The 144,179-nt window shown below is 36.1% G+C and overlaps 2 long non-coding RNA genes across 7 annotated transcripts; one reads left to right on the forward strand and one right to left on the reverse strand.

Annotated features, from left to right (window-relative positions):
• Positions 1-5,922: 5,922 nt before the first annotated feature.
• Positions 5,923-91,709, forward strand: LOC105724165 (uncharacterized). Of its 6 annotated transcripts, none has more exons than XR_010344777.1 (9): positions 5,923-6,104; positions 7,789-7,973; positions 12,604-12,783; positions 16,293-16,367; positions 30,329-30,476; positions 30,663-30,823; positions 34,754-34,838; positions 43,838-43,949; positions 90,856-91,709. It is a non-coding gene; the product is annotated as an uncharacterized LOC105724165 (long non-coding RNA). The 6 variants fall into 6 exon arrangements; XR_010344775.1 differs by having other exon boundaries at positions 30,673-30,823; XR_010344776.1 differs by lacking the exon at positions 90,856-91,709 and adding an exon at positions 79,696-79,796 and having other exon boundaries at positions 30,673-30,823.
• LOC105724166 (uncharacterized) lies at positions 89,560-114,858 on the reverse strand. Its single transcript, XR_001108980.2, has 3 exons — positions 114,818-114,858; positions 114,588-114,695; positions 89,560-89,705 (listed from the first exon to the last, which is right to left on the reverse strand). It is a non-coding gene; the product is annotated as an uncharacterized LOC105724166 (long non-coding RNA).
• Positions 114,859-144,179: the final 29,321 nt, after the last annotated feature.

The following is a 144,179-nucleotide window of genomic DNA, read 5'->3' on the forward strand; positions in this document are numbered from 1 at the left end:
TTTTTTACTCCTTTTTCACACACATCCTTCTCATCCTCTCATGAACAATGATTCCAAAATGTTGGTGTATATATTTTTCTTGTTATGCATAAATACTGAACTTTTTGTTTGTGTACATGCCTTTTTATTTACATAAGTTGTATTATACAATAGATTTCACCTGATTTTTAAGAATTTTCTTGCACTATGGTTTTAAGATCTATTCATATTATGATGTGAACCTCTATTATATTTTTCCCAGCAAACTTTTTAATGATAACCATCCAAGTATTTATTAATCCTGTTGCCCATCACAATATCTTATGGAAATTTTTGCTTATTTTCTTTCATTTTCTAGTAAGACATATATACCAGAGGCCCATCCCAGAAAACTCTCATTTGGAGATCTAGAGTACCAGCAAGTTCTAAGCTTTTGTAATACTGAGGTTCAATCAAGATTAAGAACCAAAAGTAGGTTCCAGCTCTACACAATTCCTTATATTTCAACTCATACCCTTTATGTTATAAATCCCAACAATTCAATTACACCTGCTTTCCTGAAGAGTATCAGTGTCTAATTAATGCTAATGTTTTAAAATAATATGTTCATCAAAACCTTCTGCAGGATCTGATATTAATTTGTGACTCCTCCCACTTAAAAGGTTATCTTAGTTTGCCTCTTTGCTTTCTCCAGTGCCTGTGACATAGACGTGGACACAAGCAGTGATTTTTGTTGACGTTTTTTGTTTTTAAAATTTTATCTCAGGTTGGCTGGGCACAGTGGCTCACGCCTGTAATCCCAGTGCTTTGGAAGGCCAAGGTGGGCAGATCACTTGATGTCAGTAGTTTGAGGCCAACCTGGAAAACATGGCGAAACTCTGTCTCTACTAAACATATGAAAATTAGCCAGGAGTGGTGGTGGGTATCTGTAATCCCAGCTACTCGGGAAGCTGAGGCAGCTACTTGGGAGTGGAGGTTACAGTGAGCCAAAATCATGTCACTGCACTCCAGCCTAGGCAACAGAGCGAGACTCCGTCACAAAAACAAAAGCAAAAACAACACTAAAGAAATAGAGTGAAGAAACAGAAAGTGATCAATGGAAGGAAGAAAGCCAGTAAAGTTTACATTATTGAAGTATTTACCATCATGAACAACTGTGATTCAATCCTGTTGTTGACCTATGGAACCATGTAAAGCGTTCCACAAAAATGTTCTAGCAAATGATCAGATGTGGGTATTTATCCAATAAGTTCTGCAGCTCTTTGGTTGAGGATTAACCCCCTACCCCCCACCGCAGGTGTTAAATGAGCTCCCCTTCCCCAGCTGTCAGGCTGTGCCTATGTTACCAGACGAGCAATTGCTTGACTTTGGAAAAAGCCTAAAAGCTGCCACAGGGTTCCTTGAGATGGGATGCTAGAAGTTTGCAAAGTGCTGCCCCCAGTGGCTACGCTGAAACTAGGGGGGCCAAGGGAATGTATTCTGGAGCTCAAGTAGTGTCTGCTTCCGACTTTCTCTTACTATCCTGTTCTTTGTTTTTTTTTTTCCTTCCTGCCTGAAAATAAAAGTATGTTTGCATACTGTGTAAAAATCTAACAATAGGTAAGACAAAATCCTTTCCCATTTATAACCCCTTGATTTAATGGGAAAGACTGATCATTCAATCCAAAATGGTAGTGGAGAAGATATGCAAATGGAACAATTGAGGCTGTTTTTGCCAAATCACCTTGGGAAAATCAGAGAATGCTAAGTGGGAAGGGCTAATCCCTGAGATTCATCTTAAATAATGTTTACAAGAAAGTCCATGACAGAAAACAATCTGTCTCATAATCATGCACTCTAATTATTTTTCTTCCATCTGCTTGCATAAATAAATTATTCTGTTCTTGGCCTTCTCTCTTTACACATATTCTCATTGTCATTATGTATAATTTACCTTCTTTATTTGCCTGATTATTTGATTAATGTTTGGCTCCACAACTGACCAGAGGCCATTAGAACAGATATATCTGTTTCCATTTATCTTCCTTGAATCCCAAGCCCTAACACAGTGCCTGACATACAGATAAATAAGCAAAGAGAAGAAATGATAGAGTTCCAAGATTGAGATTTAAGAGTCCAATGCTTTAGCAATCCCTTTACTATAAACTTAATGTATGACTTTAGGAAGGTAATTTTTTCTTTCATGGGCCTCAGTTTTCACAGTTGGTTATTTTATTTAGAGTCCTAAAGTATATGTCCTATTGAGTCTTTTATGACTCTAAATACCATGAAAGTAACTTTGGCATTTTTGTTTTTTAATAAGTCGATAATGGCCATTCTTTGTGGAGGCATTTGCCTTGGAAATGAATCAACCATCTTTACACAGCCATAGCATTTACTTACACAGACTGTAGCTCACATCTACACAGTTCCAAAACCTTACCCCTTTTACCCTCCACATATACTGCACTTCTATATAGTCTTACTCTAGAAGGCAAAGTGTTTATTATTTGAATATCAAACAACATAGACATGAGGGTGCTTCCCTTTGAAAAATCTTCTTGGTCCTATGGTCTCAAATATTCACCAAGTAGATCTGTAACCAGGGAATATTTAAAGCCAGTATATATTTTGTTCTCTATTTTTAAAAAGAGTGTTTTGTTTTTGTTTTTTTCCCAAATGAAGCATATGGAATTGCTATGTTAATATAAATCAGGTAATGCCAGAGTTGAGCTGTAGTGTCTGGTCAGCTCCCATTATCTGGAAGATCCATAGAGTCTCAGATATTTCACTAAGTCACAAAATCTTTGGAGAGTTCGGGCAAAAACAGATCTGGTAAATTCACTGTGAAACATGGTTCCATAGAAAATCATAATATGCTTCTAAAAGCAGAATAAATCCTCATTGGTAGAAAGTCACAAGATGATGGCCCAAATAGTCTTATTTCATGCATCCAAGCCTCTTATTATCCTCTTGTGTACCCAGTTACAAAGTCAGAAGAGAGGTCACACATTCATAATGAACGTGCATCCTCATATATAAAAGGGAACACATGACCCTACTGGATATGCATCTGCAACTGCACAGAATACACTCTGAGAAAGACTATCTAGTGAGCTAAACATTTCCTTCAAACTTTCTGAGTTGTCAGCAGAACACAATGTCCCATGCTGAAAATTATGCCAGCCTTTCCCCCCAGAATTCACTCCATAAAAATTTAACTCTGCACCATTTCAAATTCATCTGAGAAAAAGAGAGATAAAATATCCTTAAATCAAAGAGATTTATGTATTCCAATAAAGCTGCAAGATTTTGTTTTGATAGCAATAATGCAAAAATCCACAAATTAAACGCTCTTGAGGAATGATTATGGCTACAGGAGTTATTTTGTTTTTATCAGGATTGAATAGCTGTGTAACTTGTCTGTTACAGTTGTACAGATTGCAGTCGTATTGATAAGTGGCTTATGAGAAATGGTACTGAATGAGAAGGAAAGTATAATTTACTTTTAATTTGATTTCATTTGGTAAACCTGACTTTACAGCTTGCGCTGTACTTCTTTATTATTCACCAGCCGTGATACAAAGTAACCTGCCACCAGGGACATCAATTATGACCCCCCACCTCCCCACCCAATGAAGATTGCTGTCATCGGAAGGAATGCCATGCTCTCTGCCCATGTGTCAGTGATGAGTAAATTTAAAATTGCCTCTGACCTCGAAGGGAGTTTCTGCTTCTTCTCACTCCCTGTTGCCAGAGGGTCCTTCACTTTACTTGGTATTCACTAAAGAGACACAGAGGCAGAATAGACTGATCAAGCAATCCAGAGGCCAGTCAAGATAAATTAGATGCTTAATTTATATGCCAGGCTTTGAGAAAGACTAATTACACAAAGACAGTTTGATAAAGTAATATAAGACTCTGCACATATTAGCCAGAGCCTGCTTCCGTGAAATTATTGCTGATATATGTGCTATGGGCTTTGAGATTTTGTATACGCAAATGTGCAGTGGGCACTATGAAACACATTCTATGAAGGTATTAAAACTGGGTGCTATCTGCCAATATTTTCTAATTTTATGCTGCTACTAAGAGACTATTCTTCCTTTGCTTTGTGACTTTATAACACTCATTGGGATGAATATGAAATAGTTAAACAGGAAATCTGAAGATATCATGGCCAAGAAAGACACTGAAAACGAAGCACAGACAATTTTCTTGGACCCAGTCACTAAAATATTGGTGAAAATAGGCCTTTTGAAGAATCATGCTGAATCTAAAGCTCTTGTCTTATCTCTTGAGAATTCAGTCTGTGTGAGTGACCAGAGACACAGAATACAAGATAGGAGCTGAAACACACTGATGGAACAAGAGAAGCCTTTGGCTGCGAATGTTACATTGCAAGATCACAGGATCAAGGACAGACTTTATATTCCAGAACTTTGTGTTTGTGGACAGTGGCTAATTGGGGCAGCCAAGAGCTCATGTTCTTGGGATAGCTTTAAACACTATAATTGAAATGTAAGCTTCAGCTAATTGCATAAGACTGCATTTAGTATAAATACTGATGGAAAGAAAAGGACATTTTAAAGTGAAGGGTGTGAGAAATGAGATAATTTTGAGAAAAAAAGAGATGTTAGATAATTAAATGAGAAGTTTGAGGATATTCGTAGAGCCAGAAGAGAAACAGCTCTCACAGTTACAGGAAGGTAAAATTTTTGGAAGTTCCCAGATATGAGAAGATAGCATCAGAATCACACACACACACACGCGTGCGCACACACACACACTCACAAGAAAAGTCTTCATTTATTCCCAGAGAAGAATATTTAAAGCAAATATACATAAAGCAAACAAAAGAATGTATCCAAAAAGTAATTGCAGCAACGTACTAGAACACAGAATTTCTAGATAGGACAAGCACTGCCTATAGCAAAGTCAGACCTGAATAAATTTCCTGATTGTTCTACATGTTACATTTCCAGCACAGTGGCCGCTCCCAGGTGAATGATGGTGCAGAGGTCATGGATATCTGGGCCATGATATACATTCTTTCCTTTTCCTAGTTAGTTTTTAAGAGACACTTTCATCCCTACCTGAACTTTGGTTCAGAAACCTCATAGGGTCAGAACCTTGTTTGCTGACTTTGAGTTAAGGGCTACCTTGGGGCTTCATAGAAGTTTTGACATGAAAAGGCCTCAATGCAGCTTCTCTAGAATTTCCCAAGAAAGTTTCAATTAATGATTTATAATTTCTCAAGGAGATGTGTTAAGTTCCTGGACATCTAAAATCAGCTTCGAAAAAGTTCCTGTTCAACCCATGATTTAGCCTTTCCGGAATGTTACAGTACCTAATATCTCTTCTTTGATCTATAGAATGATCATAAAAATAATTATGGCTACAGACAAGTGCCTTTATGTTCCTAAACTCCATGATAACTTGGTTTGCCAACAGAGTTTCCTTGGCAACATGCCTTAGTTATGTGTTATACTCTCTTAATTCCTCCTTTGACTCAAGTCATATCAGCATGAACTTGCTTTAACAACAACAACACAATCCTATATTTAAATTGTTTTCTGAGTCATAAACTGCTGATTACAAGTGCATGCTGGGAGACAACATAGCATCCTCCCTAAATATAAAAGATCTGTAAGTTCTGAAGGTAGACTTCCTTGCTGTATTTTGTCACAATGTAATCTTAGACATGTTATTTTTAAAGCTTCAGATTATAGTTTTTTGTTAGTTTATTTAGTAGTATAGCAATAATAATGATAATGCCACTGGATTGCAAAGGGAATTAAATAGCATAATGTGTGCAAAAAGCTTAGTGGCATGCCTGGCACACAATTAGTATTTAACAAAATTTCAGCTGCTACAGACTTCTCACCAGACTAGAACACATTTTTTTTTTTCCCCAGAAACACATATGGATAATATTTCAAATGAAATAGAGAGTGGATTCTTTGCAATCTCAAAAGTACAGTGCTCTCAGTTCCACACACAAAAAAATTCTACTTCTGTTTAACAGATACACAGATGAAGATGATATCTATGGAATCTTTTCCTTGCAATTGATGCATTCTTTAGTCCAGTAATATCACCCCACTTTGTATCCAAGACATTGTCTCTGTTCATGTAGAATTCAGGTAAGTCCCCTAAACTTCTTGGTTCTTTTCCATCTGTGTAAAAAAGTGGTGGGAATATTTGTATGCCAATGCTACTATTTTATGGCTTTCAGTTACCAGACTTATAAAAACCTCAGTTTTATCTAAAAAGTTAACTTTAATATAATGTTTCATCAGTTACTAAAATATCTTCATTCCTGGTGTATTTCCAAGTTTAATTTCTAGCCTAATGACATAGAAATGACTACTTCCTCTGGCATAAGAAAGTAATCAGTAAATTAAATATTCTCATGTCTGTATTTCAAACTTAAAATTGCTTGTTGGAAGAATTCAAAGAAGTATTCAATTATAATCTGGAGCAAATGTATTAATGTATTCAAAACTCATTCGAATGTCTATTATGTGCTAGATACATGCTAACTTCTAAAGAAAATATATATATATGTTTATATATATGCTTTATGATTTTGAGTGACATTATCTATTTTAACATTACAATAATCTGATAAGAAAGGTGAATGATCTCCCATTTTAAGATAAAGAGTTTGATTGTGGGAGACACCAAGTGACTTTTACATCATGCTGTAATTGGACAGCATGTGGACACAATCTATTAAAATTGTATGTCATTTCCAATCAAACTGCACTCATTCTGAAGTTTTGTATTTGTTTTACCACAAAGTCAGGAAACATCCAGTTCAATACATATCTTTATCAAAACTTTAACCTTATAATAAATAAAATCTCCTTTCTTAGCCTGAGTCAGTTTTAGGATATACTGTATTTCTGAATGATGAACTAACACAGTGAAAAGTAATGCATTATGCACAGTTGGAGGGCCTGGAAAAATCAGCTGCTGTTGTTTTAGCTAATATTTAACGATTTCGGGTTTTCTGACTAATGAAGCAGAGAATGGCATGTTTCTCTCTAAATGGTGCAATTTCAGCTCTCAGCCTGGAACTTTATCAGAAATGCAGATTTAGAAAAACAGAGTGGTCTATGCATCTGCTCAATAAAATGGGCTATGTGAATGCTTGTGAATTCTTTATTTTGGTAAACCTGATGATTTGAAAGCAGAGAGAATGATTAAGTTCCCATGGTTAGTAAATAAGGGGTTTGGGACTCAAATCCATTTCTCTCTGGCTTCTAAACCACAGCTCCTGCCCCTGTCTAATAGGAATCATCTTTTCATTATGGGGATTGGGGAGCTTATTCTTCTCTGTAGCCTCAGTGCCAAGCATATTATGGGTGCTCAGTAAACAGGTGTTGAATTGTCTGTGTGGATGAACTTTTCATCGTAGCACCAAATACCTGCCTAAGCACTTCATTTCATGGGGCTGAGGGTTAAAACTGGACCAGCTATGGACAGTTACATTGTCATGTTATTTAAATTACTTACGAAGGCTGTTTATAACAACCTCATACAGAAAGTGATTGTTTCATGCTTAACACCTTCTCAGTGAACTCACAGCATCTGAAGTGGTCTATTCCATTTTCACAGGTGCACCTGAACCCACATGCACACAAGCATGGCAAAAGGATGTTGTTACTATCGTTTTTTTTTTTTTAATATGTTTACTTGTGGTTAGCTTATTATAAGCTAAAATCTGGTCCCCAAAATTTCCATCATGTTTTCTGTCCTTTATTGGGGGACAAGCATGTAGTTTAATTGAACATATAGATAACCTCACTATTTATATTACAGTGTTTTCCAGCTTTTGCCAATTAAATACAAGGCCACCAAGGTTGTTTTTCTTCTAAAAATGCTTTTCTTCAACCATCATAAGCACAACTAATACCATGACCAAGGACACTTTCTGTACAATATAACCACCATGAAATTTCAACGTCAGTGAAAAAAAATATGTAGAAATGAGAATTACCTTAAAGGTAAGTTAAATATTGAGACAACACATTCCTTGATGTGTATAATAATTTCAAAAAACAATTTGATGAACATTTAAAGTTCAAACTACCTAGATTTTTTTTCCCAGTGAAAATAATACTGCAATTCATTTTCTGTACTTAAACAATGTGTTGCAATTAAATATTATTCAATATAAAACTGTCTATTTTAAAATATATGCTGTTATACCCAAATATATGTGTGTTTATATATGTAATATATTTATTTAACCCTCTATCTCCCAAAAGAAGATTTACCACAAAGTAAATTTCAAGAGAGCAAAGACAAGTTTATCTTTTGCTCACTACTATACCTTCAACACATCAAACATTGCCTGCCATACAGTCAATAATCAATAAATGTTTGTTGACTTAATTACTAATGAATCTAATCCTAAGAATTTCTAACGGTAAGAGCTTTGTGCTAGGCATTAGCTTACCACAGGTAATTCAAAGATGAATTTCATCTGTTCACTGTCTTTCAGGACCTAATAGTGTGTTGATTTTTATAAAAATGTATAGGGTAGGCGTCACTTTAAATTAGTCCCATGTCCCAAAGTTGGCAAACGTTCAGTGAGACTGAGAGACTTGCTCAAGTTCACCTGTCTAATAGTGGTAGAGCCAAGACTAGAACAAATCATATCCATCAGAAGTTTCTTTCAGAAACTGTTCTGCATGCCAACAATTAAACTGCAAATGTTTAGAGTCAGGAACCTGAATGAGTCAACCTGAAGCAGCCCTTTAATCGACTCAGCCTCTGACATGATTCTCAGTAAAAAAGCTAAAAGACACTTGGAGTGGTCCCAAGGAACTCAAACCTTTCACAGGATTCATGAGCATTAGAAGAGCTTTGGAGAAGGATTTTTCCCAGAGTACCTAGAATTCCTAGTTATGGATGGGAGATAGAAGGGAAGTGCTGAGCCAGGGTTTTTAGCTGTGAATGGCACTGGTCTTGAAGCCTAAAAGACAGTCATATGGTTTTACTAATTTCTAGTGATTTTTGCAAAAATAGTTATTTTGAGCATTGCACATTGAGTTGTCACTTTGAACACCTGGCTTATACAACAGGCTTTGTGTCCCAAAGGAAGACATACTAATACACTACCAAAGATTGGAACAACTAGCACCACACAATATTTCCAGAAGTAAATATGTTAACATATGTTAAGTGCCTTGCAAATAGACATGTCTTTAAATCATTTATTTCTAATTTTAGGACCATATTCCCTAGAAGCAATCTCAAATAAGGACAGACTTTTTTGAAGAAATGGTATTTTTTTCAAATAATGGAAAGGAAAAAATATTCAATATACAATGGCCTTAGGGTTGTATGATTTGTGTATGTGTGTGTGCGTGCGTGTCTGTGTGTTCATTTTGTGACTACCGAACTACCTAAAATAGTTAATAGTTGTAAATGCAAAGCATTTTTTCATAGTGATAATTTTCAGTGGAAATTATGTTGCCTGATAGGATTTAACTTTCTCAAGGTGCTGTTTCTCAAACAGCCTATTCCTAGGCTGCAAAGGACATATTTGTAGCAGTCTGAGAAAATTATATTTTTCTTTTTGGAAAAGAGATGATTCATTACTCAAATTTAATAAACACTGTTTATTATAAAGTGTAAAGCCAAGTATATAACATATGCATATGTTAACACACACAAACTTACACAAAATCCTAAAAGAAAATAAAAACGTTAAATTTTTTTAATGAATGTATATTTTCCTTACATCATAAACAAGCCAAAAACACAGCAAAAATACAGTAAAACCATATTAAAGTTACCAGTTATTAAATAATGAAGTCCGAGTACATATTATTTAGTTTTACTGTATTTTACTTAGGATGACTTTTAACTCAAAATTTTATACATCAGCTCTATAGCTATCAGGTCATTTTGCATTTTACTAATTAGACAAGATCTGTTGAGAACGTTTTAACATTTTTTAAATCTTTAAATGTACGTTCAGTAAAATTGCAATAATGCTACCTTTATGATCAATTCTGGATTGTTTTAACACAGAAAAAGTCATTTCCTATAGTTTCAATAAAAGTATATTATAAAATATAAATTGTCAACTATATTACTATTAAGATTAATAATAACTATAATTACAACCTGAGTAATGAATGAGTCTGATTCTCCACAGAGGAAAAAATTACAAAGAAAGAAGTGTTTTTGATTCATTTAATTTGTTAGGGCATTTTGCTGGTGAAATTGGTATTATTACCTCTGTTTTTCAATATGAAAGCTAGCACAGAGATGTTAGCAACTTTAATCAATTACATATGTTGTATACAGGTGAGAATGCCAGAATTTGAATTTGAACCTTTGGTCTTTACAAATGCTTTTTCACCATTACTATGCATTCCTGCCTCTGAAGTCCCCTTAAAGATGAAGCCAAGAATCTTACCTTGTCCCATGCAGCCCTTTATCTCTGCATGTCACATCTCACCCTCCCTTTATCGTTGGTTCCACTGAAACCAGCTTCCTCATGCTCAATCTGGAAACTGAAACTCACCTGATATTTTTCTTTCCTTTCTTCAGCTCAATTAAAAAATATTTCTGTATTTTCTTCTTCGGGTATACTACTATGGACTACATACATCAGATGCTGAGAAATATGCAGTTAAGATACAGACATTCTTCAGAGTCATTTTCATCATCTGCTATTCTTCAAGTTATCATTTAAAATATGCTCTGAAGATGTTTTTAAAGTACAATCTAAAACTTGAAAGAGGAGGTTCTCAATTCTAAATAGCTATTAGAAAACACACACACGTGCACGTGTGCACACACCCACACACCCATTATTATCTATTTTTATCTGTCCATGCTTGTATGTCTGTATTTTGCCATCAGACTCATGGAGTTCAAAAGCAACACTGGCTTTCAGTGAATGCTCCTATAGCAATATTGGCAAAGTGCTATTGCTGCTGACTCAGTGCTTATTTAAATGGAATAGCAGGGTCATTTCTTCCCACGTTATGGGCTTCAGTGCACAGCAGAGAGCAGCTAGGGCTTTGTTGGCACACATCTGAGTGACTCTCCACAGAGGTCACCTAACGACACAAGAAATTGGAGGTCAGATTAATATCCCTTTTGCATCTTCAAAGACTGACCTTTCCAGGTCTGCTTTAAAGAAGGGGATTTTTCTTCTACTGCCAAGGACAAGAATCTGGCCTAAGCCCAAATGTTAACAAAAAAATAAATAAATAATTACAAGATACCACTTCCTCATCAGAGCTTTCTAAGGTGGGAGCATTCATTGTCAGTGTGAATTATCTACCAGGAAGAAAATCAATGGAACAAGAGTACTAAATCTGAACCAGGGCACCGTAGGAAGTGTGGATGCAGATGTGGGCTTTGTACACAGATGAACCCAAATTTATATCTGTACATCCGAGTTCTACCTTCTAGTAGTGGTCTTTTGTGACCTGATGGACCCAAGGCAAGGGTTTAAGAAAAGAGATCCCGGGGAGTACCTTCTTACTTAATAAGAGGGAGTGCTTAGTAGTGAGTCAGAGACTGGGAAGGATTAATAGTTAACAAAGGATCTTTTAATAAGCAGGTTACAGTTATGCGTAACTGAGGCTCAGTCCCACTGGGAAACTCTAAGAGACAGTATAGAACATGTCTCAGAGTCGACCCAACAGGTAGGCCAAGAAGCTAGGTGTTTTCCTTCCACCTTCCTTTAGTCACTGCCTGAAGTTACTTCTGAGACTATTAATATCCTGACACACTACGATATGTCTGTACATTGAGTAGAATCATCAGTATTTCACAAAGTCTTATTGAACATTAGCTGGAATTACATAAATAAAATGTCTAACAGTGCCCATTCCCATTGACTACAGAAAGAAAAGCCTAGCTATATTTCACTTTTAAGGGGTGGTTGACAAAGGGTACATTTAAATATACATTTAAATATACACTCTAAGTTTTAAGGCAGTCAACTCTATGGGCCACATGATGAAGGTCCTCATAAAATAATATTTGAAGTGCTTTTATCTAGGGATAGAGATGCTTTATTTGAAGGTGAGGTTAGGGGTAAGAATGAATTGTGAGTCCACTTACTAAGTAGCAAATGTGTATTAACTCCAGGGAAAGGAAAGTTCATATAGAAGGAGGGAGGAAGTGAATTAATTACAAAGCATCTTGTTAAATAATTATAAGAACCTGAGAAAAGGTTAAAAGAATTATGGTTCCACATGCTAACTGCAACCATGTCTATATTGAGCAAAGAGGTCAACTTATTGAACCAGGAGAAGAAAGAAAATATGCAAAAAAGAGGAGACAGCCTGAAATAGTGAAATTTTCAGGTTCCCTCTTGGTACATGGAAGTCTAAATATATCTATTTACCTAGAAGAGTTATTTATGCATTGTGTTCAGTACTGTCTGTGACTATCTGTGCATGCAATATCTATGTTTAAGTTATCAATATGTTAAGATAGGATCTTTCCTTGGATTTTGTAGGAAAGGTATAATTACCTTTTCATGTATAACAAACACAACAAAATATACTATACAAAATAGAACCAATGCAAAATAATTTAAAGACCATGTAAGGGTATTTTATTTGATATAATTAGGTAACTTAATTGCTCTTCTAGGACTATTTCAGATTGAAAGCTTAGTTTAAGCCTCATCTGAGAGCTGAAATTTAACAGCATGCAGTTCTATGTGAAACACGTGAAAGAAGAAAGAGACCTGGTTTCAAGTTATGGCTGTGTCCTGTATAGACAGAAGACAATGACATAATCCCTGCAACCTTCAGTCTGCTGGGCTACATGGTAAGAGTAAAAAGTTTTACCTTGGATGAAACATATTTGCCAGTCTATAGTATTTCTTGGTGCTTACAGCATTGCAACTCGGATATAATTAATTTGATCAATGCTTCTATGGGATGTTTTCATAGTTCAATGTTTGATGCATGGGACAGTTTCCACATATGAGCCAGGATGAACAAATTGCTGTGTGACATGAGTCCACAGAGTACATGTGCTAGAGGTACCACATATATTCATTACTAGAGGTACCACATATATTCATTTATTCAAAATATATGTCAATGACTATCAAATATTGGACCATTGAAGAACCGTAGGGCAAAAAAACAAACACAGAAGATCTAGCCATAGTTCACAAGTTGTTTGTTTTAATAGGGGATCCATTTATATAATTAGCTATATAATTAACTATATAATTAATTACAATAAAGTCTCACTAGGGATGTTTGAAAAAAATCAAGAATTAGTAATTACAAGTAACATCTGCAGCTGACACTAGATTAGGCAGCAAGGCATATGGAGGTAAGAACAAGAATCTGAAGACTGTGTGTTTAGGTTATACCCCTACTTCTGGTACTATTAGAATGACTTTGGGCAAGACATTTAACCCCTATATACTTTAAATTTCATTATCTTTAATATGGAGTCCTTGTAGGCCATACATTTTTTTTGGGGGGGGGGACACAGGGTGAGTAATTAGAATGGTGTCTGATACGTGGCAAAGGCTAATTAAGTGTTGGCTTTTATTATTATGTCCCAGATTTTAGATGAAGGGCTTTATGAATACCATTAGTTCATAATACTATGAACTAAGGCTAGTGTCATCCTCATTTTATAGATAGAGAAATTTGGCTTCAAGACATTATTTTAACTTACCCAGTTTTACACAGATAATCTATAACTGAGACAGGTTTTCTTCTATATGACTGCAATGCAGGCTCTTACCCATATTACCATATACGCTCTTTGAAAAATTAGACAAAGTAAGGAGAAAAGTCAGGATAATGTCTTTGTTGAAAATGCAGACTTGAACAATTAAAGGATGTTGGCCTTTAAAAAGGGAGGGCTTGGAGGGCTTAGAGGCCAGGCACAGTGGCTCATGCCTGTAATCCTAGAATTTTTCGAGGCCAAGGTGGGAGGAGAGCTTGAGGCTAGGAGTTTGAGACCAGCCTGGGCAACACAGAAAGACCCTGTCCCTACAGGAAAAACAAAAACAAAAACACAACACTGAAAAACTTAACTTGGCCTGGTGATGCGCACTTGTTGTTGTGGCTTGATCTCAAGTGCTAGAGGTTAGAGTGAACTATGATCACACCACTGCACTCCAGCCTGGGCAACACAGCAAGACCCTTCCCCCTCCCGCACAAAAAAATGAGGGCTTATAATCTTATAATTGTGCCTGAAAAACAGTAGATGGGCTTGCTATATCTATATCGAATGTCCCTCTGTGGGGTGGTTGATAATGTAATCATGATTGAAGCTAAGTTCTACCTGATATTGAAGAGAGTTGATAAGAAAATAACCCCTCTTTCTAACAAGGCATATTGCCTTCTCTATGAAAGATTGCTATATATACTTAAAAGGGGCATAACCCAAATATATATATATTTTTCCGCTCAAGAATCTAAATTAGCCTAGGTTTCTGAGACCAAGGGAAAACCCAAAAGAGAGAAACTGGTAAGTCTATGTGAGTGTTTTAAGAAGTCTGCTGTGAAAGTTCAGAAAACCAAATGGCTAATTCAGACTGGGTACAGCTGGAAAGATGTTCGTGGAAAATTAGTCTTACCTTGAGGCTGTAAAAAGATGTATAAGCTATTATTCTCCCATAATGAATGTTTTATTGATAGCAGATTTTAACCCCCTTTGCTCAATTACCTTTTCTTTTATTTCATCCAAACCCTCCATTCCTAGGTGGGCTATTCAGTTATCTGCTCCAAAAACAAGTCATTAAACATATCTGGCAGTAAACAAAAAAATACTGAAACTAGACTATCTTACAAGGAGTACATATTCAGCTGGTAAAGATGAGTTAATGGGTTTTCTTTTTCTGTCTTTTTTTTTTTTTTTTTTTTTTGAGATGCAGTTTCACTTTTGTTGCCCAGGCTAAAGTGCAATGGTGCAATCTCAGCTCACAGCAACCTCCACCTCCTGGGTGCGGGTGATTCTCCTGCTTCAGCCTCATGAGTAGTTGTGATTACAGGCGACTGCCACCATGCCCAGCTGATTTGTTTTTTGTGTGCGTATTTTTAGTAGAGAAGGGGTTTAATCATGATGGGCAAGCTGGTGTCAAACTCCTGACCTCAGGTGATCAACTGCCTTGGCCTCCCAAAGTGCTGGGATTATAAGCGTGAGCCATCACGCCCAGGCAGGATTTCTTAAAATTTAAGATGGGGTTTTCTCCAGCTGCAGTAATTAGCATGTTTGAAAACTAGAATGAATAAATAATCATAGCAAGTTCAACTTCAATTATCATTACAAATGTTTGTATTTATTTTTGCAAAACAATTGACATCTAATTAGCATGTTAAAAGCTACTTGTGTTTAGATATTAATCAGATATCTCCTAAAAATCTTACACTTATTTATTAAGGATAAGCCAGACATATGCATAACCATAATTAACTCAACACTACACGATCTACTTCTCAAGTAATTGTTAGAATTATGACCATAGATTTATCTGTTTATTCATTCAATGATATGATACAGCAGAAGCCAATTATTTCCTAAAATACACTAAGATTATTACAGCTAAATGATGTGTATCTCCTCTATATTACTCCAGAATGCTAAAAGTTATAGGTATCAGAGGATATATATATATATATATCATATTAAACAAAACTAGCCTTGCTTATAAAGCTTCTTCTAACTTTTAATGCTCTTATAATGCTCTGATCGTGTTTTATTAGTTCTTATTACATTGATGATATTATTTGTTTACAAGTTGAACATTCCCATGGATTCACGAACTTCCAAAAAATGATATTGAAGTCTTTATTTCAGTTTATATTCCCAGTTCATGACATGATTGTCTAGAAAGTAACAGACATCCACAAAGTCTATTAAAAAGGATGGACTGTCTACTGGTATGTGATCTGTTGTTAAACTGTGCACTTTAAGTCTTTTTAAAGAGCGTTAACTCATGGAAAAGTTTGGGCTTTGACATTAGACAGACTTAGAATGAGAAGCATGCCTCAGCCCTGCTCTGCTTAACATGAGCTAATCATGAAACCTCTGAACCTCAGATACCTCATTTGTAAAGGAGGAATTATATGCCATATCTCACAGAGTGGTAGTATTTCATGAGATAAATACAAATTCTGCCTGCTATGAGCATTAAAAGACCTCTTTTCTCCAACTCATACATCAACTATAAAAGGTTTTCCTTTTAGCTTCAGCCCAGTTTGTGGCATGAAATAAGCCCTTGGAATGTATAGTTTTTCTTTATGTTTTTTAAATGTAGAAATATGGAAATGTAATAAACTTCAAAAATGCGATTGCATTTGCAGAAAATCCACACTGATCTCAAGAACTCATTCCATGGCGCAACGCTTGTTCAGCCTCTGATAGAAGGAAATGGAAAGGTAGAGCCATTGTTAGCTTTACCTGGAAGTTTGCAATTGCATGGCTCTGGAGCGCAGTCTCATTGACGCAATGAATGTTGCTTGGCCCAGTTTGCATGTGGCTTTGAGATGTTACTTGGATTTCAGTAGCTCTGTCCTGCTCCCTCTGTCCCATAAAAAAATGTATAATGTGTTTTCCCTAACTCAAAACCTTTCGTGTTTGGAAGGCAGTAAAATCGTCTGAAAAGCAGTTTTTTTTTTTTTTTTTTTTTTTTTTAATCGAAAGGAAGAAAGTGGAGCAGAGCCAGCTCTTAAAACGAAATAAAAAAGCAAGCCAAGTGCAAATGTTAATATTTCAATTGCTCTCCTGGGTACAGAAACTCAGAAGTGTAACAAAGAAATCTGAGTTCATATCTAAATGAGTCCTTACTTCAATATAGCTTAGAATAGACACTGCCTTTGATAGCATGTTGAGAGAGGTCAGTCTACCCAGTTAGGTCATCTCTTGTGACTGGGACCTCAGTATCTCATTTTCCAGTGCCTCTATCATTGACTTGTTTGTTTGTTTGTGCTCTGTATGTTCAGCAGCAGCTTATAAAATGTCTACTAATGATATCCCATTTCAGGTATCCCGGCCCTTTATAATCCCCTCCTCTAGAGTCTAGGCTGGAACTAATAATTTGCTTCTAAAGAACAAAAATTAGCAAAAGGAATGGGATATGACTTATGAGATTAGGTTATAAAAAGAGTCTTGTTTCTGTCTTGTTCAGCATCTCTTGCTTTCCCATTTGTTCATTCTGGGGGAAGGCAGCTGCCATTTTGTGAACTATTCTATGGACAGGCCCACATGGTTAGGAAATGGAGGATGCATTCAGCCAGCAACCAGACAGAAACGTCAGTCCTCTGTTCAATCACCCCAAAGAAACTAAATCTGAGCAATAGAAAATACTTTGAACTAAATAAAAATAAATCAAACATACCAAAACACATCAAATTTTGTGGGATGTAACAAAACAGTGCTCAGAGAAAAAACTTGTAACATTGAATTCTTATTTTGTAAAAAGGAAAGATTTCTACTCAATAATCTAGGCTTCCAACTTTAAAAAAATAAATAGAGGAATAAGAGACAAAAAAAAGAATGTGAGAAGAAAACAAGCAAAAAATACTAGCAGAAATCAATGAAATAGAAACAGAAATGAACATAGGAAAAAAATCACTAAAACCAAAAGCTGGTTCTTTGAAAAAGTAAACTGATAAACATCTAGCAAGACTGACAAAAAAGAATAAACAAATCATCAGTATTAGTAATGAAAGGAAGGTTATCACTAGACCACATAGACACTACAAAAATTTAAGAGAATATTACAAACAACTCTACACACATAAATTTAACAATTTTCAGGAAATAAACTAGTTCCTGAGAAGCCATAAACTAAAAAAATTTACTAAGAATAAAAGAAAACTTTATAGTCCTATAATTGCTAAATAAGTTGAATGAATAATTAAGAAATCAGTTTTGTTTTCAAAGTTTTTACACAAGCAATCAGAAATGTTTGCTGTTTGTACTACCCTATGGCCGTCTGGGAACTTTAGAGTGATCTATCCTGTTGGTCATTTCTTCAAGCATAATGAATACTGCTTACGGTCAAAATCATGCAGGAATCGCTCATGGGTGATCCCAGAAGTTCATAGACAAACCTATGATGTACTTTTTTTGAATTCCTCTCTCTTCATTTCTCTCATACTTTATGGCTCCCTGAGATTCCTTCTGGGAATTTTCACCCAGAAATCTGGGGCTTTATTTACACTATTCTGCCATCCGTTGCCTATAAATACCAAGTGGTAGAAGAAAAGAGAAAGAAAAAATAATCAGGAAGTTTATTTTATCCTCTTGAGACTTATGGTTTTCCCTCCAGTGTTCAGTGCCTATGGGCTATCCTGGGCTGAGGAACAACAGAATGAAAAAAAAGAAAAATAATAGAAAACAGGAGTTTTTTTCTACCTAGGAATGTTAAAGGACCTCTTTCCATCTCCTGTATGACTATAAGCTTATCTTTAAGCCCTCTCTGCTTGGGCTACAGCCCAATTTCTGTTTTGGCTTTGCCTTAAGTGTAGGCTAGGAGACACTAAAAGGGGAGAAAAAAGATAATTTTAATGGTACTTAAATTCTTGTTTTCTTCCTCAGTGTGGCTGTTGCTTTCTATTTAGAATCCTCAAATACCTGCTACATTTATTCTGTTCAGGTTTTACAACACATTCAGTGAGGAAAAGAAAAACATTTTTTCCCTAAAATTTAAACATGTCTCAAAATTCAAGTATTTCCTAATATTTTTGTAGGGTTTGTTTTGTGTAAAAATAGAGAAATACCTATTATGCTACCACTCAGAAAACACTTTTAGCTATTTCAGTGTGCACATTTAAAAAAAATGAACATATGTTTTACCTCTAGGGGAAATGTATTTTAAAAATCCATGATTTGCACTATTGTGGAACGTCTTAAGAGTAGTATAAATACTCTCACAATGTAAAAGTGCATTGTGCTGTCTGACAAATACAATGATAGGTTTTGCTGGCCTATGTATTTGGAAGATCTCACTAGAACATTTGGAACTAAAAATGGAAAAAAATATGCCACAAAACTTTTGACGAATGTTTGTTATTTTGAGATTTATGATCAAGGATTTTTGACTCGTAAGAGGTCTAGCTCACCCACTGAACTGCAGTTACTGTCAGTTTGAGGCACCGAGCTTTAACTCAACAACAATATTCACCAGATGCTTGGGGTATAAAAAAGAAAAGTCATCAAAATCAATATGAGCCTATTTTTACAGAAAACTGTACTTCATAAATAGCACTCCCTTCATCTTACAAGTTCAGAACACAGAAGTTTCTTCTTTTTGGAGTTTATCAGAATTTTCTCTTTCATTCCCTTTCTTTCTATCTCACTTTCTTTCTCCCCATCTCTTTTTCTTTCCATTCCTCAAATTTAAAATTCACTTTGTTAAAGGTTTATGCAAATTGATAAAATTATTTAAGAACCATGGACCAAAAATCATAGTGTGAAATCTCAATCTATCAAGAAATAAAATATGTTTCTAGTATATTTCATCCAAGGAAAGAATTAAATTTGAGAAAGAGTTCAGGGTAAAGTGGAGTGTAGAGAATGGGGTGATCAGCTTTTACTCGTAAAATCAGAGAATTTACCTTTGCCAAATCTAGTAAGTTTCAGATATCCTGTCACTTGCAAACTTTGGGTTTCCATTTATACAGAAATCTTCATGGAGAAAGTAATCTGACCTGGATCCTGGGAGAGTTGTAGGAGACGTCTAGGTTTGGGGCATTGCCTGGAGTGAAAACAGTATGTGCAAAGGCAATAAAGCACTTTTCAGAAAGTACCATATATTATACACACACACTATAAATATACATATATATATGTATATATGTATGTACGTATATATGCATATATAAACATGCTAATTCAAATACTAGAAATGATGAGCAGTATTGGAATGAAAGATAGATACTTAATTTAACCAAAAGGGACTCATTTTAGAATTTTGCTACAAAAGGCAGGGACAGTCATCCAGAAAGGGAAAATGACCCCAAATGAATAAGATCACCAGTTGAATTTAAAAGTTATTTAAATTTAAATTTCATATTATCTGCAATACAATTTATTTAATATTTTGTTTTACATATTATTTCTATTTTACAATGTACAATATAACTTTAGATGTATGGATTATAACAATTTAAGTTTTTCTGCATTTATATTCACTCTGAGGAATTTTTAGGTGGATTTTTATATAAAAATATCAGAAAAGCTGTAATGGAGCAAGTGGCTTTAACCCACTGAGTTTCTGTTACTGTGTTCTCCAGTAGAGATAATAATATCTACCCATCTGGACACTGGAAGTGATGTCAGTGTTGTTTAGTTGGGATTGGAGCTTATTTATTTCTGGGATTTGCTTACAAGAGATCAGAGCAAGAAATGGAAACAAAAAATACATGATTCATAGTATTGAAGAGATTCAAGATTGATCCATAGAAACAACATGAGGACCATGTCCAAAGGGAAAAAGTACAAACAATAAATGAAATCAGGACTAGCTGTTTAGTTAAATGGAGAAGGAACAAGGGCTAAAACTAGAAAGGTATTGCCCTGGAAATTGCTGTTGACTTTTGATTGTATTCTTAGGATATCAAAATGTAAGACTTGTCTATTATATGTGTCAGCAGGCTAGTAAAGACACATATGTTTTAGGTTGATTTAAAAGTATAGATAATAAGAGAAAAGCATTAATTATTTATAAACACTTGAAAATAAGAGATTAAAATTATCTTTTGTTTTGATGGTGAATTTACTGTTTACCTAGAGAATTTAAAACAATGTATTAGAATTAATACAGTATTTAGTAAGGTTAATGGAGAAAAGATACATTTAACAATAGTCTTCCATGTTTCAACAACCTACTTCTAGAAATCATAATTGATTCTTTAATGTATCAAGGAATTACTAGTCATTACCTACTTCTAGAAATCATAATTGATTCTTTAATGTATCAAGGAATTACTAGTCATTAACCTGTGTTTGGCCCTCTTGTTGGTGGATAGGTGTAAATAAATATATAAAAGGAACAAAACCCTTGACCTTATTGAGTGCAATTCTAGATAGGATAAGTAAAATATAATCAGTAAATCCAAGAGATAAATACAATTGTATGGTATGAGGGGGTGGTGCCTGGAGTCGTGCACTTTGTGGGGCTTCTGGGAGCTGGGAACAGGCAGAAGCCTCTCTCCCCCTACTGAGTTGTCAGGGAGCTCCACCCTCCCAGGCACAGCTGCAGTTGCCCAGCCACGGCTACAGACCTGGGCATCCCTGTGCTCTTGGGGGTCCAGGAAGCCCCCATCCCCACAGGCTCAGAAGTACCTGTTTACACTCCATGGCCTCTCCCTGCTGCTGGCATCTGCTCTGATTTTGGAGCAAAGCTGAGGCCAGGCCCAGGTGCTATAGTGAGCTGGCCGGGACTGTGCACACTCAGGGCAGTGCTGACATGCTAGTTCCCCAGTCGCCTTGGCCTCCTCCAGATTTTGGGCACTGAGGAGTGCAGGAGGGAGGCTGGGGTGGACTGATGACAGCTCAGTTTGGGCCTGCAGGTGCCCTTCAGTGTGAACAGCCTGGGTGCTGTACACATCATATTGAAGATGGGAGGTAGATAGGCTCCTGGGCAGAAAGGAGTAGGTCCCAGGTAAAACCCCACCTTCAAGCCAGGCCTGAAGACTGGGGGCCAGGCTTCCAGCTCTAGGTGGAGTCCTTGGCCCAGAGTGAGAACTTACGATGCTTCTTCCAGGCCCACCCATGGCTACCCTTGGACCAATCAGCATGCACATCCTTTGTTCTGAGCCCATAAAAACCCTGGACTCAGCCAGATTTGTACAGATGTAAGGACTACCAGTTTTGGAAAGGACCTACCCATTGCAGTTCTCCTCTCTACTGAGAGCTGGACGCTGCTGCGAGCTACACAACTTGTTGGGACGACCTGCCTGCAGAAGTGAGTTATCCATTTTGCCTCTCCTGAGATCTGTGCTGTCACTCAACGAAGCTTCTCTCCACCTTGCTCACCCTCCAGTTGTCTGCCTACCTCATTCTTCCTGGATGTAGGACAAGAACTTGGGAGCTGCTGAACGACTGGACTGAAGGAGCTGTAACACAAACAGGGCTGAAATACACCCTCTGCTCACTATGTTGCCTGTGATGAGAAGGAGAGAAGAACTGCTACCCTTCAGGGCACCCAGACTTAGGGTCTCCCTGAGCCAGGGTTGTGACACCTCTTTGGGGCTCTGCAGTTCCTGGCATCTCCAGGCTTCTGGGCATCACTGTATTCCCCTCTCCAGATGTGGGTGTCCACAGTGGAAGCCATGTGTGGTACACGTGGTCCAACTGCAGCCTTGCACAAAGCCCACACCTGTGGCAGTGCCTGGAGCTGCCTGCCTTGCTGCACAGTCAGCATGCCTGGCCATGGGCAGTGGCCAGACCCCCGATGCTCGCTCACTCACACACCCCTCTCTGTTCTGCACCTGGCTTGCCCTTGGTAGGTGTGAGGTCCAGGCTGATAGAGTGAGCCAAGTGCAGTCTGCCAGGTTAAGTGGGGAGAATGAGCCCAACTCTGAGTATGAGCAATACTCAAGCAGAAGGCGCCACCAGCCACAGAGGTTTCCGGCTGGTGAAGTGACACCCCAAGGATCCTGTGACACTACAAATTGAAAAGTGTATTTGAGTACAAAAATTAACCAAGGGAGCAGAAAATTGGGAGTGTGAAAGGGATACAGTTCTAAATCGAGAGAGTATATTCTCAAGTTACATAATCAAATGATATGACTTTGGTATGGAAATAGACAAAATATTCAGTGAAAAAAAACAGAATGTTTCTAGAACTAGATCCCAGTATGTCATAATTTAATGTGTAGTAGAGATGTTACTTTAATTCAGTGGAATGAGACATGTCCTGTTTATTAAATTGAGCTGGAACAACATTTATTCATTTAGAAGTAAATAAATAAAAGTGGACCACTCTTTCATACTAAGCAGAAAAATAAAACTCATTTAGAAGAAAACCTAGATGCAAACATAATGGCAATGAAAAATGATATCAAAATTCTCTGGTGAAAAACTAGAAAGTAAATACATCTTTCATTCATAAAATGTATATTTATTGAATCCTGTTAGGTGTAATTCTAGGTGCTTGAGGCATACAATTAAATGAAACATGGACCTCTATGTTGAATAATTAGGAGACAATAAGTAGCAAGCAAAATAAATAATTATACAATCTATTTTGCCAGGAGATAACAAGGACTGTGAAGCATAGAGTAAAACTGGGAAAGAGATTGTGAATGCTGGGACCAGAGAGGGTGGGTAAAGAGTAGGCCAGATTATGATTCTTTGTAATACCATAAAGTAGGACTCATTGAAAATATACTATTTGGCCAGTGCATTGACTCACACTTGTAATCCCAGTGCTTTGAGATACTGAGGCAAGAGGATCACTCCAAGTCATGAGTTCAAGACCAACCTGGATAACACAGTGATACCCCCAAGTCCACAAAAAAAGAAAACACATTAGCTGGGCATGGTGGCATGTCCTTGCCATCCTAGCTACCCGGGAGGCTGAGTCTGGAGAACTGTTTGAGCCCAGGAGGTTGAGGCAGCAGTGGGCTATGGTTACACCACTTCCCCCCAGTCTTGCTGACAAAGTGAGGCCCTATCTGAATGAAAGAAAGAAAGAAAGAAAGAAGAAAGAAAGAAAGAGAAAAGGAAAGAAAGAAAATATTGCATTTGAGCCAAGACTTGATGGAACTGACTAGTAATTCAGGAAGATGCCTTAGACCACAGAGCTCTAAACAGAGTCAGGAGCTGGTGCAAAGGTTCTAAGGTGTGTGTGTGTACACAGGAGAGCAAAGTCAGTATATGGCTTCAAGAACTGGAGAAATATTGAGAGGTAAAATGGAATAAGGTCAAATAGAGCATTGTAGGCTGTTTTAAGAACTTCTTATATAACCATTCTTTATATGTGAATACTCAAAGTTGAGCCCCAGTTGACAATATAGAAGTTAGAAATCTTTTCTAAGTTATAATGCCATAAAAAGAAAATATGCAAATGATAGATTTGAAAAATTGTAATTGCCATACCTAAGATACACTACATTTTTAATTTACACAAAATAGAAAAATGAGTTAAATGCATTGAAGGCAATTCGCAAAGAACAAATCTAACAATTCAACAGACATGAGAGTTTATCTGCCTTTATGGTAGTGAAGTCAATGAAACCTAAAATAACAGTGACTTTTGAAATACCTATGAGACTAGCATAAGTGAAGAAGAAAAGAACTAAAATTCAAATTGCTGGATAAAATGCAAGAATGTACTTTGCTAATGAAAATACCAATTAGTCTATTTTTAAAGCAATTTGTAAATATCTAGTAACATTAGTGACATTTATTGAAAGTACAGTTTTAAGTGACTCCTTTTATAATTTTGTAACCTTTTTATAAAAATTATTTTAACTATTGATTTAAAAATCTTTGGACAAAAAATCTTGATGGACTATAAAACCCTGATTGTGTGTATGCAAAAGACTACACATGTGCACATAAACTGATACAGGTGTTTTTTGGATAGACTTGAAATTTGAAGAAAGATGCTCAGTAATTCTGGCTTTGATACCACCACCGTTTCAATTGTAAATTTATCATTTTTTAAATATATTATTATGTATATATACTTATTTATATATGTGTGTATATATTCCAAACAGATATTTTATTTTGCATAACAATTCAAGCTTACAAAAATAGGCTTAATAATCTTTGTTTTGTGCCAATATTCTTATGGTATAGTGTGGAAACTGAGGCCCCAAGAAATATACAAATTTATATAGTGAATAACAAAGCCATATGTAACTAACATTCTCTCCCTCACCCACCCTCTCTCACTTTATTTCTCTCTCTTAACCATGCCAACGTTCTCTGGAAAAAAGGGCGTGAGAACCTTGAATTAGATGTTTCCACATATAAAGCTTGATTGTCTTCTCTGAGTCTAGTCAGGAATTTTGCTATTATTTTCCAGCATCTCCCAAACTTTTTGAAGTTTATGTTTGAAATCAAGTAGCATGCAAAAGTCCTCTGGACTGGTGACAAATTTGTTCTTTGATTATTGTGCCATATTCCCCATTATAGAAATGTCAGAAGGAAACATCTGTCCAGCAAATTGCCATGGAATAGAATTGAAGAATTACTGGGAAATTCATACAATTCCATGGACAAGTGACAAAGGATTCCGAAGGCATTGATACCAAAGCATTAACAACAGAAAAGAGAAAATAAAGAGCATTTTGTCTTAAGAATGAAAAAGAAAAGACAAATATGAATGTCAATCAAGGACCATAGATGTTCTAAATTGCGTTCCAAGTGGAAAACAGCAAGTCTTCCAACTTTGTGAAACACTTTCTTTAGGCAATAAAGATTACATTTGTTTACATCTGGCATCTTTAATCATCCTGATTTAGATTGTCTAGCTTTATATAAATTAAACAGCCAAGACCAAGAAAACAGAGTAACTTGCCCAAGGTCACACAGTTAATTATCAGCAATGTCAGAACTGGATGTGTATTTTTTGACATTATCATTCCCCATCCTTTCCCTCATAGAATAACTCGGGATGACATATTGAATGAATGTAGAAAACAGATAATTCATAATTAGAGGAACAAAGAAGAAAATTAATTTTCAAAAACATATACCTAATATAACTGCACAGAAGACATTCTCTGCAATACTGACATTACTTTTTATATAATTTTTTGGACATAGATAAAGGGTATGTGCTACACACCACAACTGGAAATAGTTTCTTTAAGGTGATACATGATTGAGCTCATAGCATCTTCTTTTTTGTGTCTTTTTGACCCAGAACTATAATTTGTCACTTAATTTTGAGCATCTTGAATTCATGTAGTTTTTAATTATTCTTATATTAGGTCCTTGGGCCACTTAACATGATAACAAAGCAGGTTTGAAAAAAAATGTTGAATGAATGAATTGATGGATGAACAAATATATTCCTGGCTTTTAAGTCGAAAATACTTGCACTTGTTGACATGGGGCCTTAGGAAGTTGTTAGTTATTCCCAAGCTCTTAATCATGAAAATTCTTTGTGTATTAGTCCATTTTCATGCTGCTGATAAAGACATATCTGAGACTGGGCAGTTTACAAAAGAAAGAGTTTTATTGGAATTAAGGTTCTATGTGGCTGTGAGCCTCCCAATCATGGCAGAAGGTAAAAGGCACATCTTACATGGCAGCAGACAAAAGAATATAGCTTGTGTAGGGAAATTCCCCTTTTAAAACATGAAATCTCATTAGACTTATTCACAATCAAGAGAACAGCAAGGGAAAGATCTGCCCCCATGATTCAATTACCTGCAGCCGGGTTCCTCCCACAACACATGGGAATTCAAAATGACGTTTGAGTAGGGACACAGCCAAATCATAAAACCTTGTTATTATACCCGTATGTGTGTGTGTGTGTGTGCATTGATGCTACTTCCTGACTGTTGTCACTCAGAATCATGCACTGTCTATGACACTTTAGTGTTCATGTGATATCAGAATGAGTTTGTTTTCTTGAACCATCTGATGATCTTTGATTGAAAATAGAACTTTGGGTCACTTATTGTTCCAAACACTAGAAGTAAAATAGGCAAAGACAACTTTTCTACTTACATAGAAAACGCACAAATGAGTTTAAGACAGAGATGTACAAAGAACTAGAAAGCATTAAGAAGAGCTTCTGAACTTTTTGGAGGTGAGACCTGAAGGATGAATATAAACTATGCAGAGAAATAATGTGGGTTTAGTGGTAGGCAACAGAGTATTTCAAGAGGGTTTGCTTTTTTTTCCTGATGAATGGATCTGCATGTGGGAAGGTAAATGAGAAATTCTGAAAGACTGTACACATTCACGCATGTGAAATGTTTATGTTTTGGAATAATAGAAGAAAGAGATTAAACCTGAAAGTAAGAAGATAACATCTGGAGATGGAAGAAGAAAGGGATAAACCTTGAGATTAAGCAGAGCCACCCTTTGCAAAGCTTTGCCAACTGGATAACTGATACTTTATCAAGGGTTTTTAAAATTTATTGAGCAGTTTTAAGAAGGGGGGATTATATTCAAGTTGCTTTTTTTTTTTTTTTTTGATGGAGTCTCGCTCTGTCACCAGGCTGGAGTGCAGCTGTGCAATCTCGACTCACCGCAACCTCCATCTCCCAGGTTCAAGAGATTCTCCTCCCTCAGCCTCCCAAGTAGCTGGGACTATAGACATGCACCACCACACTCAACTAATTCTTGTATTTTCAGTAGATGGGGTTTCACCATGTTGGCCAGGATGGTCTTGATCTCTTGACCTCATGATCCACCTACCTCATCTGGGATTACAGGTGTGAGCCACTGCACTGGGCCTCAAGTTGCTTTTAAAATTACTTGATCTGCTCTGTGAAAGAAAATGGCTAGATCAGCATGTGAAAGGATATATGTTTCTTAATCTAAAAAGTAATGATAATTGTAAACTGAATAGGCTTATTGGAAATGGATTTTATACCCCTTGGTATAATGAGGCAGGTTGAAATTGAAATGGAGCCAAACACAAAGAATTCATTTAATATACCTTAGCTTCTCTCTAGCCCTTTCTAATTTCCTTCTCTTCTCTTGCCTTGTCAAATATATTTTTTAAGCGGAACTGCATGTTGCTTCTGTTGTGTCTGTATTATCCATGCCTGTGAATAGTGGGGGAATAAGCGTTGGTCTAACTAGAGCCAAATCGCCAGGGAGCGCTGCCTTTAAAGACTCACATGGGGCGGGCACAGTGGCTCATCGACTGTAATCCCAGCATTTTGGGAAGCCAAGGTGGAAGGATCCACTTGAGTCCAGGAGTTTGAGACCAGGCTGGGCAATATGGTGGGACCCAATCTCTACAAAACAAAACAACAACAACAACAAAAAAAAACAATTAGGTTGGCATGGTGGCACATACCTGTAATCCCAGACACTCAGGAGGCTGAGGCAGGTTAGCTTGAGCCTGGGAGATTGAGGCTGCAATTGTGCCACTTAACTTCAGCCTAGGTGACAGAATGAAACCGTGTTTCAATTTTAAAAAAATCACGCCTCATCCTTTCCATTGTCCTCTTTATTTCCTTTGAAGTTATATTTACATAGTCATCTGTCTACAGATGCTCTTTATCATGAGATTAAAAAAATGGCGGAGACGTTGACTGAGCTCTTGTCCAGTCGTATGACATTGTTCTGTGCTGATACAATCTTTTCAATCTTCAGGTATGCATGGAACCGATTAAGCAAGGCATTTTTGTCATCCTCTACCATATGTTTACTTGATATCTGTGATCTTCTGAATGAGAACCTGGGGTAAAGTCATAAGATCATAAGGTCCATCTAAACCCGACACCAGCACCAGCATCCATTAATCCATTTGCTGTTTTAGAAGAAGGAGGCTTATTGTGCCGTATTTTGCCAAATAGCAAACTAGGAAAACTGTCAAAAGGGCATTATAGAAGAAGAAAAAATATCTTTCAATAAAATATGTTTCATTTTCATCATTTCAATTGCTTTGTAATTATGGCCTATTTCTCCAGAAACAGCAGCTTTTCAGCAAGTGGTTGAGTCTCTAAAAAACTACTGATCACTTTCCTAAATAAACTAGGGGGCAATTTCTACAATAAGATAAAATGCTTCCTTCTTGTTCAAAGGAATGCCATAATCACTGTCTACTTGACAATTCAGTCTTGAAGGTCAAACAAAACATCACACTTCTATCAATTTTTAAAAATCTTCCAGAAAAAGAATGTTCACAACTTCCACTGTGCTCACAAACAACTTTGTACGCCGTGTTGCACACCATTGCATAGTTTAATTTTGGCTTTGTCTGTCCATTGGTCCCACTAGTATCTTGTGATTACATTGTGTTCTCATCATGCCTTATCTCTGTGTATCTAAAATCTTCACATAAAAATACGTGGTTAGAAAAAAAAATGTTTTTAAAAGAATGGATGTATAGGCTCTCAGAAATGTATCTCAAGATTTTTTCAAAATTACATTTAGAAACAATTATAGAGTCACTGGAAATTGCAAAGTTAGTACAGAAAGTTCCCCTTTGACTTTCATTCAGCTTTCCCTAATGGAAACATTTAAATAACTCTTGCATGTCTTCAAAACAAGGAAATTGTTATCGTCACAATACAATTAACTAGAGTCTACTTGGATTTCATTAGGTTTTGCATGCACTGTTTTTTCTTTCTGTGTTAATTTTTGTACTTTTGTGTGTATAGTTATATGAGATTTTCTCACCTGCGTAGATTTATACAATCGAGATACAGAAATGTTCTGCCACTCAAAGGAACTGGTTTTATAGCCACATCCTCTTCCTCTGCACTAACTACAGGCAATCATTGATCTGTTGTCCCAATCCTGTAGTTGTGTTGTTTAGAAAATGTTATATAAATGGAATCATCTAGCACTTAACTTTCAAAGATTGACATTTTTCACTCAGTGTGATGCCCTTGAAATCCATCCAATTTGTTGCATTACCTGCAAATTTTTTCTTTCTTTTTAGTGCTGGGTAGCATTCTATTACGGGATTGTACCACAGTGTGTTTAGCCAGACTCCTCAAACATTTAATATAATTTTCAAATTATTTTATCATTACCATCTCATTCTTACACTTCTTTTAGGTAACAGTTAAAAAATTATTTTCCCAAGATCCTTCTTGTGAATGTTTCTCATTAAATTCTCTATAAGCCATGTCCCTTATGAATGTGCCAGAGAGGAATAGCTGGATATCTAACTTGGCCTTCCAGTATTCTTCAACCTGGAATGAAGTTGAAGAATACAACTTCCCTGGTAGTTAGGACAAAATGGTTATAGGATCTTGGCAAGAATTTGGAACCGTACAGGTTACAGAAAGTGATTTTGGTCAATGTTCCTAATTCACTCTATTCTTCTGGTACACATTAACCTTTTACTCCAGGTTCTATAGCAATGCACTTTTAAGTGCTATCAGAGAGAATTTATTTGTTCTCAACCACGCATAACTCAGTAAATTTGAGAGCTTGATCTTTGGGAGGAACGTTTTTTAAAGGAAGATCATTTTGTATTTGATATAGCTCTCGCAAGAACTGAATGTAACAAATTGATATATATTTATGGTTTCGCCAAAGACTTCGGGTGGATAAGGAGGTGGTGGTATGAGTTGGAAAAGCATCGACAGCTTCTTCTTACTCTAAGTAGTGGAACTGGCATTTTTTTTTCAGTACAATAATGATTCAAACACACAAAAAGAATCCCCATGATGCTAAATACAAAAATACTTTGTGTTTTCTTTTTCTGCTTTTTTTTCAATCTCACCCTGAGATCACAGCAAAGAATGGAAAGAAAAAATAATAATAATGAGAGTCTGACTTAGTAAAAGCGGAGTTCTTTCTCTTTTAATATCACAAAAACAGAGAAGTCCCCAGGCCTTTCATGTGTATTCTGGAAGGAACGCCTGCTTACAAAAATGGTAAGTTTAACCTTCTCAAAGTTACATTTTCCTGAATTATCAAGGCTCAATCTTGTTCTTTTGTTACTGAATACATCTCTCATAAAACTCAGACGCCTTTTTTGGGCTGACCCTGGAGCTGAGGGTGGAGGCAGCAAGGAGGTGGGTAAGGAGGAAGCCCATGTATTTCATGTTTCTTATAATCAGTTTCTTTCAGGGACTTCTTCAGGCACTGCCTGATCCCTGCACAATGCTCCTGCTCCTGATCAAGGAAAAGACATGTGATTTTGCAGTCTCCTTTAGCTCTCCTTCATGGAAATGATTCTCTTGATACTGAAACTAAAACATCATCTAGGCATGGCTGAAAAGTAAGTGTTCTGGGCCTCTTTTCAACTTCTCCAAGCCCCAGCCATGACTGGAAATTGTTAAGCAGCATTTCTTATAGTTTCTTTCTGTTTTTACTATTTTGGTTTCCTTTATATGAATCATTTTTCACTGCAGCAAGAAAAGTGAGGGAGTGAAAGGTAACAGAGTGCTGGGGAATAGAATAATATTTGCTCTCTGCTGAGTCATCTGACTCAGATCATTAGTTGGGGACTTTCGAAGCTAGATTTCTAGCTGGAAAGGGATTTTAAAAATGAGAAAAACTGAAATTAACCCTCATGCTGATGGTCAGGATTTAACTAGGAATAGAAGTTTGCCTTTAAGAATGTTCAGGGAAATTTCTGAGACGATCTTGCCTAAGAACTTCCCACTTGTGGATTCCAATTTTTAACTCTGAGTTTTATATTGAAATAGATGTGTCATGTTCTCCTAATATCTGTGAAATATTTTATATTCTATTATAGATAAGTTAGGAACAAAAGCAGGGAATTTTCCAAATCTTGGGCCATGTTGTGAGTGGATATTTGGTGTAATAGAGAGAATTTGGTATTGAAGACAGACAGGCCTGACTGTATTTTCTCAATATATTGTCTACCAACTGATGGTTTTTTGAGAAGCCCTGTTACCTTTTTGATCTGGAACATTGTAATGCCTATCTTTCTTTCAAGGCTGCTGCAGGGATTATAATGTGAAAAATAAATCATAATTTATTGTTAGAAAAATAGTATTTTATTATTAGAAATCTAAACTAGAAAAATTTAGATGTTGTACAGGCCTTCAAAATAGTTTACACAAGCACCCTGCATTTAAAAATAGTAAATCAAAACCTAATGACATGAACTTATAAATATAGAAAGCTAGTATTAGAGAACTTCTGACTCTTAGGTTATTATATGTAGAATAGTTTTGACTTATATTTATAACCTCTGTGTGTATACTTGTAAATATTTATACTACATGGATACTCACTATTTATAATACTGAGTAAATCATTTTAGAGTAAATTTGGCATATATTTCATAATAAAAAAATAAATAAAGGTAAAAGATTTGCAATCAATGACAACTCAAATGAAAATAAAAGTGATTCTGCTAGAGTCAAACCAAGGATTAATTTCTACGTGAGGATACAACATGAGTTCACTTATTTTTATCATATCCAGCCTACATCTGACTTTGTTACCCAATAAATGTTATGCTGGGACTGTTATATAACATCCCACATTCAGCTGTTGTTCCAGCAGATGACATTAAAACTCCTTCAACCACCGTTAAGATAACAAGTAAGTTCCACTTCCTTGGGATTTCTGGCAATAATTGAAAACTTATTTAACATATGCCTAGAAAGACCAGCTGAAGAAGAGAACAGAAAAATTATTATTCAACTTGTTCAGAGTCTGCCTAAAATAACCCTAGAATGATTGAACTGACAATTCCCATTGGATAGGAGGCCTGTAGCCTTTACGGTCATAAAAAGACATATCATCTGTGACCTTTACAATAAAAGATGGGGAAGACCAAGCTGAGCAAACAAATGTACAGATGTTGAAGGAGATGGAAATGTTCTTTCATACTTAAGGATTAAAGATACAATTTAATCTTTGAAAATACATAAATTACATGATACATAAGCAACCTTATGTCTCCTCTAATCATATTACTCAAACAAAACACAGATTTATCCTAAGAGAAAGCTTTTACAATAGCTTAAGTGGACTGATACTCTTTTTCTTTTAAACTAATTAATAAACATGTAAGTGTAGAATACCGTACTGTTAATTATGTCCATTGTACATAACATAACTCCAGAACTTTTTCATCTTGCATAACTGAAACTCTACAACCAGTGAACTCCTTATTTCCCTCTCCCCACAGCCCCTGACAATCACCATTCTACCTTTTGCTACTAAGAGTTTGAGTACTTCAGATACCTCAGATAATTGGAAATATACAGTACTCAAAAGAATTGAAAGAAAGATCTCAAAGAGATATTATTTATACTCTGAAGTTTATTCTGGAATTATCCACAAATGCCAATATATGAAATAACCCCAAAGTCCATGTATGGATGAGTGGATAATGAAAAGTTGATAGTGATCCCTCTATCTGTAGATATCTATCTATATATCACCTCTATCTATCTATCTATCTATATCTACCTACCTATTTATCACCTATCTGTTGATAGATATCTATAGATAAAGAGAGAAATATAGATATCTACATCTCTCTATATTTATATATAAATATATAAACATAGATATACATATTCTACTCTATAAATATATAGGTATCTACATAGCTATAGAGATATCTATATATATCTGTATCTATATAATTTTGTTTTAGTAAACAAATTATATTCATATTATTTTATATTCATGAATTATATTTACATTATTCACATTACATAAATATGTAGATATGTACATATTTATTTATAGAGATATCTATGTCTATCATCTGTCTATCTATCTATCTATCTAATACACAGTCATAGTCTCTTAACGATGGGATATTTTTTGAGAAATGAATCCTTAAGCTATTTTTCCATGTGTTGACAGAGTGTACATACACAAATCTAGACAGTACAGCCTACTACATGTCTAGGCTGATTATGTAAACATTTCTCATGAAGAGTTTGAGGCCAACCCATTATATATAAAATGTAAATATTACCAGGGGAAAAAACACGTTATATGTTTTATTAGTTTTATATAATATAAACAAGAACTTCCACTCTTTGGGCCTCAATATTTCTTACCAGTTTGAAAAGAAAGGAAAAGAAGAAAGAAAAAAACTGAAGCTTGTTATTTTCTAAAGGAAGCTTGATAGTTAAAAGTTTTTGATAGTTAACCTGATGGAGTGTAGAGATTTTCCAAGGGATTTGGATTCTAAAGGCTTGGATCTAAGTTTTCAGTCTGTCATTAAATAGCTTTGTGTTCTGGTTTTGTATCCTTGGTATCTTCATCTATAAAATTAAGCTGATACCAGATTTTCTCCAGGGCTTTTAGGTAAATCATATAAAGCCGTAAATATGAAAATAATTTTTGTTTACTAAAAATATGAATGTTTTCTGATGATTCTATTAGTAGTGTTTTAGTCAATACGATATACAAAGCCCAAGGACTGAAATGTTAACATTTATATATAAATATGTCAATATATAGATATAACATTTCTCTGTCATTTAACATCTGTTTACATGTTCTCTGTCGAGGTCATGCATGTACTGGATTTTTTTTTTTACCAGTGACTTCAAGTGAATCTGAAATTGTTTAGGAGAATCCCAGAATTTGAGAATTGGGTAGTAGGACCTGGAATCTGGGATCTAAAGATGCTAAGACAATTAACAAAGGCTAAGCTAAAGGCGAATGATGATTCCAGATAATTAATTAAGAAACAGTTTGTGTTTCCCAGAAGTTGATTCTGGTATAAAAAAGCATTTATAAATACTTATTTATATTTTAAAATATATTCTTATGCAGATACTCAGTGATAATGTTGATTTCAAGAACCAATCAATAAGGATTGATAAGTGGTTCTCAAATACCAGTGAAGTGCTTGCCTGTCGTCCAGGCAACTTGCAGATATTACTTTGTGTAATCCTCCTGATAACTCTATCAGATGGGTACTCCTTTTTCCATTTTACAGATGTGGGGCTGAGTTGCAGTGAATATCTAAAGTACCCAGAGGTATGACACAGAAATAAGATCTTACCCAGATGTTCTGTCTAAATATCTATCTATTATCTAAATATACGTAATATATTTTTATGTATTTGTGTTAGTCCATTTTTGCATTACTATAAAGAAATACCAGAGACTGGGTAATTTATAAAGAAAAGAGGTTTACTTGGCTCACAGTACTGCAGGCTTATACAGGAAGCATGACAGGCATCTGCTTGGTTTCTAGGGAGATCTCAAGAAAATTATAATCATGGGAAAGGCAAAGTGGGAGCAGCACATCACATGGACGGAGGAGGAGCAAGAGAGCAAGGGTGAGAAGCTACACACTTTTAAATGACCAGATCACATGAGAACTCACTATTGTGATAACAGAACCAATGGGGATGGTGCTAAACCATTCATGAGAAATCTGCCCTCATGAACGAGTCATCCCTCACCAGTCCCCATCTCCAACATTGGGGATTACATTTCAGTATGAGATTTGGGTGGGGACAGTTCCAAACCATATCATTATCAATGTATCTTTGTGTGCATGTATGTATCTTTCTGTCTGCTGATTTCTCTATTTCTATACCTATATAATACCTTGAGAAAGTAAGTCTGTATCTTATTTTCATATTGGCATATCTTGCTCAAGTAATAAAAAGTGCCAACCACAAGCGAAAATCAACCTCAGGATCATGTCCACTGTATAGAATAAAGACAAAAGAAGAAGGATGGGTATAAGAAATCTAAAATAATTTACGAGTATAGGATGGACTAGTATTTCTAGGAACAACATTTTAAATAACAGTAGGAATCTAGCTTGTATAACTTCATGGAAGAAATGGAGAAAACAAGGAAAAGTAAAATTAACTGTACAATTCAGTTATATTTTAACACTTGATTCACAACTTATTCGAATTAATCAGTTCTTAGTATTTCCTCAGAAGAAGAAGGAATCTTAGGAAAACTTGAGATGCCCCAGAATCAACTTATTTGAATTATAGTTTAGTTAATGGCTTTTGGAAGGAAAAAAAAGCCTACTCATATCAATAAATGTGTTATAGTTTTTGCATGGTTTTTTTTTTTGGTTAACTGAAAAAACTTGTATCTGCCTGGGAAAATAGAAAAAAGGTTGGTATGTAAAAATGTGTGTGGGGAATAGTCAGAGAACATGAGTGATTTAGCATGAAGTCATATATGTTCCAAGTCTAACCTCATTTATGAAGCCCACCAATGATCCTAGTTCTTTCACCTCCCTCCTGAATTTTTTTTCTCAGAACTCATTGTGTATCTCTAGCAGGCTGGATCTGTCTTCTGGCATTACCAAAGACCTCAAGAAATGCTTGTGAATTTCTTAACCCAGTAGTGATTCTTAATAAGCTAGGTCACCTGATTTATTGTATAATCCTACTTAGTCCTTCCAAATCCTATTCAAACTCTTCCATTCATTTAAATTAATTTTTGTTAGGGGCCTATCTAATTATTCTATTTCCTCTGCACAGTATAGTGCTTTGCACATCACAGCTTCTCGATAATATCTAAATAATTATGTTTTCTTGACTGCTAGGGATCCACTACTAGAGGCACCTGCATGCTGCTGTCCATCTCTGCACTCCTTGATATAGGTACCTTATTATGCCTTTGCCAATAGCAAAGATAAAAATTTAGGTTTAGAGAGATTACACAAAGTAACATGATTAACTAGTGGGTATGAACATGAGTTAAGCTCCATGCTTGTCCCATTGCCCCAGTGCCTTAAAAGTTCACAGGCGATGAATAAGGCATATTAGGGTCTTCATCTGTACAAAGGGAAGATTGCAGTAAAAGGTTTGAGAGTCTGTTCTTGCAATGGCATTTGCACACTTCCACACAAGTGAACATTTAATTGACCCATTCTTCCTGTCCTGTAATGCATGAGCTACCATTTGAAAAGGGATTGGAATATCTGCAAAAATGTTCTGAAAATATTCATGGGTTTCATGATTCTCTTAAAATATTGTTTCCAGATTTATATAGCCTTTTCCCAGTACAAAGAATGAATTCCACATTGTTTCCTCTTATAATAAACTAAAAAAATATTTCTTCCAAATGCTTCACAGCCTACCCTGTACACTCTGCTCTTTGATGTTGGATCTATTTTAGAGCTCATGGTAGGTAAGGCAGATGGAACCTTGTCTCATCTCCTTCCTGTCTCCATCAAGTTTCTTCCTGTAGGCTACAGAATGAACTAAAGGAAGATGACTGCTTTATTTCTCACAACTAATGTGATCCGTGATTCATGATGTATACTATTATCTTGGAAGAATGAAAATAGTTTGTTTTATCCACTGTAAGAGTCGACAAAACCAATATTCATGGGAAAAAATTATAGTTTTAAAGTATGTTGTATGTTACAGGTCCTTTTATAGGTGATTCATATTTTTTGATGCTTAATATTCAGTACAAGCCTATGGTTGATATTAGTATTAACATTTTACAATAAGAACACTGAAGATTAAAGTGATAACTACCACAGAGCTAGCCAGTGGATTCAATTCAAATTGATCAGTATAAAATTAAGTTCTCCTTAATGACATTTCACTGAGTAATTTTTGTGAATGCCTTTAAACTCTTGTAGCAACATGATAAAGCTGATAAAGGAATATCTTCTGAGGCATGCTATCTAGCATAGTATAGGGAAAGGAGTAGACTTTGAAGACAGATCACCTGGGTTAAAATTCTGGCTCCATTATTTACAGCTATGTCACTGTGTTTAAGTCAGTAAAGTGCTCTTTGCCTCAATTTCCTCATTTGTAAAATAGAAGCAATGATAATATGTATTATGAGAATTAAATGAACAGTGGTGAGCACAGTACAGGAGGTACCATATGTATTTGTTTGCTCTCACACCTTACCCCAGGCAGTTCCTAGGCAAGAAACTACCTTACCATTGAGTTTTATGAAGAATATAACATCTTGAATAAAGAAACAAGATTCAATACCCCAGATCCTGCCATATACACTTATGCATTTAGTTTAACAAGAAGCAGTGGAACATGTCTATTCTGTCTTTTTTGGACTTCCTGTCTGGTGGTTTAATTACAAGGATAGAGGATAAATTTAGAGATGAGAATACATATATATATATATATATATGCATAAATATGTTTGGTCTGCGATTTTTGAGTAGGTATATGGTTTTCAACCATCACTGTCTGCACATAAAATAACACAGAATTTAAGCATTATGCAACCCTAATTGTGAATTGGGAAAGGAGTGGATTTTTTTTCTTTTTCAAAATACTCTCTTTATGTCTCTGAGTTTCTGAAAATCTTAGGTAATTTTCCCCCCTTTGGCATCTTGTCATATCTTGAAGGTCAGGCTGACAGCAATGGACAAGCTCAATTTCTTTCTGAATTCCCAAGGAGACTCATTGATATACTTTTTTTCTGTAGTGTGTCATTAGGTCCCTCATATTCATAATAGAATACAGATCATCTGCAATTCTGATTATTAGTCAATCTTAAAAAATAAGGGATTCATTTAACTAGTATTGAAGAACTAATTTAAAATTCACTAGCAATTCATTTCTCCTAGGTTAAGGATAGATTAAGAAGCACTGAATGTGAAATAAGCCTGGATTCTTAATGCATAGGGGAACATATTAAGAAACTACCTATAGGTAGCTTAAAACATAAAAAGATAAATTTTAAAATTATAATTAAGTAGATATTACATCTTGAGATTCTATCAACTGAATTAATATTGTCTTAATTAATGTCATATTTTTTGGAGAATATTTAAACAGATTTACATTTGTACATATCGATGGGTATATAGAATGATGAGTCACGCTTCTTAAATCAGGCCAAAATCAGTTCAAATCCTCTCATTGACATTTACTAACAGCCAGATCTTGGGAGAATTTTTATTTAACCTCTTTTATTATCAGTTTCTTCATTTATAACAGCAAGGAAAATAATTTTAGGCTTAGAGAAATATTTTTAAATATCTACCATTATTTTCTTAGTCCACCTTAATCACTGAAAATATCCCTTGATGTATGTATATGTATATTCAGCTATTCTATAAGAATGAAGGAGTTGTAACGTCTCATACATAGGTTTAATATTTGGAGCTTGGGCTCCAGTCAAAAATATTTTCAGCTTTATATAAATAAATGAAGTGTTTGGGTGAACTCAAAGAAAAATATTCATCCAAACAAAAAGGAATGATGCTTCTAACATCTTTTTGTCTAACTGATTTTTGCCTTTTAGGGTTAATTATCTATCAAGTGCCTTTTAACTCCTTGCTGGGACCATCACATTCTATTTATTTTAAAGTCCTTCCAGAAATGCTTAAGGAGATAACAAACCCCGCCTGATCACTGGAATTTAGAAGGGGTTAAATACACAATGCCGACGTCCAACATGATCAATTCATCTCTTTCCGACTTGTCTAAAACTCCAATTTGCTTTTTGCATGTAATTTTACTAAAAAAAAAAAAAAAAAAGAATTGAAGTTTGACCTGTTTCTATGTTAATACCTGTTAGCTTGTCAGTAATTCCTCTTGAAAAATACTGCATTTTAACTCATTCCTGGAGGCTATGCTACCCAAGAGAAAATTTTTGTAGAATATGATCACTTCTGAACCAAAATGTTGATTCCCAGTTGCTATGGTTTATTTAGTTTTCAGTGAGAACTGAGGCCATCTGGTAGAAACAATCATTGTTAACACATTCATTAATCTGGATTAACTATTGAAAACCCTAGTTTATTTCATGGATCTCCCTTCTGTATATAGGAACATTTAGTGATGACCATTGGGTTATGACAAGTTTGAACTCCTGCAATTAGGTGTAACACCATTTATTTAAATAAAATTATGGGCCATATCTATTTTAGATATTTACTATCTTTCAGCTTCTCTAAAATCTGACTATTTTCTTGTAATAATAAATTACAGAGTAAGAAAAAATAAGATTAGTAACTGACAAAAGAATGCATAACAACAAAAAAATGAGTGACACTAATACTAATAACATGCAGCAGTTGCAAAGCATCTCCTATATGATAAACACTGGGTTACACACTCTATGTCAGATACCTCATTTAATCTTCATAAATAGCATATAAATTTGAAATAGTAATTGTATTTCCATGTTACTAATGAAAAAACGGAGGTCAGAGGGGTTACGGGATAACCTACTCAAGACTGTAATTGCAATACCAGACAGATGTGTGTGATGTATCAAAGTGGGCAGAGCTGGGCCTCAAGGAATCTGTTTTGTGTCATGTCATAACACATGCTTCTAACCTTTACTACGGATTTGGCACAGTTTCTGTATCTTAGTATCACTCATTGACTATTTTAGTCCTGGGCAGAAGCACCCACTTGATAGGTGCTGTGGGGAATTTCTTCCCATAGCACATTTAGGGCTCATCATAACAAAGTGGGGTCTCATAAATGTGAAATTGTCTTATAGTTAGTTCCTGGAGGAATTGCATTTGTCCACATCAAGTCATCTTTGTTCAAATATTCAATTATGTTTTTTATTTGATCAAAAGGTGTGAGTTTTGCATACACACACACACACATATACACACACATATACACACTGGCTAGATTTAAATAAGCATTGATTTTTAGCACAGTATTGGTCTAGACTTACTGCTTGTTTTTATTATGAAAGAAAAATTTACAGAAAAGTTTTATCTTCATAACTCTGTTGATGATGTGAATCATGTTTTGATTATAATATCAAAATTTAGGTAGCTAGTGTCTACAATCAAGTTGTAATATACTTAGATTTTTACAAGATATTCATATTCTATCATCTTGAAATGCATAACTGCGAATAAATTTATATCATGTAATGCTTTTATAAAATATTATTCTTTCATTTTTTAAATGAAGAGCAATCATTGTCATTTTTTTTTACATATCATTTCACATTGTACCATGCACATTAGAAATTTGGCCCATACTGTGTTAATAACAAAAAATAATGAATAAATCAATCTCAGCCTGTGTGTGTGTGTGTGTGTGTGTAAAACAATAATTGTTTAGGTCAAAAAAAATTCTAGAAGTCAAGGACAAGAACTGTGTCTTAATCATTTTTGTTCCAGCAAAACATTGAAATGTATATCCTTCCGAATAGAAAGATTTGGCAGCATATACTGCTATTTTGCCTCTTCTTTTAATGCTGAAATATTTGTATTAAGCTTTTGTTTGCAAACAATGAGAAACCATCAGTTAACTCAAAAAGAAAGAAGTTCAATAGAAGGAGATCAGCAAATGCACAGGGAGGCGAGTGAACCAGAGGAGGCTGGCCAAGAGCAAATAAAGATCCCATCCTGGCTTGTAGCTCTGCCTTTCATCTTAAGAAAGGGATGCTGCTGCCTCCACTTCAAAATAAATGGTGAAGTGTCTACACCTTTCTCATTTCAGTGAAGAGTTATTTTCACTACTAGAATAGGCTCATTTTGGAGGGGGAAAGCAAAAATAAATAAGGCCAGAAAAACTATTCAAATATATATTTGTTGTTTTGGTTACTGTAACTTTGAGATCAAAACCATAACCATTCCCCAGTGAAAATGAGAATGTTCAAACTACCTAGCACTTTTCAGGTAGAAGATGTTGTCTGTCCAAGTGCAGTTAGTGAGCTAAATGAATGGAACAGGTTTATCATAATAATTTATAAGCTTCTTCTCACTTGTATTCTTGGGACTTACAAGACAAATAGGAAACAAAATCACACTTTTAAATTATCTGTGGGTCTCTTTTCAAGTTTGACAGCTGATTTCTTACAAAACGTTTCAATAAAAACTGAAGTCATAACCAAATTTTCCAACATAGCTGTTGCAGTCATTTCTGCCCAGCCACACTCTTCCAAAAGAAAAAAAAAAAACCAGTGAATCTGATAAAATCTTATAGGTGTGACCACATAAACAATACATGATTTTAAAAACATAGGAAATTCTTACACAAATGGTCAATTGAACTGAATGTCTGGAGTGATGAGATTAAACATACCAGGGCTTTTCACCTATGAATGAAGTTTTAACACATCAACTTGACATCAATTTGACTTGTGTATTTTACTAACACTTTGGTTGTTTAAGCATTTTCATAGTTAGACCACAATTGCCTTTTTCTCTATATATAATAAAATAATAATGATTGTACCCACCACCAACATTAAAATGGCTTTGTGAAATCAAACACTTTAAACCAATGATTTATTTTGTCTTTATAATGACATGGTATCAGCTTTTTAAAATATTCTTTTTATTTTATCTGCTGGACTCTCACTATATTATTTAATCATAATGGGGATAGTGAATATCCCTGCACAATGGTCTCTAAGCTGGTGCCTGTCATCTCATTAGTAACACATAAATCTCTGTTGAATGAAATTTGATGAAGAAACCATTTATTATGTAATGCTAGATTAAAAGCAAGATGTAACAAAATGTTATATAGAAGAAGTCAGTCAAGAATGAATACATCCTATATAATTCAATTTTATGAAGTTCAAGAACAAGAAAAATTTATATAGGTGATAGATATCAGTTTATCTCTGGAAAGAGTTTTGACTGGAAAGGGCAAGAGGAAGCCTTTTGGGGTACTGCAAATGTTCTTATCTTGTACTATATGCATATTAAATTCTACCTAAAAATAAATCATAAAACAATATGTATGTAGAATTACTGAAAAATTTTAAATATATGTGTGGGAGTATTTAATTAATTTGGAAAACATTCAAAATATATTAAAGGTCTTTTTTTCTTAAGATGCTGTAATTATGTCTTTATGTCATATATGTTATAATTTTGTTATGATTGTGTATATATTTAATAAGTGAAGCCAAAGGTTTTATCATTGTATTACAATACCTATGAAGTCTGATACAGAGTTTATGACCAAGAAAAATAAGTACAATTATTTGACCAGGGATAGAGCTGTTATTCTGAGTCAAAGGTTTTAAGCAGAAATAGATATTTAAGCTCATTTCATATATTTGTGTTTTAGATGAATGTCTACTTTCTTCTCCATAGTACCCTTAGTGCCTAGAATAATTCTTAACACAGAGTGGGATGCCTATTAAATATTTGTTAAATGAGTGAATGAATCTGATGCACACTAAAATTTTACAATGGGCTTAAGTATCACTTGAAGCAGAACTCAAGTGTCCTCTACCTGTGATGAAATTGTGTTTATCTCTTCCCAGATAGGTTGTGAATAAGCAATGAGGCATTCTCTTAAGGAAAAGTCCTCCTAGTTTCAATAGCAAGTCATGTAGCATAGCAGGAAAAAGGGATGGGATTTAACGTCTGGCAGATTCATTTGAAACCCTGATTTTGTCACATTGTCTTTTTGTGAAGTTTGCCTGACTACCCAAATATTCAAGCCCAGTTTTCTTCATCTGCAAAACAGAAATGTTTCTGAAATTGAAGTAGATAGTAAAAGTCAGCCTCTACTAAGCATTCACTATGTACATTCTCTGTGCTAAAAACATTGCATATGTTACCATATTGCTTGTATGCAAAGTATATGAATTACTTAGCACAAAGCTCAATATAAAAATGTTTCTTTTCTATGGCAATTCAATTATTAAAATCATTCCAATTACTTTCTATATATTTTCTCTAATTTCTTTGAATTTTGTAAATTATTTTAGATTGTACTTTGTTAGCATTTATCTAAAGACTTTAAATTTCTTGAAGAAATGAACCATTTGCTCTCTGAATTGTATAAAGTTCATTGAATTACCAAATCTTAGCATGGCCATTGATGACATGTAATCTTTCTTACAATAAATGCAGTATTTCTCTAATGAAGAGTCATTTGTTGGATTTAGGATACAGATTATTTTTGAGATATGGTTTTGCTGTGTTGTCCAGGCTGGTCTTGAAATTCTGGGCTCAAGCTACGCATCTGCCTCAGTCTCCTGAGTATCTGGGACCACAGGCACACCCCACCATGTCTGTTGGCTCTATGATACTTTGAGTGAAGTGGAGTTGTTCTCTTCTGATATGCCAAGTTCCATTTTTTGACAACTCTGTGCCTTCCACTCTTAGATCGTTCTTTTCTCTGAAATGGCATAGTTCTCTGACAAGCTGGAGATGGTTGCATAGAAAAATCCCCATAAATTGATCATAAAAATAACAAGTAGGGTAATGATAGCTCTATTCTATAAATTAAAACTTTGTAGGGAGTGGCATATTCAATTTAAGAGTTTTGACTCAGAGAAGGGTAAACGTAGCAGAATCTGGAATAGGTTCTGATAGGAAATAGGAGTGGTTGATTAAAAGAGGGTAAAATAATTTCTTAAATTCCAGGTATGTGTGCCAACATAGGAGATGTCTTGGCTAAGAAAGTGGAGAAGTGACATTTGCAGAGAAGACGTCATGGAAGAGAAAGGCAAACAAAGACAGAGGCTCCTCCTTGAAAGTAGGTTTGAGAAAGGTGGCGGGTTGAGTGGATGGATTCAGGGACTCTAATCACATTAACAGTGCCAAAACAAATAGGAACTAATGTCACTTGAGTTTCTCTATAGTGAGGGAACTATATCAGTTCCTTGTGGAGTGTCTGTCGTGTGTCAGGTTCTCTGCTAGGCATTTGGAGGAGTTATTTCATTTAGTATTCAGAGCAGCCTTCGTGTTAGGAATCATTATCCCAGATGAAGAAGCAGAGGCTGAGGGAGATAAGGTGGAGGAAAGAAGAGAAAAAGGCATAAAAACTTTCCTCCTTTGGAAGACAAATGAGAATGAAGCATGAGCTTTTAAAATGTACTGAGATTTCTCTCTACACCCCCTCCCAGCTTTTTTTAATGTCCTCAAAAGGCTGGGATTAGGAATCCTCCCACAGCCCATGTCTCCTGAGAACTTACATAGCACTGCTTCTGATTAAACTAACAGATTAGACCCAGTGGCATAAGGCACAGCTTCTCTCCTTTGAGAAAGAGCAAGTAAGAATGAAGTGTTAGATTGCAAAGCTAATTATACATTCTCTTCAAGTGTCAACCATCTGTTGCAATTGTTTAAAAAGCAGACATAAGTCAACTGTTGGGGCGGGATGTTTACTGTTGTGAACACACAGGAAGCTTCAACACCCGTGGAGAACCCTTGATCTATCACATGCCTGTAGGCTGCAGTGAGATTCTGCTGATGTCTTGGGAAACCCACCTTTTCAAGAGAGGGTAATTGATAGCTGCAGGTGCTAAAGATTAAGGACCAGTCACAGAGGCTCCTTCAGCACTGGAAAAAACCTTAAACATTATATGATCCACACTCAGTGTATAGATGGGAAAACAGAGATAGAGTGAAGACAAGGTACTATCTATTACTTATAATCTTACACTTTTCTGCAGAAATTTTGTGTTTGCACATAGAGCCCTATCTAAAGGGAGGGGTGGAACACTATTTTTTTCCTCTGTACTTCATGTATAATATACTAATACAAAAAAATAAATGGAAAGTTCTTCTCAACATTGGGAAGTCAACAAAAAGAAGGAAGTTGTCCAAGAGTGTGCTGCTAGTGATGGCCAGGGTCATTTGTAAAATGTTATGAAAATGTAATCAGTTGAAGTGTGGATGAAGGTCAGGATGAACAGAGAAAGTAGCACATTCCCTCCTACACCAGAGTCATGCTGTTCTTTTCCTTATCAACTTATTTATTGAATAAGCTGAAAGTTCTACCAATCTGAGGCTGCCCATAATTCTCTTTGTTAAAAACAACTGGAATGAGACTGAAAGTTATTTTCACTTACATAATGGCAGTCAATTGACACCCAGCAATAAAGAACACTAACTCAAACCAGAAAAAACATTTTCTTCTTGTTCATTCTATTTCTGTGTGAATAGAGACGTCTTTCTGATACAAGCAAATTTTGACTTTTCGTATGAATGAATAAATTTAGTCTCTGAGACAATCAAGGGGAGATTATCATAGACATCATGGGCAGGACTGCCTCCAGCCCAGTTGCACTGGAGTCCACAATCACCCTGTGGAGGTGGTAAGCATTCTCTTGCCTCCCTGGCTTCACTCACCAGAGATGTGCATTTCACTATCAGCATGTCACAGTGCATCCAGTTAGTTATCTTTCATTGATTTGAATGAAAGATAACTTTCATGTTTCTTTGTATATTTCTATAATTTTCTTCTAGTTTTGCCATCACTAGCAGCATGGCCCTGGACAGCTTGCTTTCCTTTTTGTTGATGTTCCAGTGCTGAGAAGAACTTTCCTCTTCTCTTTTCTATGAAAAATTACAAAATCCCTTCACTTGTTCCTCATGAGATTTATTATCCAGACCCTGGGACTGTTTTCTGTGGAAGCATTCCAGGTGTCAGTGCCTTGTGAAAATAACATACTCAGGTTTAGCCAATGGAATTTGTGAAGAATAAATAGTGGTTCTAATAACACCTTGCCACTGAGTTCCCATTTAGTTGAATCATACTCAGGGAGCCAGGTAAGAATAAGAAGTGATTTCAGATTAATTACTTTTCCTCGAAACTGGACACAATTTAAACTCGACTTCAGTTGGCTGCTGAGTCTGTCGTTTATAATTTCCCCCCTACTTTCATCTTTAAGTCTTGAACATTAGGCCCTGGGTCAACCTGACTACAATTTTTCAGCCACCTGCTTAGTCATTTGCAGCCATTTCCACCACTTTTTCAAAGAGAGTGAAATGGATCCTACTTTTTAATCTCAGATGTGGCTGATGAAGCACAGTAGAAGTTACATTCTTATCTGCCTTTGAAATTAGATAGGTGATTTTTCTTGTCAAGAGGAGAGGTCACTGAGATTCATACAAGGACAACTTTAAGGTGTTTAAATAATATTGCTCCCTTTTGGGGTTTGGGGTTAAAGATCTTTCAATGGGACTTAACTAGAAATTAGGTATCTTCTTACAGCTTGGAGAGAAAACAAATGAGAAAACAAATTATTGCAAGAAAAGTCACTGATTTTCTTCAGTTGATTGTTTTCACATTTAGTTCTAATATCAGAGCTGCTGTGGCTATGTTAACCTCACAATTATTTTTACCCCGTTTTCTTTACTGTTCTTACAATGTGAGGACCACATCATTTATTCATACAAATGCTACCAAATGACCACCTCACTCCCTCACCCAAGGAAGGCTACCATCAGTCACTATCCTTTTAATATCAAGGAAAATAAAACTATCAATGTATCTTATTTATTTGGTATTCATTTATACCCCTAAAGATTTAAAGTGCATTTTAACAACAAAAAGCATATAACAAAATAATAAAAACAAAATGAGAGTAAGAAAACAGGGCTAAGGGGAAATATTATTGAGGATAGAAATTCAAAATCATGGGGAAAAACATAATTAAATGTTCTCTCACATTATGGGCCCTTTCTCACCTCCCAGTTGGCCCCAATTTTCTTGAAAGCTAAGCATAATAATTCATACAGTTTTCATCATAAACAGGAACAAGATAATTGTATTATCTTGAGCATTTTTATCCAGATCTTTATTATAGTTGATGTGCAATGTCCTGGTTTTATTTTGCACTCTCTTTATTAGAGTGAAGTTATATTACAGTTAATGTTAAGAGTAGTTTGTGTTTCGGTAAAAATAGGTAATCTGAAAAATACAAGACACAAGGAGTGAATAGGAATGAGAGAATGCCTGTAGCTCAACTCCATGTAACTAAATTTCTCCAGATACTCTCAACAGTAGCATTTGTTCTTAACAATGTGATGCAGTACAAAAGGGAGGACTCACAAAATAATGTCACCACAAAGTTCAGATGAGTATGACAGTCTAATTGCCCCATCTAGGGCAATGTGACCTTCACATACTGAGTTAGTCCTGCTGCAGACTAGAAACTCAAAGAGCTCCAAGTAAGGAGTGTCTACCCTCCTTTTGATCTTGCTCCTCGGTTTGAGTAACTGGGATTTGGTCTTTTCTGATATTCTGGCCAAAAACTGGGTCACTGCCTTAAAACAATGTCTAGTTATCCCTTCTCCTAACTGGAAGATATGTTTTGCTTTTGTCATACTTCTTAGGCATTCTGTTTCTTGCCTTAAATCCTGTTCCTGTGGTTTGTCATCTGCCTTGACCTTTGCCATGAGTGTTCTTGATATAATACCAGCCAGATCAATTCATCTGCTTAGTAGCTGTAGTACTGACTTCTCTTTTTGGCCTTCCCCTTGGATATTTGAGGAATAGTTTGGTCTGCAGGTCTCTACTCTTAACCATCTGAATTATGCAAATGTCAACCCAGTTAAATTCTAGTAATAAATGTTCATCTCTGGATAATTTTCCTTTAATCAATCATTAGAATCATTGCTTTACAAAATGGTTCTGACAAATATAGGTGTTTTTCCCAGAGCTCTCCCTCAGGAAGCTAGGATGATATGGCAGTTCTTTCTTTTCTTTCTTTCCATATAAAATTGTTATTACTAGTATCTCTGTTTTACAAGTGATAACAATGACAAACAGAAAGCTTATGCTATTTGCCCAGGGTCACAGAATTAGTCAGTGACAGATAATGTACTTGTACATTTCGTCTATTTTCTTTCTTAAGGGCCAATGTTATGCAAATATTTTAATATAGTGTGTCTGTTTAAAAGTATGATTGTTTGTTATGAATTCAAATTGATATATTTCAAACTAGTAAGTAGCTTTATATTTCAAAGGTAAAATCTAAAATCATCTGGCTCAAATATGTTGTATCTTAATAGTCAAAGCCTTTGTGTTGAAAATGTTAAATTTTGTGTTCAGTTATAGGGAAGATCTTAGAGAAGGATCCAATGGGATACTTTTTCCACAAGTTTTATTTGAAGGTCTGATGTTGCATTTTATTTCTTTTTAAGTTTTTTATTTTATTTTATTTTATTTATTTATTTATTTTAAAGATGGGGTTTCACCATGATGGCCAGGCTGGTCTTGAACTCTTGACCTCAGGTCATCCACCCACCTTGGCCTCCCAAAGTGCTAGGATTACAGGCGTGAGCCACCGCGCCCGGCAAGTTTTTTTTTTTTTTTTTTAATTAACAGATTTAGGTGTACAAGTGGTTTTCAGTGATGTGTATAACCTGTATGGTGATGAAGTCTGGGCTTTTAATGTAGCCATCACCTGAATGGTGTACGTCGTACCCAAAAGGTAGTTTTTTATCTCGAAACCTCCTCCACCCTCCTTGATTCTGAGTCAGTTACACCACTCGATATGCCTCTGTCTACCCAGTGCTTAGCTACCACTAATCAGTGAGATCATGTGGTAATTGGTTTTTCATTCCTGAGTTACTTCACATAGGATAATAACCTCCAGCTCCATTCAAGTTGCTACAAAAGACATTATTTTGGTTCCAATGAATGAGTAATGTTGGACACACAGTAGCTCACACCTGTAATCCCAGCACTTTGGGAAGCCAAGGTGGGAGGACTGCTTGAGCCCAGGAGTTCGAGAGTAGGCTGGGCAACATAGTGAGACCCTGTATCTAAAAAAAAAAAAAAAGTAGCCAGTCATGGTGGTGCACCTATAGTCTCAGCTACTGGAGAGGCTGAGGCAGAAGGATTGGTTGAGCCTGGGAGGCGAAAGTTGCAATGAGTCGAGCCTGTGGCACTGCATGCCAGTCTGAGTGACAAAGGAAGACATTGTCTAAAAAAAATAAAAATTTAAAAATTTAAAAAAGAGTGAATAGTCTTCTATGGTATACATATACCACATTTTCTTTATCGGCTCCTTCGCTGAAGTTAGATTGGTTCCAAGACTTTGTAATTGTTAATTCTGCTGCTATAAACATACAGATGCAGATGTCTTTTTGATATAGTGACTTCTTTTCCTTTGGGTAGATGCCCAGTAGCAAGAATTGCTGGATTCAATGGTAGAATTTTAATGCTTTGAAACTCCATCCTGTTTTCCACAGAGATTGTACTAATTTACCTTCCCACCCACAGTGTTCCCTTTTCACTGCATCCACATCAACATCTACTGTTTTTCGATTTTACTAATGTCCATTCTGAATGGAGTAAGGTGATATCTCATTATGGTTTTAAATTACATTTCTTTCATGATTAGTGATCTTGAACATTTTGTTGTATGTTTGTTGGACATTTGTATATCTTCTTTTAAAAAAATGTCTTTTCATGTCATTTACCCATTTTTTAAATGGATTACTTTTTTTCTCGCTGATGTGAGTTCCTTGTAGATTCACAGTACTAGTCCTTTTTCAGATGTATAGTTTGCAAATATATTCTTCCCTTCTGTAGGTTGGCTATTTACTCTGTTGATTATTTATTTTGCTGCACAGAAGCCTTTTTACTTGACTAAGTCTTACTTATTTTTATTTTTGTTGGATTTGCTTTCAGAGTCTTAGCCATAAATTCTTTCTTATGCCAATGTCCAGGGAAGTTTTTATTTATTTTTTAGTAAATTTTCTTCTAGAATGTTTATTGTTTTGGTCTTATACTTAAGTCTTTAATCCATCCTGAGTTAATTTTTGTATATGGTGAGACACAGGGATCCAGTTTCATTCTTCTGCATGTAGCTATCCAATTTTCCCAGCACCATTTATTGAATAGAGTGTTTTCTCTCTAGTAGATATTTTTGTCTGCTTTGCCAAAGATTAGTTAGTTGTGTGCATTTTGCTTTATTTTTGGTTTCTCTATTCTGTTCCATTGGCCTATGTGTCTAATTTTACACCAGCAGCATGCTGTCTTGCTTACTATAGACTTGTTGGGTTATGTGACGTTAGGTAAAGTGATATACCTCTAGATTTGTTCTTTTTGCTAAAGATTGCTTTGGCTATTTTGGCTCTTTTTGGGTTCCATACAAATCTTAGATTGTTTTCTCTAGTTCTGTTGAATAATAACATTGGTGTTTTGACAGGAATTACATTGAGTCTGTAGATTGCTTTGGGCAGTGTGGTCACTGGCCAGCTCTGTAGTGGGAGTGCGTATCACTGAGACTGTCTCTCCTCTATTCAGGCTCTGGAGACTTACAGCTTTCTGTCTGACTCACAGTGCAAGTTGCTGCCCACTGCTGCTTTCAGAGTATTCAAAGTGTCTTTCACTATGTCTGTTGAGTTCCCGTCTTCTTCTTCGATAAAAGATCGCCATGTGACTCTCTACACATTATCTTTCTCTTTCCAAGTGATGAGGCATGTTAACCAAGCCTCCAATCTGACATCATAAAAAAATGCATTTTATTTCTAATTCTAGTTTCTTCTTCTCTGCTCTGTACCCTGCCCAGGGTTAGGCCCACATCAGAAAGATGTCTTTGGCACTCTCCGTCCAACAGTGAACAGCTAAATGGCAAGAGTTTTTAAAGTGTGAAGACCCATCTCTGGCAAGTCTGTTTCATTCCTGAGGTCTGGGATTCTGCTTTTGTCTCCATGACCAAGATGCTAATTCATCTTTTACAGGAGAGCTCTATTCTGAAAACCTTGCAGTTAAATTTTTGTGAGACCAGTCATTTTGCCTAACTATAAAAACAATTCCATTTCAGAAATAGGGGTTTCCTGCCATGGTTGAAATCCTGCTCTGAAGATAGTGCTATTTAGAAACATGGGATTTCACCATTTGACCTACTTTGTGTATTACTCCATGTTAGAGACGGTTCACTAATCTTGCGAGGCTCTAGAGACTGGCAGGAGCTAGGAGAGGGAGGAGGGAGCGTTTTCTATCCTCAGCAACGTTCTGCCTCTCTCAGTAACTGGGATAAGCCAGATTCAAAGTGAAGTCATCCAAGAAACCGTCAACTCTCCATTTTCTTTATCACCTTAGGTATCAATTGTGCATTCTTATATATATTCATCCACTCTCTTCATTTTTCCTTTCTCTGACGTGTAGCTTATTTTCTTTTTCCATTTTAATACCAAAAAATCCCCAAACAAGTATATTTTTTTAACCCTGAATCCTAGTAATTTTTGCTGCATCTCTTCCCTTGGTTTACTGCCGACTTCTTGAAAGCATAGTGGAAAACTTGAAGTTTCTGCACAGCTGTGTCTTTCATTACCTTCTTAGAATCCCTCTGAATCTATTCCTCAGTGCAGAGTCCTAAATACTATTTGTCCTTAGAACAGAAACATTAATACTGTTATGCCGTCTTAAAATGTCCTCTTGTTTGAAAATCTTACCAACTATGGCTTCCTTGACATGATCGTTTTTTCTTGTCTATTCCTGAAAATAAACACTGGGTTTTCTGAACTCAGTAAGCGAAGACTTGGGTTTGAATTTCTATTTATCAAGTTAGCAGCCACATAATCTTGGACAATTTCTTTATATTCCATAAGCTTTATTATATTCATTAAGTAAGCTTTCTATTAGCATCTATCACAGTTATTTTTATAAAGTATAAATGATATAATGCTTAGAAAATGCTTAGCATAGGATGTGCTAAATAGGTATCATATGTTACCTGTTATCAATACAATTTTATTGCTACTATTGTTGTTACCATTATCATTCTTTTTTACATTTCCCAAAATTCTTCTTCTTTACTTAAATTTAGCTACCTCTTTTGTTGAATCTTGGCTCTTCATCTTGTATATATACCCTGGGTTATCTTTAACAAGTATGTATATTCTAGTAACTCTCAGTCTGTAACTTTGGTTTCATTTTATTCTATAAAATCTAAACTTTTATATGCGACAGCCTAGTAGACAGCTCCTACTACTCCTTACACATGCAGCAGCAAAATGAATATATATTTTAAAAAAAACAAGAAACAAACAACAAACATATGATAATAAGAGAATCATCATACATTTACTCTGCCACCTGTGTTAAAATCTGGGAGGCATCTTAGACTCATTCCCATGCCTGTATCTTACTCATCTGTAGATTTTAACAATAAAATTATGTAGATTTTAATAAACTAGACTATTTTTCCATTTTCATTCCTGGAGCATGGGTTCTTATCTCAGCTGGATTAGCACAAAGAGTTTATCAACTATTCACACCCTTCTGCATCCTCTATCCTACTTATGAGAATAATTTTTTCCAAACTATAGTAAAAAACAAAAAATACATGATGAAATAATACCACGTGTCTCCCCCACCTTAAACTCCTTTAGGGTCTATATTGTTCATAGGGCCTATTCCCAGCTGCTTAGCCTGGCTTAGAGGATCATGCTCTGAGTCCTATCTCCTCTTACTTAGAGGTTGCATGATACAATTGTTAAGAATAGGGCTCTAAAGTCATCTTGCCTGATTTAAAAATGTGCCTTCACCTCTTCTTGCCCATCATCTTGGGGACATGTGATAGGCATCTTCTGTTTTCCCCTCTGAATCTATACATTACCCTTCACCTGCTCTGCCAATTAGCTCCCCTGCACTCTGAAGCCACCTAGCTCCCCAGCTCTGCAGTGCCACTTGGATTTGGCTATTGAAAGCCACCTGCAGGACCTCCTCAGGACACCAAGAGTACTCCTTCTCTGCTGGGCTGCAACGGTTGATGGTGCCTATCTACTGATGGCCACAGCTCCAATTAGAGAGACCTCTCCTATTTCATTTTTCTGGGTTCTAATAATTGCCTTCTCTTCTTTATGGCCTGAGGATCACAGCATCTTTTTTCATATTACCAGTCCCATGGTATTGTACCATCCATGTTGACTTCCCTGAACCCATGGTTTCCAAACTTCAGAGTGCATCAGAATCACCTAGAGGGATTTTTAGTAAAGAAATTGCTGGACCTTATATCCCAAAAGTTCAGATTATGTAATTCTAGGATAAGGCCTGAGAATTTGTGTTTCTTACAAATTCTCATATGATGCTGATAGTCTAGTCTAGGGAACCACGCTTTGAGGACCATTGGCTTAAACTATGTTCACAGCTTGATAAATAATCCTTTTATTACACAGTCCAGAATCATCCAATTTGAATGTTCTGTGGGTTCACCAACTGAGTTAACATGCCACTAAACTCTCTGGGACCCAGCTTCCTAATCTGCTTACTAAGGTAAATAGTAAAATTGTTCCAGTCTTATAATTCAATGGAAAGATGAAATGAGAGAATGGGTGAACCAAAGGCGGCAGATGTACTAGCTATTGTTACCAAGTTGCAAAGTTTCATTCTTGCCTGCTTTCCAAGGCATGTTCTGTATTTCAGCCAAATACAAGTAATTAAAATTGCTCAAAAATAAACTCTCACATTTCTATGGATACCATAGTTAATGTAGGTACTTTAGCCTGAAGTGCTCTCTGGCAGCTTTCCTGCCTCTTATATTTGTAATTTAATGCTTCAGGACTCAATTCAAGACTCTGGTGCATTCTTAGGATGAATGCTTTCACTTTCATTTCCTGATGCCATCATACTTTTATCCTAACTTGGTTTTAAATTTGTCACAGGACGCTCTTTTCATGCTGCTCTTCCTCACTGCACTGTTGTGGGTGCCATAATGTTTTATACATCTTGGTAGCCACAGTTTCTTGTCTATTACCTGAAGCAGAGTAAATATTCAATAAAGTTGAGTCAAATTAATGCATGAATTATTTCTAGGCTTTGTTTCCTAAGGGTGACCATGTTATTTAGTTTTGCCTATGACACACAGAAAAATAGAAACCCAAACCCAAAATGTCAGAAACCATTAGCACTGTAGTGGCAATGTGCACCTTTACTGTCACTGTTTCTCATTATCTGAATAAGACAGCACAAGGAAACAGATGGTTTGGGAAGGCATAAAATTAACATGAGTAACACAAAACCTGCCATTCAATAACACTAATCACACCACAGATTTTGGACAGTGACGTCTTCTCCACTTGCTAATAAAACTATTGTGAAACATATGTTCTGGGAAAAGTGAAAACAGATAAAAGAAAGTTAGAAAAATTTCAATCCTGCCACTTGCTTTAAAATACTTGTCTTTCTGGGATGCTTTGCTACAAATCTAGTGAGTATACATAAAAACTTCTCCTTTTCAGAAGCCTCTTGTAGCATATAACCCTTCTCTTATTTACTTTGAAAACCAACCTGTGCTTTCTCTGAAATCCTGTCATTTTGTTTGTGAAAGTATTTTATATTCTAAAGCTGAGATGATTTGCATAGGTCCAAGGTTCTTATTTTGTACAGATCTGACAGCTTTTCAGCAAAAATATTTCAAAGCCATTATGTAGAATTATTATTTTATGGCTTTTCTGAAGGATCATTTTGACTTTTAAAAGTTTTATGCTTTTGCATGTTTAGAATTTAAATCTTCAAATAGATACAGCAAGAGAATCCGTGGAATTTTTAATTCTATGCAGAAAATTTTATAATATAATGTATTTGAAATGAAAGTAGCATGACCCATTTCTGTACCAGAGAACATGGCACCAGGTCAGTTTCACTATTGGAAAGCATCATATATGATTTTTTCCTTATTAAACTTTTTACCTTGGTCAAGTCTCCACTTGTTGCTCCAGTTAAAACCCTGGCTTTAGAATACCATATCATTTTTAAAAATGTATAAAAGATAGTGTCTGAAACCATTTAGTATTTGAAGATTTTTAACTCAAAGATATTTAACTCTTAGAAAAAGATTCTTGATAATAATCCAAACACAGAAATTTTTTATTGGATTCAAGTTAAATTCTTCTAAATTCAGCCCACAAATACTTGGCACTACTTAAGTCTCTGGGTAGAATGTAAAAACTGGCTCATACTTCAAATATTTATTTGGTACTTTCAGTACTCCAGGTATTGAACTTGACTCTGATGGTATGAAGAATGTCAGACTTGTATCACTTATTTCCTTGGATTTACCAAAAATCATTGTGAAATGAAGGAGGCAGGTCCTTAGAGAAGTGGCTATGACTCAGTGAGAAGTCAAAAGGAACTGAGTGTTACAGGAATATAGAGAATGGAGGGATGAACTGAGAGAGAGTCAGAGGGATTATTCAGTTAAGTTGAGATACACCAGTGGGCAATTACTCATGGAATCTGAGAGCAGAGACTTACAAACACAAGAAATCATTCTGAATAGATGAAAAACACGAAGAAGGGAACTCCCATGTACTTTGAGACAACATCAGACTTTAAACTCCACAAGTAAGTGGCTGTGTCTAGTTCATGTGCCATTTTAGCCTAATGTCTAACACAGTGTATAGCATATCTTTTATTGGACATGAAATACTAATACTAAATGAAAGAATAAATGCATGACTAAGCTACAGCTTTTGTCTTGTGATAGTAAAAGAGATAGTGCGTCCTGAAACTAAAAATTTTGTCCAGGCATAGTGGCTCAAACCTGCAATCCCAGAACTTTGTGAGGCCAAGGCAGGAGGATTGCTTGAGGCCAGGAGTTAAAGACCAGCCTGGGCAGCATAGTGAGACCCAGCCTCCACAAAAATAATAAATTAGCTTGGTGTGGTGCTGTGTACCTGTAGTCCTAGCTACTCAGGAGGCTGAGGCAGGAGAATTCCCGGAGCCCAGGAAGTTGAGGTTACAGTGAGCCATGATTGCACCACTGTACAGTCTGAGTGACAGAATGACACCATGCCTTAAAGTGCACACACACACACACACACTCACACCTCATTAGGTTGGGAGTTTGTTGAAGTATGTGTTATGATAATTACCTAGGACTTTATTTTGCAGGATATGAAGGATCATTATGGCTAAATATTAAACCAAAATACCTCTGAACTAATACATTCTCCTTTAAATAAATATTTATTGAGCATCCACTGTGTACAATTGCAATATGATGAAGTGAAACTACGCTCTGCCTGCTGTCCTCCTGAAGTTGTTATTCTAATGAGTATTATGACAATAAACAGGTATTAAATAACGTAAATGTTCCAACCATGATTTTTAATAAGTATTATGAACCAGAAAGTCACCCAATTACCTCTGCTTGCAGAATCTTACCAGCTTCCTGTTTTGTGAATAAAATGATATTGTTACACAGCCATGGTCTTTGTTTACGTATTGTCTGTGGCTGCTTTTAGTTTATGGCGATAGAGTTGAATGAGTGTGATAGATACCTTAGGGCCTGTGAACCCTAAACTATTCCTACCTGGCTTTTTGCAGAAAGAATTTGCCAACCCTTCCTATAAATGAAACAAATGAGGAACAGAGATGAAAACGAACAAAGAGTAGACCCTGCCAGATAGGATTCCAGAAATTACTTTGGTAAACAGGTGGCATTTAGTCAAAGGTGTAAATGATGAAGAGAAGTCAGCCACATGGAGATAGGGAGGGGGCCCTCGAACAGGCAATAATGTGAACAAAGGCCAAAGGCTGGAATGGCCTTGGTAAGTTTGGTGTCCTCAGAGATGAGCAATGTAACTTGGAGGCATGATCAAACAGAGAAAGGGGTTGCTATGAGTTGATGTTAGAGATAAACCGCATTGATCTCTCTATCAATCTGTCCATCTTTTTGTCTATGAAGATAAACCTTTGATGGGATAAAAAAATCAGTTTAAAAACAACTCATGCAGACTTTAGCCTTTCAGTAAACACCTCTTGGATTTTCACTGTGAATATTTTTAATAGACATAGCGGGTATATTGATGACAAAGATAGGCTCTTCTCCGACTGTGGCAATAAAGCTGGCATGAAGAAGGTTATTTGTGAGGCAAAGCCAATTAAATCTGCATTTACGCTGATTTTGCAGTGATTCTAGTGATTCTTTTTTTCTTTTGAATGGCAGAGCTGGCAAAATGCTAACAAATTCAATGTACCATGCACCACATGAAGCCTAGAGAGTATTTCTAGAAAATGATGATGGTTTTCTAAACTAGTCGAAAAGGGGAGGGTTATTTTAGCCCTAATGCACTCCACTATATCAAGTTGTTTGCTTGAATTATTTATGTGTGTATTGCAATTTTTAAACGGGAGCATCAGAGACACTTAAGCCACTGATAAGTTAAAGACCTTGTAGGTCATTCAAGGAGAATGTTAACTAGGGCAAGCGGCAGTGGCTGGAGAAACACATCCAATCCACTTCACAAGTCACAGGGACTTGGCTGTCAGAGAGACGTGGAAGATGGAGTCAGCTATTTTTCAACCAATGAACTGAGGCACTTACTACCTTATGCCTGGCCTCAGTTTCCAAATCTCTAACCTTGAGATCATACATTCTGGACTAGAGTTTACTATAAGATTTAGTAATATGCCAAAAGAATAAAATCTATAGTAAACATAATGAATTATAACTATTGCTATGATTATTATTATTATTTTACTCCAGAAAAATCTCAATAAGCATAAGAATGCAAACTCACCACTAGGGATTTCACTGGGTACAGAACACCTTGGTTCTTGTGGTGTTGAAGAAAACATAAATCTCATATATCTTAAAATCTATGGGGAATAGAACAGTGTTTTATGAATATCCTTGAGTGCTTGTTAAAATCCTGTGTCCTAAGCCCCATTCTAAAAATCACTGTATCAGAAGCTCCTAGGGAACAGCTAGAAAGCTACTTGTTCAACAGATAACCACATAATACAAATTGTTTGATATTATTCAGTGATCATCCATGCAGACAAACACATATATGAATTTCTGCCTTAAAGGAAGCATAAACAAAATGCATTAGGGAATCCAAGGTGGGAAAAATACCCCTACATAAGGTCCTAATTTTCTGACTCTGAGAACATATTTAGGAAAAAGACAATTGTTATATACAATTAAAAATAAAATGAGTGAGACTAAATGATAAAATATGTCTGAATCAAAAACAGTGTTGAATCTGAATAAGTACTTATTTGCAGGTAAACTTCTTCTAGGATTTGCAGTTGAGAAATTGTTTCTCATCAGCTAAAATATCATGAAATTTCGGTCACAGATGCTCTGTTAGAAGAGGGAGTATGTTTTGTTCAATTCTAATTAGTAAAATACAGCAAGCAAACAAGGACCTGCCCTTAACATGTATCATACCAGGTTGCCCCACTTTCCAGGAAGGAATATGCTACAAGAAGTCAGATGTTAACAAGTCCAGGTCTCACAGTGTTCTGACAGTGCTGAGGTCAACATAGCCATTGGGAATAAGAATACCCAGCCCTGATTTTTTTTAACTTCTATTTTAGGTTCAGGAGTACATGTGCAGATTTGTTATACAGGTAAATTACATGTCATGTGGGGCTGATATGCAGATTATTTTGTCACCCAGGTAATAAGCATAGTAGCTGATAGGTAGTTTTTCAGTCCTCTCCCTTCTCTCACCCTACACCCTCAAGTAGACCCTGGTGTCTGTTATTTTCTTTGTGTCCATGTTTTTTCATCATCTCACTGCTTGTGATGATGTTGTCATCATAAGTAAGAACATGTAATGCTCGGTTTTCTGTTCCTGCATTAGTTTGCTTAGAATAATGGCCTCCAGTTCCATCCATACTGTTGAAAAGGACATAATCTCATTCTTTTTTATGACAACATAGTAGTTCATGGTATATATGGTTTTCTTTATCCAATCTACCATTGATGAGCATTTACACTGATTCCATGTCTTTGCTCTTGTAAATAGTGCTGCAGTGAACATACATGTGCATGTATCTTTATGTTAGAATGACTCATATTCCTTTGGGTATATACCTAGTGAAGCAGACTTGTTGTCTGGGTAATACTAGAGGTTCATTGTCTCAGAGCCAAGAAGATCAAGGACGTGGAGACACAAAGGGTGAGGTTTAGAGTAGAAATTTTATAGGTGAAAGAAAGCGAATAGCTCTCTCTCTCTCGCAGACAGGGGTTCCAGAAAATGGGTTTTTGTTTCACAGTTTGGATACAGAGGCTTTTATAAGAAACCCATAGGGAGTTGGTCATCTTATTTGCATAAGGCATACATTTCTGGTAGTTCCTCCCCGTCTTTCTAGTGCGCATGTGGGCTCTTAGCTTGAGATACTCTATGTTGCTTTGTTCCCCTTACTGTGCATGCATCAGGGGACAAAATTTTCCATTGTGGGCATATGTGGGGAAATCTCCTGTGTAGCCTTTCTTATCTTTGTGTTTGTGGGGATGTTTTAGACAAGCTCCCTGAGGAAGTTCCCTTATCTGTGCCTACAGCTTGATTTTTCAGGCCATTCTTTCGTTTGAAAGAATTTAACCAAGGACCTACTCTAAAACTGAGGACCCAACCTGACTTCCTGATCAGTTTCTTCCTTTTTCCTCTCTTACTAGTAATAGGATTGTCAATCCAGATCTTAAAACCCATCTGAACAATCCAAAGTCAGATCTGGAGACAAATACACAGGAAAAAAAGGCAGATCTTGAATTTTATCCCATAAAGAAAAGTTAGATAAAATAGCAGTGGTATGAGGTAGTTGTAGCCAAAACGGTAGTGATAGAAAGGCAATAGTGAGGGAACGATGGGCTATACACTTACTATCATCCAGTACCAAAAGCTTGAGCGCAACATCTCCGTTAATCTTCTGCCATCTTATGCATGGATAGTAACATTGACTCCATTTGACAGAGAAAGAAAATCAGCTGGGATGCAGTCAAGTGCATGTCATTAGGTCAAAAGCTTTTAAATGGTTAAGCCGAGATTTGAACCCATGCTCTCTGACCTCTGACCTTATTTCAATTTAAAATTGCATCTAAGGAAGTAGGAATGAGAAATCTGATTCTATTTCTTGTTGTTGGACTATGGACAGCTTTTAGACTCACCTCCTCGTGCTCCACATCTGAAAAAACATAAGCAAGCTTTTCTCGTTTGGCCCCCACAGAAAATTAAAACTGTGCAAATCCCTGCCCACCTGGACCTCTCACTGTGGGACTCTAACCTTTAATAATAAAAACCCAAACTGTTACCTACACAAAGGGTAAATTTAATTGCTTGCTTTCTGTGACAATCCAATGACCACAACCAAGGAGGATTTAACAAGGAGATTGCGTTAATTGCAAAGAGTAAAATGGGCACCCACCAGGAATGGTCCCTTAAAGCAGTGCTGCCTTAAACAACAGGGAAAACAGAGCTTTCATTAGGCTGGTTAGTTAAGTCACTGTATGTAGAGGTGTAGTAAAGGCAGAGCAGATATAATCACCAATCATGCCCCTACATATGTCATGTGTATAGGAAATAGCAGATAAGCTCCTCCCAGAGAGGTGTTTTTAGTATGGTAGTGAGGAAGTTTCACCATGATTCATCTCCAACTCAGGCATCTCTGGATCCAACAAGTTTTTGTTTTTCTCAGGCTGAGTTTCTTCCGGGCACTTTTTGAAACAACAAGAACTCAAAGTTCAAACATTACAAGTAAAAACTTTTTCACAGTCCATACCCCAAAACCCAGGAAACGGTTACAAAAACCAGTTTCTTTTCCTTGCTATCTCAGGCCATATTTTGACCTTCCTGGAAGTCCTGCACATTCTTCCCAGAGATTTAAATTATGTAAGTAATAAGCCTTTTAATTATATAAGTAATAAACCTTTTAAACCCTCTTGGGTTTAAATTTTGGGTGGGAGTTCATCTGCCTCTACAGGTGACCATAAAAATGTATCATTTAACTTGTCTTCAACTTTTGTTTTTTCCCCATATGCATTATTTTGATACTCTGCACAAAACACCCTCATCTCCATCCTCCTCCCTGCTGCACTCAGGAAAATTTTTGCAACAGTAAATGTTGAACGTAACAGGTCTTTCTCTCTGAACATTGGAAATTATCACTAAACAAGTATACCCTCACGCCCTCCTGAGATCTGTGGCTGCTCTGGCATTCTTCTTCTTCTTATTATTTTTTCCAGACAGCCAGAGTTGATTAATGTTGAGAAAATAGATGAAATATTTTTACCACCCTAGACCTATGTGTTTGTGTTAGGACAGGCAGGGAACTGTGGATATTCTTCAACTGCAGTCATATAAAATGCCTGAGATATAGTAGTTGTTGGAAATACTAAGCAATAGGAACGGGACACTCTGTCTCAAAAGTCCTTCAAAGAGGCAGGAAAAGTAAGTAATGTCAGAAATATACCTGAGATATAATAGTGATATCAGGGCTTTGCTTTATATAGTTGAGACCTGTAGTTATCTAATAAACATTTTTCTGAGATTTGATTAAAAAACAAATAATGAAGCAACAGAAAAACTTATTTTCCTTAACACCAACGGAGTAGCACCCATTAAAGAGACCCCTGTAGGTACCTTTACATTCTTGAGAAAATATCATGATATTAAAGTCAGGGCGTGACACAGTTGGCAGAATATCCCTCGAAAATATTTTGCCTTTCAGCTGCGAAAGTTTCTCTAACAAAGTGGATGTTAGAAGAAGCTCCCCGGCACCCCTGGCTATGTCTAGAGCTCATTATCTCCTCATTACAGGGAACCTGAGGGGGATGAGAAAAATGCATTCGGAAAGATGCATTCATGTTTTATTGATTGCCAACAGAGCTCAATTCTCTGAATTCTCACACTCTGGGATATTTTGTTAGGAAAATAAGCACAGTAGGCTCTTGTTTACATGCCCTCTTCCTTCTGGTACTATTGATTCCAGCACAGCACAAAACTGAGCATCTTCCCCAATTAGGTTCTCATGAGCCACCTCCACACACGAACTAAAGCAAAGCTTTCAATAAGCACATTGCTTATTGTCTCAGAGGATCTGAAACATATCCTATTGATTCAACCCCCTCTTTTGATGAATAAGAAAACTTGTGATTGGAGAATTTAATTGGCTTGTCCCTGGTCACATAGCTAGTGGTGACAGAGCCTAGGTTAGAATTCAGCGTTCCTGATGTCTTCAACCACACCTTTTTGGTTATTCTAACAAGTCTGCAAATATTTTCCCATTTCTAGAGAAAAAAGTAATAAAGAGGTAATTTTAAACTCTCCTCTATAATTAAAACACATATTATAGAGCCCATCTTGTCATGCTATGATAACTCAGTTTGTGGAGAACTCAGATTGTACTGGGAGGTAGCAAACTGGTGAGGGGGACAGGCGTTGTGCTGAGGCTATGACAGATAATAGATCTGTGAAGAAATTTAGGAGATTTCATCCTGACATAAAGATACAACGTAGTGAAAGCATTATTGCTGTCTTGAGGAAAAAGAAATTGATTGACTCTTAAGGGCAGAGGCAGGTAGAACCAATGAGAAAATTGTTATCAGCATGGACTTTGGAATCAGGTGACTAGGATAACTCTGGGCAAAATGTTAAACTTTTTGAGTTTCAGTTTCTGTGCCTGTAAAATAGAGATAATACTTAACTTATGGAGATAATACTTAGAACAACTTTATAGGGTAGGTGTGAAAAATACATTAGACCATATTAAGAATGGCTCGTCATGACACAATGATTGTGACGGGCCATTCTAAGCATTTTACATGTGTACATTTATTTTTGTCCTCCCACAACCCTATGAAGCAAGTGCTATTATCTCTTTTTGAATAACAGAAAAACTGATGCACAGAAGAAAGAACTTATGGTTGGAAGAGCAAAGTTTTGGAGTTTTGGTTTTTATCCACTAAGTCAAATTGGCTCCAAAATTCATGATCTTCACCATTATGTTAGAATTAACATACTTTACGAGCCCTTTACTGACCACATAATAGCTGCTCAGTAATTTGTATAACAATAATAATAATTATTATTGTCATAAAATTAATGATGATAAATAAGAAAAAAAAGGAAGAGGAGGTAGAGGGGCAGAGGAAGAGAGTAATTAAGGAACTTGTCTAAGTTCACATAGGTGGTACCTCAGCCAGAAAGGCTCATTTTGCTAACAACTACACACAAAATCTTAGTGGATTGATACAAATCACTTCTATTTACATTGAATTTTTCAAGGTAAGCCACTAATCACACTTAATATCAGAGTGTGTAGGGAAGTTCCATGATATGTGTGCTTAGAAGAAGAAATTAAATAGTTATTAACAGTCTTAATGACTTCTATTGTTAGTAAGTAGGAGAGCCAGAAATAGAAACTGGGTTTTAGTTTTTAAGAAAAAAATCTGTGTATTGGTTTTCTATGACCACATTCCAAATTGTCATCTATTTGTCAGATTAAAGCAACTCACACTTTTCTCACATTTCTCAGGTCAGAAGTCCATGTGAGCTCAACTGGGTTCTCTAATGAGGGTCTCAGGAGGCTGAGATTAAGGGATGTGCAGGGCTGGACTCTTACACTTGAAGAAAAAGTTCAGTTTCGTGTTCATTCAGGTTGTTGACAGAATACTTTGTTGTAGTTGGAAGGTCCCCGTTTCCTTGGGAGATTTCAAGCCATGGCCTCTCATCAATTTTAGAAGCCATTCCCAGGTCTTTTCAGATGGACTGTTTCATCTTCCAATCAGGAACAGTGTGCCATCTAAAACTTAGTTTCTCTGGTTTCTCCTTCTGTCACTAGCCAGATAAAATGTCCTATTTTTAACAGTCTATGCAATTATTAGGTTGGTGCAAAAGTAATTGCAATTCTTGCCACTACTTTTAATAGTTCAGGCCTACCCAGATAATCTCTCTAACTGAATCACTTGTGCTGTGCAACATACGCAGTCATGGAAGTGGTAGTTCATCATATTTCTGAGTTCTGAGGTGTCTTAGTTAGTTTGTGCTGCTATAAGAAAATATCAAAGGCTGGCTGTTGTGTTGTGAAGGCTGGGAAGTCAAAGATCAAGGCACCAGCAGATTCAGTGTTTTTGCATCTATGGTACCTTGTTATCCTCTCTTCACATATGGAAGGGGCTAGCTAGCTCTTTTTCATTTATTTTATAAGGGCACTAATCCCAATTATAAGGGCGCTGCCCTCATCAACTAATCAGTTCTCCAAAAGGCCCACCTCCTAATATCTAAAATAATTTCAACATATACACTTTAAGGGATTCAAACATTCAGACAATAGCATGAGGTTAAAGTGGAACATCTCTGATGGGCTGTTTTAAAAAATTCATCTGCTGCATCATAGTATTCACCAAGGGTGATATAGATTGTTTTCCAGGGCAAGTATTTCCTTCATTGCAAGCAAAAGTCACAGCCCAGGATGGAAGATCTTCTTTCAGTTAAGTAGCAGAGAGGATATTTTGGCTTTCTGGAGCCTAAATTAAATACTGAACTGCTGACTTTTATTTATTTTTATTTTTACATAGCAGAAGTAAATGTAATTTAACTGTATTATTGTGTAGCAAATTACCACTAATATAGTTGCTTAAGCTATCCAAATTTATTATCCTACAAGTCTTTAGGTGGAAAATGTGACACAGGCCTCACTAGGCTAAAATGAAGGTGTCATCAGGGATGTATCCTCTCCTTTCTCAGGTTTTAGAAAGACTCATTTCCTACCTTTTGTGGGTTTTAGAAGCTGCCCACATTCCTTGATTCATGGTCTCCTTTTTCCATCTTCAACGTCTACAATGCTAGATCAAGTCCTCACATAGCATCTCTGCCCCTTCATTCGTAATTGCAGCTCTCTTTAAGCAAGTGTCCTTTAAAGGTTCTAAATAGGCCGGGTGCATTGGCTCACTCCTGTAATCCCAGCACTTTGGGAAGCCAAAGTGGGCAGATCACAAGGTCAGGAGATTGAGACCATCCTGGCCAACATGGTAAAACTGCGTCTCTACTAAAATACAAAAAATTAGCCAGGCATGGTGGTGTGTGCCTGTAATCCCAGCTACTTGGGGCTGAGGCAGGGGAATGGCTTGAACCCAGGAAGCGGAGATTGCAGTGAGCTGAGATTAAGCCGTTGCACTCCAGCCTGGTGACAGAGCCAGACTCCATCTCAAAAAAAAAAAAAAAAGTTCCAAATTATTATTTGTTTTTAAGGACTCATTTATTTAGATTTGCCTAGTCCAATATTCCAGGGTAATCTCCCCATTTCAAGATCATTATCCCTGATCACATTTACAAAATTCCTTTTGTGATATAAGGTAATACATTCACAGGTTTCAGGATTAGGTGACAGACAATTCTGTGGGTCATTTTTTCTGCCTATCACACTGACTTAACCAAAAAAAAGTGGAAATCAGTTCTGAGGATTTTGCATTTCTCAGGTAAATTTAGGATTTCCAAAAGAGTTTAGGATTATAAACTGGAAGAACAGCTTCAATCTCTCCCCGTGTGTTTTCTCTGCTCCTTCTGAAAATCTGCTTAATTTTTTTTCTCACAGAAACCACCTTTTCTGTTTATCCAGTCCACATAATACAAAATGGCTGTTTTACATCATCTCTTGATTTCATGATATTGGTCTAGCCACTGGCAGAGATTGTCTTGGCTATTTATCTGACCATATTTTCAAAAACAACTGATAGTGATGCCTTGGTCTAATAAGCAACACCAAGTGGTGTAGGATTATGAGGCCAAATAACAGCTGCTAAAGATCGACCACAGGGTTCAAAGATGATTACTCACAGACAGGAAATGTTGGCTTGTTCCCAAGGAAGAGGTGTCCATTTCATGTCAATTTGACCATGATTTTTATTGTATTCCTGCTGTAATTATGGTCTTTTCCACCAGAACAGTAATATTACACATTGCCAGAAGAAATGTCTTCAGTTACCATGCAGCTAACATGATGCACATGTGTGCAGCTGCTTTACATGTGCAGCTCATTGATGCATTAAAACTAATCTTGTGAATTTCAAAACATGAAAGAAACCAGACAAAATGCCATGGAAGAGATGACAGAAAGTTTTATATGCATGAAGAAATGGAAAAGCCAGACACACATGGGATTTTGTTTCTATACACGTGGACACTGATGGTCAGGGCAGCAGTGTTTGCCAGGCAAAAATCATCAAGTAGCTTTCTAATGTTTCTTTCATTTTATATTGAACTCAGCTGATCAATAAAATTAAAAACAGGCAAAGATACCATCTAAAAGCTCAGCATAAGATAGGCAGAGATGTTGCCTTATGGTTGGACATAATATCAGATACAGTCTTATATCTGATCTACTTGGGGAAAATATATTGTCAAGATAAATAATAAAGATGCATTGTAGTAATTGTGAAAAAAGAAGGTCTGATTCAGAAGTAATAACAACAACTGAAAAATAGATATGAATAATTATGCATTTGCTCAATTTAAATTTAAAACACTTATTTTTAAGTAAGTGTTTATTAGGTTTTATAATGTGCTAAGTCAGTGGTTCTCAAATAAGGATGATTTCCAACTTAGGAAATTTGGCTAAGTCTGGAGACATTTTTGGTTGTTAGATCTGGGACAGTACTACTGGCATTTAGTGGATGGAGGCCAAGAACGCTGCTTGGAACTTCCTACAGTACACAGGTCAGCCTCACTTACCCCATAAACAAAGAATTATCTGGCCCAGAAGGTTTGTAGTAGTAAGCTTAAGAAACCCCATGCTAGGCTTTGTGCTAGTCATCTGGGAAAATGGGAGCAGTTGTGAGTAAAGCACACGTCCCTATCCTTTTGCAGTACATATTAGATTTTTGCATGTTTCATCTAATGTCTAAGAGAACCCTGAAGCATGATTAAGGTCAGTGAAGTTGGTGAACACTAGAAGTATAAGAAATTAGATTTCTGCTCACCATTTAGTGAGACTCTCCCTGGGAATGAGGCATTAGATCGAATAAAGCATTACTTTGTTTAAGTGTATCTGGAATGAACTGTCCCTGTTGCATGAGACAATTACAGCTGAGATGTGGCTGGAAATAACATACACAGTATTCTTATTACTAAGATTTACTCCAAACCATTCAACTTTAAAATAATCGTTCAACTAATTTTATGCTGATATTGTTGGTTAATCTGGCAGCAACACTCATTGATTATTCAAATCCAACATACAACTAAAAGTAAACTATAATTTTGAATCCTGCATGTGCAACTTCTGGGCTACATCTTGACTGTTCTGCACTGAATTGGCTAAAAAGACTTTACTCCATCCTGTGGAATTTATACTATTTTGCGTAAGGCCAGTGAGGTAAATTTGAGTTGCATTCCCAAATTTTAAATAATAAGAACTATTTTGTCTGGAAAATATTGCAAAGCATAGAAAAGTATAAAGGAAAAGAAAAACACCTGTAACCACATCATTGTATACATGATTCACTGTATACGTAAGATATACAGTGATTCACTGTATACATAAGAATGTGTGTAATTATATGCCACACATATATAACATATGTACATATATTCATGAAAAATACATGGAGGGTCAAATGTATATGGTAGACAGTTGACCATGGGTTTCACATATACTGATTCAACCAACTGAGAATTTAAAATATTAAAAATGAAATTATAGAACAGCAAAAAGGAATATAAATAAAAATGCAATATGACAAATATTTACATGACATTTACATTGTATTAGGTATTATAAGTAATCTAGAGGTGATTTAAAATATACAGAAGGATATGTCTAGGTTATATGCAAATACTGTGTTATTTTATAATAAGGGACTTGAACATCTGCTGATTGTATATTCCACAGGGATCCTGGAACAAATCCCTCATGGATCCCAAGGGACAACTGTATACATACATACATATATAAGTATATTTACACATAAAATAGCATCATTCTGTGCAAACTTGCCATTTGATGGAAAATATGAACATCAATTGCTACATGAAATTTATTCTTTTATATGGCTATACCATAAGCCCGTTAGTCCAAATCCTATTGCTGAAATTTTGTCCATTTATAGTTCTTCACTATTAGGCACAAAATTGCAATTTCTTTGTTTATTTCAGGATTAAATTTCTAGAAATTATTTCTTTTCTGTAAATGGAATGAGGCTATTGATGCATCTTTAAAAACTACCATTTATAAAGGTTGAATTAAAGAGTTGTCTTACTGCTTTGATTATCACTTTTGCCTAACATAAATGTTGAATGAATTCTTCCCCAAATTATATGCAAGCATTATTTTTCTCTCTCAAAAAACACTAATGCTAAATATTATCATTAAATCAAAAAGAAACACATATCAACAGTTTACAATTTTTAAATACTGAATAATATGACTTCATTTTACAAAAGGAAATAGAAAATTGTGGAGGTGCTCCTAGGTAGAGGATAGTAGAGGATAATAGGTAGAGGATACTTCACAAGATTTTGGACACCTATTGTCAAACTATCTGAGTAGATATTTCTTCAAAGACAGAATACAAAAGACCGATGAGGTCACTAGAAGGTATGGTCCATACTATAAGAAGTATTTTTTAAGTGGTCCATTTTCAGGAAACAGGCCTAGGCAAGACGGGGCTGCTCCCTTGCCGACGTGACAAGCCACATAGTACAGACATCTGGGAAGAGTGATAAGAGTCATAGAAGTCAGAGGGGAGGGAGAAAAAGGGAGGGGTTCTAATTCGTAAAAGGAATGAAAGTTTTGCCATTGGGAAATTGAAACTTCAAGTGGGGAAGGGGACAAGATGTAATTTTATAAGGAGATAATGGAACCTAGGCATCCTCTGGGAAGATTGTAACCCTGTAGTACTCAGCCTATGAGGAACTGGGGGAGGGACTTGCGCACTAGGGGATAAATTGCTTGTTGAAAATGAGTTGGGTGTGCCTGCTTGCCAGACACCTGACCTTGCAAGACCACCATTAAAGTCTCACTCTCACTCTTCTTCATGCCAGAAAGTCCATTCTTTGGGTTTGGACAAGTGAGTGTGTTTCTTACCAACATTAGCTATCAGGGGAATTAAAACAAAAAAACAAAAAAACAAAAATAAAAATAAGACACTACTTCATATACATTAGGACTGCTATAACCAAAAAGAAAAGTATTAGTATTGACAAGACTGTGGAGACATTGAAACTCTCAAACATTATTGTGCAAATATAAAATGGTACATCAACTTTGGAAAACCATCTGGCAGTTCCTCAAAACTTTTATACCCGTGGTTATCTTGTGACCCAACAGTTCGACTCCTAGGTATATACCCAATAGAAGTGAAAATATATGTTCATGCAAAAACATATATTCAAATCCTTACAGCAGCGTTATTCATAATTGTCAAAAAGTAGAAACTTCCCCAATGCCCTTTAATCAGTGAATGGATAAACAAAACTTGGTATATCCATTCAACAGAATGTTGACAACTAAAAGGAATAAATTAATGATATATGCCACAACGTGGAGATATTGTTAAATGAAAGGAGATAGTCACATACACTTCACATATTTCATGATTCAATTTATATAAAATGTTTGGATTAGACAAAGCTATAGAAACAAAAGTAGACTAATAGTTGCCTAGGGCTGAGGGTTTCTAAGGTAAATTGACACTGGCTGATAATGGGTATCGATTGTTTTAGGGATAATGAAATGTCAGAAAACTGATTGTGGTGAGATTTGTACAAGGCTGTGAATATACTAAAACAAACAAACAAACAAACAAACAAAAAAAAACTCCACTGAATTGTATGATGTAAATGTGTGAATTTTGTCTTATATGAATTATATTTCATAAAGATATTATGTTTTAAAAGATATGTATAACAACTTTTCAGAGACATATTTATCTAAAAATTATAAGATGAAAAAATCATGGGCACTTAATACTAAGGCAAAGGCATATATTGATTAAGGTTTATCAAGCTTATACACTACATGACTTTCTAGCCATTATGTTATTTTATTTTCTCTGATTCTTTACCTTAAATGGATTGACTGGTTTTCTTTCAAAAGGAATATTAGAAACATTAAATTAGAAGCAAGAGACTATGACATTAAGGAAAAAGAAATGAAAGTTTTGCAAATAACAGTAAGGATGTAACTACAAAAAACTATATAAATAAATAGTATAATTAGGGGTCATTTTTCTACAGAGCAAGTAACTGGTCACTCTTCAGCAATCGATATCTATGAAGATGGTCACAATAATCAAGGTGGTTTTAACTTAAATTAACAATTTATATTTAGTAAATCAGCAAGTATATAAATGTTTCAAAACAATTTAAAGCCAAAATGATTGATTTAAACAAATTTAGATTTCAAAGTTGGATATATCAGCTATCTGTGGTATATATTTTATAAAATAATAAATTTTGACTTATTTCAAGGAAGATATCAGTTTAATATTTCCTTATGTTTAACATATAGAGACCAATTAGAAATGTCCCTCTTATACCATGAATATGTTTCCAATAAAGATGTTGTAAACTGTGTGTTTATGTTCTCATGTGTGTGTGAATTTGTGTGTGATCATATGTTATCTACAAATTTGATAAGTGCAGAAGAACCCTATTAGAGAATAAAATACTCATCTCCCATGCCTTCTAATTCAAATCGAATGTCAACACAGGATCTATGACTGCTCCAAGTGTGGTTTTATCACACGTGTATACAAGTGACATCCAGCACCTGTAAATGGTCTTCATAACAATTCTAGATTTTCTGTCCAGTTCAGCTTTCCCCTAAGCAATCTCTCTCAGTTAGTAATTAATGGTTTATTCGATGTACAAAGTTTATTGTTTGTTTCTCAATGTGTCCCACTTACATTTCTGGCAATAGTAACAAATTAAAGTAATAAAGGAGGAGAAAGCAAATAGGGTCCTGGAAATGTCAATGCTAGAAGATTGTAACTACACAGTCACATTCTGGTTTAGGGTTTCCATGTATTTGATTGGAAACAGTGGGGTTCAGTATTTCTGGGAAAGAGATTGAGAAATACACTTTTAAGTGTCCAGTATTTTCAAATTAAGTTTCATTATTTCCATTTTAGACTGTGATGTGCACTGGAGGATTCCTTTTCGCTTTCTCAATTTGGATTATACGTCACTATGTGGTTTATGACTCAGACGGTCATCTGTAACATTACTGATGTTTTTGAGGTAACCTCAAAAACTGTGCTGGACACAGGCCTGTTGGCATGGTTATAAGTCCGTATTGACATTGTCTGCCTTACAGTCTGCATGCAAACTGGTCAGCTGTACCAAATATTTTTTTTTTAACAACTATGTGAGTTGTAAACATGTTTTCCCTGCCTTTGAATACCTTGTATCTAACAATACAATCATTTAAAGATAATTACTTTCTTGTGTTTTTAAATAAAAAAGCTTATTGCCAAAAATTAAAGCCACCCAGAAAAACACAAAGAGGAAAGCAAAAAATGTATAAATATCATACCTCCCACCTAAGCCAAATCATCATTATTTTCATTAGGGGAACAGTACTCCTCAAATACATCGTATTTTAGGGTAAAATTGCATGTCAGCTGCATCTACAAACAGTAATTTTAAAAAATAGTGCTGAGATTTTTTTTAAAAGAAAGAACGAATGCTTTATTTTCCTATAAGGAAATTGAATTTTCCATAAAAGAAATATACAGTGATTGTACTCGATGTAGTTGGTAAGCATGCTCGAATCAGAGTCTGTGCTGAAGTGTACATCAGCACTGGGAGAACATAGTGTCTTTAAGAATTCACCACATTATTTTTTGAATGTTTCAACTTTTGCCAGAACTTAATATATATGTGTATGTATATAAATTCATATTTTGAAGTGGCAATTAAAATTATATTTGTGCCACTATGAGAAATAGAACCTCCTCTAAACGTCTACATTAGCAAATAGGTACTCTGAACATGTTGTTAACTTATTTGAAGAAAATCATATCTATTAACAAATATTAGGTTAAAAATAAAGTCCATCTCACATTTTTTGTAAGAGCTGCATATATTTCTGTTCATTTCTGTTAAGGGCAGACCCTGAAAGAATTGCCAGTTATTCCTGATTTCTGGTATTCATAGTAGAAGGGACTGTGTTGTCTCCTCCCATGGAGTGGTGATAGGACTTGTTCCTAAGCCATAGGATATTGCAAAGGAGATGGAATGTCACTCCCTCCATTATGTTACATTATATAGCAAAGGTCATGGGATGTCACTTCATGATTACCTTATATTATAAGAGACACAATCTTCTTTGAAGACCTACATTAGATTCTTTTACTCTCTTAAGGGCATTGTAGAAGCAAGCTGCAATATTATGAGCTGTCTTTAAAGAGACCTTCAGCAGGAAACTGCAGAAGCCCTCTAAAGACTGAGAGTGATCTATAAGAAAGCTAATGAAGACCTGGGTACCTCAGTCCTATTTTCATAAATGATAAATTCTATCAACAACCTAAGGGAGTTTGGGAATGGATCCATCCTCAGCTAAGCCTTCAGAAGAGCACTGCCAACACCATGACTGCAGTCAAACAGAGGAAGCAGCCAATCTATACAAAAATTCCTGCTCCACACCGTGAGCTAATCAATGTGTATTATTTGAAGCTACTAAGTGTGCACAATTTATTATATGTTAATTGATAATTAATATATTTTTCTAAATTAATTGCAAGTGTGGACAAAAAATGGTATGGATTCAACATATGGATGTAACAAATTGGCAGTGCAGATAGTTGAGGATAGATTATTTTAAATATATATTTATTATATATACATTATTTTATATATGTATATGTACATATATACATACATATGTATATATGTACATATACACATATATATACACACACATATATATTTTGGTTTGAAAATACAATGTGCATCTGACAAAATGGTGGATGGATATCAAAGCACTATTCTATGGGAAGCCTGAACTGTGATGCCCATTGCCATGGGAAACTTTGTGTAGTGTTTCTATGTGTGCATATGTGTTACAGAATGTTTATGACATGTCTATTGCCCCCAGAGTAGGGAAACATGAGAATTAAGACTCTCTTTATAGATGGTCTTACTCAGGCTATAAGTCTTCCTATGTCATCCTTTATTCTTTCACATTTATTATCTTTTATGATATGTAGATGTGGCAAAGATTATTCCCACTTTACAGATGAAGGAGCATTTATTTGAAAGGATGCAGAATAAAAACAGATATAATTCATATACTAAAAGATACTTCATAGACAATGTCACAATTAATTCTCCAAACAGCCCTACATTGTATGATTTCTTATTTTCATTGTGTTAATGATTAAATAATTTAAGTGATTTATCCAGTTCCTTTTAGGAAGAGGCAGAATAGAAAGCTGTGATGGTTAATTTTATGCGTCAGCTTGACTGAGCCATGGGGCACCCAACATGTAGTCAAACATTATTCTGTGTGTATCTGTGAGGATCCTTCTGGATGAAATCAACATTTGAATTGTTAGACTGAATAAAGCAGATTGCTCTCCCAGTGTAGACAGGCTCATCCTTTCAGTTAAAGGTCTGAATAGAAAAAAAGAAAAAATGTTGACTTTCTGTCTTACTCCTTTCTGTGTTGCTGTAAAGAAGGAACTCTTCAATGAGAACTACAAACCACTGCTCAAGGAAATAAGAGAGGACACAAACAGATGGAAAAACATTCCATGCTCGTGGTTAGGAAGAATCAATATTGTGAAAATGGCCATACTGCTCAAAGTAATTTATAGATTCAATGCTATCCCCATCAAGCTACCAATGACCCTCTTCAAAGAACTGGAAAAAACCACCTTAAATTTCATATGGAACCAAAAGAGAGCCCACATAGCCAAGACAATTCTAAGCAAAAAGAACAAAGCTGGAGGCACCATGCTACCTGACTTCAAACTATACTACAAGGACAGTAATCAAAACAGCATAGTACTGGTACCAAAACAGAGATACAGACCATTGGAACAGAACAGAGGCCTCGGAGGCAATGCCACACATCTACAACCATCTGATCTTTGACAAACCTGAGAAAAACAAGCAATGGGGAAAGGATTCCTTGTTTAATAAATGGTGTTGGGAAAACTGGCTAGCATGTGCAGAAAGCAGAAACTGGATCCCTTCCTGACACCTTACACTAAAATTAACTCCAGATGAATTAAAGACTTAAACATAAGGCCTAACACCATAAGAACCCTAGAAGAAAATCTAGGCAAAACCATGCAGGACATAGGCGTAGGCAAGGACTTCATGACTAAAACACCAAAAGCATGGGCAACAAAAGCCAAAGTAGACAAATGGGATCTAATTAAACTCCAGAGCTTCTGCACAGCAAAAGAAATAGTCATTAGTGTGAACTGGCAACTAATAGAATGGGAAAAAATTTCTGCAATCTACCCATCTGACAAAAGGCTAATATCCAGAATCTACAAATAACTAAAACAGATTTACAAGAAAAAAACAAACCCATTCAAAAGTGGGCAAAGGGTATAAACAGACACTTTTCAAAAGAAGACATTTATGAGACCGATGAACGTGAAAAAATGCTGATCATCCCTGGTCATTAGAGAAATGAAAATCAAAACCACATTGAGATACCATCTCATGCCAGTTGGAATGGTGATTATTAAAAAATCTGGAGACAACAGATGCTGGAGAGGATGGGGAGAAATAGGAACACTTTTACACTGTTGGTTGGAGTATAAATTAGTTCAGCCATTGTGGAAGACAGTGTGGGGATTCCTCAAGAACCTAGAAATAGAAATTCCATTTGACCCAGCAATCCCATTACTGGGTATATATCCAAAGGATTATAAATCATTCTATTATAAAGACACATGCACACATATGTTAATTGTGGCACTGTTTGCAATAGCAAAGACCTAGAACCAACCCAATGCCCATAGATGATAGACTGTACAAGGAAAATGTGTCACATATACACCATGGAATACTATGTAGCCATAAAAAACGATGAGTCTGTGTGCTTTGTAGGGACATGGATGAATCTGGAAACCATCATTCTCAGCAAACTGACACAAGAACAGAAAATCAAACACCAGTTGTTCTCACTCATAGGCAGGTGTTGAACAATGAGAACACATGGACACAGGGAGGGGAGCATCACACACTGGGGTCTGTTGGGGGGGACTAGGGGAGGGACAGCGGGGAGTAGGGAGGTTGGGGAGGGAAAACATGGGGAGAAATGCCAGATATAGGTGACAGGGGAATGGAGACAGCAAACCACCTTGCCACGTAGGTACCTATGCAACAATCCTGCATGTTCTGCACATGTACCCCAGAAGCTAAAGTGCAATTATATATATATACACATATGTAATTTCTAGTTTATAATTTGCATATACAGGGCTTTCCCTAGGTGAATACAAATAGCAATTTATTTATTTATATGAATAAATCCAATATGTGGTGCTGAGAAGAAAAAAATAAATATATGAGACTGGGTAATTTGTAAGGAAAGGAGGTTTATTTGGCTCTTCTGCAGGGTGTGCAAGAAGCATGGCACAAGCATCTGCTTCTGGAAAGGGACCTCAGGAAGCTTCCAATCATGGCAGCAGAGGACACGGAGAAGGAGAAAGTATGTCACATGGTGAGAGAGGCAGAAAGAAGGAGAGAAGAGGAAGGTGTTAGGCTCTTTTTAACCATCAGTTATCATAGGAACTAATAGAGTGAGAACTCAGCACAAAACTGTGCATGAAGGATCTGATCCGTGATCCAAACAGCTTCCACTAGGCCCCACTTCCAATGCTGGGGATCAAAATTCAACATGAGATTAGAAGAGGACAAATATCCAAATTATATCACCCTCCCATAAGTAAGAAGACTCTCTGGAGTCCAATGTATTTTAGTTCAAGCTACTAGGGAGGATAGGACAGGAGGATTACTTGTGGAGCCCAGGGGTTCAAGTCCTGCCTGGGCAACATAGCAAGATCCCATCTCCAAAAAAATGGAAACCCTCTTGTCAGAGTACATCAGATATTTCCTGTCTTCTAACTTCAACAGAAACATCCACATTTTTTAAGTCTCAAGCCTACCGATCTTGGGACTTTTTAGCCTCCCTAATCACATGAGCCAATTTCTCATAATAATAATGATAACGATAGGATATATAAGACATATATTCGTTCTGTTTCACAGAAGTCTAGCAGCATTCTCCCTCATATCAAAATCAGTGCTTTTTCTATGATGTTAATGCTTCTCTATGAATAAAAACCTGGATCACATTTTATGCTAACACTTAGGAGTAAAAAAGATATCCATTACTTATTGTACACCATAAAGCATGTTTTCCCAAGCACCATCTTTTTAAATTATTTTTAGAACTGCTTTTTTATTCATGCCTTTATTCACCAAAATGTTAAAGAAATAGAAGCGACACTGTACTGGTTGGAGCAGAGATTGTAGGCAAGGCACTGTCTGCTCTCAGGCCCCTTCTGCAATTCCAGAACCCCACAGAACACATCTTGAAGAAACAGTAAATATTTCAACTGGCCTTTCACACCTCTGAAGATATGAATGACAGGGATTATTTTCTGTATTTGATATAGGAAGAAAAATCTGTGGGTTTAAGTGAATGTCTCATGGCAAAGCATGTTTTCTGCAAAGCCTAAATAGCAGTGTCCTGATCTGGGGTACTAGAATTCTGGCTTCGTCATTTCCTCAATGAATTTTTCTAAGAAGTTGGTTATTTCCAGTTAGCACACTCATGTAAATCACTTATGAGCATCCCCAAAGTCTTTCACATCTCAGATAGCCTAACAAGTCCATACCAATTCTATTGACTCTCTCCATCTGAATACAAATGATAAAGAAATAGTTTATGTTTCATATTGACAGCGAGACCATTATGAGAAAGCTAAAGTAGTCCAGTGGTTAAAGGAATTTTAGCTGTGTGAGTTAGGCTTAACTTTTTTTCCCTCCCCTGCTTAGATTACTTCTCTGAAAATGAGGATGATTATGCTATCTCATGGATTTTCTGTGACAATTGAAAGGACCATACAGAATAGCACCTGTACTAGAATTAGAGATAATTATATTAGCTATCAGTAGATATGTAAATTCTTCATAAGGTAAATATTATTTTAATTTTCAGATCATGAACTGGATATATTGAAAACATAGTTAGAAAATCAATGGCAGGTTGCCTCAGTGAAGAGCAGCGTGTTTTGTATAATACAGAAAAATAGAATTTCAATTTGTTTTCAATAAGACCAAGTTCTACTAGCACACTGAAGTACTGAATGCCAAATTATCTCATTCAGACAAAAGTAAATGTCCCAAGCTCAATAAAATAAGATAATTGGTTTTGGCTTTTATATTAAATTACTATTTGGCTACACACTGTAGTTTCAGAGCAGATGCCCTGCAGGTGAATGGAGCTATAGATGAGGTTACACATAAACCATATGTCCCCTTTATAAGTCTCCTTGTACTGTCTGTGGTTCATTGCTTTCCAGAACATAATGAAGACCAAGTGCTTATAATGCAGAAAGGGGGTCAATCGGAAAGCACAGAGGCTAGAATGGGGTCTCCTCGTGGTCCAGGTAATGACTCACATCCTTATGTAGTGGCATGCAGTGTAAAGCAGGAAGAAACATCTATCTGACCCTAGAGGGATTCTTGGCCTTAAAACCTGCAAAATCTCATGTCGGGATCTGAAGATTGATAGGTCACTGGCAGGCTCCATGTGCTTTTCCAAAAAAAAGGAAAAAAAAAAAGCACTAACAAAGAGGATCCCCAATGAGTTTTTAGTTAACTCACTAACTAGTTTAAGCACCTAAGCTAACCGCCTACAGATAATTGGTATGTTATCTGTACTGGGTCTTACGTTCACACAGTTAGAAAATATTTGTTTTTTACCTGAGTACTAAAGGTGCTTCTAACCTGGCTCTCAAATAACAGATACTATGCTAAAAAAAAAAAAATGAAATTATAAATCAAAATGACTAGGTTTTAATTCTTCTTCTGCCATTAAACTCTGTGAGTCCCTATTGCTAGGTTATTTAGGTATTTAGGGTCTTAGTAAACTCACTGTGAGGTTGAAACCATTGAAATCCCCATTTAAACAAATAAGGAAACTGAAGGTCAAAGAGTTGAGATATTTTATGGAAGATCACACAGCTGGTAAGCCGCAGAGTCAAGTTTAAACCAGGTTTGTTAACACCACTGCCCACAGTCTTGGACCTGCCTTTCTATCTCCTACTGTACTGAGTGCTTATCAAATCATTCTGAACAAGTGTCAATGTGAATTGCTGGTTTTCACAGGACACAATCTTTTCTTTTATTAACTCCGTGGTCATAAGTCAATTATTCCAACTTTTCTGAGCCTCTATTTCCTTATCTGTAAAATGTAAATGAGATGATAAGAGTAGTTAAGTCAGCCTATTTTAAGGACTAAATGAATTATTACTTTTAAAGTGCTTGGCACAGGACATCAATAAACAGTGTCTATAACTATTACTATTTATTATTTCTTGAGGCTACCTAGTGACTTAAAGCAGCAATTAGTATAGAGCTAGTATCAGCTGACAGACACAAGTGTCATTCACATTCAAGCAAACCGTTTAATAAAGGTAAATATCACATCTAAATGCTACATTAAAAACACTGCTATTTATGGTACTAGCAAAAGACAGAGTTGAGCGGAGGCTGTGGCATAATCTCTCAATGTTGGAAAAGCATTAGAATCACCTAGGAGCTTTAAAAAATGTCCATGCCCAAGTCCCATTTGAGACCAATTAAAACAGAATCTCTGGGTGTGAATCTGCATATCGTTACATTTTTAAATCACACCCACATAAGTTAACTTGGAGTTAAGAAGGGACCAGTTTATGAAGGATTTTGAATTCCATGACAAATTAGTATCTAGGTAGGGGAGTGGGGCTAGAAAATATTAGAGATTCTGCACAGGGCTACTATATACTTATTTATAAATCTTTTCACCTTTTAGGGATGGCTTCTGTTATTGTCCTTTGGTTCAGAATAAAGAAGCTTTTAGTTTCCTCTGTTTATTGAAGTTCATATAAATACACTTTCTCTGACTTGGTTGTTCCATAATCAAATTGCCATCTCACTGGAAGCCACCCTAATCCTATTCAGAGAATAACCATTTTTTTCCTCCTGACCTGAAGTCTCACGTTTTATCTTGTTGACTGGGTATTCAAGAAGTGAATTCAAACTGTTTAAAATCCTGAGAGTTAAGATCACCCTGACATTGTCAGGTAAAAATATAAAGGAGAAGAAAGCAGAATATAATTTGCTTATCTTCAACATAGCTTTATTTCTTCCAGTTTTAAGCATGGCTTTGAGTGTGTGTGTGTGTGTGTGTGCGTGCGTGTGTGTGTGTGTGTGTGTGTGTATTAGTAGTAAGGACTAGGACTGTGTGGGAGCTCAGAGATGGGAAATGACAACTCTCTAGTCATGGAGCCATAACACATCCCTTCTCTGAGCAGTAACTCCCAACAAAAATCACCTTGTGGGTGTTTAAGCCTTTTTTTATTGCAAGAGAGTTACCCATGTCCGACCTGGTGAGTGAGTTGGTCCAGTAGACTGGGATTGTTAATCAATCGGAGAACCATTGTAAGATCCAAGTATTTACAGTCTACAGCCCATTAAAGTCTGCTCTATGTATGTAGTCTTTGTCACTCCCCAACTGCTAAGTTGTGTCAGTTGTTAAGTTGTTTACTTAACGCAGGCTTTTGTTCTATCAGGAATGATAGAGGAAAAAAGAAACGTGAGATGAAGAGACAGTGCCCACTCTCAGAGTCATAATCCATTTGTGCATGTTTGGGAGAAAGACAGAGAAAGAAACTTCCAAATGCATTACTGTATGGTAAGTAGCAGGAGTGGAGAGGGTGAAACACACTGGAACAGCCCCTACCTGACCCTTGGTCAGTAAAGAAAGACTTATTCAAAGAGAGTTGAGTTTTGTAGGGCTTCTCTATGAGAAAAGGGAAAAACACAGCCTGTGGAAAGCCAGAAGAAGCAAGAAAACAAGGCTTTTCTGCAGAGGTGCAATGTCAAGGGGTGCTATAAGTGAGTCAGACAAGAGATTGGCACATATAACATCATAGGCAGTAAATGTAACAGGCAAGATTTCATCCTTTATTCTGAAGGTGACTCAAAAATAATTTTGGCTTTTAAGTGGGAGAGCAACATAGTTTGCTTATTACTTTAGGTGAGAAGGAAGGCATTCCTGATTGCTACATTTAAAATCACATGGGAATATCAGAGGAAAATGTCAGGTTATTGAAAGAATTCACGTTCTATCATATAAGAAACAGACGATAGAACTGGTGCAGATTTTAGTCTGGAGGAGTAAGACCAGTGTAGAATACCTGATGCCAGGTGAAAGAGGAAGAGACATTTTTATTTGAAATTTTTGGAAACCAAAGGCCTATTAGTTACTGGTGCTGTATTTCAGTTCAACATAAATATACTCCCTCTTGATGTTCAGAATTGTTTCAAGATGGGTTGCTTTGCCTTTTGCATCTGATTGATCTTTGGTTGATGCTGTAAATGAACATATCCAATGGATACTGGTTTGGGTCTACTTAAGTTCTTTGCAAAGACTGTATGCCCATGTGGATAGCTTTGGTCACCATATGCAACCACTAGAAAGTGTGCTGAGGAAACAAACCAGTTAAAGGTCACTAGTGGAGCAAACTTCCTCAAGGGCTGAGATGGAAGTTCAGATAATGAGAATTCTTTGTACTCGTTGTAGGCACATTCTTTCAATTGGAAGCAAATAACAAAGTTAAGGTCCTTGGAAATCTGTGGCCTTCACCTTAAAAGCAGAAGGACATGATTCAAAGAGTTCTTGATTGGGTCCTCCCTGAAAGGTTCTTATATCACTTTTTTTCATAAGCTATCATGATTTATAGAGCCCAGGCTCGTCTTTACAATTATATTACTGAACATCTTTTTTTGTTAATTTCCAGAAACCTGGAAGTAAAATGTAGCTCATAAAATGCTACATGTTAATAAAAGGATATTTTGAACTGGAACAAAGCATAGTATAGTTATATGTGCTTTACATGTACAAATAGTTATGTGTGTAATATGTTATCACACATAATATGACTTTAACATATTATCTTTTAAACTACAATATTGTAGAGATGATAATCTATGAGTAATGAGAATATTCATGGACACTCAGAAAAATAAGAGAAAGGAAGGTTTGTAAATATCTATTCTTTCAGTTTAATATGCATTTCAGTGACAAATATGAACCAGTTTCCTGAGCAGCTGAACTGAGATCTAGAACCATTTTACTTGACATTTCATTTGACATTTTGAATTAATTTGCCTTTGCAATCATGGAACCAGAATAAAATTACATGTTGATTGATAATCTTAGAGCACTGTACTTGGAATCTGTTAGGTTGAACCATACAATGTTACCAATATTTAAACATTTTAACCTAACAATTGGCAATTTCTGTGGTTTACACTAAGGGAAGCCTTTGTTTCAGTCTTTGTTGTACCACAGAGACTTGAAAATTAAATAAGTCATTCAACTTTTCAGAACTTAAATTTTTCTCATCCTGTTAAATGTGGACAATAGCAGCAATCTTTTAGCGGTGTGTGGATTAAATGAGACATTGGGTGGGTAAACATATTGAAAATTGTAAAGTAATTTGAATTGCATTTAGAATCCTCAAAAACCCCAGTAAGATTGTTGGGTTTATAAACTTTCACTCCTTGCTGGTTAAGTGATTGTTTGGTTATAATACACAGGGGTTTATGTGTTTATATTTCTTTCTGAATATGATCTGACTTTCCTCTCGTTTAGTGTTTATTCTCAAAGCTGTTTTTTTCCATCCTTGGATTTATAGTACAGATTTCTTCTGAATGGGTAGAATATTTATACATTTCATTAACGATATGTACTCAGGCTTTCTGGTCCGTTCATCCAGTAAAATGCTCAGCAGAAAATGTGCTTGAGGATTTTCCCCTACGGTTAGGGAGCTGAAATTAATTCTATTATAATTTCCAGGAGCTTTAAGTATTTGTTTTGTTTAGGAGTCAAACAGCTGTGTTGGCAAAGCTTTTCTTATTGTTAATGTGTTTTGGCCATTTATATCTGGATGATACATTTTACAAGCATTGATCAGACAGCACTTTCAACAACTCTTTTATGGACTATGGTTCCAACCTCCAGTGAGCCCTTTTCAACCTTCAGTTTCTCTCCCTTTCAAATCTATTGTCCAACTTACCAGCAGAGTTTTACTTCCAATCATAAATGGGATTGTAATATCCTCTATTTAAAAAGAAGCTTTCATGACTCCCCTGTGTGTAAAGAATAAAATTCCCAATACATGGTCTACTGTACAAGGACTCCTTAAAATATTACTCGGCAATAAATTGTCTGTAGCTTTTACTCTCCCTTCTCCTAAATCCATCTTACTAGACTCTTCACCATTTTCTAAATATTCTATCATAATGTTACTTTTTCTCTGCCTATTCACAACCTGGTCTTCTACCTGTAATGGCTTCTGTCTTCTTTGACTAGCAGAATCACCCTTATATGACAGCTGAAATGCCATTTCTCTATGAAGCCCCTTTCTCCTCCCCTAGGCAATTCATCATTTATTCCCCTTAGAACTGTGCACAATCATTTTATGATGATAATCTTCTTACTTACCTGTTTCTCTTTCTCCAGTTTGTGACCTCCCATAAGCAAGGCCTCTTACTTACCCATGCTTGCTTCCCTAGGACCTAGATGCTCAGCTAACATTTTTTGAAGGACATATGAAAGGTAGATCTTTCCTACATTTATGAATCCTGCTAGTCCTGCCTAAATGACTCACAGTGAAAATTTGTAATTACTCAGTGAATGTCCAAATGTCTGAAGCTCTCAGAGAAGAAAATTACTGGAGTTTTCAAGAAAGACTGACTTTCAGATACATGATTTCCTACACCCTGGCAAAATGTGAAGGGGTATGCATGGGGTCTTATTCCCCAAATCTGGCCATAAATAGAGATAACATGGAGATGATTTGTTTTGGTGTCTGGGAATAGCATCTGGCATTTGAGCTGATCACTGGCTTAATGAGATGCTGTAGATGTTGGTGTTACATTCACATCACAGAAAGTGATTGTTTAACTGTATTTGCCCTCAGGGAGAACACATCTGCATTAGTTGGTTCATTGCATAGGATTTTTTTTTTTTTAAGAGGGACAATGTTGAGTTACAATTGGCCCATAAATGAGGAACCACAAAGATGAGGGGTACACATGACATCATTAAAATAAAAGAAATTGAGGTAATTAGATGAACATGAAGAATAAAAGAGCTTCTATGTATTCACATTTGGACCCACATAGGTGAAGATTTGACACAGGAAAGAGCTGTGAAATGCATGTCCCATTGTGCCAAAAGGAAAGTATACTCACTACAGGGAGGGCATCTTGTTTCTGCCACAGGGAGACAGGCTTCCTTAGCAAGTTAGCAAGTGAAACAAACTGCCACATAAAATAGTTTTCTTGCTCTCTAAGCAGGAGGCAAACAATAATTTGTATTGCATTTATAGTAGTAGGGAGTAGACTAAACCAATGTTTCACAAACATTATTATGCATATGAACAACCTAGGATCTGGGTTAAATCCAGATTCTTTTTCAGAAGATCTTGGGTGGAACCTTTGATTCTTCAGTTCTAACATATTCCTAGCTAACGCTGCTACTGCTGCTCAGTGGTTCACACTCCCTGAGTAATGCTGCACTGGGTAATAGGGAAATGTCGTATGTCATAACTGTTAGGAACATACGTTTAAAAATCAGAAAGCCCTGATTTGAGTCTCAATCAGATGTAACTCTGGGAAAGGTACTTACCTTTCTGAGCTTTAATTTCCTCATCTATAAAATAAGATTGCTATTGCCTCTCATATTATCTTGGACCAGCTTAATGAGATGCTTGTATGTAGAACATTTGATGTCATGCTCAGTACATACTAAGTTGCTCAATAATGTTAGTGATTATATTTTAGCTTTAACAATATAGTGTCTTTCATTTCATTTCTATAATTACATTATTCTGATTTATTTCCAAATGTATCAGAATAGTAAGAAGACAAAAACTGACCATAAAAATTAATTAAAGTGAATTTCATTATTCTGATCATATAATATTAATAAAACTACAGCCAATATCAGCCCAGTGCAAATTTCTTTTTTCTGACGAGTAACTATACCAACTGGAAGATTTAACTGAAATATCACCTATTTTTAAAATTTTATACCTTACTGATAACCAGCAGGGGATTATCGCTCATCTTTTGGGCTCCTCTTGTGTACCTGCTGCAGGCATCTCTTAAAGCATTCCTCATAGAACTATGCAAACAACTGCCTGAGAGCAAGTATCTCTCCTCCTCTGAAATGGGAATGTATTACATTTGTGGACTATGTCCTACACACATTGTGTCCCTACATGTATATCTAACATGTAGTATGGTCAATAATGTGTCCTCTACTATAATCAATGAACAAAAAGCACAGATGAATAGCTTAATGGATTAATGACTTGGGAAAAGTCAATTGTTGGTGCTCACATTTTCCTTTCAAAAACTTCTTACCCTGTCATAAATAATTTCTGCCTCATTGAGATGGGGTTTTGCCCCAAGATACTGTGATGATAATTTCCATCAAGGTATTTTCAACAAAAAATATAATACTTGTCTTCTTTTTGAGGAAATTATATTTTAACCAGGGTTATTAGGAGATATGTAGACACATGTGAAGATATATCATTATATAAAAACAAACCAGAAACTGAGATATGATATGGATATTTGAAGTGAATTGTAGACCTTTTCAAATTCTTTTCAAATGATATATATGCAACTCAGTTTGTTCATGAGGTCAGTTTCGCATCACATCAAGAGTGAAAATTAGGAATAACGAAATTGCTCTGTTTGTACTTTTGCTCTGACTTTATGGAAAGACACTTCCTTTTTTGGCACTAATTGGAGACACTCCATCCACTCAGCCAAGAGCATCATGCAGAGTATGCATCATTTGAGGAAATTCAAATGGCTGGGAAGTTAAGACCTCTAGATTCTAAAGAATCTTGCAGATCATCTTGTCTGTTCTTTTGTTTCTAGAGACAACAGCTGTGTTGAAATGCAGGCAGCCCCTTGTTTATATCCTCCTTGTGGACTAAAAATAATTGATTTATAACTCTTTTTTTGCAAATACTTTCAAATAGTACAAAGGAAAGTGAGGCCAGGCATGGTACGACCCTTGCCTTGCTGACAATGGCAGCTACTAGAATTGCAAGTAGAGTAGATAGATAAATCTCTGCAATTCCTCATGAAACAAACTAACAACAGCAGAAAATAATATTGTTTATTTTATAATATTGATAATTGTTATACTATTAATAATAGTAGCTGCTATTTATTTAGTGCTTCCAATATTTTAGGCATTATACTAACATCTAAATGCATTTTCAATTTGGTTCACTTTTTAATCTCTACCAAACGTCTGAGAAGGAGGTGCTATTGTCCAATTTTAGACAATAGGAAAGTCATCTTAGAGATTAACGATGTAGACAATATCAGATCTCTGTACATGCAAAGTCATGTCCATCACAGAGCTCTATGCCTCGCTATCCACAGAAGCACTGTGATATCCATTTCAAAAATGGCAGCATCGCTTGTTCAAAATCCTTAAGATTGGTGAAAGATACACAAGAATTGGATTTCCCAGATAAAATGTTTATCTTTTTGGATCATAAAGATTAAGAGCACTAGTGTTTTTAAAAGCTTCTTAAGCAAATGCCTTAGAGGTATAATAAGCACAATTCCTTGAATTTCTCTCTGAAGCTGCTCATGGAGTTTCACTCTCTGTTGGCCACTAAAATCTTTAGCCCTATCTGTGCTTTGTGGCTTTCATTACAATGTTCCTCCTAGTGTCTGTAGTCGAAGGCTATAGGACGCACGTGGCTGGATACAAAGTTAACCCTAGCATGAGGCACTCAGAACCAGCGGAGACCAGTATTAGGGCATGCAATAATCATCTCTTCTGCAGGCTTAAGATCTTTAGGTTTTCCCCTATCTTTGAATTGAGGAACTCCCAATTTGTGAGTTTTCCTTTTGATTTTTTATTCAGTACAGCTGAGCCCACCTAGAGGGTCTGGCAGACCCATTGCTCAAGTCTGTAACTGAAATTGGATGGCCTGACTTCATATTCAATTGGAACATTTTTCTTCTTATTTCTCTTTTTAAAAATCAATAAATGGTTTATGATGCCTTTCAAAGGGATTGAATGTGTGGAAATAAGGTTTTTCCACAGTATTATGGCAACTAAACACTCTGGAATAGATCCAATTTTCAAATATCCATTCTTGTCCCCCATTTGTACATTAGGTCAATATTTACTGACTTTTTATTAGACAGATATGCTTTCCTCAGAGAGCAGAAAAGGAAAGGAAGTCTTTTTGATCATCAACATTTTTGGTCAGGAATTAGACTTGGAGATACACACACACACATATATACACATATACATATACACATATGTATATACTTGTGTATATATGTATAGATGTGTGTGTGTGTATTTTGTCCTTATCATGCTGACATTATAAAAGTGGAAAAATTTAAGCTTACAAATTTCTCATGGCTGTATTGCTTTTGAGTAGCTGAGATAGAGTTCCAACCCGATAGTCTGTCTTTAAAGCCTATGGTCATTTTTCTCAATCGTCCTATATCCTCAAACTTATTTCTTAAAGGCAAATTTTTCCTTCTTCATCCAAACCTATTTCTACTGAGAACACACCCCAGGCACCTGGTCATCTGGCTACAGATGCCAGGTAAAGGAGTAAATTTATTCGTCCTGAGCCTTCTATCTACTCTACCCCACTTCCTGCCTGTCCTATCTTTTCCTGACCCCTTAATTCTTGCTCCTGGGAGATGTGAATCAAACACCATACACCGGAACTGGTGCCTGCCTGAAGAGCCGTGATTGATTGCCATGTACTAATTACTTGGAAGGATTGAGAGTGGGTATGAGAATAAAGATGATCATAGTACAGTTAAAAAGAGATTTGTTTCTCTTTTTGCTGCTCCCCTGTCATTTGCAAATGTCTGTTGGTTTTCTTTCAGCATATTTGTGATTAAGAATCCTGCTGAGATGACACTTGGTGGTTAGAAAAGCCAAGTGTTTCTGCATTTCTGCAGGTAATTTAGCGGTGCAGCCACGGGAAGCTCATTCACACATTACAAGAGCAAGGCTCTCCATAACCTTCTGAAAAGTCTGTAACCATTGATGTAAAAATACTAAGGTGAAATTTTCTAGTGAGAATATAACTGATGAAATATTATGAAGATTTTCATTAATAAGTTCTTTGACTATCAGGGTTTCACTTTATCTTGCTGCTTCTCTTAAACACACACAACACCACCATTCTGATGATGGTTAATAACCAAAAAAGTAAACAAAGTTTTTAGGTAATTTAGGTGGCAGACACGCCTATCAGGTATCTTTACTGGAATATTTCTAGGTATGAGTCAGGGCCAGGGGAGCGTTGAAATTAAATCTTTCTAAGGAAAATAACCTACACAGGTTTGCAAGATTCAAAATTATAAGAGTGACCCCTAGTGACTATGAAACTGCTTAAATCTTTCCCGAATCTCAGTATAGTGTTCAATGTGAACGTCTGAAGAAAGTGGATATCCTTTTTTAAAGCACAAACAAATTATTTATTTTGAATTTAGTAGTTATGTTTTTAAAATAATAGGAATGGACTATCCCTCAAAACATTGTTTTTTCAGCCCCAGTAAAATACATACGTACTTTACTATTCCTCCTTCAGTTTGCATCGAATATCCTGCATTTTGAACCTACTGCATGCAAAGTGCCCTGAACCTCTTGAGGATAGGAATATTAAGGTCTCCTTATGGTTTCTACAGTGCCGGAAGAGTCAGGAGGAAAAAGACAAGCGAACAGAAGCCTTGCAGGGCAGTGGGGTGATGAAGGGATAAATGAGACCACAAAGTGTCATAACAGGGGGTTCTAAGAGCAGAACCATTTGTATAATGGTTGCATAGCCATTCCTATGGAGGACAGATCAGAGTAAGAGTTTACCCAATGGGAAGTGAGAGGGAGCAGCTCTACCTAGGCACAAATAAATGAAACAACATGTGTTTGTGTAAGAATCACAAGTAGGCCAGGAGCTGTGGCCTCATGACTGTAATCACAGCACTTTGGGAGGCCGAGGCGGGCGGTTCACTTGAGGTCAGGAGTTTGAGACCAGCCTGGCCAACATGGTGAGATCTCATCTCAACTAAAATACAAAAATTAGCTGGGTGTGGTGGAATGCGCCTGTAGTCTCATCTACTTGGGAGGTTGAGGCAGGAGAATGGTTCAAATCCAGGAGGCAGATGTTACAGTGAGCTGAGATTGTGCCATTGTACTCCAGCCTAGGAGACAAGAGCAAGACTCTGTCTCAACAGCAACAAAATAACAATAATTAAAAAAGAATCACAAGTATTTCAGCAGGGATAGAGACTTGAGCTATCAAGATGTACAAGATGGAGCTTGAGACATAAGCATGAGATAGCTCAGGACAGTCTTTGTACATTGCTGTTGGCCATCCTACTGAAGGCAATAGGACTAAGTTTAAGCAAGAAACTAAGGTGCACTGATTAGCATTTTGGAAGAATTGTCTGGCTTCTAGGCAGAAGGTAGTCTCAGAACAACCAAGACTAGTTGCATTGAGACAAGATAGGAGGACTCCAGCATTCTCACTGTTGGAAATTTAAGGATTCTCTTTCTTCAGCTGAATCATAGATAGCTGAGCCTGGTGCTTTATACTTCATTCAAATTCATATTATCAGTAGACATGATATGTTTTGAAAAATGCATATTGAATAAAAATTAGCATTAATTTTGCTCTGAGCTAAATTACAATGCCATATCTCCGTGTGCATGTATAAATATGCTATATATACATATTTATATATGAATATATCTGTGAATTATAAACACACATATACTTTGATAATACATGTTAATGAAAAAGTATATATTTTGGTTGTGTAGAAGTAGAAACACTAATTTAGATATAGTAACTATATAAACCACATCATGTTTTATTTTAGAATCAAACCTTTTAAATCTTCATTACATAAAGACTTTCAGTCAGGCACTGTGGTATGCACTTATGGTTCTAGCTATTTTGCAGGAGGCTTGAACCCAGGAGTTTGAATCTGCAGTGTGCTATGATCATGCCTGTGAATAGTCAATGCATTCCAGCCTGAGCAGCATAGCAAGATACTATCTCAAATGTGTGTGTGTGTGTGTGTGTGTGTATATATATATATACACATATATATATATAAAACCAGAATGTACCTGAAGAAGGTTTCGTATCCCTAGTTTTTCCAGATATGGTGTTAGAAATCCAAACATGGAATTATAAATGTTGTGTTGATGATTGAATGCTCACCTTTCCGATACATAAAAACATTTACTTCAACATCTTGCTAACTTAGTTTGCTGGGGCTGCCATAAGAGAATGCTACATACTGAATAGCTTAAACAACAGAAATTCATTTTCTCACATTTCTGGAGGCTGGAAGTCCAAGATCAAAGTGTTGGCAGGTTTGTTTTCTCCTGAGGCCTTGCCCCCTTGGCTTGCAGATGGTATGGCCACCTTCTTGCAGTGTCCCCAATAGTCTTTTCTCTGTGCTTCCCTGATACCTTTTCCTCTTCCTATAAGGATACCAGACATATTAGCTTAGGTCTTAACTAACCTGACCTCTGACCTCAACTTCCAAATATACAGTCACATTGGGAATTAGAGTTTTGACATATGAATTTTGGGGGAACACAATTCATTCCATAATGGCCATAAATTTCCCCAATCAGGAAATGATGAAAAAGAGAACTCTTCCTCCAGAGTTATACTTTAAGGAAACATCTTGGGCATAATTAGAAGTGAGACTTTTGGCAACAGGAAAGGCAATAGCATTGGAAACTGTGAAAGCTGTGGAGTGTTACCCTATTGTCCCCTTCAAAACTAGGGCGTTCATTCCTCCAGCTGCTGCAGAAACAGCTCAAGGTTGGGTTGCTTTCCAGAATTTCCCAAAGCTGAAATCGGTTTCCTTGTCTAATGCTAGATAGCAATACAAATTCAAAGTTGGACCAATATAGGCTTCCAAAGCCTAGCCCCTAAGCTTCTATATGAATGGGACAACTCAGAAGTGACATCCGAAGTCCAGACTTTCCTGTGCTGATGGCTAAATCCTTCATTGAGGCTGCAGTGCAGCCCATCTTCTACCTCTGCCCAATTCTGTTTTCCACCTTCTCTTTCACAGGGTAGAACAGAGAGAACTGAACACAAATCTGTCTCATTATTCTCAAGAACTCTAATTATATATATGCCAAACATTGAATGATAACCAAAACTAAAATAATCCATTTTAATGATATCAATCTTCAGAAATAGATGACATAATTTATATCCACGTTGATTATTCCTTAGTAATTTGTTTGGTATTACATTACACCATGATATAAGCACCATGAAGACAGGAATCTTATGAAATTAGTTCTTGGAAGCATTTGTAGCATCAAATAATATACCTGAAATATTGGGCAAACACAGAAAGTATGTAAAATTATAGCTTGTTGCATCTTCTCTAGAAAGCAGATAAAAATCTTGGTGTAGTTTTGCATGTATAATTATTGCCTATCCATCAAAGACTGGGTCAAAAGCTACTCCTTCATAATGTTTGCATTGATTTATCCCAGGTAAAAGAATCATTCCTCACTGAGTTCTCTGCTGCTCCTTTACAATGTCTATTACTTCCTACCATTTACTACAGTTATTTAACTCTCTTTGCTACATTTTTTTTATTAGACAGCAAACCAAGAAGTTGAATGAAAGAAATTGCATCCATTCTCCATGATGGCTGGAGAAGGTGTGGAAGAGGCAAGCCACATGTGTATGGAATCTTTTTGAAGCATAAACATTTGGATACATCTAAGATTTGGAACAATCTTCACCATGATCAGGCAATAGCTCATATTGCAGTATCCCCTACTTTGCCTAACAATGTAATGTGTTCACTTTGTTTTACAATTGATTTCTAATGAGTTTAAACTTATATATCTTCTTTGTGTCTTGAAGTAAATTTCAAATAATGGGATGTCAAGCATCAGAATAGAAGGGTAGAGGTATACATATATTCTGTTATATGTTGCAATTATCTCCCTGATATTGATGTAAGTAATCACTACCTACCTCTATTCTGACATTGCTATAAATCACAAACCCTGGCAAATTTTATAGCTGCCACATTTGTCTGCTCCTATACCCTTAAGTCTATTCAGTCCACCTATGCATGAAGTGGGAGGAAGAAAACCACCACAAACTGAACTTACATCTCCAGCTTGACATCAGGAAGTTCCAGATCACCTCGGTATATACTGAATAGGTTCATGCTCTCATCAAGTTCTGCTGCATAACAAATTCTTGAACTCTGAGAGTTCTCTCTCACTTCTAGAACTCATCTTGCTGTGGAGTGGCATGGAGAATTTAACCCCTGCATCTTAAACATGCTACTTTTCGTAGGACGTCGTTGGAGCTCATACTCTTTCTCTTCTTTTAGATATTTTAGTCAATGAACTGTCTTCAACAAATACGAATAATGGCTGTTTTTCAGATAGCTTCTTAATTTAGGTTCCCAGAAATAAAATAAATACTGAGATGGAGTTTGGTGTGTAAGTCTTTTTCTTTTCTCTTTTTTCTTCTTCTTCTTCTTTTTTTTTTTTTTTTGGTGAGTGCTGTCTTCAACATTGTCCTACACTGGGATGAAGTGTTTTTTATGCTCCTCCATGAAAAAGTTATTTGAGGCAGGCTGCCTCCAGGGGAGAGGATGTGATCTTGGCAAGACAACTGTCTTTATCTGAGGCAATTCTCCAAGATGCTTGACAACTGAGGTCTGTCTGTTGGCAGCATTCCCAGCAGCTGAGGAATAAGCCCTGTCTTAAAGCAAGATCTGGACAGTGTTGCATAGGTTCCTATATTTGATAAGGTCCAAGAACCTTCCAATAGGTGAAAATGTCTTAATAATCTAATTTTTAGAAATATAAGAAAAAATTCAGTGTGATGGTCTTCCTGTGATAATAATATAGTGTTTCTCAAAGTGTGATTTTGGAACACCACTATTATTAGGAATATGTTGGATACTGAATAACAATCTCTGGAAACAGATTCAAGGTTATTATATTAATTAATATCCCCCTAAAATCAGAGGCAACAGATCATAAGAGTCTGTGGAAAAGACAGCTATGTAAAGGGGAGGATTTTCCTGGTCTTAAGGCAAAGCCATCTTTACTGGTGTGTGTGTGGTGGGGGAGAGGTAGGTGTATCTGTGTTGAATGAATAAGTAATCATGTTGATAATGTGACACATATAGCAATTTAAGTGCAAATGGTATATGAAGGCCTATTTTAATAAAAACAATATTTTGAGGATTTAGGGTTTTTTTTTGTTAAAGTAGACTTTGAATGAGTGTTGAAAAATCTTTGAAAGAGGAGTAAATTCATTGAAATGCAAGACATTTAACCATTTCAAGTATCCATAAGCAACCTCAGATATCCAAAGTCATTTCGAAGCCTTGGAGAAATGAGAATTTGGTTAAAATATTTTGTTAGATGATGGCCAAAAATGAATCATTAGCTAGTGAAATCCATCTAGTAATAACCTGGGATCTACCAAAAAATACAGTTTTGTGCACAGGAACTGCAAGAGATGATATAAATGTTGGCCTTCAAGATAGCCATAATTTTTTTTTATTATCACAATGAATCAAATTCATTGTCATTAAAATCTCAGCTCTGTCAGCCCCTTGCCTTCCAGCTCAATGATGATGACTCAACATTTACATCTCCATCTGCAATATCTTGGCTAATCTCCAGATTTATTAATTCAAATGCCTGCTTGAAATCTCTGCTTAGATTTCATATAATTCCACCTGAGCATTGACAGAGCCAAAAGGAAAACTTTCATTGTGTACCCGCATCCTTCCAAATCTGTTTGTTCTCTGGCCTCCGCTATATCATTAAATAATGCCACAATATTAAAATTGTTCAACTGAAAACTTGGAAAACAACCTCAATCTATGATTCCTTCAGCACCTTCCTAAACCTTAATGCAGTATAATTGTCTTCAATTTGCCTCCTTTTCACTCTGCTCCCAACTCCAAGCCTATATTTTCTCCCTACAGCAGCCAGAGCCATCTTTTCATGTTATCATTAGGAAGGATTATTGCCCTTTTGAAATATCATCAAAATCTTTTCATAATACATTTATGACACCTACCCTGTACTACACTTCCCTACTTGGTATGACCCCTGCTCATTTTCCCGAATCTTTCATCATTCTTTTCCTTGATTATTCTTCAAAGCACAGTGACATTCCTATTGATTCTGGGAAAATAAAAGTGAATTCTTATCTTGGAAATTTTTTCTTGCTGCATTATTTTTCTGGAACGATCTGCCTCCAGATCTTCTCCAGGAGGGAGTCTGAATATTCCCACATGTACCCAAATATTATATTTCAGCCAGGCTTTTTCTTACAATCCAATATAAGCCACCACCTTGCCCATCTTCCCCTAACACATCACCTCTTATTTATTTCTTACATTTGTCACTATACTATTTATTAGTGCTTATTAATTTATTAATATTATTCTTAAGATAATTGAAACTCTACAGATAAAATATCTTGCTTGGTTTATTGGCTACCATGTTTTTAGCTTCAGTAACAATGCTTTGCATATTGCAAGCACTCAACAAATATTTCTGAATTAATTGATATCAATTATAACAGCAATTGCTAACTTTAGCACTTAATATGCACCAGTTTTAAGCAATTTAAAGGTGTTATTTCATTCCATACTTACATTGGCTTTATGAGACACCACTATACTAAAGAAAATTATAATTATTAAAAAAATTATTGTTTCATCCTGTAGAATTTACATTAATAAACTTATGAGTGGCTTTATCTGTTTATTATATAAGTATGGATATGAAAGTGTTCACAAATTTTTAATCAATTTCTACATAACTTCAAGGTGAAAAAGAATATACTAAAAGTAGTATATGTGAACTGGGGTATTTTTGTAAAACACTGTCTTTGTCCACTTTGTGTTGCTATAAATACACCAGAGACTGGGTAATTCAAACAAAAAGGAGCTTCAAGTAGCTCATGGTTCTTCAGGCTAAGAAGTTCAAAGACCTAACCCTGACTCCCAGCGAGGGCTTTCTTACTGTATTACAAGTGGAGATGGTGGAGAAGGATAAAAAGGAAGTGGACTCATGTAAAGATGGGAAAACATAAGTGGTGTCCTGGCTTTATGACAAACTCACTCTGGTGGAAACAAATCCATTTCCCCAAGAACAATCCAGCTTCACAGGAGGGAGAACTGACTAATTCCTGTTAGAACAGAACCAAGTCCTTCAGAGGCATCTGTACCCCTAACCAATTCCCTCCTAATGGGTCTCCCCACTCAACGTCACTGCATTAGGATCACAATTTAATATGAGTTTTGGTGGAGGCAAACAAATCATACCCAAACCATAGTAAACTCACATATTTTCCTTGGCAATGTTAAAAATCTACTTACTTAAAGCAGATAAACTAGTGTCTAGAAGTAGAATATCTTTTAGTTATACACAGATATTATGCTAATGGGGCTTATTCTTTTATTACTATAATGTATTGTGAAAATGTTCTCAAACTCTTTTGGAAAATAAAAATAACAATTCCTCATAGAACTTCAGAAAGCAATACTGCTGGAAAACAAAATAAAATATGTGATGGTGTTTTATTGATGGTAACAATATCATCTAATACTTGCTTGGCAAGATTAATATGTATCTAGGACTTGGAGCTATTAAAACTCATCAAAAGTATCTCATTAGACTTTAAAGTATTAAGGAAATAGAATTGTAATTATCTAAATAATCAAAACAAGTCTGCTTAAAATTTTATTCTCAGAGGTTTAGTAAAGAAGATATCATATGGCATTTTAAAATAAATATTCCTCATGACTATTCAAAGTAATCATGAGATGCTTCATCTTGGCCACATAGAGAAGTATGAGGTATGAGTTACTGCCTCTGAATTGTCCTGAGATGGCAAGACTTTCAAGGTGAGGATATCTAATAAACTCCCTGAGTGTTAGCTAATTAGCATCATGCTATCCTTCCAAATAAGTTGAATATGATGTGCAAGTTATGGATTTGGGAGTATGGGAAGGAGAACTTAAGAATATTTTGGAATCATCTGACTTAAAAACTATAATTTAAGATTTTTTTTGTCGTTGTTGTTGTTTTTCGAGTAGAGGCAATAAATTTAGCTTCACAACCAATAGAGTCTGAGATTATTGTCAGGGAGGTTATTACCAGGTTCTGATCTGGACACTTTCTAACTTTATTTCTTTTTCTTTATAGTATTTACTATTGAACAATATGTATAACATAAATTAACTGGGCATGTTGGCGGGTGCCTGTAGTCCCAGCTACTCATGGAGGCTGAGGCAGGAGCATCTCTTGAACCCGAGAGGCAGTGGTTGCCGTGAGATGAGATTGAGCCACTGCACTCTGGCCTGGGCTACAGAGCGAGGCTCCATCTTGGAAAAAAAAAGTACCTATTAATTATAAAGAAAACTAAATGCTTACTACATACCTCATTCTCTCAGTCATTCTGTTTGATAGATGTTATGATCAATAATCTTTCATATAGAAAATAGAGACTCAGATAATTAAGTAATTTCTCAAATAGGTTAAAAAAAAACTGAAGTTCAAATTCAGGTGCAGTGTTGATTAGAAAAAAATCTATGATCCTTAGCTTGTTCTCTACCCCTTTTCTTCCATTTTCTTTTATAAAGGTTCAATGCAAGAGTATACAGTGATCACCACCACGCCAGAGCCCACAGAAGATAGCAAAGAAAAAAGAATACATACTTGGATCTAATTCATACTTTTGTTCTGATAATTAAATGTGATTTTTAAAAAATGCTAAGCACATTGACTGGGTTATAGTAATGTTTACCAAATCATGTCGTTTAGTTTTTCTCCTTCTCCTATTTGATGATGATGGTGATGATAATGATAATGATGACTCTATTTCTGTCTTCAGAAACTTAAATCTAATGAAAGCAACAAATATAAAGACAAATAAAATTATTAAAAGAAAGAAATTCGGTAGGTGATAGAGGTGTTGTGAGTACAGGAGATGAGTCTTAGAGTATTTGGTTTAAGAGATATCTTAAATTTCGAGTATGATTTAGCTTAGTAGAGAAGAAGGAAGTCTCAACATTAAAACTTTCTTAAACAGAGATGTGAAAGAAACTCTTTCAGTCCCAAATCAACTTAAGGCTGAGTAGACGGTGGTAGAAGATCCTCTCTGGGAGATTCTGACTCCTTCTTTTCAATGCAGACCATCAAAGCTCCTGAGGTTTATAAAACTCCCTGCCGAATCCCACTCCATTTCAGAAGTGTCAAATTTCCCTACAAGAGAGGAATAAAAAGGAACACCTCTGTGGTGTCACATATATTCATCTCTCTCAACATACTCTTTAGAGTTAAAATGTTCTGCCTCGGATCCAACAGAGAGGACTGTGGTAGGGCTTTCTAGAAGCAATGGCTCTGTGAATACCTGTTCTGGCTCTGAGAACTTCCTCTATGAAACTTTCTGGCATTAAATTGACTGATTTTAGTCATTCCTATTCCTGCCCTGCCAAACCATGGTGACTTGCAATGATTTTTTTTTATTATTTTTTCTAGTCACTGATTAGTTTAGCTAGGATGAATCTGATTTTTGCTTAGTTCTGTGCAGATTTCCTCCTGTGAACTGCTTCTGGTCTGCTGGGTCCCTGCCAAAGACACTTCCTCACCTGGAATCTTGTTTAGCGTTTCAGGCAGCAAGTTGGCAGCTGAGATGTTTGTAGTCATAGTAACTCCAGGGGAAGATTAGGGATGCACCCACATGAAGATGTTTAGCTGTGTGAATGTGAAGCTGGCCTTTCTCAATTCTTCCTTCTATCCATTCATTCACTGATTCATCTTCCACACACCTTCATTGAGAATCTCCTACATTTCCTACCTTGCATTTGATACAGGAAATGCAGACTTGAACATTACTTAGATGCTGCCTTTAAAAGGACCATTTATCATTTGATCCGTGAAAAAAAACTTTTAGGACTTATATATACCAACCCTTCTCTGAATTATTTAAATGTAGGGAACAGATGAATAGGACACAGTGCTTATCTGTATAGTATGTGTCATCTAGAAGAATCCAGAGGAAAAAAAGAGCAACCACTATGCATAGGGCTCAGTACCATATACTTTATTTGAATCTAGTAAAATACACGACATAAAAGTAAACTTCACTGCAAGTGTCACATAACTTAATAGCAGTGGATCTCAGGGACTATTTGGCTCTACCTGGGTACATTTAGTAGTGTCTAGAGACACGTTTTAATGTCAGACCTGAGGGGTGTTACCAGCACTGAGTAGGTTAAAGACAGCAGTGCTGCTAAAGGCCCTACAGTCTACAGGACAGCCCTTCACAACAGATAGCTATCCAGCCCCATGTGTGAATACTGCCCGAACTAAGCTTCACTCTACAGACATATGCAGATGACTACGAGTGAAAAAAAAGACTTTTCAAGAAGAAGACATTTCAATTGGCAATTGTGGGCTTTGCTATAAATTACTATGATTTCTTATGACCCTGAAACCTTACAGATTAAACACCAAGTGACAGAAAATCCTTTTTGGTTTCTTTACACCAAAATTACTGGGGAATATTTTTTCCATGTAATTTTGTTAGATATTCCCAACTACTCTGTCATGGATATGAAACAAATAACAAATAATATTTTCCTGTGCAAATTAAAACCCACAGCGATTGTGTTTTGTTTTATATATCCCTCTTAGTCCTAAGTCACCACTGTTAGTAAATGACATTGCTCATCAAGTCTGATAATTGCCAAAAATAAACCAGCCTACTCCAGCAATGAAGAGACAGGAAATATAGCAGAAATTCTCTGCAAGTTATAATGATAATGTTTTGTTGGACCAAAAGTTGTACTTTTGGGTGATTGTCAGGTGCCTTCGATTTTTTTTTTAAAGCTCATTAGAGACCTTCTATAGTTTTACAATGCCCTAGTTAAATAATCTGACAATACCATGCTGTTTTGGCTACTGTAGCCTTGTAGTATAGTTTGAAGTCAGGTAGCATGATGCCTCCAGCTTTGTTCTTTTGCTTAGGACTGTCTTGCCTCTACAGGCTCATTTTTGGTTTCAGATGAAATTTAAACTAGTATTTTTTTTTCTAATTCAGTATTTTATTCTCTTTGTATAAATTGTAAATGGAAGATCACTCATGATTTGGCTCTGTTTGTCTATTATTGGTGTATAGGTATGCTTATGATTTTTGCACATTGATTTTGTATCCTTAGACTTTGCTGGAGTTGCTTATCAACTTAAGGAGATTTTGGGCTGAGAGGATGGGGTTTTCTAAATATATAATCCAAAACTAATATATAGACCAATGGAACAGAACAGAGGCCTCAGAAATAATGCCACCCATCTACAACCATCTGATCTTTGACAAACCTGACAAAAACAAGCAATGGGGAACGGATTTCCTATTTAATAAATGGTGTTGGAAAAACTGGCTAGCCATGTGCAGAAAACTGAAACTGTACCCCTTCCTTACACCTTATACAAAAATTAACTCAATATGGATTAAAGATGTAAATGTAAGACCTAAAACCATAAAAACCCTAAAAGAAAATCTAGGCAATACCATTCAGGACATAGGCATGGGCAATGACTTCATGACTACAACACCAAAAGCAATGGCAACAGAAACCAAAATAGACAAATGGGATCTAACTAAACTTAAGAGCTTCTGCATAGCAAAGGAAACTATCAGCAGAGTGAACAGACAGCCAACAGAAGGGAAGAAAATTATTGCAATCCATTCATCTGACAAAGGGCTAATATCCAGAATCTACTTAGAACGTAAACAAATTTATAAGAAGAAAACAAACAATGCCATCAAAAAGTGGGCAAAGGATATGAACAGACACTTCTCAAAAGAAGACATTTATGGGGCCAACAAACATGAAAAAAAGCTCATCATCATTGGTCATTAGAGAAATGCAAATCAAAACCACAACGAGATACTATCTCATGCCAATTAGAATGGCAATCATTAAAAAGTCAGGAAATGACAGATGCTGGAGAGGATTTGGAGAAATAGGAACACTTTTACACTGTTGGTGGGAGTGTAAGTTAGCTCCACCATTGTGGAAGACAGTGTGTCAATTCCTCAATAATCTTGAACCAGAAATACCATTTGACCCAGAAATCCTATTACTGGGTATATACCCAAAAGATCATAAATCATTCTACTGTACAAACAAATGCACACGTATGTTTATTGCAGCACTATTCCCAATAGCAAAGACTTGGAACCAACACAAATGTCCATCAATGATAAACTGGATAAAGAAAATGTGGCACATATACATTATGGAATACTATGCAGTCACAAAAAAGATGAGTTCATGTCCTTTGCAGGGACATGCATGAAGCTGGAAACCATCATTCTCAACAAACTGACACAGGAACAGAAAACCAAACACCACATGTTCTCACTCATAAGTGAGAGTTGAACAATGAGAACACATGGACACAGGGAGGGGAATATCACATACTGGGGCCTGTGGGTGGGTGGGAGACAAGGGGAGGGATAGCATTAGGAAAATTATCTAATGTAGATGATGGGTTGATGGGTGCAGCAAACCACCATGACATATGTATACCTATGTAACAAACTTGCATGTTCTGCACATGTATCTTAGAACTTAAAGTAAAATAAAATAATAATCTGACAAACAACATGATTTTGAGTAAGGACCATTAATGATCACTAATTAAACCCTTGAGAAGAGCATTGATTTGAGGAACTCCCCCCAAAACTGCCAAGAAAACATAGAATTGTGCAGAGATCACATTTGGCAAGAAACAGAATAAGCAATGTAGTTAAGCTTCATTAGTTATTTCTCTAATGGACTTCCCACCTGCAGGCAATGCCAGAGTTAATCAGGTAGATAACTCTTCAGATACCTGCATCACCTATTGGTTTAGTTGAGGCTTACCATTTGCCTACTTGACCATCTGTAGCTCTTCCCTTTCAAAATGAATCACCAATGTCTGCTTATTCTACTATCTATACATTTCTCTAATCTATTTCTAATCTCTGCTGTCCAGTGCACAGCTGGTTTAGGATACTAACTACCATTTTTTTTATAGTCTGTTCCTGTGTTACATCTAAATTATTCAGCTAACATATTTATCTAAAATCACAAACGTAAATGCATTTATTTTGAAAGAAATAATCAGGAATAAAAAAACTACCTCAGGACAGAAATAGAAGATAACCTTAAAGCAATTACAATAAAAAACAAAAGGAGTCGTTTAATGCTATCTGAAAGCCACTATCTGGAGGTCACCTCTAACTGCTGAGGGGGATTAGCAAATTTTAGAGAGATGTTAACAGCCATGATCAAACTGTGACCCTCTCTTCCATGTAATCAAGACAGAAATAGCACTGATAAAAGAACCTCATCATGTGAACGGTGCTAATTTTAACTTACTTTGCACCCCATAACTCATTCCATGCCTCACCAGTGGTATGGATCCCTCACTTTGAGAAACACTGATTCAGGCTTGTCATCTTAGCTTGGACCATGACAAGGCATTTAAATTGGCCTCTGTCTCATGCCCTCCCAGTGTCCACCAGACTAGGCTCCCATGTGACTTGAAAAAGTAGTTTTTATTTTTTCTTTAAAAACTTTCTGACTTAAAACCATATAGTGGTTTCATTGTATGGTATGTGTCTCCAATAACAGTTACTACAATATTACAAGAAACAGAACTTAAAAAAAAATTTTTTTAAATTCTGAAAGTTGTGATTTGAGTTACCAAAAGACAATCATGAGAAGATTGAAAGGCGTAGATGTAGTTTATTTTTTTCATTTTAGTCAATAATAACTAATATTTATAATATCAAATTACTCCACATACTTAAAAGACCAACAGTGTCAGGAACTATTCTAAGTAGTTGTATATATTAACAAATGAAACAGATCAGAAAACTGGAGTACAGTGAAGTGCCCCGTCCGACATTTCAAACCCTATTAGTGGCAGAGACAATGCATCACTCAAATTGAATACAGGTGGTCTGACTTCCGAGTCAATGTTTTCAGCCATCTTTTGTGTTATACAAAAGTCAATGTTTTCAGCCATCTTTTGTATTATATCTCATTAGAATTTTTGGTTACATACACATTTAATAGGTTTGCATCCTTTCAGCTTGTTTAGATGAAATGAGGGACACTGATATGAAACACCAATTTTATGCAAACTACAAGCACCCAGTTTTCTTCAGTTTGGTTATCAGTGGGCCTGAATTCCTCTGTGTGTGTGTGTGTTTGTGTGAGCGTGCGTGCGCACGTGCGTGTCTTTGTCAAAACAAGAAGGAAAGACAAGAAGGGAAGAATAGAGAGTAGCTTTGCTAAATTATATCAAAACAGCATATTAAGAGGTAGATTGTAAGATCATTTTTACACATTGGACATTAATTCTGTAGAATACCATTGGATTTTGAAACTCTTTTTGTAGATTCTTTAAAACGATCTTTTGCAGCTTGTGCTAAGCATAAAAAAAGGATTATGCATTTTTAGGCCTGTCTTGCAAAGAGTTTATGATATCAACAGTTCCTATTTCCCATTTTCAGGGCAGAAGTAAATCTAGATTCCTTTTGCAAGACACAGCTTGTCACAAATGCTAGACTAAACATTCAGAAATAAAGGTGAGCTCCAGAGAGAGCACAGAGCTTCTAAAGGCCAATTTGTACACCCTGTCTTGAGAGCTATTTCCTGACAGACAACAAAAGATGCTGTTCTCGAAAGAAGAAGAAGAGTTTATTTATTTGGGCTGTCTGCAGTAAGTTTGTTTGATGTTACTTTGACTCTTGATCTTTGTTGGAGGAAACGTAGAGGAGAAAGAGACACAGAAAAAAAAAAGTCTATTAAACTGGTAAAGTTCTGGTTCTAATTTTGGAATAAAGAGTTCTTTAACCCAGCTGGAAATACAGATCTACCTTGGTTTGTCTTTCTCTGGCTTCCACAGCTCTTTGCTGTGGGCTGTACTCCAGCTCTCCCTGCTGGCTCAGAACCACTTGGTCTTTGGGATGATGCTGGCAAGGGGAGGAAGATATTCAATACTTTCAACTTATTCTCACCCCTTTTATGAATATACAGGGAATTAAGATTAAGTTGCTACCTCCTATGTGGAATCTGGAGAGTCAGCTTTGATTATTAGACGCTGGCTCATCAGAATGGACTGTTGAGTACAGGGTCATTTTGAGTCTCTAAACTCTTTCTTATTCCATAGTCTTAGCCTAGTTAGTAGCACTCTTCTCAATTCTTTACCCCTTCTCCCTTCTCTCTCCTTCCCCCTTTCTGATCCTCTCTCTTGTGCATTCATTTAACAAACATTTCTTACAGGTTTTCTACTATTATCTATGGGAATTATAAAGAAATTTCACAGGTATATTAAAAGACAATTCCCTTATAAAGATGGCATAATATATAGGAAACTATATGTAATACCAGTTATTGGTTGGCTATTGGGATATCTTTGGAAGATACCTAGGACTTCTGCAGAACTGGAATTAGAACTGGATTGTCTGGGCCACAGAAAGCCCAGACAATCCTATATCTTGATTCTTCTCTTCTCTGCTTACCTCTAAATCTGTGCTATGTTCCCCTTTAAACAAACTGCTTTTCTTCGTGGCTTCATGTTCATGGCACATATTTTCTAGGTTAAATTTCCTCAATTATGCAAGTAAAACCAAACTAATTTATAGGCTCCCAGTCATAATTCCAAATTTCCCAGAAAGACAGTCTGATTGGCTCAGCTTACTTGAGATGTAATGCCAATGTTTAAGTGATTTCTTGAAGAAGAGCTTCTCTCTCTTTGCAACCATAATCACTTGCTCTGTCTGGTAGGGAAGTCCTCTCCTCTACTTTTGTAGTTTTGTCTTGAAGCTTCACATAATCATTATCATCATCATCATCGCCCTGATTACCTAATAGAGTCATGTTATGGCACCCTCTGGACTTGATTTCTCTCTCTGGGTGCCAACAGAGTACTTTAACATATAATAAATGTTCAATAAAATTTAGTGACAGTATAGTAGTGATGATGATGGTGAGCAGCAAGAAAAGAAAAAAAATAATTCCAGGCCAAATTGAAGTTAATTGAGTCAAATTTATCTCAATTAATTAATTGGATTAATAAGTCTGCTTAGGCCAAATTTATGTCCCCACATGGTAGCTATATAGGTAAATAAATATGCAGAGATAGTCTTACAACAATGCATGATATGTAAGCAATCAGTAAATGACAGTTAATACTATTTCTCTTTTATATAAAGTAGCTTGAGGTGTGAAAAAAACCTGTGTGTGTGCTTCTCTGTGTGTGTGTTTGTGTAAATGTATCTTTTAGCAAAATCCTTTCATTAAAAAAAAATTCCTAGGTCATTTTCCACAATCTTAATTATCCATTTTGGAATATGTCTTATTTTTTATGAATTGGTGTTTTGGGGTACACACAGTTCAACATGGATTTTTGAAAATTATTTAATATTGTTAGTTGGTGCTGCTGGATGGGATAAGGACAAAAGGATGTCTTTATGGAAAATGTTTTTTATTGTAAGAAAAAAAGAGTTCTGGAAGTCCTAGACTAGACAGAGCAATTACACACATGCAGGCACACACGCAGACACACACACACACACACACACACACACAGAGAGAGAGAGAGAGAGAGAGAAATGAAGGGCATCCAAATTGGAAAGGAAAGTGAAATTATCCTTAGTGGCGGATAATATGATTTTATATTTAGAAAAACCTATAAGAGTCTACCAAAAAACTATTAGAACTGATAAACAAATTCAGTAAAATTGTGGATATAAAATTAAAGTACAAAATCAGTAGCATTTTTACATGCCAAGAGCAAACAATCTGAAAAAGAAACTAGGAAGGCAATCCCATCTACAATCTCTACAAATAAAATAAAATTCCTAGAATTAAATTTACCCAAAGATGTTAAACATCTCTAAATTTAAAACTGCAAATGTTAATGAAAGAAATTGGAGGGGGCACAAGAAATTGAAAAATGTCCCATATTTATGGATAGGAAGAATTAGTATTGTTAAAATGTCAATATTACCCACCCCAAAAATCTACAGAATCAATGCAATACCTATCAAAATAACACAGATATTTGAATCACAAAGGACCCAGAAAAGCTCAAGCAATTCTGAGCAAAATGGACAAAGCTGAAGATACCACATTACCTGATCTCAAATTATAGTACAAAGCTATAGTTAACAAGACAACATGATACTGGCATAATAACCATACATATAGGCTAATGGAAGAGAATAGAAAACCCTGAAATAAATCCAGGTTATTTGCAGCGAATTCATTTTCAACAAAGGTGCCAAGAACATACACTGAGGAAAGGACAGTCTCTTCAAAAAATGATGCTAAGAAAACTGGATATCCATATGCAAAAAATGAAACTATATTTCTATCTCTCACCATATAAGAAATCAAACTGAAATAGATTAAAGACATGACGTAAATCTAAGATCTGAAACTATAAAAGTTCTAGAAGAAAACATTGGAGAAACACTTCAGGTTGTTTGTCTGGGCAAAGATTTCTTAAATAAGACTTCAAAAGCACAGGCAACCAAAGTAAAAACAGAATCACATCAAGCTAAAAAGCTTCGGCACAGCAGAGGAAACAATCAACAAAGTGAAGAAGTAACCCACAAAATGGGAAAAAATATTTGCAAACTACCCATCTGGCAAGGGATTAATAACCAGAATATATAAGGAGCTCAAACACTGCAATAGGAAAAAATAATCAGATTAAAAATGGGCAAAAGATCTGAAGAGACATTTCTCAAAAATAAAGACACACAAATGGCCAGTAAATACATGAAAAAATGACCAACATTGCTAATCATCAGGAAAATGCAAATCAAATAACAGTGAGATACCATTCCAGCTGAGTTATAATGACTTTTATTGAAAAGGTAGACAATAACAGATGCTGGTGAAGATGTGGAGAAAGGGGAACCCCATACACTGTTGGTGGCAATGTAAATTATTACAGCTACTATGGAGAAGAATATGAAGGTTCTTCAAAGAACTAAAAATAGAACTACTATGTGATCCAGCAATCCCACAGCTGGGCATATTTCCAAAAGAAAGGAAATCAGTATATTGAAGAGATATCTGCACTACCATGTTTGTTGCAGCACTATTTATAATAACCAAAGATACAGAATCAACCTTAGTCCATTAGCAGATTAATGGATAAAACAAATGTGTCATATATAAACAGTAAAATATTATTTAGCCACAAAAGAATTAAATTCTATCATTTGCAACCACATAGATGGACTAGAAGACATTATGTTAAGTGAAATAAGCCAGGCCCAGAAAGAAAAGAATATTACCTGAAAGAATTTGATCAATGAGTACAAAAATAATTTGACGGAATAAATAAGATGTAGTGTTTGATGATTAGTTAATAATAAGTGTAGAATAGGATGATTAGTTAATAATAATTTGTTGTATATTTTAAAATAATTGAAACAGTATAATTGAAGTGTTCCTATCACAAAGAAATGATAAAGTTTTGAGGTGATCCAAATTTTGAGGGTATCCCAAATACCCTGATTTGATCATTACAATTTGTATGCTTCTATCGAAATATCACAGATGCTCCAGAAATATGTACAACTACTATGTATTCTTAATATTAAAAAATAAAAATAAACAAAAATGAGAAAACAAAACAAAAATCTTAAGTGATTACTTAGATTTGCCTTGTCTCTCTTACCCAAACATATTGTGTACTTTTCTGTACCACTGCTTTACAAGAGCTGTTGTCTATCCTGATGTATCTGGGTGGGTATCAAATTCTCCTATAATGTTTAAAACTTAGAATATTTACTATAGCCTTTGTGAATATGTCCCCATTTCTCACCTACTTGACCCTCAATATGTCTTCTTTAGGTATGCACAACACAAGATAATCTTTGCCTTGTGAAAGGCCTTGAGCAATATAGTTTTGATCTGCTATTTGGTATTTGAGTTTCTGCCTTTGTGTATTAAGAAGTCCGCTATGTACCTGTAGTACCCTGCTAGGCACACGGGAAACAGTGATGAACAAAACAGACATCCAGATGCTTCTAGAACATATAGGTTAAGGATCAATATGAACCATAAACCATAAATCAAAAAAAAAAAAAAAACCAAATCATTAACTGATTTTTTAAGAGTAAATACCAGGAAGGTGAAGCTCAAGAAAAGTTATAATATCATACACAAGGATGCAAAACTTAGCTTTGCCAGTCAAAAAAAAGTTATCCCTGTGGAAACGGTGTTTAAGCTGAGACCTCAAGGATGAGTACAAGTTATCCAGTTATTGAAAAAGCAGACAAACAATTTGAGAAGGGGGGAAAGAAAAAGCAAATATGCTAACTCTCCTTCATACATGCATTTATCTATTCAACAAGCATTAATTGAGTGCCCACTTGATGCTGAGTGCTGTTGGAGATCGAGGAAACTCAGAAGAGAACAAGTTGGGAAACTTTAACTTGTTTGAACTGAAATTCCGGTGACGAAGGCAGAGAGCACAAGTTGTTTGGGAACTTAAATTCTAGTGGGGAAGACAAACACATGAGAAAGTGATGCTGTTTCAAGCTCTGACCTGTGTAATGAACGAAATCTACGGTCAGGCATGGTGGCTCATGCCTGTAATCCCAGCACTTCGGGAGGCCGAAGCAAGTGGATCACTTGAGGTCGGGAGCTTGAAATTAGCCTGGCCAACATGGTGAAAACCTAGCTCTACTAAAAATGCAAAAAGTAGCCGGGAGTGGTACCAGTAATTCCATCCACTTGGGAGGCTGAGACAGAAGAATCGCTTGAACCCCGGAAGCAGAGGTTGCAGTGACTGAGATTGCACCACTGCATTCCAGCCTGGGCGACAGCAAGACTCCATCTCAAAAAAAATAATTACACACACACACACACATTATATATATATATGTGTGTGTGTATATATACACATCATATATATACACACATATATATATATACACACATCATATATATATACATCATATATATACACATCATATATATACATCATATATATATATATATATATATTAGGGCTATGTGATAAGTAATGTCGAGAGAGAAGGAGGCAGCCATATATAATAGGTGGGTCTGGGAAAACCTATCAGAGGAGTTAAGTTTCAGTGGGTGAAAATGCAGTATGCATGGGGTTCAGTATAGTCGAAGGGAAGAAAGTCAGGGGCAGAGATGTGCATAATTTGTCTGGAAAAGTATGTGAGACCAGATCCTGCAGGAATCTGTGAATTTTGAGTATTTTCCCAAGGGCAATGTGCAGCTATTAAAAGGTATTAAACAGAGGCATCACATGGTCTTATTTGCATTTTGTAAAATGAGTAAAAACATCCTCTTGTGGAGCACGGATGGCTGTTAAAATCTCTCCTGAGATGCTAATAGGCATATAAACACTCGACACTGACTGTCTGTACTACTAAAGCTGACATGCATGCAACCAGGTGACTCATTCATCCCACTCCTAGGTACATTACGCAACATAAATGCATGAGTATTTGCGCCAAAACAGATGTGCAGCATTTGATATTTGAAACATTTGAATATGATAGCAAAACTGTTTGTAGTACCTCCAACCTAAAACCAAACCAAATGTTCATCAAAAGTAGATTAAATAAATAATTATGTCATATTCATATAATGGAATATTTTGTAGCAATAAGAATAAACAAATTATTGCTACACACAACATTGAGGATCAGGACAAGCAAGACATTGAACGAAGGAGCTACATGTCCAAGAGTATTGTGTGATTTCATTTATATAAATTTTCAACTCAGGCCTTTAGTGTTTGAATTCAGAATCTGGTTGTCTTTGAGGAGGAGAATGGGAATACCTTGGAGGTGGCTTTGGGGTACTGCTGATGTTCCATTTCTTGATCCAGGGAGAAGTGGGCTACATGGGAATTTACATTACTATGAGTCACTGAGTTGCACAATTGTGATTTTTGCCCTTTTGTTGTGTATTTTATAATTCAAATAAAATTATAACGAAACCAAGACACCCCCCCCCAAAAAAAATGTTAAGAATGATGGCCATAGGCCAGGCAAGAATTGATCATATCCCAGACCGGAAGGTATAAGAATTAATAAGTAGATTAAAGTGATACTATATGGACATTAAGATGCTCAATGATTGATCACTGAGGCATCAGGAGGAATCCAATAATTCTTAGAATTTTGTGTAAACTTACTCTCTCTCTCTCTTTTGTAAACTTCTTAAAGGTGTGTCTGTATCTCGTTCCTATTATCCCCACAGCCAAGCACTACAATGGGTGTGAAATAAATGTTCAACAAATGTTGAATTAATAAATAAACACCACACTTGCTGACGAAGCTGGAGGCTCTCATTTGATAGCAGAGGATAAAGAGAAGAAGAAAAGCAGGTCAGTAAGCTGTAGCGCTCTCAACTGTTACTTCATAGAAAAGGAAATAAATTTAGAGTTGTTTGGAACAGTGGTGTTGATGTTTTCTTAGGTCTCATGGACACAGCAATGAGTCCTGACATGGGGTGGGAGACCATCTATTTACAATCGGCACTCATCATAAGCCTTTTAAAGTTTTCTGCGGAAAGCCGAGATGAAGTAAAAATAGCACCATATTATTCTAAGTCTGACTGATGGGAACAGTTGCATAAAGGTTTCTTGTTAAGCGCATCAAATGTTACCCTTTGTGTGACTTTGGTTTAACTTGCTAGTCTGATTAAATTCCATTCACCAGCAGAGGAAGCGATTGGTATTTGTATGTCTGAAGCTGATCTGAGTCTGGTTGTCCTAGACAATGTGGATATTTCTGGAGAGAGAGGGTGAGAAAAGTCAGGGTTTATCCACTTCGTTTATAAATGGTCACCAAGAACAAACAGATATTGTGTAACCACATGGAGTGCAGTCAGGTTTAGTAGATCTGCCTGCATCTGAGCTGTTTCACATTAGCTTTTTTTTCTTTGCTGGATTTATAAAGCTTTTCACAGTCATGTGCCAAAGCATTTTTTTTTTCTTTATGGTAAGTGGATTTTTTCCTACAGTATATTAGATACTTAACCACTTTCTTAAAATGGGCATATTTAGAAAAAACTGTTTCTTTTTTTTTTTTTAAAAAAAAGAGGTTTGTGACTATAAACAACAATTTCACAGTCTGGAACCATGGCTGGGCCAAAGGATTTTGAGTGAGGCTGGCTAAGTTTTCACATCTCTGCACTTACTCTTGTAACAGACATGTAACGTGAGTGAAGGTATTTGGATTATGGGCCTGGTTCCTTTACTGTAAAATCGTGAGCATACTATATACCTAAACGTTTTATCAGTATTTCAACCTCGAAATAATGTATATTTAATGCCTAAAATGATTCCTGGCATACGGAGACATGAACACATATACTACTGACATTCTCTTTGTCTCTATTCTGATGCTGAATTACAGTTCATCTTTATGAGCAGTTTTGTTTTATCTTATACCAGGAGCCCTAATTTATTTAACAATGAGATAATTATATTTCAATTTAAATTTTTGCTTCCATTTACTTTCTCACCATCAACCATCAGTATTATTACTGTGTGTTAGTGGGTGTTGGTATTCCCATTTATTCCTTCATCTGCTGTGAAATCAGATATCTGCATTCACAGAAAGGAAGAGCAGAGTCTGAGTTCAGGCCTAAGGGGGCCTTCATGGGTGAGTCCTTGGGCTCTTAACATAGCCCTTGTACATCTTTCTTGGCTGCTCAGGGTTCAACTCTTTATCCTTGAGGATTCTTGTTGGATAAGTGAGATCTTGCTGATAAGTGTTGGAAACTCCTCAAAAACTCATACTTGTGTGCATGAAGGATAGAAGCCCATTATAAAGGTGAATAGAAATGAAGCTCAAATATCCTCAAAATATGACTATAATGCATTTTGTGAGGACAGACATTCTGCTACGCTCATTTGAAAAAGGCACCAATATTTGGCCGGGCACGGTGGCTCATGCCTGTAATCCCAGCATTTTGGGAGGCTGAGGCAGGCGGATCATGTTTGTTGGTCAGGAGTTTGAGACCAGCCTAACCAACATGGTGAAATCCCGTCTCTATTAAAAATACAAAAATTAGCTGGGCATGGTGGCACACGCCTATAATCCCAGCTACTCAGGAGACTGAGGCACGAGAATCACTTCAACCCGGGAGGCGGAAGTTGCAGTGAGCCAAGATTGCGCCACTGCACTCCAGCCTGGGCAACAGAGTGAGACTCCATCTCAAAAAGAGAAAAGAAAAAGGCACCAATGTTAAGAATAACTACATATTCCTACTTTAATAAAAAGACAAGTCACTGAAACCAGTTTTACCAATAGGGAAAAATTAATATACTTTGAAAGGATCAGAGCAGAGCAAGGGTAGAAAAAGAGCAGATTTATAAGTTGGGCGTGGTGACAAGTGCCTATAATCCCAGCTACTCCAGAGGCTGCAAAGGGAGAATCGCTTGAGCCCAGGAGTTCAAGATCAGACTGGGAAACATAGTGAGACTCTGTCTCAAACACAGCACACACACATACACACAGGACTGGGAAACATAGTGAGATTCTGTCTCAAACACACACACACACACGACTGGGAAACATAGTGAGATTCTGTCTCAAACACAACACACACACAGACACACACACACAGACACACACACACATACATACATCAAACCCAGTTCATCAGATTTTACCCTGTATCTGAGGTAGTAGGTCTGGAAGAAACTGGAATGATAATCTGAAATGCAGATAATCTCACCAGGTAATGCCAGTGCTTCTGGTTGTGGGGCTACGCTTTGAGAACTGGTTTGGATACTGGCTATTCAGAGTGGTTCAGCATGGTGCACAGACCAGTAGCACTGATGAGAACTGCAACCAGTGTTATGCATGCAGCCTCAGACACCCTCTCAGACCTACTGGATCAGAACTTGTGGGCACAGTAAAACCTAAGACTTAATAGTTTTTGTTTGTTTTAAAGCAGATCTGAAAGCAAATAGGCAAATGGTCAGCCCACTGATGGAAGAAAATCAGCTGCAATCAAGGGTTAACATTTGGGCAGATTCATACTGAAATGGAGTATAAATAATTCTGCATGTCAGGGAATTAAAATGGCACAGGGTAAGGGGAGTTGTCACAATAATGTCTCACAAATGGAGAAATACAGTTGTCTAGGATGTCTGACTGTGTACAAGTTACTTTTCATCCTCCAGATGTGAACAGAGCTCAAAGAGTATATCCGTGACCTTCCTTTCTTCTATAAATTACTGACGCTAGTACCTCCCTGTCTGTGGATGCACTGAGAGATAACAATGCATGCTGATCTATGGCCTCTTTCCTTCAGATTCTCAATCTTCAGTGCATGGATGAAGCCACCAATCTGGCCAAGCACCCAGGAAAAGCAATTACTTCATTTATGACACATTTAAATTTGTTGAATAAACAATTTTGTGTCTTCTAAGAGGCCTATTGCACTTGAGCCTGAGAAGTACTTATTAATAATTTTTCATTTAGTATTTACTCAAAGCACTCTAAATCAGCATTTCTAAATAAAGCTGAGTCCAAAGGGCAGAGGGCTGGTAGGCAGATGATGAGGAAAGCTGACTCTCAACATTCCTTTAGAAAGTTGAGGTTTATAGAGGGTTGGTTTTGGCAACTCCACCGGAAACTTATGTTTGGATAGCCGTCTAATTCTAAACCAGTTCTGACTTTGCCCAGAATTTGGGTATGAGACAATAAATTAGCCTGATATTGTTGGAAAGAAATCTACTCAGGTTAAGAGTCAGAAAACAAACTTGCTTTTATTAGCTCTGTGACCTTGAATATAGCATTTAACATTGCTGAGGCTTAGACGGTAGGGCAGTACGGGTGGGAGGTGAGGGGACATTTACTGAGAGCAAAGACAAAAGGCTCCTACAACAACAGATATGAGCCCTGCTTACTGTGTCTCCGTGCACTCAAAGACACATGCAAGAGACACAGGGATGTGCATTAAAATGCAGAGTTTGCTGCAGGCAGTTATCAAATCAACTTGATCATATCAGCCATGTTTCTAAACTTACCTGTCTTGATTCTTCTTCAGGAACAACTTTAAGCTGGTAAGCAGATCTTACAGTATAGTAGTTAATATTTGGTGTCTGACAGATATAGGCACAAATCTCAGGTCCACAACTATGTGAACATAGGTAAGTTGCAAAACATTGTATAGTCATTGTTTCCACATCTATAAAATGGAAAAAAATAATGGCTTCTACCTCAATGCTGTATATGCTGAATGAGAGGGGAAAATGTACAAAATCTCTTAGCATAACAGAGTACAGAACCTAACACAAACTTAGCCTCAATCAAGTCTATATATTTTCACCACTGTGAATTGTGGATTATTTACTTACATTTTAATCAAAGTGGTTATTTCCATCTATTTCATGATCTTTGTCCTTCTAGGTATCTCCCATGTGATACTTTCACCTGGACTGCATTTCTGGCTATTTAATGATTCCTAAGTCCTATGCATGAAATATGACCAATCCTTTATCCCACCCTCTCTTAAGTTCAATTCCCATTCAGGTCCTAACCACATTCATCTTTTTTCCAGGTATATTAAGTCGAGTTCCTTAGAAGTAGGTACCAGGAAAAGGATCAATGTATACAAATAAATCAAGAATCATTTTCTTAAAAATGGTAAGAGATAGGGAATGGGGGAAGAAAAGAAGGCCACACAAGAGTGTGATATCAAACAAAGTGTCAGGGAGGTAGATGTTGGCTCAGTCCCACAGTGATCTCTGGAGACAGCAGAGATGATACACAAATTTGCAGGTAAACTAGCTCCCTAAAAATAATGGAATTATCCCAAACAGATGGCAAGAAAACTGGCTATATCCATCACTTGTTGTTTGAGAGCTGCCCCAGAAATTTGAAGGTCTCCATGTATTAAGGCAAGTTAGCTACTGATAGCCTGAGGGAAGGCTGCCTACTAAGAAGCACACGTGCCAGCTGTTGTGAGTAAAGGTATACATGGAACGGACACATGAAAACGGTGTAAAAGGAATCATGGGAACATAGGCAGAGCCTGACAGCATCTGTCATCACAATAATGCTAGTATTAATGTAACCAGAAAAAGAGTCTTGATGCAGTTCCCAGGAGCATGTTCTTGCAGAAAGGAATTCAAGGTGAGTCGTAGAAAGAAGAGAGAGCTCATAGAAAGCTACTCTATTACAGAGTAAAGCATACTCAGAAAGCAAGAAGAGGAATGCTTCACAGTGAAAAGAAATAGTTTCTTGAAAGCTACTTCATTACTGGGTAGAGTGTCCTCAGAAAGCAAGTGGAGGAACTCACTATCTTTGTTTGAAGTTTTTCTTATATAGGAGTCTTATCTATGTAAAGAATAAACTAAGCTGTACCTACATGTGGGTGGGCTGATAGCAGGACATAATTTATTATTTTATTGATTTAAAGAAAACTATCTGTGACATGTTAGTGTGTAAGTACATTTAATTATAACTATAATTACCTTGAAAGCATATATTGTTATGGGTATTGGGACATTTGGGCTTCTGTTTTTGTAGGAGTTTATCCTTACAGACATTACCAAGCTGATTCCTTAGGTAAAAATATCTTAGGACTATGGGTCATGATTAGCAAAGACTGTGCCTTGCCAGTTTTAAGATGATTTGATTTTAAAACGGCCTTCCTAGGCTCCTGCTTTCCTAACATTAATATCCCAGCAAAAAGTTTCTATGAACATAGTAGTATACCCTTTATACTTTCACCTTCATTTCATTTAGCTGGGTAAGGATTATTAGTTCCATTGATAAATGGTTTAGGTTAATATCATTTGACATACACTCATATGTACACATACATAGACATAAATACCTTCAAATTTCAGTTTAATAATTTATTCCATGATATTTGGCTTTACCGTTAAAGTAGGTCATTTAGTTAATGAATTAATGGTAGTTACACAAATTTGTGCTATAGTGATTTACATAAAAAGGGGAGCAGTCTTTGACAGAATGTATTTTTATTTTAAGTATTTAAATCCCTTTTGAGTTAAGACAGTTTCAGTCATCAAAAGTTTGCATGTATAAATTGCACGGAAAAATCCCAAAAGAGTGCAAAGAGAACACTTTTCTCTCATCTGGGCTACAAGAGGCACACTTTTCTGAGATTGACTCATGATAGTTGTTATAATGGTGTATATTAAAACTCTTTCTCAATAATATCAGAGCTAATATTAATTTTCAATTACCCATGTAAAGAGCTGAATAAAGAATACCTGGATTTCTGCCATGTATTCCACACTCCAGTTTCTGCTGATCAGTTGAACCTCTCATAATAAGTTATGGATCAAAGTTGGACCTCAGACTTCCACACTTATCAGTTCCTAGAATGAGAAAAGAGTTAAGAAACATCTAAATTCCTCATGTCTATTGATTCTGACATGCACATAAAGCAAACTGTAGTAATTAGGGTCATACAAAGTTCCTATAGCCATCAGTGCATCACCTTTCCTCATGGGAAAAAAGAACCAGGCACTGGATCTTCTTCTTGACTCCTGGAACCCCAGGCTGCCTTTCTTTTTATATGAGTTAAGATGTGTTGGTTGCCTGGATACGGCTGAGCTTGTGAAAAAAAATGTCACTGAGCTGCTGTCATGATGGCCGTTTTATTACCATGATTTATAAATGGATTATCTGTGAAAATAGCTCTGGTTTTAATCATGCCCCCTGCAGGAAATGGCCTGTTCTTATTGGTTTGTTTCAATGACAGGTCCAGATATCCTGATATTTTATAACAGTTGGCAGATGCTTTACTGCAAATGATATCCATCCTCCAGAAAGAATTAGTTAACTTCTAATAGCATTAACCTCAGGAAGTGTATCCTGCCCACCCCCTCAATCTTATTTCAGATTCCTTCATCTGGGGCATCAAACTCCCCTTAGATTTCAATCCTGCTTTCTTGTAGCCCTGTTCTAAGGAGGAAGCAATCAGCAACAACAAATTGCTTCCACAATGTTCCACATATGGGAATCAGTCTTTGATGTTTCACAACAAATGGATTTCAAATAGTGAATGGGAGAAGATGCACAGTTTCCTCTGTTTTGTGGTTCCACAGGAGGAAGCCGATGCTTCCCTGGAGTGCCTGGAATCAATCCTATCATCATCATCATCACCATCATCATCAATTTATTGAGTCTTTATCCCAATCTGATAGCTTTACCTGTATTGTTCCTCACTTTCAAAACGAAGCAGATAGTATTCAAAACAGGAATGATCCCTGTCACTCCCCGTCACACAAGGTTAATTTAAGTGACATAGTTAAGTTGGTAGCAATGGGATTCCACCCTGGTGTCTAGGATACAAATCTTCACTGCATTGCTTCCTCAAGTTTGTAGGAATGAGATTCCACCCTCGTGTCTAGGATACAAATCTTCACTGCATTGCTTCCTCAAGTTTGTAGGAATGAGATTCCACCCTCGTGTCTAGGATACAAATCTTCACTGCATTGCTTCCACAGAACACTAGTCCTCTACAGTTTCCAAACCTCCATTCCCTATCTGCAAAAAGTTTCGAAAATAAAGAAGCAAAAATAAATATCTGGGGAATAATCTTGAAGATTCATTGTACATGCTAGTATTCTGAAAGCTCTGAGGGTTTCTACTTTCTGTCGATAGTTTTGTTTAACCGATCTTTTCTTAAAACTTAGCCAAACATGAAATAAGGTTTTGCCAGAAGTTTCACTAGAGTATGTTTCAGTGCCTATACGTATAGATTTTTTCTTTGTTTTTTTTTTTAAATCTACTTACATTTTAGGAGTTTGATATAATTTTATAATACTTGTAAAATCCATACACTCTGGCATTTCTTCCTTTGAAACACTCTTCTTTTTCCCTCTTCGCCGTTTCCTTGTCTTGCTGATCTCCTTCCTTCTTACGTCTTGGTCCATCATTATCTTTTGTTTTTTCATCACCACAATGACCTTCATTTCACCATGAGTGCAATGTGAGTACCATGGTTTTCCTCGCTTCATCTCAACTACAAAGATAAAAAGATTAAGGATTTTGTCTAAAATTACAGAACTAGAAAATGGCTGAGCAGAGAGTCAACCCCCAAAGTTACTTTTGAATTTTGAACATGGAATCACAGGAAAGTGTGTCTAGACATAGCCTAATCCTATTGCATTTTTTTTTTGCTCTTGAAAATTTGAGTTTTTGAAGATTTAAGAGATGATACTCAAGCTTCAGAGTGAAAAGGCATTGGAGCAAGTATTAGAATTCAAATCTTCTCATCCTCAGGCTAAATCTGTTTCCAGAAGGATCTGAGTGTCACTTCTGGCAACACATCAAAAAGATTTTCTACCACTCCTTCTCATTTTAGGAGTTCAAATATGTGAATCAGGTCATCTAGCATGCAATATGCTCAACACCCTAACGCGTTTTGTAACTAAATGGAAACTCCACTTTTAATTAACTAACATTGATTAGCATATCAGTTACTCTAACTCATTACAAACAAATTGGACCAAAAATCTGACCATATGAGCATGAAATAAACACTATTAAATTTCTATTTAGATAGAGATTCAACTAAACTGTTGCTTCTGGTATCAAAAAGCAAAATTATCCTTTACTAAGATTTAGCTTGAAATCAATATTAAAAGCCGTCTCTAGTTTTCATTTTATATATTCCTCTCAGTGGAATTTCCTGATCACCTGAATGGTAATTAAATCACACCAAATGCAACTTACATTCAGCTATAAGATTTTGTCAGACATAAAAAAAAATTAATAGATCTTAACATCTGAACATTTGCAAGATTTAAGATTTCCTTTAGGAATAGAAAAGAGACTATAGTTGTGTTCTTTTTGTAGGAAGCATATAAATAGGATATACACAAATCTGACCTAAATTGAGGCATGGTTATTTTCATTTATTAATATTCCAATTTTTAGAGCCGATTAAATGTGCTTCTTATGAATAGTAATTCCCTCTAGCATTGCAAGATGATTTGTGTATTATTAGTTGTGTCTGCTACTAAAGGACAGTAAAAAAGAGAAAAATGCCAATTTGCTCAAGTAACTCAGATGATGACCAGGTAAAAAACAACCAAAAAAGAGATAATATAAATTTGAAACCATAGCACTATGACAATCAACATGGGCCATATCTGGCTTACTAAAAACATGTATAAGAATACAGTAAAGAAAATGGACTACATCTGATTTGAAGTCAAGATATTTACATTTAAATCTTATTTCTCCACTAACTTTTCATCCTTTGGTAAGAATGTTAATCTCTGTGATCCCTAAATATTTTCATCTGGAATTTACAGAGAAACTGCATTTCCCCCTTACTGTTATTTACTGTGAGTTAAAGGTAATTGACATAAGTTCGTAATACATGTCTCACACAGTAGGAACTCAACACAGTGGTATTACATTACCTTGTGATTGACATTTGCATGAAAATGATGCTATATAGCCAGGTTTGGTTCCAAGTGGGTTATGAATTGAGTACCGTTCTACTTATAGCTACAGGGACTTTGTTTATGTCAGCTTCTTAAAGTTGAGATAGACAATTGATACATAAGAAAGTGTAAGCATATTTACTTTATTCACAGGCTGTAATTTCATTGGTGCTAATCAAATTGGAAACAGTGCATTACTTTTTAAGCTATTACAATTACAGCTGAATAAATCTCTGATTTATTCAACAATGCCTATTGGAGACAACTCATAGAATAAACTGAGTTGTTTATTACAGAATTGGAGACAAAATCATAGAATAAACTGAGCTGAAAATGAATGGCAGTCAGCAGGTTATCATCTTTCAAAGAGACCCAAAGCAGAACAGTGTATGAAAATATCATGAGATAGTTTGGTTGTGTGATCTTTGCCAATACACTGATGGTCTGAGATTTCCAGCTTCTTTACATGTCAAGTGGCACTAATAATAATATATGGAGATCTATGTCTGAACCTATGACATAGATATGTGTGTATTATTTTATATACATATTGGGATTTTTTATTAGTGTGGCTTGTATATACACACACATATATGTACATACATAATCACATTTTAGAAAATATTTATTAATATTGGAGAGTTATTAGGCATTAAGGTGAGCATGATGTCTATTTGTGTTATCAAAATAATAACATTGGAGCAGAATATCAGGCTCATATTCCTCACATTTTGTTTGTCAAGATAACATCAACTATACACCAAAGAAATCATCTTTAAAATTAATTTTTTAAAAAGGAGAAAAAGGGAATGATTTAGAGATTTGTACTAGAGCAACCATCATGAAATCTGTTTGGTTCAACACAGTATTGGACAGTAGTTTTATTTAAATATGGTCTGGCACTTGGCTCAGAAGTTGACTGCCATCTTGAGTCTCTGACCTGAATTGCGTGCCTGCATGAAGATTCTCTCTCTCTCTCTCTCTCTCTCATTCAATTCTTATGAAGAATATTACAAACTTCTACTTTAAAATAATAATCTGATTTCTTACTGAGTTTTCAAATATAAGGTATAATTTCATTTTTTTTTTTTTTTAATTGCATTTTAGGTTTTGGGGTACATGTGAAAAACATGCAAGGTTGTTGCTTGGGTGCATACGTGGCAGTGTGATTTGCTGCCTTCCTCCCCTTCACCCATATCTGGCATTTCTCCCCATGCTATCCCTCCCCAATTCCCCACCCCCCCGCTGTCCCCCCCACTCCCCCACAACAGACCCCCATGTATAGTGCTCCCCTCCCTGTGTCCATGTGTTCTCCTTGTTCAACACCCGCCTATGAGTGAGAACATGTGGTGTTTGATTTTGTGTTCTTGTGTCAGTTTGCTGAGAATGATGGTTTCCAGGTTCATCCATGTCCCTACAAAGGACGCGAACTCCTCGTTTTTAATGGCTGCATAATATTCCATGGTGTATATGTGCCACATTTTTCCTGTCCAGTCTATCATCGATGGGCATTTGGGTTGGTTCCAGGTCTTTGCTATTGTAAACTGTGCTGCAATGAACATTCGTGTGCATGTGTCCTTATAGTAGAACGATTTATAATCCTTTGGATATATGCCCAGTAATGGGATTGCTGGGTCAAATGGAATTTCTATTTCTAGGTCCTTGAGGAATCGCCACACTGTCTTCCACAATGGTTGAACTAATTTACACTCCCACCAACAGTGTAAAAGTGTTCCTATTTCTCCACATCCTCTCCAGCATCTGTTGTCTCCAGATTTTTTAATGATCGCCATTCTAACTGGTGTGAGATGGTATCTCAATGTAGTTTTGATTTGCATTTCTCTAATGGCCAGTGATGATGAGCATTTTTTCATATGCTTGTTGGCCTCATGTATGTCTTCTTTTGTAAAGTATCTGTTCATGTCCTTCGCCCACTTTTGAATGGGCTTGTTTGTTTTTTTCTTGTAAATCTTTTTTAGCTCGTTGTAAATTCTGGATATCAGCCCTTTGTCAGATGGGTAGGCTGCAAAAATTTTTTCCCATTCTGTTGGTTGCCGATTCACTCTATTGACTGTTTCTTTTGCCGTGCAGAAGCTGTGGAGTTTGATTAGGTCCCATTTGTCTATTTTGGCTTTTGTTGCCAATGCTTTTGGTGTTTTGGTCATGAAGTCCTTGCCTACGCCTATGTCCTGAATGGTTTTGCCTAGGTTTCCTTCTAGTGTTTTTATGGTGTTAGGTCTTATGTTTAAGTCTTTAATCCATCTGGAGTCAATTTTAGTGTAAGGTGTCAGGAAGGGGTCCATTTTCTGCTTTCTGCATATGGCTAGCCAGTTTTCCCAACACCACTTATTGAACAGGGAATCCTTTCCCCATTGCTTGTTTTTATCAGGTTTGTCAAAGATCAGGTGGTTGTAGATATGTTGTGTTGCCTCCGATGCCTCTGTTCTGTTCCATTGGTCTATATCTCTGTTTTGGTACCAGTACCATGCTGTTTTGATTACTGTAGCCTTGTAGTAGAGTTTGATGTCTGGTAGTGTGATGCCTCCTGCTTTGTTCTTTTTGCTTAGAATTGACTTGGCTATGCGGGCTCTCTTTTGGTTCCATATGAAGTTTAAGGTGGTTTTTTCCAGTTCTGTGAAGAAGGTCATTGGTAGCTTGATGGGGATAGCATTGAATCTGTATATTACTTTGGGCAGTATGGCCATTTTCACGATATTAATTCTTCCTAACCATGAACATGGAATGTTTCTCCATCTGTTTGTGTCCTCTCTTATTTCGTTGAGCAGTGATTTGTAGTTCTCCTTGAAGAGGTCCTTTACATTCCTTGTTAGTTGTATTCCTAGGTATTTTATTCTCTTTGTAGCGATTGTGAATGGCAGTTCGTTCTTGATTTGGCTCTCTTTAAGTCTGTTATTGGTGTATAGGAACGCTTGTGATTTTTGCACATTGATTTTGTATCCTGAGACTTTGCTGAAGTTGCTTATCAGTTTCAGGAGATTTTGGGCTGAGATGAGGGGGTCTTCTAGATATACAATCATGTCGTCTGCAAATAGAGACAATTTGACTTCCTCCTTTCCTAATTGAATACCCTTTATTTCTTTTTCTTGCCTGATTGCTCTGGCTAGAACTTCCAGTACTATATTGAATAGGAGTGGTGAGAGAGGGCATCCTTGTCTAGTGCCAGATTTCAAAGGGAATGCTTCCAGTTTTTGCCCGTTCAGTATGATATTGGCTGTCGGTTTGTCGTAAATAGCTTTTATTATTTTGAGATACGCTCCATCGATACCTAGTTTATTGAGGGTTTTTAGCATAAAGGGCTGTTGAATTTTGTCGAAGGCCTTCTCTGCATCAATTGAGATAATCATGTGGTTTTTGTCTTTGGTTCTGTTTATGTGGTGAATTACATTTATAGACTTGCGTATATTGAACCAGCCTTGCATCCCCGGGATGAATCCTACTTGATCATGGTGGATAAGCTTTTTGATGTGCTGTTGTAATCGGCTTGCCATTATTTTATTGAAGATTTTTGCATCTATGTTCATCATGGATATTGGCCTGTAGTTTTCTTTTCTTGTTGAGTCTCTGCCAGGTTTTGGTATTAAGATGATGTTGGTCTCATAAAATGATTTGGGAAGGATTCCCTCTTTTTGGATTATTTGGAATAGTTTCAGTAGGAATGGTATCAGTTCCTCTTTGTATGTCTGGTAGAATTCGGCTGTGAACCCATCTGGACCTGGGCTTTTTTTGGGTGGTAGGCTCTTAATTGCTGCCTCGACTTCAGACCTTGTTATTGGTCTATTCAGGGTTTCGACTTCTTCCTGGTTTAGGCTTGGCAGGAGGCAGCTGTCCAGGAATTTATCCATTTCCTCCAGGTTTTCTAATTTATGTGCATAGAGTTGTTTGTAATAATCTCTGATGATGGTTTGAATTTCTGTGGAATCTGTGGTGATATCCCCTTTGTCATTTTTTATTGCATCTATTTGATTATTCTCTCTTTTCTTTTTTATTAGTCTGGCTAGTGGTCTGTCTATTTTGTTGATCTTTTCAAAAAACCAGCTCCTGGATTTATTGATTTTTTGAAGGGTTTTTCGTGTCTCTATCTCCTTCAATTCTGCTTTGATCTTAGTTATTTCTTGTCTTCTGCTAGGTTTTGAGTTTTTTTGATCTTGCTCCTCTAGCTCTTTCAATTTTGACGATAGGGTGTCAATTTTAGATCTCTCCTTTCTTCTCATGTGGGCACTTATTGCTATATATTTTCCTCTAGAGACTGCTTTAAATGTGTCCCAGAGATTCTGGTATGTGGTGTCTTCATTCTCGTTGGTTTCGAAGAACGTCTTTATTTCTGCCTTCATTTCATTGTTTATCCAGTCAACATTCAGGAGAAAGTTGTTCATTTTCCATGAGGCTGTGCGGTTCTGGGTTGGTTTCTGAATTCTGAGTTCTAACTTGATTGCACTGTGGTCTGAGAGACTGTTTGTTATGGTTTCCGTTCTTTTGCATTTGCTGAGGAGTGATTTACTTCCAATTATGTGGTCAATTTTAGAGTAGGTGTGATGTGGTGCTGAGAAGAATGTATATTCTGTGGATTTGGGCTGGAGAGTTCTGTAAATGTCTATTAGGTTTGCTTGTTCCAGGTCTGAGTTCAAGTCCTGGATATCCTTGTTAATTTTCTGTCTCGTTGATCTGTCTAATATTGACAGTGGTGTGTTGGAGTCTCCCACTATTATTGTGTGGGAGTCTAAGTCTCTTTGTAAGTCTTTAAGAACTTGCCTTATGTATCTGGGTGCTCCTGTATTAGGTGCATATATATTTAGGATCGTTAGCTCTTCTTGCTGCATTGATCCTTTTACCATTATGTAATGTCCTTCTTTGTCTCTTTTGATCTTTGTTGCTTTAAAGTCTATTTTATCAGAGATGAGAATTGCAACTCCTGCTTTTTTTTTCTCTCCATTTGCTTGGTAAATCTTCCTCCATCCCTTTATTTTGAGCCTTTGTGTATCCTTGCATGCGAGATGGGTTTCCTGGATACAGCACACTGATGGGTTTTGGCTTTTTATCCAATTTGCCAGTCTGTGTCTTTTGATTGGGGCATTTAGTCCGTTTACATTTAGGGTTAATATTGTTATGTGTGAATTCAATCCTGTCATTTTGGTGCTAGGTGGCTGTTTTGCCCTTTGGTTGATGCAGATTCTTCATTGTGTTGATGCTCTTTACCTTTTCGTGTGTTTTTGGAGTGGCTGGTACTGGTTGTTCTTTTCTATGTGTAGTGCCTCCTTCAGGAGCTCTTGTAGAGCTGGTCTGGTGGTGATGAACTCTCTGAGTTCTTGCTTGTTCACAAAGGATTTTATTTTTCCTTCACTTATGAAGCTTAGTTTGGCTGGATACGAAATTCTGGGTTGAAAGTTCTTTTCCTTAAGGATGTTGAATATCGGCCCCCACTCTCTTCTGGCCTGTAGGGTTTCTGCTGAGAGATCTGCAGTGAGTCTGATGGGCTTCCCTTTGTGGGTAACCCGACCTTTCTCTCTGGCTGCCCTTAGTATTTTCTCCTTCATTTCAACCCTGGTGAATCTGATGATTATGTGTCTTGGGGTTGCTCTTCTAGAGGAGTATCTTTGTGGTGTTCTCTGTATTTCCTGGACTTGACTCTCGGCCTGCCTTGTTAGGTTGGGGAAGTTTTCCTGGATAATATCCTGAAGAGTATTTTCCAGCTTGGATGCATTCTCTTCGTCACATTCAGGTACACCTATCAAACGTAGATTAGGTCTTTTCACATAGTCCCATATTTCTTGTTGACTTTGTTCATTCCTTTTTACCCTGTTTTCTCTAATCTTGCCTTCTCGTTTTATTTCATTGAGTTGATCTTCGACCTCTGATATCCTTTCTTCTGCTTGGTCAATTCGGCTGTTGAAACTTGTGCATGCTTCACGAAGTTCTCGTGTTGTGTTTTTCAGCTCCATCAATTCGCTCATATTCCTCTCTAAGTTGTCCATTCTTGTTAGCATTTCGTCAAGTCTTTTTTCAAGGTTCTTAGTTTCTTTGCATTGGGTTAGAACATGTTCTTTTAGCTCACGGAAGTTTCTTATTATCCACTTTCTGAAAGCTGATTCTGTCATTTCATCACACTCATTCTCCGTCCAGTCTTGTTCCCTTGCTGGTGAGGAGTTGTGATCCCTTGTAGGAGGAGAAGTGTTCTGGTTTTGGGTGTTTTCATCCTTTTTGCGCTGGTTTCTTCCCATCTTTGTGGATTTATCCACCTGTTGACTTTGTAGTTGTTGTCTTTCTGATTTTGGTAATTTTAAGTCTGCTGTGGCAGAACTCATAAACCCCCTGCTCTTCCCCCGAGGTGTTCTGTCCCAGGGAGTTACGGTTTTATGATGTTCCCCTGTGCGGTTGCTGTTTTCCCTGCCCACAAGGTGGCAGCCTAGTCACACTCAGGTTGCAGAGGCTTCGCTAAGCTGCTGTGGGCTCCACCCAGCTTCCGTGTGAACTTCTGGGTGTAGTTAGAACTGCTTCCGCTATGTTGGCCCGCCCCTGTAGTGACGGAGTCTCTGTAGTGGCGGATTGCCTTGGTAGAGAGCAGCAGGGTGCCTATGGAGAACGCCCCTCCTCCACAGAGCTGGACCTTCCCGGTTTCAGTTGTGTTTCAGGTCTTCTTGCTGGGTAAGAGGGGACACCGTCTCATCTGATCTGCCTCCGGAGCCGCTGCGTTGGCTATAGCCGCGGCTCTGAGATTCGTGGCGCTGGCCTGGCTCCCCGTTTCAGCTCCCCTTGCTGGCTTATAGGGGACTCAGACTCTCTCACTTTATACAGTGAGCCGTTGCCTCAGGGTGCCGGCCCAGCGGCTGCGCCGTTCAAGCCAGCGGCACCAGCGGCGCTGGCGACCCGTGTGGCTTCTCTGCGTGTGAATCTCCTGGTCTGTGGGCAGTAAAAATCAGTCTGGAAATACGGCGTCCACTCACCCTCTGTGCTTTCTCTCGGAGCTGCATTCCCGAGTTCCTCCTAAGCGGCCATCTTGGATCTCCCCTATAAGGTATAATTTCAATGCTTTTAGAAAGAACTTCAGTATTGCCAAAAATCATTGTTCTGATACATTGGCATAATCCTCATGTTTTGATTTTCTTTTTTTCTATCTACATATAAATTATTTTACAGCTTTAAAAATTAAAATTAAGATGTTTCAGTATTTTGTTTTCCATATTTCCGTATCATTTTCTTCCTTAAATTCATAGAAAGTAAACTCTAGAGAAAAGGAGGAGGGTGACATTTAGAGAGAATCAATGCTGTACCAGGCATAGAACAGAACACATTACGGTGGTGGTTTTGTTCAATCAGCACAGCCATCCCGTGAGATGGGTATAATTTCCAGATCTCACAAGTGAGTAAACCGAGGTACAGAGTGACTCTCCAGGAAGAGCTGAGCCTTGAAGATGAGTTTTGGTGATTACAAAGTACAGTTTTTCCATGAGCTTGTTCTTTTGAATGTCAGGGATCAAACACCTGTTCTATATAACTTGTCAGTCAAACAGAATGCTAAGCTTAGTTTTATCATACAGAGCCTCCAGTAAGTGACAGTTAGTGGTGAAAAAACAGGAGTAGATCATGCAATGAAATCATCGTTAAAGATCGGCTTTGTTTTATTGATGAAGTTAATGGGAAATTAGTGAAAAATATTTAATATGTTAGCTCTTCTCTGAATGAGAAACTCATGTGGATACTTGGCAGTAATACAGAGGAGGTTTTTGTATACTGGTCAAATGTGGTAGTGGTGCCCCTTCCAGCCTTCTCTTTCATTTCCTTCATCAATAGCGCCAAGCCTATCCTGATATCATCATCAACACAAGTTAACGATGCTGATTCCTTCATCATGAATAGGATCACTCTACTGAATATCACTGGAAATGCCCCTTTGACCTGGGGAATCCAGTCATCCTATCCAACCTTAGAGTGGCTTCTTGGGAAGTTGTCTCTCATATCTTAATGGTCTGCAGGTCTTTGTCATTGGAAAACTGGATTTCCTGTTATAGTGGCAGAATTTGCTTATTGTCAAAACAATTACCACATTAGATGTCTCTGCTTGCAATTTATTTGGAAAGATAAGACAATATTTTAGAAAGTACTACAAATACCACACAAATGATACATGAGACACAAACAAACACACATGCACACGTGCAGGAAAAAAAAAATACTTGCTTCTTTACTGATGTCATTTGAAAAATCCTAGGTTCAATCATGTTGAAAATATTTTAAGCAGTAAACTTTTTTTCAGACTCATTAAAATTGCCATATGAATGCCTGGCAAATGTATCTTTGCACATAGGGTTTTCTTCTATTCCTGGATTAAGTCTGAATTCTCGCTAAGTCAGTATAATTATACAGAAGGCATATATGAATGTATGGGACTATGATTATCCACAAACTTTGAAGATTTCTAAACAACATGTGCACAGAGCTTTATGTGGCAACACAGATTGGGGAAATGATGTCTTTCAATGAGATGGGAAGATGAGGACAAGATCATCATCAAAAGGAACAAAGAGTAAATGAAACAGCTTAGTTCCCTTTGAAAAGACTCAGGCACTTTTGTCATATGTGTTTTTAAAATTTCAGTAATGTCTAAATTGCACTGGATTCACTGGCTAGTTAAGCACCATGAACCTCCTAATAACTCCATCACTTAGGCCCTAAAGGCATTTATCTTTTCTCTGTTTTTTGTAGTTTTGAGTAATCTGAAATTATAGAAAGAAGTAACTATAATGGCTACAGGCTCTGTGGCGCTCAGACTTTGAAGTCAGATAAAACTTCATTACATCCTTGAGTTAATTGCCAGCATTTTAAAACCTTACTTTCAACAATAACCCCTTCTCAGCAAAATTTGCCCAAAACATTTCCCCTGCCAAATGATGGGTGAAGTTACAAACTCATTTTACACCTAAATCGTAGTTTTGTCTATTTTTTTGTTTTATGGCAAAAGTGAATACTACTTTTCTAAAAAATTTGATATACTAAATAAAAACATAAATACGAAGTCCTTAATATAAAGCTGGCATTGGTCAAAGGTTCTTTAATTATAAATGGCATCAGTAGTAGACGTAGTAATAGAGACCTAGTAGTAATATCCATATTACTTATTTGTACACGATATTATTAATTCCGTTTATGAACAACCCTCTGTCTACGGGTAGTTCCCAAGAGAAAAAAGAAACTAAGTATTTTATAAATGGTTCTGGATCCCCATCATAAACCAGCACAATGGTTCACAACAAGTGAGCATTGAATCTAGAAAAGTCTTGTGTTAAGCAAAGAGCTAGGTGCCTCCATGTTGTTCAATGCCCGCACTCACCACAGTAGACCCTTCTGCTACATAAGTCCCATGTTTGCTACAGATGGCTTTCTTCAGTTCTCAACAAACAGTTTGAAAATGTTCCTGGAGACCAGGATCATTTAATTGTTCAAATTGTTCTTCTGAGAAAGCAACTGTGCCAGGCCCAGTGTCTCATGTCTGTAATCTCAGCAGTTTAGGAGGCCAAGGTGTGCGGCTCACTTGAGGTCAGGAGTTCAAGACCAGCCCGGCCAACATGGCGAAACCCCGTCTCTACTAAAAATATAAAGAATTAGCCAGGCATGGTGGCAGGCGCCTGTAATCCCAGCTACTCAGGAGGCTGAGGCATGAGAATTGCTTGAACCTGGGAGGTGAAGGTTTCAATGAACTGAGATCATGCCACTGCACTCCAGCCAGGGCAATAGAGTGAGACTTTGTCTCAAACAAACAAACCAAAAGAAAAGAAGTGGACAACACAGCAGTTCTCACCCAAATCAGTCCATGTTATGATGAGACAAAAAAAAAAAGCAACAAGATCTTTACCAAATATAGACAAGAGGGACTATGAGCGTTAAATGACATAACACATTAAATGGTATTCACAGTAGAGCAACTAAAATAGTGAGGAATTGAAAAGAAATACTTGTACCATTAGAATAACATATAAAGGCCAGTGAGTGATTAATTTGATGATGAGAAATCAGAGCGAACAAAGATCTGGCTACAACTATGTGTAACTTAGTAAATTCAACCATAATTTATATTAATCTGGAAGGTCTATTAAGGAGCAATAGAGGTCAACTTGTTCTAATAAAAGAGTGCTCTAATAGAAAGACTTATCCAAATATATATTGTGCTACTTCAGAAGGTAGGATGCCTCCATCAGTAAAGTTATTCAAGAAGTTAAACGTTCATTGTTCCTGAATCAATCTGGAGGAAAGCATACGTATGATAGGCACAAATTTTCAATGCCAAGGTGGTTTTGAAGGCAGGCCTGATGGGTTTGTGTCTGTTGAGTGTTGGTCAAGTTTTTCTGCAATCATAGTACATTCTTGTGCCTTAATTTTCCAAAAAGATCAACTGAAACTGCATTTTCAAGTCCTAATTACAATCTTAGACTCAGAATTTTGAAGCAGGAAGGGACCTCAGTAATAATGTAGACCAGCTTCTTCAGACAGGTTTCACCATCCTGGCTGTCTAGCACAGAAAGTAAAATAGGGGCCTGTGGCTTTGTCCTGGCTCTGCAGAAGTGAGTGCCTGATCCTTTCATAATGACTGCAAGGGGCCAGGGGATAAGGTGAGTGGGAGGAGCAACATATTTGTGTGCATGTAACATGTTTGCCCAATCTATGCTGCTTCCTTGCTTCATAAGTGGGACTCAGAAAGTTTCAGTTTCCCAGTGGTAATGCTTAGGTTATGGAAGAGGACATGAATGGTTATCAGTGATGCGCAGTAAATAACTTGACTATACGCAGGATTTCTACTGACCTTTTGTTAGCTCGTGCTTTAGTTTGTATATACCACATATACAGAACTTTACTCAATGTGTTAATGATATGTTTGAACGATCCTTTAATAATGTCACTTATATGGAACTTATAATGTGTCAGGTGCTGTTCTAAGCACTTTTCTACCTATGCTTTACTCATCCAATTCTCACTCATAACACATATATGAAGTATGTTCTATTTTGATAACTCCTATTTTACAGATTAAAAAACTAGACCCAAAGAGGTTAAAGATTTTGCTAAATGATTCTGTAAGTAGCAGACCTAGAATTTGAACCCAGAAAACTTAGAACCAGAGTCTGTGGTCTGACCTACTTTGTCGCTTTCCTCTGTGGGATGTTTGTTAGGCTCCTGCATAAATAATTAGTGGCAGAGCCTCTTTACAATATCCTAAGTGTGTCCCTGGATGTTCCAGGAGGACTTCTCTGGATATTCCAGGATTGCACTACCCTCTAGCACCTTAACTATCAGAGAAAGAGATGAACACTGACCACTTGGAAGAGGCTACTGATCGTTATCATAATAGCTTTAAGAAGAACAGAAAAATAAAATTTCCATTCTCTCAAGCCAAATAAAGACTTCTTTCATGGGGAAATAAGACACATGAGGCCAAAACCAATCCTAGAACTCTTTTAAAATTAATGAATGGAGACATTGGGAGAGTGGTGTGTACACTCTCTCCTTTTAGTAGTCATTAATTTTCTTAAGAACTTGGTTTTTTTTTTTGACCCAATGGGCTATAAAAATTACGTTTTAAAGTACTGAAAAGAAATGAGCAAAATTAGCAGTTTACAATAAAAAATATCTCTTTATAAAAGATGCATGCCCTAACCACAGTGTTCCTCTGAATTGTGTGCAACGTGCTAATTACGAAGGACCCCAGGTTTTGTTAAGTATAGGCTTTTAATGAAAGAAACATAATCATAAGACTAACTGCAGCTGTTAAGGAAAACAAAAAGGTCAACATAACAGGGTGGACTGGGAAAGAATGAGAGAAATAAATCTGCTTGCAATAAGATTTGTGGACCAGTGCCAGCAAAGTCAAAGGGAGGAGGGCTCCCAATTCAGTACTTCCCCCGGGCTTGAGGACAGTATATGGGCATGTGTGCTTACAGGACATACAATTCCCAACTTGCCCATTGGCAAGTCAAACTCACAGGCAGCTTTGGCCTGGAATAAGGGCTTAATCAAAGATCAATGGCGTCAAGGCTATGAAAAGTGTAGGGTACTGTACTATAATAAAAATCGTGAAAGAATTTTTTAAGTAATTTCTGAGATAAATACATAAGTGGCATGAAGAACAACGTAGGGACTCAAATGCCATCAGATGAAAGGGGATCGAGTAAATTTTTCTGAGAGATACAGAAAAAGGATCTTTTTATGCGAGACACAGATTATAATTAATTTTGCAATTTAATTGTAAAATTAATACAAGGGGAGAGGTGTTTACTCTCAATGACCACTGGCCTTAGATATACAACTAAGGAGAGTCTTTTCTTTCTCTCCTGTGATTCCAACTATTTTAGAGCTTTCTACATCCTCTTTAATGTGTCTTTCCCCCTTTCTCTTATATTGTCCGGTTTTTTTCTTTCTTGGTGCTTACGTTAACAGAAACTTCTTGTTCATGTATGTCATTATTTGACATTCTTTCTTTCCAATTAGAAAGTCCGCTTTGTGAGTGCTAGCACCTTGTCTATTGTATTGATTACATCTTCCCAGTACCATAAATGAAGTCTGATGTAGTTTGTTTGGATAAAATTTTAAATGATTGACTGGCACTCACAGGAATGGTCTCTATTGGGAATTTGTCCAGTATAGGACTTTGGATTCTAAGAAGAGCAGGGTTATATGTCAAGAACTTGAAAGCCTTGACAGAACAGGAGACAACAAGTAGTTCAGAGTCTCAGAGACAAGGAAAAGTCTCAGATATCAGGCAAAAGAAAAAAGATCCAGATGGGACTCACAGGCAAGCTGATCTGCTGCTTCACCCTCTTCTTCCTGTCATTCATTGAACCCTTATTGTTCAACCACTACACTCTACACATTAGACACTTGTGAAACAGTGACAAACAATGCCTAAACACTCTACTGGAGGATCTTGGGTCTAGTAAGAAAGATAAATGTGTGATAGGGCAATTACAGCACAGAGGGAGAATTGGGGTGACCTTTGACAGGGACAGATGCCAGGGAGCATCCCTGGGCTGCATAATTAAAACTTAGATCTGAGTCAGATTAGTAGGGAAGGTTGTAAGGCATGGACTAAAATGACCTGGTAATGAACATAGTAATTAGTTATCTGAATTGTGGGGAATTAGGAAATGGAGAGCTATGAAACAGGACAATTTTCCTTTTTACAAATTTTTTGGAATGGGTATGGAACAAAGATAGAGTGAGTTGCCAAACTTACCCAATGCAATACAATATTTTATTCCCAATGCAATAGTCATTATTCACATGTAGCAATTTTAAGTTAAATTTTAATCAATTAAATGGAATTAGATTAAATTTTTTACTGCTTATATTAAGTGTTTGATAGCCATATGTGGCTAGTGATTACCATATTGGACAGCACAAATATAAACCATCCTTAACATTACAGAATGTTCTATTAGACACGGCTGGTCTAAGGAGTGTTAGTTATAATCTGCCTTTTTCTTTTTTTGCCTAAAGTCAAATAAACCAATTTTCTTATGGCTCACAATACTCAAAATTCTCTAATGTCATTCATTCATTGATTCATTCATTGATTCAAACAACAGTTAAGTGGCCGTTATGTACTAGTTTCTGTTTGATGATTCGGGGACACAAAAATAGATGTGGCCAATCTGTCAGCTTATCTTATGGAGTATAGACCCTGTGGAAGTAAAAGACAGCAAATAAATAAACACATCTAGACATGATATAACTTTAGGTAGTGATATACAGTTCAAAATGTCTAAAATGTTGTGAGTTTAAATTAGTTTGAATGGAGCCATTCTATGTCTGAGCGCCCCTTCCTAGAGTTGAAATTAGTAACACCAGAAGTAAAAGTTTTGTCTGTTGTTTTGCTTCTAAAATAAATGTCATTCCTTTCAAATGCCTGGATATTGTACATTTTTCTCAATTATCATATTTTCTAGTTCAAATACAGGGCAAGTGATCTCATAAGAGCATTTATTTTGATTTTCTAGGTTTGTGAATATATTGACAGAATGTATGATGAAAGAAAAATTAACTGAAATTTAGTTAATGGTTTGCACAATCATTATTGAAAAGCATATCCAGATACTCATGGAAAATCTGAGGATATTGTATCACTATCTGGGCTCTGTGGCATTTTTCTACTTTAAACGGGAAAGACAGCATCTATATATTTCTATATTTAAAAGCAGATCAGTTTTAGAAAATGCACAACTTTGTCAATCCTATAATCATATTATCAACTAAGTAAGAGAGAAAGAAGAGAGGGTTAAATACCACCATCTGATTAAATAGCATCACCTTGCTTTAATGCAAACTTTTGGTTTAGATAAGCATTATTATGTAATACTCTTAGCTTAAAAATCCTAAAAATTGACTAAACTTTAAAATTTTAGGAAGACATTTGCCTTAAACATTGTCATAAATGTCTCTTTGAGGTTTAATGATTACTTACTATCATTGCATCATTTTGTTAAACCATAACATTATTACAGAAAAATGTCAAGGCAATTATTTAAAATTTGCCATTTGGTTTACTGGAAATAAACATGGACTATGCAATCAGGTCCCAAATGAGGCTTGTTCTGAGCCTCATTTATTCCACATAGTAGAGACTTCATGAGTAAAGCTGCATGAGTTTCCTTTTTTGTCCATCCAGAGTTAAGTATAGTTTATGTATGTTTGCTTAAGCAAGATTAAAGTTGGCAACAAGTGAAATTTAATCTTGGTATTAGAAGCAGTTCACTTTTTTTAATGCAGAAAATCTCTCAGCACTTAAATTTAAAGTTACAGTTGGAAGTAAAATGAATAATTGCTTATTATCTCTGTCTTTCTATAGAGCAGTGACTAGGCCCAGTGAAATTCAGTAACTTACCTAATGCACAGCTGATGTTTTAATACTTTGTCCTGAGGCTGGGCAATTTATCCAGTGCTCTTTTCTTGATGATCTAAGATGGGATAAATTCCTCTCAGGTCTCAGGAATGTTGTTTCTTTGATATATTCAAAATCTAGCCATCTGCTTGAGTGCAATTCTGTCATCATTATCTGTCAGAGTGGAACAAAAGCAACCCCCTAAGCCTAGTGATAGAGTTTTTGGATGTTTGGCCCCTCCATACCTCATGTGATTCCCAGTATGGGAGGTGAAGCCTGGTAGGAGGTGTTTGGGTCATGGGAAAGCCTTCCTCATGAATGGCTGGGTGTCCTCCCAGTGGTAATGAGTTACTTGAAGATCTGATTGTGAAAAAGACTCTTGGACCAGCTCTCTCTCTCTCTATCTCTCTCTCTCCCCCTCTTCCTCCAGTCATGTGACACACCAGCTCCCCCTTTGCCTTCCGCCATGAGGAAAAGCTTCATGAGGCCTCACCAGAAGCCAAGCAGATACTGGCATCATGCTTCTATAACCTGCAGAACAGCGAGTCAAGTAAAGCTGCCTTTATAAATTACCCAGCCTCAGGTATTCTTCTATAGCAATGTAAAGTGGACTAATACACTAATACACCTAAATAACTATTTCTAGTTGGAAGTATGGGAAAGCTTCAATGTTTACTCTTTGGTTTGGTTTGACTGTGCTTGTTTCTCCATCAAGAAACAGGGAAGCATTCATCTTATTCAGTCGGTGTAACAACTTGGCTCATTTGGCCATAGTTAGAACCATATCTGTAGAGGGCGAACAGATTTGTGCTAGTGCCATGAGGTAGAAAAAATTCTCCCCACTTCTCAGTCTATTTTTCTAAATTACTTCCTAAGCTGAATCTTGCAGGGAAATTTCTGATAAATAGGGATACAGACTAGGAATCTAACTGCTTACTCTTATCACATGCTTTGAGGTTAAAAAAATTATGGTACAGAGGCAATTTTAATAGTAACTGAATGATGTGTGTATGTGTGTGTCTCTAAATGATGTCTATATATTATAGTACGTATGTATATTTGACCATTATATCTGTGTGTATGTGTAGGTAATGATCAATTTGTTTATTCACTTTAATTATTATTTTACTTGTTTATGCATTCACACATTCATAAATTGTAGTGAGAGTGTTTATAATAAAAGTAATAGGCAAACAAAGTAAACCTAGGCCCTTGCCCTTACAAAGGTGACTTAAAGACCCTGCTACGTGCCAGCCTTTTTCCAAATAGCACATATTGAAGAGTACATGGCTTTGCTCAGGGTGTGTCCCTGAAGATGAAATCCATTCTCATACATGTATTCAAGGAGTTTCAAGAAAAGAGACTGCCAGGTTTTTCTTGAAAAATGGAGATGTTTGAATAATTTAGGAGATTGTCAGTGATGAGACCACATAAGAGGTTGTGAAACAGGCTACAGAATAACACACGGTTTATCTCACGGAAGTTGGTTTTAAGAGCTTCCCTCCTTGGGAAGGAGTGAGGGACCTCTAACTGTGCAGTTGCTTACTTCCTGTTGCTAAGCATCTCATTCTCCACAGAATGTATGCTGGCTTTATTGGCATTTTGAAGAATAAGCTTCAGTAATCATAAATTATTCTCTCTCATTTACTTACGAGGAGAAATCAAATTCCTGGAGATTGAGATTGCTAAAGTCTTTTAATAGAGCACTTTGGAGATGTTTTGGTAAATGGAAATGATGACTTCCACAGCTAACCTACAGTGTAATGTCATTGGTGTTTGTTTATAAAATGATGCTCTGTTGTCTACCGTTTGAATCACTAAATTATGTCTCCCTTAAGCTGAATATATTACAATAGAAGAATTTTTAATATTATATTTTACAAAGAACATTATTATAGCTTTTGGTTTTCATTCTTTTTTTTCTTTCTGTTTGGCTGCAAAGACATTGAAGTTTCAATTAAATAAGAGATCACATGACATAGTATGTCAAAGCCAGAAGTAAGAAATTTACCATACAACTTACTAGGTACATGGCTATGGCTGCTTTGAGCAGCACTCTTTCTACATGGTATGTATGTTAATATAAATTGTGTAAAATTATTTAATGATATATCATTATATAAGTATGTAAATAGTACATTATATGAGTATGTAAAAGTAATAGTATATAAATAGCACAATAATATATAAGTATGTAAATAGTACATATGTAAATATAATAGTATGTAAACAGTACAATAGTATAGTAATACATTATATAAATATGTAAATGGTATATTATATAAGTATGTAAATGCAACAGTATGTAAATAGTATAATTGCTAATGTATTATTAGCATTATATAAATATGTAAATAGTACATCATATAAGTATGTAAATATAATATATAAATAGTAAAATTGTATCATAATACATTATATAAGTATGCAGAGGTAATAATAGTATGTAAATAATGCAACAGTAGAATACATTATATAAGTATGTAAATAGTACATTTTATAATTATGTAAAGGTAACATTATGGTAATAATACAACAGTAGAATACAATATATAACTAAATAGTATATATTATATATGTGTCTAATAGCATTTATTATACTATAAATGCATTTTATATTATTTATTACATAATAAATGTATGTAAATACAAATACTAATTAACTCTAACAACTGCCACTAGTAGGGTTGTTAGAATAAGCCCAAAAAATCCACCCAGATCCTGTAGTTAAATTTGAATTTAAGGCAATAAATGGAAATCTTTTTAGTATAAATACATTTCTTGCAATATTTGGGACATATTTACCTTAAAATAACTTATTGTTTATCTGAAATTGAAATTTAACTTACTGTCCTTTACTTTAACTGGTAATCTCAGTCATGAGAGTAATGTAAGAGAACTCTCAAAGTAACTCATGTTGGTTTTATTTATTTCTCCTTAGATTTTAGTATACACTCGCATAATAGTGTAACATTTGTAAGTACAATCTCTGCAGGCAAATATTGTGGGTTCAAATCTTCACACTGTCTTTTTTCATCCATGTGAATTTAGACAATTTATTTAACCTCTCATTGTTCCAATCTTCTGAGATTTAAAATGGAAATAATAATAATAATAATACAGACTTCATATAGTTTTTATATAAATGAAATATGCTAATATAAGTAAAATGGTAAGAATCTTCCTTTTACATGAAGTTATTAGCATACCTAATACCCTCTCCAGTTTGTGCAACAGAGTATACATCCAATAAATATGTTGAATGAGAATAGAATCAATATATATGTTGAATGAAGAAAGAAAGATAGAGGGGAGAGAGAGTGTGTGAGCAGCTGGGGCAGAAGAGAGAAAAGAGTCATCTGGAGTACTGAAAAGTATTATAGAAAACAGATTTGTATTTAATTAGGAAGAATAACCACACTTTCTTATAAGCAGGTAAGTTTCGCTCTAAAAATGATTGACAAATTTTGCTTTATTTCAAGGAGAAGTAGCATCAAAGTTAATAAAAAAAATAAGCTGCCAAAATCTTACCCAAATAAATACATTTGGAAAAGAATCCATCTCTCAGCTACTGTGAAAATAATAAAAAGATGTGTAGTAATGACACATTTCAGGAATAAATTTACAGATCATTGTTGAATACAATTCCACAAAGAGACCTCAGGGAAGGAGAGTCTGTACGGTAATTAAATCACTTGCTGCCCTCACACATTGGCAGATCTACCGAGTTGTCACTTAAGGGAATTTGAAGACTGCTGTCCCGTGGGAGCACTTCACTTTGGGGAACCTGAAGCTTTATTTAAACAGGTCATTTGCTCAATAGATTCTAAGAGTGATTATAGCAGTGACAGGTTTTCTTGTTATTGTAAGACATGTAACAAACCTTTCATTTATTCACCTGTTAAGCCAAGTTGGATTTGTTCAATGGATGTAGTTATACTTTAAATGTTTCAGAATAAGAATTTTGGATACTTGTTTAAAAATCTAAAATTAATGGAATGGAAACTAGTGCTATTTTTATTTTCTCTGTATCCAGCCATCAGTCTTACATATTATTAACATTGTGTAGAGGACAAAATGTGGGACCTGTCTGGTCTGTAAAGGCACCTATTTAAGAAATGCTGCAAGATTATTTTACTGGAGAATGTGAGACTATGGATCAGAGTGTCAAAATTATCTGGTTAGTCATTTGAGGATGAAGCATGGAGGTGAGTAACAAGAAGATATAGCATCAAATACGGATTGATGAAGCGGGAAAAGAAAGAAAGAGACAGTAGACAGAGCAGGAGCCTGAGAGGTCAGATTTCCTTTGCTGAAGTTGGGGATGTGGTACAGAAACATCTTCAATTTGGTTTTGCAGATAGCCAAGAGGCACAGGAGTAGGCAGGCCAAGTGAACTGTGCAAGACAGATTTTTTTTTTTCACTTCTCATATCTCATCCATTTTACTGGGAAGGGAAATACTTGGTAGGAGTGGTATTGCAGGTGGATTTTAACAACAGGCCGTGGAATCACACAGACCAGAAATCAATGCAGGTTCCGAAATTTAGCCCCTTAGAAAATGTACTTAGCCATTCTCTACCTTGTACAGAGAAGGTTAAAAATTGTGGTTACTTTAAAAGGTTAACTGAAGGTTATTGAACTTCAGTACTGACTTAATAGGTATGGTAAAACAGCTGATAATAAGTCAGCAGACTCTCAAGCATTTCCATATCTTGATTATTGACAAACTCATTGTTTTACATCTTACTGAAGTACATGTGTGTGGGGAGGGGTTGGGGAACTGGTTCACAATATAAAGGAGATCAAACATCTGTAGGGACAGGTACCCAATGATAATAATGTATATGAAAACACAAGCCATTTTTACTCTTTATCCCAATTAACTTGACGTACTCTAATTTCTGGATTACACTATGACCTCTTTGAGCGATGTGCAGCTTGGCTCCTTTCTCACTTTTTGTTTCTTTTTAATATGCAAATGTGAGTGTGCAATCTTAGGTGTGTTTGCATGAGCTAACTTAAAAATGAATTTAAGTACAGTTTTCTGAAATATTTCTACTGAAATAAATTACTTAAACTTTAAAAAGGTTATTGTGAAAATAAATCATTAATATTTTCTATGTGCTTAACACTGAGTCTGGCACAAAATAAGCTCCAATAATGTAAGTTGCTATGATCACCAGATGCATTATTTAAGTTCCTACCGCTTTTCATAACATCTTTCTCACCTGGACTCATAGTGGCTATTAAACAAATACGTGTATTTACATGTAGTTTTTTCTATAACAGGTCATTGGCTACATGTCCAAGAACTTACAATTTATGCAAAACACATTCATCAAAACATTGCAAAAAGTTCATCAGAACAAATGAAATACACTAGATTTTTATAAGTATAAATATTAATAATTCAAAATTGTATTATGAGTGGAAAACCTCTCAGTATTTACTGAGAGGACCATGAAAGGAATAAGTGAGAAGTGGAAAAAGACTCAGTAGCTGAAGACTTGTTCATAAGTGAAGATTACTTTAATCTACCATAATCAGAAAGTGCTATTTTCCATTTATAAAATGTACGTATTCAGATGTACACACTTGAGTTCAGCCAGTCATATAGTACCTACTTTGTAAAACAACTAGTTCATGCTAAAGAGGAAGTCTAGGACCAAGGAACAATGCAAAGGACATGGGTATGTGACAAGTTCAAAAATTTTACAAAGAACCTTGCAGCTCAGATGTTGCAAACAAATTTTATTTCAATATGACATGCTAAATCGTAGCTTATCACCACCTCCACTGTCACCCCCATATTTAAAACACCTCCTCTAGGGTAATTAAGTTATGTAATCAGGTTATTTACTGTGCATAGTAAACTGGAAAAATATTTGTGCCATGAAGATAATCAGTCATCAACATTCTGAATTGTGTTGATCACAACAAGCAACAAAGAAAGGAAATCTGTATTAATGACTATTTCTAAGACAAAGGGATGGTGGTAGATTATTTGTAAACATGTCAGAAAATGTTATGTAGATTTCCATCATTTTAAAAGAAGATAAATATAAATAAACTGTAATCCGCAAAAGACTTCCGCCAGTGGGCACAGAAGAAAATATATGTGTATCAAAAAATTTTCCTGAATTAGTTAGCTTTACTTTGTGTTATTAGAGTTTAAATTTGTAGGTAATCTTGTATTCAGTGTCAAATCTTTTGTAATAATATTAAATAACTTAGTGTTTTGGGTTGAGGTTGAAAACAAATGATACATATTTGTGTTTTTGATTATCCTGAAATTACATCATAAATCTGAGAATTTATAAGATTATCAGTCTAGATTTTGTAGATTTTGAATTGATCATTAAAGCATAATTTTGCTTATCAGACCAGCATGTAACTTCTTATAATACCTTTAAAGCACAAAAGAAATCTTAATTTTCATTTACTTGTAGAGTACAAAATGTACAACTATATTCTGACATTTTTTCTTACTCAGGAAATGAAAACAATAAACTTACATTATTTTTATTTCTGTCAAGGGGAAAACATGAACAAACAATACATTTATATCAAAGAACCGATGATATAACCTTAGCTACTTTAAGATTGCCTTCATTATAATTTTATTCTCAATTATCCTAAATTTGATTGTATCAAAAATTTAAGCTAATTTCTCATTATTTTGGAGACAGGACTTTATCAATAATAAAAAATATATCTTTGCAAATTTTTTTCCATTCAGAATGAACTGCAATATTTTTCCTATCAAGAATATAAACAATACACCTTGCAATATATCTTTAAAATAGCTATTTCTTTACAATTTTTTGCTGTGTTTCATTTTTATTTTTATTTAAACTCTTTGGCACTCTAATATCATGTTATAAAATTATAAACAGTAGATTCAGATCTTTACTATATTAAATAACCCTCAAAGGCCCAACTGAAAAAGGAAAACTATATTATAAGTATGTCCAGGCATAGCACAGTGCCTCACATCTGTAATCCCAGGACTTTGTGAGGCCAAGGCAGGTGGATAGCTCTTAATATGGCACCTTACTTAGCTTCTCAGGACTTGGGAGGGTATGTGGGACCCAGTGTAACCTCTCTCTCTGGGGCAATACCTTTGCATAGTCTTCAGGCAGCTTCCTATGTTAGTCTCAGTGCCTGAGCTCTTCTGTGGCTGGCGCTGCTGGAGCCCACAGTGTGAATGTGGAACACTGGGGGTCTCTCATTTACAACTTTCTCCCAATGGGAAACATCTCCGGGCTCCCAGCTGATCTCAGATGAGCGAGCTGCCTCCTTTTCATCTTCTCTCCTTTAGATGTTTCCTGTCACTTCTCTGTTCCTGTCATTATTCTCTCTTAAAAGATCTATTCAAAGTATGATTATATACTCACTATTTTGGTTTTTCTTTTTTTTGACACGGAGTTTCGCTCTTGTTACCCAGGCTGGAGTGCAATGACGCAATCTCGGCTCACCGCAACCTCCGCCTCCTGGGTTCAAGCAATTCTGCCTCAGCCTCCTGAGTAGCTGGGACTACAGGCTGCGCCACCATGCTCAGCTAATTTTTGTATTTTTTAGTAGTGATGGGGTTTCGCCATGTTGACCAGGATGGTCTCAATCTCTTGACCTCGTGATCCACCCGCCTCGGCCTCCCAAAGTGCTGGGATTATAGGCGTGAGCCACCGCGCCCGGCCCTATTTTGGTTTTTCTTTATGGAGGAGGTGGTTACCAGATGCCTCTAGTCAGCTGCTGAGTATCTTACTTTTTTCAATTAATTTTGTATGTTTTGCGTATCTTCTCTTTGCTTGTCATTTGTCTCTTTGTAAGTTTTAAAATAAACATTTTGTTTTTATTATTCGTGTTTAATTATATATTCTATTATAATATGTAGTAGTCAAAATTAATTTAATTTTCAAACTTAATATTTGATTTTATATTTGTCTTCTTTCTTTGCAAATTGAGTAATTTACTAGATAAGGGGGGCAGTGCAATTTAGCCTTAACCAAGCAGGCTTTGAAATCAGACGTGTTGTTATTCAACCTCTGCTAATTCCACCTTGGATGAATTACTTATCTTTTCCAAACTTTTTTACTTAAATGATGTCAATAAACACACCAATCTTTCAAGGTTGCTGATTAAATGGAATGTTACATATGAATTTCTTAATGCGCAAAGTAGCACATCCAAATAAATAAATAATGTGTATTGTTATTATTGTATTATTTAAAATCATCACTCTATTTAACATCATCAAATTTTGTTTTCTTCTTCTCATCTTCAATTTAGTTTAGATTTAAAAAAATATTATTAGGGACTTAAAATCAGTTTCATGCTTTTGTTTCATTGATCACCTTGAAAACCTTATTTTTCAATATTATTATTTCTCTATTTTTAAAGTATTAACATTTTATGTTTTCACCATCCTTGAAAGTTCTTTTTTTCCTTAGCATACACAAAAATTAAAATGGTGTAATGTAAATTCTTTGAGAATAGGAGTATAATTAAATTTCTTTAAAAATTTTCCTCTATTATCAAATACCAGGCACTAAACTTATACCGCTATATGCCCATGTCAGTCAAATAGTCAACATTATACTAAGATGTGTAAAGTTTTTTTAAAAAATGTTATCCATTTGTGTTTCGGGTTTTTTTGTTTGTTTGTTTTTGTTTTTGAGATGGAGTCTTGCTCTATTGCCCAGACTGGAGTCTAGTGGCACAATCTTGGCTATCTGCAACCTCTGCCTCCCGGGTTCAAGCAATTCTCCTGCCTAGGCCTCCTGAGTAGCTGGGATTACAGGTACACACCGCCGTGCTCAGCTAATTTTTGTAGTTTTAGTAGATACAGGATTTCACTGTGTTGGCCATGCTGATCGGGAACTCCTGACCTCAGGTAATCTGGCCACCTTGGCCTCCCAAAATGCTGGAACTATAGCCGTGAGCCACTGCACCTGGTCTGCTTTTTTTTTTTTTTTTTTTTTTTTTTAAATCTGATCATTGTAATCGAGCAGGTAAACTTTAAAATACCATATTGTTTTTTCATAACTTACTTAAAAGAAAATTGTTTGCTAAAAGCAAAAAGCATAACAATGTAAGTTAGCATTTGATATGCAACTAATGATAAGCAACTATTGCATAGAGGAGAAGGGAGTATTGAATAGGTAAATTAAATTATATGGTTGTAAGATTATTACATTTGTGATGTGGGAAGAAACAAGATAAAGTCTGAAACATCAGAAAGTACAATACAATCTAAAGACTTAAAACTGCATTATTGCTAGGCATTGCTAAGAAATCAATAGAGGAAATAAAGTGGTCACTAAAACATTTTGAATGAATCAAAGCAATTCATTAAGGAAGCAACAGAAGAACAAAGAAGGAACAATTTGAAAGCTTTTGGTTGGGTTAAAACCAGATATATCAATGATTTTATTAAAAGTGAGTGTACTAAATGCCTTAAATAAAAGCAAAGATTGTCACACTGAAAAAAATGGCAAGTTTTAACTTTTTCTGTCTATAAGAGATTCATTTTATCCTTAAATAACGGATGAATTTTAAGTAAAAGGATAAAAAAAAATACCATGCCAATATAGTAAGCATAAAAAATAACCTGGCATGGCTTCATTAATAAAAGTCAAAGTAGACTTGATGTAAAAAGTCATAATGGAGAAAAAGATAAAAATTAGGTGATATAAGAAGCAATGCATCAGGAAGACATGGTGTTTCTAAATAGCTCTTCACCGAGGTAATGAAAATTCACTCATTGAATTCCCAGAACTAAAGGAATAAATAGATAAATCATCAAGGATAGCTGGATATTTTAACATCCTTTTTCAACAATTAATTTAACTAATTGACCTAAAAATTAAGATGTACATGGAAGAGCTAAACAACATTATCAACCTCCTAGATCTAACTGTTATATTTAGAACTTCCTAATCAAATTCCATAGAAAACACATGCTTTTCAAGAGCCCACTGAACGTTCTTCAATACAGACTGTATGCTTGATCATAAAATAAATCTCCATACATTTTAAAAGTTTGAAAACTTAGAAAACACTTTCTGAAAAATTAAATTTATAATCAATAATGTAAAATATTTATAAAATCTTCAGATACCTGCAAATCAAATAAAATTTTAAATGATCCATCAGTCAAACAGAAAAAAGTAGTACTATCTACTCTCATCATATCTATGCAATAAACAAATCATCACCATTATTTAAAATAAAGATAATTCCTATTACTACTATTAAAGCCTTAAAGATTGAAAAGACATAAAACTCTCTGCTTATATTCTTGATAACTCCAACACAATTCTTCAACAGAAAATCCTTGGGATTTTTTTTTAATACTGGAACAAACAAATGAATTTAGAATGGTCACAGGAAATAAAGTAAATATTCAAGAGTGAATTTTATTTCTTTATATTAGAAGCAAACTTTTCAAAATATCATTCACATATTACCCAAATATGAAATACGTAGAGTTAAATTTAACAACATATGTGCATGACCAGTACAATAAAAAGGCATAACTCTTTACCTAGAGACATAAATAAAATCTAATTTTTACTTAGAGAAATAAATACAATCTAAATAAATATAAATGTATGCCATGTTCGTAGATTAAGTTAATAGACGAGTACATTTTCTCAATATCGATCTATAAATTCAGCTCAGAACTAACTGAAATCTTAACAGGAATTTTTGTATGAATTATGAAGTAGACTGTAAAATTCATGTGGAAACACAAAGGACTTCAAATAGTCAAAATAACTTTTCAATAGTACAAAAATCCCAAGGATTGACACTACCTGACTTAAAGACTTATTGTAAGTTATTAAGGGTCAATATAGAATGATAGCAATATAAAAACTGACGTGTAAATCATTAAAACAGAATAGAGTCCAGAAATAGACATGAACATATAGTTAATCGCTTTTCAGTTGGGTGACTAATTTAGTGGAAAATACTAGTAATTTCAGCAAATTATATTGAAAAATGGAGTATCGCTAGGTGTACAAAATTGGTTTTAATTGACTTCTACCTCGCATCATATGTACAACTGAATTCACACACCTAAAAGAAAACATAGGAGAAAAAATATTTAACCTTTTTGTGGACAAACATTTCTAATATGCTACACAAAAATTAATTATAACATTAAAAAATGAAGTTCAGCTTGTTCAAAAGTAAAACTTCTATGTTTAAAATGATGTACCATCAAAAATTAAAAGACTAAGTACTAGGTGACAAAAATTTTTAGCACACATATCTGAAAAAATACTTAAGCCCTGAATATAGAAAGAAATAATATAACCAAACAATAGAAAAAAACATAAAGTAATTTAAAAATGAGCAAATGTATTAAACAAACAGTTCTTTAAAGAAGATATGCAAATGGTAGATACTACATAAAAGGATGTTTAATAACATTAGTCATCTAAGAAGTGCAAATTAAAACCCAATGGGATACCATTCATGCTTACTAAACTGGCCACAATTAGAGTAGAC

This window comes from Aotus nancymaae, unplaced genomic scaffold (assembly GCF_030222135.1).
Source record: "Aotus nancymaae isolate 86718 unplaced genomic scaffold, 86718_ANA_hifiasm-v0.15.2.pri h1tg000030l, whole genome shotgun sequence".
NCBI lineage: Eukaryota > Metazoa > Chordata > Mammalia > Primates > Aotidae > Aotus > Aotus nancymaae.